Source organism: Brachycentrus maculatus, unplaced genomic scaffold (assembly GCF_059751285.1).
Source record: "Brachycentrus maculatus isolate JH-2025_06_01 unplaced genomic scaffold, ASM5975128v1 h1tg000670l, whole genome shotgun sequence".
NCBI classification, from domain to species: domain Eukaryota; kingdom Metazoa; phylum Arthropoda; class Insecta; order Trichoptera; family Brachycentridae; genus Brachycentrus; species Brachycentrus maculatus.
In genome coordinates, this window is record NW_028281403.1 from 6,219 (window position 1) to 150,397 (window position 144,179).

A 144,179-nucleotide genomic window follows, 5' to 3' on the forward strand; every position below is an offset into this window, starting at 1 on the left:
GATATATTTTACCACAATATAACTGCCGAATCAATTAATGAAATTTAAAAAAATACTTACTAAAATTAGTAGCAAGGTATTTAATGATATTGCGTTTTTCCTTGTTATCCAGCATCACTAAGTACCTTTTGGCATGTCATAGTCTTAGAGCAAAGTTAGGTGTTATAAGTTCCGTGAAAGATGTGGTGTAACTCCTTTCACCTAAATACACTCGATCCATAAAATAAATAAGCATCCCACCGGCCCGGGGCACTCGGTGCCATTGAGTGCGAGATGATTCGGCGCCTGTGGCGACCAAAAATTAAGATCCTTGATGACGAAAATTCAAATACAACCGCATATTAATCATCCTCCCTTGTCCAAAACAAAGGAGTACAAAATGATACAAGTGGAACTTCTTAAAAAATACAGAGTAAGAGACATCTAATGTGAAAGACACAGAGAGAGAGAGAGAGAGAGAGACAGAGAGAGAGCGTCTAAAAATAAATACAATACAAATTTTGAACAACTTTTTTTTCTTTTTACATATAAAGTGTCTACAAATACATGTTCAAATGAAAAGGATAATTTCTGACGTTTCTCATGTATGTGATTATAATCCAGAATTCGGACCTCGCGTACAATTAAAAGAGTTTCTGCTCAATAAAAAAGCTTCTTCATCTCACCAATAGATGTCTCTAGGAAATTCTAGTGATTCTTGTAAAATTATTAAAAATCGGATCATATATATAGAACATCCAAGAATTTGAGTAGTGTGGTTGTCAATCATAGGTAGAATTGGTGAATTTTACACGTGTGTAAAGTGATCACTTGAACTAGCCTATGACGGTCGTGAGCCCCGTAAATGCCCAGACTTCCGTATTCTTCTTCATCTAACTATATATGTATTGTACATAATAATGATTATAAACAAGTATGCATCTTAATGCATGTAATAAGTAAATAACTTTTGTGATACGATCATCTGGATTATACATTCAGATTAAAATTGGATGCAATAAAACACAAAATGTAAATCGTAATTTTCTCGATAAGAGTATTTTCTGTCACCCACTCGTACTTATTCAAAAACTCAAAAGTCGTGTTTGCATTCTCGCCCCGGGGAAATCTCCATACATAATCATTATAATGTATAGGATCGTGGTCTTTTCGTATGCGGCGAGATAAAATCACTCGAGGCAGGGCAGCCACCGAGCAAAAGTCTCGGAGACAAGTCAGAGGGTTGTTTTTGCGTCGTGGTCTTGGTCGGTGCCTTTTGGCTCGCGCCATGGGAAATATACCCCGCGCTGAGGTCGGACGCCCGGAGGGCCGAGTCGGAACGAGACTCGTGTGAAGGTCTCGATATGGCCAATGTGGTGGGTTGTTTTGTCGGTGACCACTGTGGCCAGACGTTCTCAATAGCAGTCAAACTTGCCAGTACCAAATAAATGGAAACAATAATACTGCATACTCTTTAGGTAAACTTATTTTACATTTAGACCTGAAGATGGAAGGTTAGCTTCCAAAACTAGTCGTCACATAAACTCAAGTGGTAAAAAAACAATTATGTTTTTCAATATGTCTTCCCACAAAAAAAATGTCTTACCGAAAAGTAAATGCCGAAACAATAAATAAAATAAAATGTTGTGAATAAATTAGGTGGATAAAATATTATTAGCTTAATATAAAATCAAATCACGTTTTAAGGCGTCTCGTAGTATGTAAAATAATTCGGGAAGAATCAGTCTCTGTTAAATAAAAAGGTAACTAAACCATTGATGGTGCCGAGAACTCACATATGAAAGAACGTGTCAATTTGTGGCTATATACGAGATCCGAGTGAGTAGACTGGTAGAATGGTGTATATATACTACACATATATAAAGTGGTCACTTAAACCAGCCTGTGATAAGTCGTTAGCCCAGACTTGTAAATTTATGTTCCTCCTTGTTCTTTAGTTTTCCTAATGATCGTCGTTGGTTCACACTGGAGACGCGATTCGAAAGAATAGGTGAGCATCTATTGTGCCGGACTTATAAGTACATTAACCAGGGGCGTGCAGAAACTCTCATTATTTTAAAGGGATAATATAAAATAAAAATAAAAATACCCATTTATAGATTCGATGTTTATTTGCAGAACTTCATATTGAATCTACTAAATTGTATTTTATCCTTTCTTAAATATTTTTCGGAGATTCTTTGTGGCACATTTTACAAACTTAATAAAATAAAACAACTTTGTTTTTAACCACTTTTTATTGTTACATTTTTTCTCCAACCGGTTTTGACAAGAACCTTGTCATCATCAGGATTAAACATGTACTTAATCTAAAACATTGAAATATTCATAGTTAGGTGAGTGGGCGGTTTTAAAAAATTGATAGTAATGTTAGGTTTGGGTCACAAATATAAATAAAATTTGTGACAATGGTTTTGCCCTTATATGGCATTATCAAACTGCTGCTAAACGGTAACTCTAAAAATCAGTGTTTGATTTTTATTTCTTGAATGTTTTTCGCAGATACTTTGTGGCACATTCTATAAACTTTATAAAATAAAACAACTTTGTTTTAACCTCTATTTATTGGTACACTTTTTCCAACCGGGTTCGACAAGAACCTTGTCATCTTCAGGGTTTATGTTCTTATTCTAAAACATTAAAATTCTCATAATTAGGTTATAGTTAATTACCCTTCCCTTACTATACCAAAAACTTCCACGCACTCCGTACACCATATAAAAATATGATTTTAAAAAATGTGGTTGAAAAAATGGAAGGAAATTCCTAAATGTTGCTTTTGTTGAGCATTGCGCAGCGAATACGTCAACTCCGGATGACAACTTGTGAGCTACAAGTTGTCATCCGATTAGAGGCTAGAGTGAGATTAAAAAATCTAGAGGGTTGGACTGATCACCTTCATATAACTAAAGATCAAATTAAAACCTCTTTGATCCAATGCGGTGTACTATGCAACATCGGAAATCGATTCATATTATAATTAAAATGGACAGTTCGCATAAGGTTGGAAACCTATAAGCACACGAAATGAATGAACGAAAATCTAACGAAATAAATTAAATTTTGATGCCATGATTCAAACACATCCATTAATTTATTTGTTATTTATTAAACTCAAATATATTTATTTTTATTATTCACAAAAATACTTCAATTTTATACTGTTTCTGTGAGCCTAAGCGGCTCATTATTAGAAAAAGGTATCAAATTGCGGTAGAGTGGGCTCGAACTCGAAGAACTTCGAGAAACTCTGACTAAATAGTACGCGACACTAACCACGGGACCACAATCCGACACAGTTTTGCGGTTGAGTAAATATATCACACACAATTTATTAAATATATGTTATACTCGTATATGCAGAGTTCAGTATATTTAAATAATTTTGTTAAAAGTCCTGAAAATTTCGTTGAATAAAACTTGAAATATGATGCCTGTATGCTGACCAATAGAAATTTACTGAAGCAAATAAAGATTTAAAAGCAGTTTTTTTTCTGTATTTCTTCGCCATACTCGTCAAGCTTTTGACATATCGCTCATTCCTTTCAACATCGTCATTTATCAAAAAACTTGATTTTTCAGGAGATCATTTTTAAAGTTTAAGAATATATTAAAATGTATTACAAATAAATATCAAGATCATTATTGAACTTTTTACCGTGCAAAAAAATTTTTTAGATAAAACCTGAATATTTTTCTAAATTTGATAAATATAAGTGTATTTAAAAAAATTATTAAACAACACCTTTTCATCAAAATGCTAAAAGAATACTTTCTGCCCTGTAGTGGGTAAATATTAAGTTTAAAATATGCCGCTTTTGCTGGGATATAGTACATTTTCTAGGCATTCCGAGAACAGGCACAACTGAAAATTGACATTTTTTTATATATGACGTTGTTGAAAGGAATGAGCGATATGTTTGGAACCAATAATCTTAAATACGAAGAAAAATCGTTCGTTGTTTGGCATTAAAGAGTTAAGGACGCTTTTGTATGACGGCGCGTATCGCCTCGGGTATGGAGTAGAGAAATATGTATACATAACGTACCCCGCCCTGGGCGATAGAAGGAATGTTTATGGTGCCCGCAGGTGATTGTATACCAACCAAAGTATGTCAGTGGCGTACCATTTCTCAAAAAATATATATAATTAAAAAAATTAAATTATTTTTTGACATCTCATCAAGGGTTAAGAAGAATATGGAAGTCTGGGCATTTACGGGGCTTACGACCGTCATAGGCTGGTTTAAGTGGTCACTTTACACATGTGTAATATTCACCAATTCTACCCATTATTGACAACCACACTACTCAAATTCTTGGAAGTTCTATATATATATATATATATATATATATATATATATATATATATATATATATATATATATATATATATATATATATATATATATATATATATATATATATATATATATATATATATATATATATATATATGAACTAATTTAGAAACCTTGTTCTTGAATCACTCGAACTTCACTGGAGACATCTATTGGTGAGATGTAAAGATTATTATTGTTAAGATTATTATTATTATTTTATTCTATTCATTTTGATGAGATGTCAAAAAATAATACGAAAATTTCTCCTGTAATTGGAGATAATCAAGATTTTGTGAACAAGTATTTGGACACACTCAACATGTTGTAAAAAAATAATAATTTGATTTCATTAATTGATTCGGCAGTCACATTGTGGTAAAATCTAACCATTTAAGTTTTACTTAGTAAATACAATATTACCCTAGACTGGTACCTGAAACTGAGGGCTGATCACCTTTCCTTCGTGTGTAAACGATCGAGATAACACTGCGTTTATATGAAGCAGTTCCCTATGCACCATTGGGGTGCGGATGAGGGTTTTATTATTATTATTATTCGTAAATACCACTACTTCCTAAAATCTACTGTGACACGTGTTTCGATGCATTCCGCATCATTTTCAAACTCTGTATGTACGGTATTAATAATTAAAGACAATTATCTATTGTATGGGTGGACTTAATTTTTTTGCAAATGTCCGAATCCTTGTTCCCAGATTTCTGAATTCGGATCGGGACACAACCAAAAATGTTGTGAATAATATAATTTTATCATATTATAAGCTGCATAAAAATTGTAAATCATGTTTTCAGCTGTCTCCCCAGTATGTAAAATAATCCTGTAAGGATCTTGCATACATAAAAAAATATTTCTTAAAACAACTATAAATGGCTCCAGAGAGCTCACACGTCATGAGATTAATGATATCGCTCACTCCTTTCAAGAACATCATAAATAAAAAAACTTGTTTTTTCAGGAGAACGTTTTTAAAGTTTGAATTCATTCATTGATTAATTTAATGTATTAAAAATAAATATTAAGCCACTTATTGAACTTTTTACTGTGCAACAGATCTTTTTAGGTAAAGCCTGATGGTATTTTCTCCATTTAAAAAATATTTGGAGTATTAAAAAAAAAAAAAAAAAACAATACCTTTTCTTCAAAATGCAAAAACAACACTTTCTGCCCTGTTGCGGGTAAATATTAAGTTAAAAATATGCCTCTTTTGCTGGGATATAGTACATTTTCTGGGCATTCCGAAAACTTGCACAACTGAAAATTGACAATTTTTATTTATGACGTTCTTGAAAGGAGTGAGCGATATGTGAATGAGTTTAAAATTTTTGAGTAGTGTGATTGTCAATAATGGGTAGAATTGGTGAATGTCACACGTGTAAAGTGTTCTCTTTAACCAGCCTATGACGGTCGTCAGCCGCATAAATGCCCAGGCTTTTATATTTTTCTTCATCTTTGATGAGATTTCAACAAAAAAAAATACAAAATCGTTCATTCAATCAAGTCAGAATCTGTCCAAAATCCATCATTACTTTACTCGAAACTCCATCAGAAATAGTGTATGTGAGCATGAGCATTTCCTCAGCTCAGAGTCGCTACACGGCTGTCCAAACTCAAAACACAGTAAATGACATTTTTTGTAGTACGTTTTTTTGCGTTTTTGGACTAAGTAGATTCTTCTTATGTTTTGAATATTGAAAGCATTAACTTTGTGGATCAAATTGATATATTATTTCGAGAAATAAAAATACTTTGTGTTCTGATCCACTCACATTTTTATTAACCAACTAGTTTCGGCAACAACCTGTTGCCCTCTTCAGGGTTTCATTTATAACTAGGGTAATAAATACTAGGGTAATAAATACTAGGGTAATAAAAATACTAGGGTAATAAATGAAACCCTGAAAAGGGCAACAGGTTGTTGCCGAAACTAGTTGGTTAATAAAAATGTGAGTGGATCAGAACACAAAGTATTTTTATTTCTCGAAATAAAAGATTCTTCTTAGTTTCAAATGCAAAAAAACGTACTACATAAAAATGTCCCTTACTGTGTTTTAAGTTTGGACGGCCGTACAGTCATTGGTAAAACATTTTTATTACCATGCGAATGAACCCATGCAGGACAAAAGTATTTCTAAGCCAGGGAGTTTTATTGGTTTCGTTTTCCATGGAATTATTCAGGCGAATGCCAAACAATTGGTGATTATTTTCTGCTGCTATAATTTGACTTCTGGTATGATTACACACAACCTTTTTTTTATTTAAATACTTAAACTATTCAAGACGTTAATTCATTACATCTTACCGTTATTTGTGTATTGTTATTTTTATCCGGCTAAAACAGATGATTTACCTTAGTTAGTCGGACAGTGTATTTTTTTAAATGTATATTTTGACAAATTGCATGGTTTGTGTATAAAAGAATTACGTTATTGACCATAGTATTGTCTTGATATAAAAATTAAATAAAAAAATACTATCATTTTATATATTTCGAATTAAAAAAAATTATAGTTAATATAAAAATATAAACATTATAAATATATTATAGTTTATATAAAAATATATATTATTTGAGACCAAGAAATGTTCTTAAAGCGGTTGGGACGAATAGACACAGTATCTGGATAAAAAGAAAGAGAGTGCAGAACGAAAACAGACCCAAAAGACTTGGCACTATCAGAGCCTAAAATCTGGTCGAATCAAAAGTCTATGTAACCGGAGGGCATGTATGACTAGATGTATGGATGAGAAGTAAGCTAAGAGTGTATGACAAGACAAAAGAGTGTGGCGTTCCATCCTCTCTGTCTACCCTTGTAGAGAAACAGCGTGATGGTAGTAGTCGGAGGAGTAAATATTATATTTTATCTTTCACATGTTATTTTATTACACTCATTTATCGATGTTTTATAAAGATTGTCGCTATAGGTGTGATCCGATCATTCAGAAGATCTGTATCACTACAGAGAACCGTTCACTGAGACCTGAGCAATCGAGCTATTTTATATTTGATCTTTCGTTGAACGAGGTAAGAAATGTATCAACGAATCACTTTTATATGGATTCACTAAAAAACTGTGGATATAGGATCAAAAATATATGCCGCTGTAATTTTTTTTACGCGAAACCATTTGTAAATTTCTGCCATCGGTAGAGAGGGTGGAATTTTTAGAGGGCAAATCGTCTCTATGCCAACGACAAATGAACAAAAATAACTATTAAGAAATTTTTCTGTTTTTTTTTTTGCTGTTGCCTTAAAGCACTTATTTTTACTTCATTGCTCTTCTCAACTTGCATATCTAATAACTGTTTTTGTTTTTTATTATTATTATTTTTACTTTAGCTCTAAATGAAATTGAAATGTTATATGAAATTAAAATTTGTAATTCAAATGTTACAATTACCTGTTTTATTTGTTATTCATTATTGTAAATGTATTGATGTTAATGTTCTGTTAAATTTCTAAATAAATAAATCATGACGCCCAAAAGACCCTTTCCTTATATATTTTTTTTTGATCTTCAGTCCATATAATCTAGTAATTTAGTGAATTGGTGAATCGATGAATTTTCGATTCGGTTAGCCATAGAACAAGTCAGCGTTAGTAAACGGGATCCACTGTAAATTGCGATCCAGTCATTTGATTGAATGTAAATTATTGATCTGTACGTTCGCCCCCACGTCTAGTTGACACCTTGCAACTTTTAATAAATAGATTCATGGTACTGCTTAGTTCTCTATTTTTTCAAATCTGTTACCACTATAAAATTTATGAAAAACAGCTGGCGCTGCTGTGTTTCATGTGTACATACCTGTTGCTGTGTACATACCATATATATACGTATTTGAAGATGTTATTACAATGGAAATGTTCATTTGAATATACATGGATTATCTGTCATTTGCTGATTTCATTGTTTGTTTTTTTCTTCTTTTTTTTCTTTTTACCCTCTTCGGCATCCAATAGAGCGATAAGCACTTCATCAAATCGACGGAATATTAATTTAATCGCTAATTATATGGAGAAAGTGATCAATATTACGCTTCAGGTACATGTTCGTCCGCCTCCGTGGTGTAATGGTCAGCGTGTTTAGCTACCGTGCTGGGGGTCCCGGGTTCGATTCCCAGGGGGGGGTAAAAATAAATATTAGTGATTTAACACTGTAATATTTATTTAATATTACCCTGGACTGGTTCCTGAAGCGCAAGAGTGATCACCTTGCTTTCATGTAAGTAATTATCAAGATAACACTGCGTCAATGTGCTGCAGTGACCTATGTACCATTCGGTGCGGATAAGGGTTATAAGTAAGTAAAGTAAGTACATGTCCAAGGTAATATTATTTGAATATTGGAGTGAGAAATAAATATATTTATTTTTACCAACCTGGGAATCGAACCCATAATCTTGGGCATTTGTTGCAACTTCATTACTATGGAGGCAGACAACTTGCACTTTATGCACGATATAATATTAAACACTCAGCCCATGATTGAATGTGGATGATAATCCTTCTTCTTCTTTTCTTCTTCATTTTTATAGATCCGAATATCTGACTGTTCCGTTATCCGTCTCTCGTGACGTGGACTGCCATCTGTCACGCCATTGCTTTGGAGGTCTCCCAGGTGGTTTTCTTCCATCTAGGTTCTCTGGGAGAGCAATGTGGGCCAGTTTTCTTTCATTCCGTATTCCATTCAATGACGTTAATCCATTTAACTCAATTTTCTAATTTGTCAAGCATCTACATATATGTCTAGTGAATAAATTGTATATAAACTGTAAATAAAATGTTGTAAATAAATTAACTGGTCAAATTATAAGCTAAAATAATAAAAATGAAAATGTTATTTTCTGGTGTTTCTCTTGTATGTGATTATAATCCAGGATTTGGTCCTCAAATACTAATAAAAGAGTTTCTGCTCAATAAAAAGCTTCATTTCATCTCACCAATAGATATATCTAGTGAAGTTCTGGTGATTCAAGAACCATGTTTCGAAATTGGTTCATATACTTATATACATAGAACTTCTAAGAATTTGAGTAGTGTGGTTGTCAATCATGGGTAGAATTAGTGAATGTTAAACGTATGTAAAGTGATCACTTAAACCAGCCTATGACGGTCGTCAGCTCCGTAAATGCCCAGACTTCCATGTCCTTCTTCATCTTTGATGAGATGTCAAATAATAATAAAAAAAAAAAATTATTTATTTATCGTATTATTTCTCCATCTTTTTTTTCTTTTATGGCATACATATTCATATTAATATTTGAGAATAAAATGTATCCATACAACATCGAGGTTTGTCGAAACGTATAATTGGCCAAAATATTTCTTTTGCCATGGGCGATTTATTTACGGTTGATAAATATTCATAAAATTTGATCCAATAAAAAAATCTTTTTTCGGGGTGGGGGGTTGGTCTGTGGGGACGGGCGGTCTACTATTGGAACAATGTTCCCCTTATAGGATTTCTCACTTCACTACCGCTCTCGCTGTCACCCAGAGCACTAATATGGTGCTAGAACATTGCAACGTGGATTTTACACTCTATTGAGTATTACCTTTTATGCCCTGCCAGTCTTAAGGACTTGAAATCATTAGTTACTTTTGTGCCACATTTGAAAGTTTTTTTTTTACAAAATACCGAAAAAAAACACAGCTAAAAAAGGCGAACGTTAATTTAACACAATATTTTGAGTGTATCCAAATACTTACAAATCTGGATTATCTCCAATTATATGAGTTATTTCTCATGTCGTTTTTTGACATCTCATAATAATTATGATCCATGATTCGGACCTCTAGAATATAAGAGGTTCTGCTCAATAAAAAAGCCTCTTCGTCTCACCAATAGATGTCACCAGTGAAAATTCTTGTGATTCTTGTGAAATTTTTCAAAATTGGATTGGATATATAGAACATCCAAGAATTTGAGTTATGTGGTTGTCCATCATAGGTAGAATTGGTGAATGTTACACGTGTGTAAAGAGGTCACTTTAACCAGCCTATGACGGTTATAAGCCCCGTAAATGCCCAGACTTCCATATTATTCTACATCTATGTTGATATTCATTTCGGACGGGTGTTTTTTATGCCTGCGGACCGCTGGCGACGTGATTTGATAATCATGTCCATATAGTGAAAATCTTAACAAAGATTGCTTCATAACATTAATAAAAATAAAACATTAAACATGTAATTCCTTCTTTTCTGCCATTGAAATGAGGCCGGCGCAGAAGGTAAAAATACCCTTCCCGTCCCTCAACATCAATCTACCGAAAGGGTCGATATAAAATACCTTTCTCGTCCATAGTGTGTTCAATGCGTAACAGAAATTTGACATCCCTCGCATGTACCTACAACATACATCTCAGTACTAGATATGCCCAGAGACGTATTTTTTATTTCTTTAGTAAGCTTACATACTAATAAAAGAGTTTCTGCTTAATAAAAAGCTTATTTACATCTCACCAATAGATGTCTCTAGTGAAGTTCTAGTGATTAAAAAACAAGTTTCTAAATTGGTTCATATATGTATATAGAACTTCCAAGAATTTGGGTAGTGTGGTTGTCAATAATGGGTAGAATTGGTGAATGTTGCACGTGTGTAAAGTGATCTTACATTATTGTTTATTTCAAATTATCATTTCTATTATTTTTATTTCTTATGCCTTTCCCTGGTAACATAAAGAACTACTTATTTACTTACTTCAGCCGTCTTCTTGTGTCCAGTGTTGAACAAAGGCGATGACATGGGCTGATGACATTGTCCCCATCGCGGGTAATAAATGGGTCGAAAAAGCCGAAAATAGAGAAATTTGGAAGTGTTGGGTAATATATCCAAAATAAAACGAGGTTTGTTGGATTGAATTCTACATTTATTTATGTTTATGTTAATACGTGACGCGTTTCGTCTTCTTAGGGCATATCGTAGTTGTACAGGAGAAAGTCACCAACTAACAAAACGTAAAATGTTCATTTTAGTCACTTGGCAGGAAAATAATCATCAATGCAGTTAGTCATTTTTAACAAGTCAATATATTATACTTAATTAAGCGAGTAAGATATCAAATAATCAATGATCATGTTTTTGTATAATATGCACTTGGTCACTTTCTCCTGTATGGCTACGATATACATAAATAAATGTAGAATACAATCCAACAAACCTTGTTTTATTTTGGATATATTACCCAACAATTCAATATGGAATATCTACCAACTGTCTGCAGTTACAATAAATAAATTTGGAAGTCTTTAGAAGAGTCCCAAGTCCAGGAGTGGAGAGACGGCTGATAAGGAGAAAGAATAATAATGTAAAAAAATATATTTCAATATATTATTTGAATTAACGAAATTCATCTTATATTTTTTTCTTATTTTTTCGCGAACGACTTAAAGAATTTTTATTTAGGATATGCCAAAACTCAGCAGTACACCGCATCAATAATTACGAAAATAATTTACATTTTTTTTCAAAATTCGCCTTTGTTTTAGCAAACGATCAAATTTGAATTTGCGTCCAACCGTTAGGCATCCTTGAGTAAAATATCTGTGAATAATAACTAAATTTCAATAGTTTTAATATCTGCCATCTAGCGGTTTTCACGCATACGATTTTCTCAAATCGTCCAAACAAACTTGAATAAGCAGTTGAACATGATAACTTAGTTGTAAATTATGCCGCTAGATGTCTATTCACATAATATCACCCATTGGTAAATATACATAGAGGTAAATATACACTATCGGTGAATTTTATAACAAAGTATCTTTGTTTTTATTCTAATCCTTATCCTCACCTAATTGTATCTAGGGTACTGCATTATAAAAAGCTGTTTTATCCTGATAATTAAATACATGAAGGAAAGGTGATCAGATCTGCGCTTCAGGTGGAAGTATAGGGTAATATTTTATTTTATTTATGTATAATAAAAAAGTCATTGTTATTAATTTATTAAACTGTTTAAAATAATTATTGTATCTAATATAATCCTTTGATAAAACAAAGGTAATAATGTTAACCATGCAGATGTATTATTATCCATTTGATATTTAGTAGACGGACTCTCAAGTTCTATCCGTAATTTCATCTCAGTTCATCAACTCTCGATGCTGCACCGAGAATACCTTACAGCGGTAGATAATATCCGACTCTCAATTAGGCACTTGCATAATCCTTAGAATAATCTTAGCAGAACCAAATATGTAACAAGGAATGCCAGCAGCTCATTACCAAGAGACTTAATGACAGTAGTAATATTAGGCGTAAATTAATGTGATTTGTAGTCAAAGTGTTCAGCAATTGAAATATAAAACAAGTGTCATAAATTGTATCTTTTTATATAACATTTCAGTCCGAACCATGAAAATTTTTTAACCAATTTTTTCTGTAACACTACCAACAGATTGTAAGTAATTTAATGACTACGAAATTGAAAATTTTTATGGAATAAATGAATAGTGAATCCTATAACATTTGCTTTAATTATGACTTTTTACCAAACCGTCTCCATACATCCAATCTAAAAATTATGATATCAGGGTATTCTATACATATGAACCTTCTTCTCTTCTTCTTCTTCTTTTTCTAGATCCTAAGGATCTGTTTCTGTCTCCGCTTGTAGCTCTTGGGATGTTGACTCCCAGCTGTCTTTCCACCTTTTTGGAGGTCTGCCTGGGGGTCTGCGTCCTTCAGGGATACCTTGAAGGGCGATACGTGGAAGTCTGTCATCTGACATTCTGTTTACATGATCATTCCAGTATTGCCTTCGTTGTCATCCCCACCTCACAATATCCTTCGTCTTACACATGCTCCGGATGTCGGTATTTCTTACTCTGTCTCGCAATGTGTTTCCGGTTATGGATCGGAGAGTCTTAATCTCTGAGATTCGAAGTCAAGATTTTGTTCGAGAAGTATCTGCTCTTGCCTCAATCCTCAATTGGTCTAACACATGTTTTCTATATTTTCATTTTACTTTCTATTCTCATGTGTTTGTTCTTCCACACCGAGTTTCTGAGGCATCCGGATATAACTGCAACCTTATTAATTTGTAATATGAACATAGTAAATAAACAAATGATAAAATATTAACGTAAAATAACGTCAAAACTCTTGTTAGTGCTGCCGGACATCATAAATGATCGGGATGGTCTCCCTTTCATTTGTGTGTACATATATACCAGCCACAATATACCTCTCAATGATTGTTACCTACTCTGAATTCATGTGAAAACGCTACCATCTAGTTTCGGAATCCCAATTGCATAAAATCTGTAATATTTCAAAAGATTTTTTCTTTTTACCATTGGGAAGTAAAGGGAGGTGAATTTTGTAAATGAGAATGATAATTTTTTTATAAAAGAGAATCTTGAAAAAATGTTTTAGGTGTAATAAATTTCTATGCCATCATTTTCTTGTCCGCGCACATGTCCATAAGGCACTACATCGGTACTCCAATCCCAATATACTACAAATAAATTATAACACATGAATGTAACAGAGGTAGTCTTACGCTTCAAGTTCCATTTCGGGAACTATGAAACAGCGATGTAAAATTTCATTTTTTATTTGACATTAACCTTGCCAAGAATCGAAACTAGACCTCGAGCCTGGTTGACAAACGTTTCAACCACTACGCTGAAAGACGATTTTAATTTCTAATGTGGTAATTGGTGATTCAGGACTGAATAATTATTTATATGCATTAGTTTTTAAGTCTAGACGGTGATTTAATGTAACTTTTATTTAAGTCTAAGTTTATTTAGGTTCTAAGCTTGAAATGTGCCCAAATTAATAGGTTACTTAATATAACTTTTCATGAGCAGATTTCCGCCCAGGACATCGCTGACCAACGACCGCCCATTTTCCAGCTAGCTGTCATCCAACTTAATCTCTCCGTGCGCACCGCCCCAACCGTGGGGCCATAAAATACCAGGTCAGGTAGCGTATGGCCCCACATTTGGGTTAAATCAAAATTTCAAATTGACAATATTTATTTATTACATTGGAACCTTGGTATACGTCCATAATCCATACCAGATCATAAGACTTATACCAAATAGTACTTATACTAAACATATAAAGATGGAAAAAAACTTGGCACAATCAGGTATGCCAAATACTTGAAAGCGATCAGGTTAGGGGTCGAAACAATCGGCGGGTATGTATTAGGAGGTTCATGAACGTGGAACAGGCGAAGAATGTTTGCAAAGACAGAGTGGTGTGGCGTTCTATTCTCTCTGCCTACCCTGCGGGGTTAGTTATTTAGTTACCAAACATATTTTTCCCATGAGAAATGATTAATTTCCCAGGAAAAATGATTAATCCTCCCACTAAAAAAATCATATTTTTTGGCATATTATACTTTAAGGTGGTTGTTTAAAATAATTTAAACACCGCTTAGTGCTAAAATAGATAAATTTGGATTAAAACAATGTTAAATTTAAACAAAATTCATAATACATATAACTAAATAAAGATTATATTAAGTCTTTATCTTTTCATGTCAGAGCTACATGAATAAAATAGAACTTGGTGTGAAACAAGTTGAAATAAATGAACATTTAACCTCACTTTACCTTGGTGAGGAGAATCAAGTGCTTATGATGCTGAGAAGGAGATGTTGTTATTTGGAAGGAGAGTCCGCTTCCAGTAAAACATCAGGAATGACTCTGGTTGACACTCATCAAGTTTGACTTTTACTAAAACTCTGTCTAAAGAACTTTGCTTTTGCCTTCTCCTCAGGATATTTCGAAAATGCGACATTGTCTGGTGTTCCCAGACAATGCTATTAACCAATAAGTTCTTGGACCCACGCAAGTCGTATTCTAAACGAAGGCCGTATACCAAGCAAAATGTTTGACGTCCAAACATGACGTATACCAAGTTGGACTTATTCCAAAGCAGACATATACCAAGGTTCCACTGTATATGCATGACATACGTTTAAAATTTTGATATTCAATCTAATGGTAGGGACTGACCGAAGCCATCTTGTCATGTGTTACGTTACGATGCGAGCATTCATAGTTTCAGATGCTCGCCTCGAACAATGTTACGATGAAATGCTCCAATCAGTCTACCATAATTCAGCTTTAGAATAATAGAAAATTCATTAAAAAAAAACTAACTCTGCAGGGCACCTTTTCATTAATATTTTACTACTCAAGAGGTGAAACTGTAACTTTGACTGTACCTGGAAAACTTTCTCAGCTTTCTGTTTCTTCATAAACGGTAGCGGTTCTAAGCAGCCCCATACGATCAGAGCATCTAGGCACCGACTAGGGCTTTCCGATTGGTCTGCATGTCACTACAGTGAGGCGGTAGGTGGAGCGGGAGCCAGAAAGGGGTTGAGTAAAGGAAACAAGTCTAGTATTGTATTCTAATTACTTTATTCCTGTTTTATTGTTATTAGTTTATTAGTGCTCACAAAGAAATGTACATAAATGAGGGGCTAACTGACATTTCATCATAACTTATAAACATATTAAGAAGGGTGTTCCCTGACTGTCGCATATAAATTCCTTTATTGAGGGACAGTCCTTCACAGAAAGAATGACAGCTTAAGTACCAAATATTTATCACACACAGCAAAATCAATTGATCGATCAATGTTCGAGAGAATAAACACCAGAGGACGCCCACGCCGTGAATATCTTGCGACTTTTACGAGGACATGGGCTGTTTGAAGTATGAGGAGCTGAAGAGGGTTACGCAAAATAGACCGGAGTGGCGAAGGAGGTGTCATTTGTTACTGCAGACATAGAAGAAGACAGCAAATTCCTTGATAATCGTGTGTCTCTGAAGAGTGAATAGTAACTTTCCGTTATCCGATCACTCATGATGTCTCCATTGCACTTTTATTTTGGATGATTACTATTGAGTACATTCTTGGCTTCGTGAGCTGGAGGATGGCCAAGATGTCGGGCAGGAAGCCTCCCCGAGCGTTGGTCACGCCGGAGAGCAGCTCGTGGAGCACCTCGTCATTTTATATAACCGATTGCAGATGGCGGGGGTGATAATGGTAGTCTTGTCTCTGGCTACGTTGGCGGCCACCTCCGACACCTCGGTAACCATGTGCTCCATAATGGCGACCTTTAGAAACGGCCAACCGGGTATTACAGACCGCCACGATCCAAGCAGGATCCAAGCTTTTAACTGAGCTTCAACCGAATGAACAGCATCTTTCCGCAATCCGAGAACGTACAATATCTCAATTCCATTCTGCAATTGCAATCATTCAAAATAAGTCTTACCTTGAATGATTACACTTTCTCTAAGACGATCGATTATTCTGGTAGAGTACATCAATGACAACTCTGTACTTTGTACAATCTTTAAATCATCCAGATGCATCCAGACGCCGAAACACAGTGGCAGAACAGAAAAGCCGCCTCAAACTTGCTCGCCTCCCAAACAAGATATAAGATGGCGTCACGAGCTTGCGCCACAGACACAGACTAACTATTTATATAAAGACCGCCAACTACCTCGATTTTTTATGGCTGGAAGTGATATTCGCCAGCGGCCGGAAGTGACGTAAACGGCTACTAGTACTAAGCTCCCGGCTGGGCGTGACTTCGCCGCGGCTGAATGTCGAATCCACCCGCCGAAATATTTGTCATTAATTTTTCAGGTTAAATGGTATTGATATTGAAATTTGTTGTATTACATATTTTCAAAATTATAATATTAATATTACAAAGAAGATATTTCACTATCTAAATTTATTTATTTCAGTGTAAACAAAAATAGAAAGGTCACGGCTAAAACGCGACATTTATAAAAAGAGTTTAGGCGTTTAGTTGAGTTCAAAAGTTCAGTTTAATAATGGTTACTCAACTCAGCCGTACAACGGTAAATGGTAATGGTAATTTTTTTGACTTACTATAATATACAATATATAAAATTCCAGAAAACACAATATTTTAAAAGGACAGAAGGAGTGTCCACCACTTCCTGAAGTTATGTTTCTTATCGGGGGTGCCAGCGCCCCTTTCTGGACGTTTTGGAAGTCTGGCTAGGCGTTTTTAAAATTTTCGCATTTGGGGGGTGCTGCAGAAGGGAGCGGGAGGTTCAAGGGAACGTTGTGTCAATAAAGAAAAACTACACTTTCATACGCAAAATTTAACTTTAACTTTGGCATAATACTCAATATTATCAAGTTCTTCATATAAAACAAGGGCCCATTAAAAAAGACATATAGTATCATAGCCACATTAATGCCCTTATCGAAGATATGATAATACATTATTAGATTAAAACCAATATTTTTAGCTTTTCCACTTTTTTATTTGACCAGCGACCGGGTTTCGTCGTTACCGACATCATCAGATCCAGTCTGATGATGTCGGTAACGACGAAACCCGGTCGCTGGTCAAATAAAAAAGTGGAAAAGCTAAAAATATTGGTTTTAATCTAATAATAAATTAAAAATGCAATTCCATCACGAAGTGTCAGTGGATAATATAAATCTATATGATAATACGGTTCAAAGACTAACAGGAACTTTTGATATCAGCTTGGTTAATCAATCCATTTTTATCAGACGTAGAAAGTGTTAGTCCAAATTTAAAAGAGTAATTTATTGATCTGCAAAATGACTGTGAAGCAAAAATAATATTTTATGTATTAATTTTAAATCAAACACAGATTTTTTGAGTCTACTAAGTTGTATTTTATTAATAAAAAACACATAAAAATTATACTGTGACAATTGTTTCGCCTTGTTAGGGCATTATCAAACGAATGATAATTCATGGATAACGAATGGTCATTCGTTTGATAATGCCCTAACAAGGCGAAACAATTGTCACAGTATAATTTTTTATGTGTTTTTTATTAATAAAATACAACTTAGTAGACTCAAAAAATCTGTGTTTGATTTAAAATTAATACATAAATTAAAATGGAGTTCTACAAATTAAACGCCAAGTCAATAAATAAACCAAAATAATATGTAATCAATGTGTTTATATTGATTTTTGGGTACGTTTTCGTCATCAATACCTAATTCTGTGGGAAGAATTGAAATTACCTATAATAGCCTTTCTATCTTCATATTTAGAAGAGAAAGGTTTTAGTGCAGTAATGCATATATTAAAAAAAAACGCGAAATTGATTACAAATAACCCGAAGAGGAGATAAACTTTAACCAAATAAAACGAAATTGGCGCAATCTCATGACGCTCAAGGATCTCTTTAATTTTTTTAAGTAAGAAAAAAAAAAATTTAAGTTACATGTTTTATTTAAAATTAAAAAAGGTGTTTTATTGTGTATTTCGCAATAATTTTTATTTGTAGAAGGAAATCCATCGCATAAATACTTACAGGTAAGTAGGTAGTGGGTACGTAAATACATAATACATAGAGAAAAGTGTAGTGTAGTGTTAAAAATTTATAAAAGCATATGCAGACACGGATCAATAATTTTATCTTTAAAAAATCCTAATGAATTCCGGCAGACCGAAAAAGATTAATAAAGATGTTTAAGGCATTGAAAATAAAAATAGACGTATAAAACATATAAAAATAGAAAATAAAAATTAATCAAAGCAGATGTATGTAGAGGAATAGAGCAAATCTCAAAGCGAAATCGATTTCCTAACAATATCATGGCAACAGTAAAAATATAAAAAAATATTGCAAGCAACATAATAAAACCGTAATCGATGCTCCCGGCTGAAGGTACTTAGCTCCCGGCTGGGCGCGGCCGGATCCACCCGGCGAAATTTTTACCATTAATTTTTCAGGCCAAATGATATTTATATTAAAATTTGTTTTATTACATATTAACATAATTATAATATCAATATTAAAAAAAGGAATTTTATAACCAACATTTATTTATTTCATTGTAAACAAAAATATAGAGGTCACGGCTAAAACGCGACATTTATGAAAAGAGTTCAGGCAATTAGTAGTTTCTAAACTCAGCCGCTGAATGATAAATTACATTCGAACCCTTTTTACTTATTCGTCACTCGCCGAATTGCTAAAATATTTTTCTTTTTTTTTATTCTACGGTCTTTCTTATTGAGGCTTCTGTTCAAATAATCAGACTTATTAGCTTTTTTTAATGTAAAATAATATATATTTATATATATATATATATATATATATATATATATATATATATATATATATATATATATATATATATATATATATATATATATATATATATATATATATATATATATATAATATATATATATATATATATATATATATATATATATATATATATATATATATATATATATATATATATATATATATATATATATATATATACATATATATATATATACATATATATATATATACATATATATATATATATACATATATATATATATATATATATATATATATATATATATATATATATATATATATATATATATATATATATATATATATATATATATATATATATATATATATATATATTTATATATATATATATATATATATATAAATATATATATATATATATATTTATATATATATATATATATATATATATATATATATATATATATATATATATATATATATTTATATATATATACATTTATATATATATATATATATCTATATATATATATATGTAATATGTAAATATATATATATATATATATATATATTATATATATATATATATATATATATATATATATATATATATATATATATATATATATATATATATATATATTTATTTTTTTTATATATATATATGTATATATTAATAAATATTTTATAAAAACATATATACATTTATACATATTTTTTTATATATTCACTAAATATTACACACTCAAACTTGTGTGATACATCGCAATCGATACAATGCTTTTAAATAAAAACAAAAAAGAGAATTTTCAAATGACTATATTTCAGACAAAAATTCCAGAAAAACACACAATTTATTAAATGTTCCTTCTGCCCTTTTAAACAAAAAATATATAACAATTTACAAACAAGTATATTACAGATACAATTCTCTAAAAACAACTTGTTGGTATCTCGTATTGGTTTCTCAAACAACTTGTTGGTATCTCGTATTTTTCGTTCCCGTTTCGGTGTTTTTGTTAGTGTATTAGCGTGTCTCGTCATTTCTGGTCGTTTTTTGAACAATCTGACGTTTACGAGTCGACCCCCCCTGGATTTACCACAGACTAACTAATTTATATAAAGACCGCCAACTGCCTCGATTTTTTATGGCTAGAAGTGATATTCGCCAGCGGCCGGAAGTGACGTAAACGGCTAGAAGTACTAAGCTCCCGGCTGGGCGTGACTTCGCCGCGGCTGAATGTCAAATCCACCCGCCGAAATATTTGTCATTCATTTTTCAGGTTAAATGGTATTTATTTTGAAATTTGTTGTATTACATATTTTCAAAATTATAATATTAATATTACAAAGAAGATATTTCACTATCTAAATTTATTTATTTCAGTGTAAACAAAAATAGAAAGGTCACGGCTAAAACGCGACATTTATAAAAAGAGTTCAGGCGATTAATAATGGTTACTCAACTCAGGCCTTACAATGGTAAATGGTAATGGTAACTTTTTTGAAATTATTATCTCAAACTATGTATAAATATAAGGCTTTTCAACAAAAACAAAAACGATAGAATTTTCAAATTACTATATTATATTTAAAATTCTAGAAAATACAATATTTTAAAAGGGCGGAAGGAGTGCCCACCACTTTCTGTAGTTATGTTTCTTAACGGGGGTGCCAGCGCCCCTTTGTGGGTGTTTTAGAAGTCTGGCTAGGCGTTTTTAAATTTTTTGCATTTGGGGGGTGCTGCAGAAGTTCAAGGGAGCGTTGTGTCAAGTAAGAAAAACTACACTTTCATACGCAAAATTTAACTTTAACGTTGGCATAATACTCAATATTATCAAGTTCTTCATATACGGATTTCTATTTTTCTATCAATAATTGTCTATAACCATAGTTTGTCTATATTTAATTGAAATATTTGAACAACTTGTTGGTTTCTCGTATTTTTCGTTCCCGTTTTGGTGTTTTTGTTAGTGTATTAGTGTGTCTCGTCATTTCTGGTCGTTTCTTGAACAATCTGACGTTTACGAGTCGACCCCCCCTGGCCACAGACTAACTAATTTATATAGCTTGCGCAGATCAATAACGGCACAGCAGCTAGCACAGATCGATACTATGTGTATCGCAGTGCGCATGCGTTGAATATTTTAGGAATGGGAACAACACAATATTCCATCGATTTAAATTTTGTATCCAACCTCGTCTTGTCTTTCGACAGTTAGCTGTTAATTGTCATTTTTCATAGAAGTTGTTTGACTCATATCGCTGTATTCAGAGAAAGAAAATGACATTGTAACCTTAATTATTATATTGCAGACTTAATCTTTATTAGATATTTATGGGATTAAATATTTTTACTTATTTTAATTTGGATTTCTGTTCAATATTCGATTAATAAATATCGTTTTACTGGTGTATATTATATTTCATCATGGAATATTGAGTATGGCGTGGCGTAATGGAGATACATTTATTTATTGTTTTACATTTTTAAACTAATTTTGACCATGTAAAAGCCTACTTGCAATTCCGACGAAACACATTTTCAAATAAGTTTGTCGAAAAGAAAGAGCCGTTTTACACAACGGAAACTGAAAAATGTGCAATTTCTTACTTAAGCTGTCCGAGATTGAGTTTGATTTATATTTTATTTTTTATCATAGTCAATTGTTGTAATGCATTGACTAAGCATGCTCAAAAATCGTTTTTGGATTTTTTGGAGCGTGCTCAGAGCGTGTTTGAACAGGTTTGCTTATGAGCATGCTAGTATCGATGTATATAAACGAGCATTTTTATTTCAAGTAAATGTATACAGCTAGAAAGCATGCTTAATTAGTAGAACATATGAGTATATCCGTAACTTAATTATTAATACCTATCTATTACTAGAATCAGAATCATGTCCGCCTCCGTATTGAAATGGTCAGCACGCTCGGTTATTGTACTGAAGGTCCCGGGTTCGATTCTCAGGGGCAGTCAAATAAATATAAGTGATATTTTCACTCTAATATTTATTAAATATTACCCTGAAGCGGAGGGCTGATGACCTTTACTTCATGTTTTAACGATCAAGATGACACTGAGGTTTTATGATGCAGTGCCCTATGCACCGTTGGGTGCGGATAAAGGATAGAAGAAGAATTACTAGAATCCAACGATAAATAACTACTCTTATTCATTTTTAATTTGGGCATGAATTACATAATTTTTACATCGAAATCGATTAAAGCGGCGGCAGCTGGTACATCTCTAAGAGGGTTTGTTACCACCATATAATCTTTTGTTGTCGGTTGCCATGCGCATTTGGTATAAAATTATTACTCGCGTTCTCTATTGGATAATGGAACTGGCTGTAGATAGTGCGACTGCGCAGTTGGTTTCCCGCATTCTATTTTACAATTCAAATAATACTAATCACGAATACTTGTTTTTTGTCAATTTCGTACTAAATCACATCACATCAGTAATTGAAAAGGTTTAATTTTTAATAGTGCTCCAATATTATTGGGTTGCTGTAGCTGGTGACAAGTGTGTAAGGAAAGTGGTTTACTGATGAATGTTGGTCAGTGATGGGATTCAAAATTTCCAAGAACCGGTTAGCCCTTTAGGTACTTCCCCTACCCTCTCTATAAAAAATAGTTTTTACATTTATTAATTTTTTTATTCTGCACATAAACAGAACATTCACATAACAACTAAGAATGCTCTATTTATATATTAGTAGGTACAAATTGAAAAGTCAATTAAAAGTAATGTAACAATGTTGTAGAACATATATATATATATATATATATATATATATATATATATATATATATATATATATATATATATATATATATATATATATATATATATATATATATATATATATATATATATATATATATATATATATATATATATATATATATATATATATATATATATATATATATATATATATATATATATATATATATATATATATATATATATATATATATATATATATATATATATATATATATATATATATATATATATATATATATTTATATATATATATACTTATCCTGGCCACTCTTATGCAAAATGATGACAAGCTTCCCGGTGAGGATACTGACAGTGAAGTCCGTTTAATATGTATATTCCTGACAAGCCAAGTGAATATGGCATAAAAAGCCTGTGTGACAGTGGTATTAAGTACATAATAAACGGAATGCCTTATTTGGGAAGAGGAACCTTATTTGTGAAGAGGCCAGTGAACATCGATGTTTTGTTTCATGAGTATAAGTAAATTATCTATAATATAATTCTTCTTTTATATGCGTAAATAAAAAATTAAATAAAATTTATTGACAAAAATTAATAAACCTTAACCTGCAGCTGTTCAAAACACATGCGTCAATTTTACGCATGATTTTCTTTTCCATAATACACAATATGATTATCTTTCTAGGGTTAAAAATAAATCGTGTCATTTTACGCAATATATCAATGTGTAATCTAGAATAATTTTACTAGGTAGGTACTATCGGTAAAAAAATCGATCATGCCCATTCCTATCATGAGCAAAATTTATTGTCTTTGGTCTTTTTTGTCTTTAGTCAAAAAATATTCAAAATCTGTCAATGTCATTTTTCGTTTTCGATGTTTTTGGTTTTATTAATGTTTACCATTGTAGTATTTTAAATATATATTTGGGCACTGAGTTACTACTGCTCCTCAAAGTATTTTAGAAAGTAGTTTATTTTATGAAATATCATTTTAGCTTTGAAATATTATTTTAGCTTCAATCACGTGTTACGTAAAGTTTGGTTCGGCGCTCGAAGAAATACTTAATATATTCCATAATCAAAATGACCACTCAGAAAGGAATGGCATTGTTAAAAGTGGTTACAGACTTCATAAGCAAGACGAATGGCTACGATAAAGTACTAGACAAGGTAGTTTTTAATAATTTTAAGCTATTTGTATAAATGTTTTGTATTGCATATTTTGCGAAAGGGGCTCACGTCATTTAAAAACGGCGTTGAAAGTTCAATTTCAAAAAGTTCAGTTTATCCTCGTTGATCTTATGGTTATGAAATATGTATGGTCATATGGATTTAAAATATATGTTTTGAATTGTGTAAATAATGAAACCAAATACCATCAAGGACATGTTCATAAATGACGGTATTGGAGAAAAACAAACATAGTTATCTCCAAACTAATCCTTTGGCTACTATGCCGTTTTATTTTTAAAAAAATGTAAGATTATTCAAGTTGTGGCCTTAGAAAATAAAATACAGTTGCTAACGTGTCCTATCCAATGGCAGTATAGCTGGATACCCACAAATTCGTAAAAAAAATAAATTTACAGTTCTCCATTTGTCACCCAGTGGCATTGTTTTTTTTTGTCCTTTTATGCTTATATTATTTTTTGACATCTCATCAAAGATGAAGAAGAATATGGAAGCTGGGCATTTACGGGGCTGACGACCATCATAGGCTGGTTTAAGTGATCACTTTACACACATGTAACATTTACCAATTCTACCCATTATTGACAACCACACTACTCAAATTCTTGGATGTTCAATATATATGAACCAATTCAGAAACATTCTTATTGAATCACTAGAACTTCACTAGAGACATCTATTAGTGAGATGAAAAGGTTAAACAATAAAACAACAAAAAGCTTTTATACTTACATCAAATATGAAATATAGCCGTAAAATAAAATAGGTATAAGATGTATATATTGTCAAACTAAAAATTGGTGTGTTGACATGTCATGTACGTTTTCAGTACAAAAGTATCTCTTGAAAGGTTCCAAAACTCATTGAAGAATGTAGTTTTATCACTCGGGAGGAATGTCTAATTTACATACCCTATAAAGGATTGTGTAAGACTCGTTTTGTGCTTATAACAGCCGATATAATCAATATTTTCATTCATCATATTGTTTTGCAAAATTCGCCTTTGTAAAAACGTTGTTTTCGTAAGTTGGTAACGAATGACGTCACAGAAACAAATTCACACTGCTACTATTACAGCTCTATAAAGCAGATATAAAAAGGGATACGTCCCATAACACACCCGATGACGTAAAATTTGATGACGTATAGCGGTGTCCGTTTTTCATTTTATTAAAATATTTAATGTTTAAACCTTCATATCTCTCTTACTTCTCTACAGATTTCAATAAGAATATTACCGATAGTCCTGTTGTTTTTTCATATTAATTTATTAGCTAATAAACCAACATCATGAGAAAAATCCATCATCAATTTCTATCATTTATTGGATTCCTTAACCTTTTCAATGCTGGAAAGTATTAATATAGCCATACCCAGCAGGCTGTGATTTAAAAAAAAAAATTAAAACCTAAAAAAACATTTTTTTATATACAGATGTAAAGAAAATTATGAATACTTACCAAATATATACCGTTTGAGCTGCCATTTACTCAGAAAAATACAGTTTAAATATTTACAAAAAGTCAGGGTTATCACCATTGTCAGATTCGTAGAGAGCGTCAACGCGCTCGTGCAGCAAACCAGTTAAATATATCCAAGTTTTATCTAAATTTATTAAATCATATCCGCTCTCTAAGTGCAGCATATGGAGTCCACAAACTGTCTCCAGGTTTTTCTGTCGGCTGCAAGCTCCCTTGCATCCTCCCGAGTCAGATCCGCGTCCCGAAGTTCTGACGAGAACTGCCGACGAATTGTCAGCAGTGGTCGTCCTGGGCGGCGCGAACCTGATGCCTTGTAAAAGAGGCAAGCTTGATTAAGGCTCTCAGGAGGCATGCGGAGTACATGACCAAGCCAACTGAATTTATCTAAATTTGGAAGAATCCAATCTATTAACAATTAATATTTCCAGGTTAAATTAGTTTCTGGTGGCAATGGGTTGTGCACTGCTGAATTCCAAGTGGGCCCAGAACATCTGAACGGGGGAGGTGGTCTCCACGGCGGGTTCATCGCAACATTAGTGGATTCTATTTCAACATATGCCCTCATGACCTCCGAGAATGGTGTTAATGCAGGTGTTTCAGTAGACATCAATATCAGGTAGGAGATTCAGGAAAAGGCAATATTTGCAAACATAGAATTCATTATACTGGAGATCACAGGAGAGGTCACACTGTTCACATCCATTTTTTTTAAAGAAAGTGTATTATATTTTTTAGTTGAAAATGTATAAAAAAATAATCATATACTTTTTTAACAAGTAATAATATTTACAACATTTTAAGTGTGTCCAAATACTTGTTCACAAAATCTGGATTATCTCCAATTACAGGAGTTATTTTCATATTATTTTTTTTATTTTTTATTTTTTGACATCTCATCAAAGATGAAGAAGAATATGGAAGTCTGGGCATTTACGGGGCTGACGACCGTCATTGGCTGGTTTAAGTGGCCACTTTACACACGTGTAACATTCACCAATTCTACCCATTATTGACAACCACACTACTCAAATTCTTGGAAGTTCTATATATATGAACCAATTTAGAAACCTTGTTCTTGAATCACTAGAACTTCACTAGAGACATCTATTGGTGAGATGTAAAGAAGCTTTTTTATTAAGCAGAAACTCTTATATTAGTATGTGAGGTCTGAATCCTGGATTATAATCACACACATGAGAAACGCCAGAAAATACCATTTTCATTTTTATTATTTTTTTAAGCTTATAATTTGACTAGATAATTTATTTACAACATTTTGAGTGTGTCCAAATACTTGTTCACAAAATCTGGATTATCTCCAATTACAGGAGTTATTTTCATATTATTTTTTGACATCTCATCAAAGATGAAGAAGAACAAGGTTTCTAAATTGGTTCATATATATAGAACTTCCAAGAATTTGAGTAATAATAAGTAATAATAAGTAATAATATGTTGAGCCAACTCGTAAGTTCGGACGATCAGACTTCCATCTTCTTTTATATAAAGAGGAACGATTGATATTTCATATCGTGTTGAGACACCTATAATGTGAACTAATTTCCTTAATTTGGGCCATTTGTAACTTGAATCTCTGATGGTTTTCATCCCATCATGTATTAAAAAAAACTATACTTTAGATTAATTTTTTATTTTATAAATTACAGTTATTTAAAAGGCGCCCGCGAAGGAGATGACATAGTGGTTGATGCACGTACTATTAAGTCTGGAAGGACTCTGGCATTTTTGGACGTCGAGCTTAGAAAGAAAAACACAAATGTTATAATTGCTAGAGGAACTCACACTAAATTTATAGGACAAGTGTAACAGTTCACTTGTGAAATAGCAAATTTGTGTGCAAAGGTTATTGTAACTAAAAATCATATTGGTGTGAATGAGTTTTGATATACATATTATACTTAATTATTATGAATAAAAAACTTAAATTAAGTAATATTATTTCTTGTAAATATATAAAAATAAAATGAAAAAAAAATCTATTTTATTTTATTTTTATTTTTATTTAATATATTTTTTAAATGGTAAAAAATGGAGTATTTTGCCCTTCTTATTAAGTACAAATATTAACATAGTAAATAATTTTTTTTGTGTAAAATAATCACATGTTTTATCATCAGCAAAAAATAACATTAAACAAGCATGACATGACAATTTTTATCTTTCTAATTTGTTGTAGGACCAAATATTTTTATTCATTTTCATACTATAAAAAAATTCCAATAAATTTTTCAACTTTAAAAAAAAAGTAAAATATCAGTTGTGATTACATATTATTGATTTGATCATGGTATTGGTTCTATTTTTATTTCCACTATTATGTTTCGTGATATTTTTTTGTTTTTGTTGATATGATTAAAAAAAAAATTCCAGGATTATCTTTATGCAGTTTTCTATTATTTTGCACTTAAAGATATTTTAATGATAGTGATAAATATTTTGATTATAAGTTTCTTCATTAAAAAATACACAACTAAAGAGGGCTAATAATTACCTAGACAGCATGGACGCTTTGTTGCTTAGAACAGTTACACGACATTGTTCTTTATGCGTGTATATAAGGTCTAAAGTGTATTATAAATCTGAGAGTATTAAAAAATATTATCAGCAAAAAATCATTATTTTTATATTAGCCACATCGCACACTCCTTTCAACAACTTCATATTTAAAAAAACTTGATTTTTCAGGAGATCGTTTTTAAAGTTAAAGAATATAATAAAACGTATTAAAAATAAATATCAAGGCACTTATTGAACTTTTTACTGTGCAACAGATCTTTTTAGGCAAAACCTGAGGATTTTTCTCCATTTACATAAAATTTAGTATATTAAAAAAATTTATTAAACAATACCTTTTTTTTTCTTTTCAAAATGAAAAAATAACACTTTCTGCCCTATAGCCGGTTAATATTATATCAAATTAAAAATATGCAACTTTTACTGGGATAAAGTACATTTTCTGGGCATTCTGAAAACATGCACGACTGAAAATTGACGATATCGAAATATGACGTTGAAAGGAGTGAGCGACATGTCCTCAATTTATTTTATAATTTTATCAAGGTTTAGTATAAAAAGGTAAAAAAACTTGGGTATGATAATATTATGTCTTGCTTTGAATTTCCCTTTAAGAATGAACCTGATAAAGTTAAAAGCAAATATTCAACCAAGAATTCATTCCGTTTAATTAACTGTTCTCCAGCTTCCATCTTAGACCCATTCTAAGATTTTTTTTTGCATGTAAACAAATACCAGTACTTATCCAAGCCATGCAGTAATGGAATAAAATTAATCTCGCAATACACAAAGTATTGTTACTATTGGTTGACGAGGGGTGGGCAGAAGACATATCTCCTGCCTCTGGAATATACGAGATTGGACGCAGATCAGGACCGTCAAGGCGCTGTTTAGAGCTGTTCAAGACAAGGACAATTACTCTCAAGTGATGGTCGACGTCAGGGGGACCTGACATGACACGCACAGAAGAAAATAGTTACAATTGTATATAGTACTGATGACATAAGTTATACGCTAAGTGATACGCTAACTTTACATGCGAAATTCTAGTACAGTTTTGGATTAGCATTTCTATAACTAAAAATCAAGTTAATTTACATGAATTTGGTATTTTTAAACGGTAAATATTTACCTCCACATGATTTATTTAAAAATACAAATATGATAATTTTAAGATGTTTGGCTGTAAACTTTACAAGTTGAAGCACTTTATCTTAATTCCTGTTGGTATATTATTTTACAAGTTATTTTTTCGGACACTCTGCTGTTGTTGATTGCTTGATTAAGATACAACTTTGCCCTTTTACTGTACATTTTTCATTAATGTAAAAACTCAATTGAGAACATTAATTATTAAATCACTTAAAATTATTTGGTATTATATGAACAGAAGTTTTAAATATAATCACAATATATGTATGGAAGCTCTTTTAACGGAGGTTGTTAACGGTGTTTTATTAATAGTTTACTATTATAGCAATTTTACATTGTACATACATATAAACACGGTGTTCTATTTTACTGGCCAAATAGAATGATATGTATTTCAGTTTGTTTCTGCAACCGTTTTGCTCATTCTTACAATAATGGAGATGTATTGTTAATTTACAATAGCTGCTGACCATTAACATCTCTTGTTATCTCTTCAGATTGACATATTGAATATTGGTTAGATCTGTTAGGGCTGAGATTGTTAACTCTATTGTTAGCTTTGAATTGTAGTTTGTAATAATGTAGTGTTTGTTTTGTTTTTAAGTCATCTAACTATACTTATAAATACAGCAGGACTATTAGAATATTATCACTCATTTTTATACATATTTATAAATAGTATGTAAAATAAAGTGATTCTTCAATTATTTGGTTCAGAAAACATATCTGTTTTAGATGTTTTTGTTTTAAGGTTTTTTTCTTTTTCACATTTCTGTTTACAATTTTCATCCAATTGTTTGATCTCTTCCTCTCGCTTTTTTATTCCAGTTTTCACCACCGTTAGAATATTTTCCACAGATTCTATTATGTTCATATATTCTTCCAGACTTTCTGGCTTCCTGTTTTTAATTTTTTTGGCTTCATCAAGTAGAGCTTCCAATGATCTCCTCTGTCTTGTATGATGCGATGAAGCTATATTGCAGAATCCACCCTCGCAGTCCGTACAGTCGGCCCACATTCGTAAATCTACTTTTGGTATCTGATCACACGTAATGTAACCGCCTTGCAATTCAGGAAGCATAAACAGGTTGTGTGTTACTTTATCAATATCATCTCCATTGTCACACAGTATTTTGGATAGTGTCACTTGTTTGATTTGCAATAATTGATCCGGTTTGAACACGGAAGGATTTTCATACCAAAAGCGATCTCCATCCCTGAGTCTTTGGAATTGTTCTATTAAAAGACATTGGAATAACGGACCAACTTTAGCACCTTCAATTTGGTCTTCCAATATTCCCCCGACCCATACATCTATATTGTGAACATCACCATATAATTCCCAAAGTTTTCGTCGGACTTGCGGATTTGATATTTCATGTTTTAAGTCATCAAATGAGCTCGCTTCTGTTAGATTGCAATACTTTCTCCATTGTGTATAAGAAGGAATTGCGTGGTCTCTTGATCTTTGAATATTCATTGCAGCCAGATCTAAAGCGACGGCATGCGCGACTTGGAATAGTTTTTCAGTTAATTCAGAATTCAGATTTTGTCCAGGTGTTTTTAGTTTTGCTGGAACTGTAAATAAGCCCCTGAGCAAAGGATCAACACCGCCTTCTTCTACTAAACGCCAAGATGAAAAGAACGCTTTGTGTAGTGGAAGATGCCCTTCTGGAATCTCATTAAAATTCTTATCTAATCTTTGGAGCACTGGATTGATTAATGAATGGCCGAAACGAAGTGCAGCAGTGGCAAATACATTTGATATAGTTGGATTTATCGATGGATTGTAATTCTTATATTCACCCAGTTTTTGCATTCCTGATGGACCTAATATGATTGGCAGCCAGTGATTATAAGTAATGTGCTGCATCTCTGCTCCTACTATTTTTCTTGCCTCGTTATACAGAACGTCACCATGCCAATGAGGGTTGAACTCCCTCAGTTGTTTAGCAATTCTATTGTGTTCACGGAACCATATAGTATGCATAGCGAGTAAGCCGATTTGTTCATTGGCTCTTATGTCTCCTGCTGCAAAACATTTTATATTATCTTCCAATGCACCTCGTCTACAATCCATTTCGTGAGTCCCGGAGGAATATGGAAGAAGTGCCTTTTTTCCAGGGAAAATTGCTCCATTTCTCATCAATCCTTCATTTGTTGTCAAGTTTCGTAGGTCCAGCGCAACATAATCAGCAAACCCATATACTTGAGAGGCATCTATGTACGACGTTAACTGATTTATTTGTTCTCTTGGTTGTAACTCGTTAAAAAATACCGAAGTCATTCCAGATCCACAAACAGAACTGGATCTGATGAAATCTATGCATCTTCTATTTCCGATTCTAGCGTCCCCTTCTGGTACGTCTATAGGGAAGCAGGGTGCGGCATATTCGCATGATCTTTTACAGTCTATGCCGTCCCAACTTTGTGAACTTATTGACGGAGTAGCGTGATCCAAATCATGGTCTAGAAATTGTCCCCATTGCATGACCATGTGTGAAATTTTACTGTCTGGTGTAACTTCTTCTGTTGTTATCAGTTTGGATGATACTAATCTGGCACTCGGTAAAGTATAGTTGTTATATTTTCTGGTCTTTGACCAACCAACAGGTTGACCAAAACCATTTTCGTAAATGGGTCTCATAATTCTCCTAAATCCCGTGCTGGATGCTCCCCAAGTAGGATTGTCAAAGTTGTTACATGTTCCGTCTAAAGATCTATACTTAGCGTGGTAACACATGTTAGTGCAGTTCGTGTTCAGCCTGTGAGAAATGCAGCCGGATAACTTTGCTACCAAGTTTAAGTGTTCCGGTGATAGTAGTTCTTTGTAGTTAAAGTCGGTGCGTATGTTTACAGATTTTCCTTGATTCACTAGGCGACGTATGTTGACGAGAGTCCTTTCATATACTTCCCCGGCCCTGGCTAACTCTCTATCTGCGGCGTTCGGGTAGCGAATAATTCTATACAGATCTCCCATGTTCGGACTGATGGTGCCATTTCCAAATAGAGAATCTACTGTCCTGTTGATAGCCAAGTCTACTTCTCTTGTGGCTTCAGCGAATGCGATTTTAACAAATTTGTCACCAGGTTTGTGCAAGGTTTCTGTGATAATTGTAACAAAACCCGACGATGTGGCTCTTCCATATTCGTTGACAGCTGTACATTCATATCGCCCGCTGTCCTGTTCTGTTACATTTGTTATGTATAAATTACCGCCATGCGATATCCTGTGCCTGTCTGTTTGGAATACATTTGTTCCATCCTTTTTCCAGGTTATTATGGGCTTAGGATTACCTTCACTTTTACACGGAAGTTCGATTTTACTTCCTATAAATGTTTCTACGTCCTCTGGTTTGTAAACAAGCCGAGGTGAAGTGACTGCAATCTTCTTAATCTTCAATTCAGTAGATTGTTCAGTAAATCCTTGCTCATTTTCTGCCCGACATAAATAGATACCAGAGTCAGCTTCTTGAACCGATTTGAACAATACTTTATTGCTTTTGATGGCTATTTTTTCGGATGTTTGAAGAAGGAATCCATTTTTATACCATGTAATTATTGGTTGGGGAAATCCCTCAACAACACATGTCAAATTGAGTTGTTGCCCGTGTTTGTAAGCAGATGGTTCCTTGAGAATATCCAGTCCTTTAGGGGGTGCTGAAAATTAAACCAAAAACATGAGAACCAGATTTACAAAAGGAAAAGTATTTACACTCCAATTGGTAACTTTGAACACTTTTTTACCATAGGGTATTATCACTCTGGAGGAATATCTAATTTAACACACTCAAACTATAAAGGATTGTGTAAGACTCGTTTTGTGTTTATAACAGCCGGTATAATGTATATTTTCATTCATCATATTCTTTTACAAAATTCGCCTTCGTAAAAATGTTAGTAACGAATGACGTCACAGAAACGAATCCACACTACTACTATTACAGCTCTATAAAGCAGATAAATAAAGGAATACACCCCATAACACACCCGATGATGTAAAATTTTATGACGTATAGCGGTGTCCGTTTTTCGTTTTATTAAAATATCTAAAGTTTAAACCTTCATATCTCCCTTACTTGTCTACAGATTTCAATAAGAATGTTACCGATAGTCTTGTGATTTTTCATTTTAATTTATTAGCCAATAATAACACATCATGAGAACAATCCATTAATTTTTGGTATAAAAATTATTGTCTAAATACTTTTGCGTATTGAGGCATAGTCTTGAATATTATAAATTCTACATTTAATAATTTAATATGATTGTACATTTATATTTAATTAATTTCCAATAAAAGGCGTTTATAGTTATTCGGTAAATTAGTATAACATTATTAATCTAAATAAAATTGTATTGTTTTTTAGTATGATATATGAATCAATTATTTGATATATTGTGTCTTGTATTTTTCTTTAAAAAACAATATAATTTTGATCTGGATCAGCTTATAAAAGAAGTTTAAAAGTGATTATACCATAACCAAATTCAAAATATGTTACATAATTTATATTTGAAGCACTAACTTTGTCATTTTCCATTTTATAATTAAAATGTAACTTTGTTACAATTTATATTGATTTTAAAACAAAGTTACATTTTAATTTTGAAATTTGTAATTTAAAAAGTAATAATAATGTTCATGTCACTGCACCATCTATTGCATAGATACAAATTATCGAGACTAGTATTTGTATTTTATCCAAAATACTATAACCCGATAGTTTAAAACCCAGATCTATTGTATTGGTTATGATTATCCTTATCCTAAACATGGTTTTGATTTTTTAAAATCTAAAAAATATTTACCAAACATTGAAATGGTTGCGACAGCATGTATTTTGCCATTAATGTTTTCCGCTTCACATTTGTACTCTCCAGTGTCATTTTCATTCATGTCGTTGATGACTAGGGTTCCTCCATCAACAAGTTGAATTTTTTTAGACAGCGCCATTCTTTTACCATTATGGAACCAAGAAATATACGGGTGTGGTTTTCCCTTGGCTTCACATTCCAGGAATACGGCTAGTTGGCCATTCTTAATGGTTTTACTTTTTGGAGTCCTTATGAACTTTGGGGGCACTGCAAAAGTTGGTTTGAACATATTTTTTAGTAAGTATTATGAGCTCTATCTTCAAAATTTGAGCATCAATTTAAAAAAAATTGTATAAAAGAGAAAGAGGCGAATGAATTTTATTTTGTTTAATATCTCCTGATTCTCATCTGCACTTAATAGTTTGTAGGGTACTGTATCGCATCGATATAGTTCTAACTTGATTGTTAAGTATGTCACTCACTCCTTTCAACAACGTCATATTTCAAAAAAACTTGATTTTTCAGGAGATCGTTTTAAAATTTTAAAAATATAATAAAATGTATTAAAAATTAATAACAAGCCATTTATTGAAATTTTTACAGTGCAACAGATCTTTTTAGGTAAAACCTGAATGTTTTTTCTCCGTTAGAAAAATATTTAGTATATTTAAAAAAACAATTAAACAATCCCTTTTTTTCAAAATGCAAAAACAACACTTTTTGCCCTGTAGCGGGTAAATATTAAGTTTAAAATATGCCGTTTTGCTGGGATATAGTACATTTTCTGGACATTCCGAAAACATGCACAACTGAAAATTGTCAATTTTTGATATATGACGTTGTTGAAAGGATTGAGTGATGTGTCATATTGATTGGTCCCACTAAATGGAAGCGAGACATCAATCATGAACCGCATTCTTCTAATCATTCACACACAAAAACAAATGTTTTCTTTTAAATTGCTACTAACGCATTAATTATAATTTTGGAAAAGCCTTCCTGTAGAGGAAACCGGAGGCTTAAGAACTCAATGACTGGTCTTTAGCCCCTAAAATACCTACAGTGTCACATTCCCTTCTAATAAAACAAGTTAAAACTGTATTTTTAAAGTTTAAAATATTTTTTTATCATTACCTTCAGTTGGTGCTCCTTCATTATTTAAGACCATTTTAGCTGCACTAGATTTTGTCACTCCGAGGGCATTCTTTGCCTCGCATTCATAGAAGCCTTCATCCTCTTCGTCAGGGTTATCTATCTGCAGAGATCCATCCTCTAATATTTGGTATTTGGTATCGTAGTAGAGGACTTCGTTAGAATTTTTTATCCATGATATTTCCGGTATCGGGTCACCATTTACTTGGCACGAAAAAACGGCTTTGCCTCCGAATTTCACTTCGATATCTTTTGGTCCGTCCATTATCGAGGGTTTCTCTGAAAGAAGAAATTTCTTATTTTCCTTGATGATTTTAATATACTTTACGCTGTATGAAAAAAACATCTAAAAAATATCGTCTAAAAAAGAGAAAATGGTGACATTTGCTAAGGTGAAAACAATTTGGGGTCAAATCATGCAAGGTTCTGTCTATTTGCTTTCTCATTTAAATCTCTGATTTTTAGGATAATACTAGGTACTTCTTCTATCACATTGCTTCTCTGTAAGAGTAGGCAGAGAGGATAGAATGCAACGCTCGTCTGTCCTGACATACACTCCTAGCTTTCTCTTCATCCTTACATGTAGTCATACATACCTCCCTTTTTGGATCTGATTGATTTGTTAATGCCAAGACTTTCTTGGTCATTCTTTTCTAGCATTCATATTCGCCAGTTATATTCTCTTAGTTATTCTCTCACTTACCACATCCCTTCACAAACTACCTAGAAGAATGACTAATTTGTTTTAATTAGCCCTAACGTAGCCTTACATTCCTTTCTAATATCTTTATATTTTTGATTCTGTCATACATCAGATAATAATGAATTGTTTTACTTTGTTGTACCTCACCCCATATGGTTTTCACCTTTGCAATTTTACATAGATAATACAAAAGCAATCGCATTTACACACTGCAAACATGAAATAAGTATATATTGATAATAAATTATACTACGATAAAAACAGCTTTAAATTTAGTAATATAACTTTTCCGATTATTTTTGAGTTGCTATACTGATATAACATTTCAACGCTGGGAGTTAGTATGAAATCTACATGGTACATTAATAAAAAATAAATATATATATTTTACTATATTTGTCAATGTATTAATATATTAGGACATATTGTACATTCCAATGAAAAACTGCAATCATTGTTAAATAAATAGGCCTTTTCAAAAGAGAAACTTCTTAGACGGCAATTCAATCATCCATAATTGTACGAGAAATGTGGTGAAATTTCAAGGACGCGTCACGTTTATTAAGCACATTTCGTTACATGAGAGAGAAAAAATATATGACGTACATAGAAGGAGAAAGAGAGCTAGCTATACATTCTGACGCCACGGGAGTGGAGCAAAAGAGAGATGTTAACATAACGATACACAGCGATAGAATAAGAGAGTGTCGCGCATGCGCGCGTTGTAGATGTACACGTCAGACGCTATATATAAACAGCTGAACGCTTTATATACGTAATATTTATTGTTATTTTATTTTCATTATCAAATTTACTTCATTTGTAGGTATCTAAGCGCCGTGTGAATAACATCGATCTTAAGAAAAAAATAAAAGCTCATTACATTTAAATCTTGAAAAAATATACAAAAAAGACTATTATATCTTTTACTATATAACATTAAACCACGAGTGTAAGTCCCTCTCCAAGCACAAGAGCACAGTCTCTTTTATGGAGAGGCACAGCGAATCGAAATATAAAAGTTTTCCATATGTATAAATGATTCAAATGTTATAAATAAAAATGTAAATATATTAAATAAAAATTAAAAAAAAAGTAGGTACATATAATAATTTGTGAAAAAATCACTGAAAGTCCTTATTTACCACAGTGCAGATCGTTTTTGTCCATGTTCACGATGGACAGGCCTTTCATGTTAACGGGTGAGCCGCAAGTAGCGGCCGCCTGCAGGTGGTTCCTTCCCTCATCCACCATTTTGATGAACCACACGATGGAGCAGTCGCAGACGATGGCGTTGCTGTCCAGCCGCAGCCTCTTGAGGTTCGGCAGGTAGTCGAAGGCGCTGGGGGGGATGTGCCTGATGCGATTGTTGTGCAGAAACCTGAAATTTATCACCAATTAAGTATGGACGTACATGTACGGCCATAACAAAATTTCATCAAAAGAGTACGGTCGCACTTGTAATTAAAGCCCGGTGACATTTGTATCTAAAATGGCACTTGTATTGCCATCTGTGGTTGTATTTAAACAATAAAATCACATTGATAGACTTTGCGTTCAACTTGTTGATCTCCATTTAAATTTATGTATTAAATGTTAAATCAAACACTGATTTTTTGAGTCTACTAAGTTGTATTTCATTGTTAAAAAACACACAAACAAAACAATTTTGTGACAATTGTTTCGCGTAGTTATGGCATTTTTCGAAAATCAGTGTTTGATTTAAAATTTAATACAAATATTACCTAAGTATTAACCTATCGGGAGTATAACCGTTCAGTACGGCCATACCAAAGGGGTATGGCCGTACATGTACGGCCGCGCTTGTAATTAAAGCCCGGTGACATTCGTATCTAAATTGGCACTATCTAAATTGGCAATATAATCACAAAGTAAATCATGTTTACTGGTGTAAATATTTTTTTATTCAAGAAAATATGTTTACAGCATCGACTATGATAAAAGTAAAAAAAAAATAGCAAAAAAACCTCACTCCCTAAATACAGATTTGTCCGCAGAAACTCACTGCACAGGTTAATTTATTAAAAAAAACATATTACATACATAAGTCATATTATATATACATATAATATTCCCGATGAGTAATTCATTAAGTTTGGAATAAGGCCCTTACAATATATTGCCTATACCCAAATTGACCAGCTGCCTGATAACGTGGTAATATTTTTCTTTGTAAATTGGTTGTAAATAATATGTAAAGTGGGTGTATAATAATAAAATAAACAATGTGTTGCTTTGTAATTAAAGTTTATAATTAAAGTTTATTCTTAATTTATCTTTATAATATGTTTTTATCTATCTATCTGATTCTGACAGTCCAGCATATTATATTTTTTCTATCGGAAGTCTTTTGTTTTATTCTGTGCGACGCATGCGACATCTGGTGGTAGGACTGTTTTATGTAGGTACTATTTGTAAGTACTTAATAAAATGTATAGGTAGGTACCTAGGTATTTTATTACATGTATAATAAAACCCAGTTAATCCAAAATAATGAACCGGAAAAAATCTTTATGGAAAGATATTTGTGTTAGTGATTAGTTATATATTCTCATTTGTTTCCTTTTTTTTTTTTCTTTATTTAAAATTCTTTTGCATTACATAAATTCAAAAACAAAAAATATTTATAAAAATAAAAATAAATACAAAAAAAGATCCCACAAAGGCATGGCCTGTGTGTGGGTATACAAAATAAATAGTCATAGTACAGGGTATAAGGGTATAGGTTTCTAAGTATAGTTAGTTAATACAAAAACATACACTTTAAACATACTTCTTACCTTACTGTTTTTTTGAAATATGCCTATCAACCATACCCGTTTATTGTTTTACATTTTATATTTTTCTCTGTGTTTTGTTTACTTTTTTATTATTTTTTAACTTCCTTATTTCGCTCACTCCTTTCAAGAACTTCATAAATTAAAAAACTTGATTTTCCAGGAGAACGTTTTTAAAGTTTAAAAATATAATACAATGTATTAAAAATAAATATTAAGCCACTTATTGAACTTTTTACTGTGCAACATATCTTTTTAGGTAAAACCTGAATGTTTTTTCTCCATTTGAAAAATATTTAGTATATTTAAAAAAAAATATTGAACAATACCTTTTCTTCAAAATGCAAAAACAACACTTTCTGCCCTGTTGCGGGTAAATATTAAGATAAAAATATGCCTCTTTTGCTGGGATATAGTACATTTTCTGGGCATTCCGAAAACATGCAAAACTGAAAATTGAATTTTTTTTGATTTATGCGTTCTTGAAAGGAGTGAGCGATTTGTGTTTCAGTCTTCTTCACATTAATCCCATATCCCAAAATGAGAAACGTAAATTACTAGTCGCGAATATTATATAGGTACGTATTTGACTTATGTAATATGTTTTAAAAATAAATAAATTATTGCTCTAGCTACCAAAAATATACAAAACCTGTCCAGTGGGCTGATCACATACGAAAGTTAACGAGTTACTGCCTAGTCAAGATAACTTCAAATTTACATCCGCACTTTCATTTCTAACGATTACAAACAGGTTGCCAATCAGTTTTGCCAGAAAGTTAATCATACCTAGGCCTACTATATTAATGAAGCTCCAAACCGGGATAAGAGGGATAGGTAGAAAAAAAAACAAATACAGTGAAACCTCTTATAACGAGCATAATTTGTTAAGCGAAACATTTTTTCCCATAGAAATCAATGTAAAATACGAATGCGTTCCATGCCGAAAGAATATTCAATTTTCGTGTATTTTTTGTTAATTTTTATTTATATAGATTGAGAATAAATACAGAATCTTTATTAAGATAAATAAAAGGGCACTGCATCATATTGAAGCAATGTTAGCTTGATCGTTAATTGTTTGAAGATGTGAAGATGAATTGTTTGAGTTTGAAGATGATTAGTCCTGCGCATCAGGTATCATTTTAGGGTAATAATAAATAAATATTAGAATGCATTACTTATATTAAAAATTATTAATATTAATAATAAAAATAATAATATTAGCAACAATCGGCAGGTATGTATGAGGAGACGCATGAACGTGGAAGAGGCGAAGAATGTTTGCAAAGACAGAGTGGTGTGGCGTTCTATTCTCTCTGCCTACCCCTTCGGGGAAGCGGCGTGATGGTTAGTTAGTTAGTTATAAGAGTGAAATATTACCGATATTTATTCGTACCCACTAGGGAATCGAGCCCGGGACCATCAGTACGATAGCCATACGCACTCACCACTACATTACAGAGGCGAATAATCAAAAGATAACACAAAAAGTGAACGAAAAGATAAACTCATGATGTCCGCCTCTGTGGTATAATGGTTAGCGCGTTTAGCTACCGTGCTGGAGGTCCCGGGTTCGATTCCCAAGGGGGGCGAATAAAAATAAGTGATTTTTTCACTGTTATATTTATTCAATTTTACCCTAGATTGGTACCTGAAGTGGAGGGCTGATCACCTTTCCTTCGTGTGTTAACGATCAAGATAACACTGCGTTTATGTGATGCAGTGCCCTATGCACCATCGGGTGCAGATGAGGGTTTGAAGAATATTTTTTAACAAAAAAAAATGCATCCAATGTTGCATAAGATATCCGGTGACATCGTCGTTTCATCGTTTTCGTAACGTTAATTTGATCTTCATTTGATGAATTTCTTCAAAAAAATATGATGCACATGTTTCAACATTATTAGATTAGATTTATATTTAGATTAAGTTTATAAATTAATCACTTTCTAAGAAATTACTCTTATGTTGAAATATGAAATATACTTTATTATTATATTTTGTTGCGGTTTCTACTAACCGCATAACTTGATACCAGGAATCTTGTTTCCAATTGCATTTTATAAAAATGTGTACTCTAAAACTATTGATTCACTGAATTTTTCACTCTAATATTTATTCAAAGTCCGCTTTGCTTCATGTGATCAAGATAACAGTGCGTTTATATGATTCAGCGCCCATGCACCATCGGGTTCGGATGAGGGTTTGAAGAGATTAAATTAGTTGGCATGTGTTTCTTTAGATAGTTCAGACTGGTAATGAAATAAATATAAACATCAGAAATAACGAATAATTTTAACAATTGGAATATTTATTGTACCTGCAGACAGTTGGTAGAATTTCATATTGAATTGTTGAGTAATATATCCAAAATTGAACACGGTTATTGGATTGAATTCTACTTTTATTTTACATATATATGATAATATGTTACTCGTTTCGTCTTATTCAGACATTATCAATTATTGTTAGCATATAAGTATAACAATTCTTGTTAGACTGTATATAAGGACATTTTGTAAACATTTTTAGTCATATATTATCTTATATAAATAAATAAAAGTATAATTCAATCCAATAATCGTGTCCATTTTGGATATATTACCCAACGATTGAAAATATATCGCTCACTCCTTTCAAGAACGTCATAAATATAAAAAAACTTGATTTTTCAGGAGAACGTTTTTAAAGTTTAAAAATATAATACAATGTATTAAAAATAAATATCAAGCCACTTATTGAACTTTTTACTGTGCAACAGATCTTTTTAGGTAAAATCTGAAGGTTTTTTTTCCATTTGAAAAATATTTAATATATTAAAAAAAATAATTAAACAATACCTTTTCTTCAAAATGCAAAAACATCACTTTCTGCCCTGTAGCGGGTAAATATTGAATAAAAAAATATGCATCTTTTGCTGGGATATAGTACATTTTCTGGGCATTCCGAAAACATACACGATTTAAAATGGACGATTTTTGATTTATGATGTTCTTGAAAGGGGTGAGCGATATTAGAAAAAAATATTTCCATAATTTCGGTTAAATAAATTTACTCGGTGTTTTCGAGAGGGATTATTCAAAGTTACATTGAATGTTTATTTTACGATAGAAACACTTGAATTCAAATAAAAATAGTGTATTTTTTTAAAATACTTAATTAAAAAAAAAATAAACGTTTGTAGAATCAGTAAATAAATATTACTTACAATCTTTCGAGCAGTGGCAGGTCCGAGAAGACTGCGTTGGTGAAAGATTCGATTTTGTTAAAATGGAGATACCTGAAACATAAAGATGGAAACGGGTGAGTTATGATATATAAATGTTCAAATGGGGAAACACGGAGAGATGCAAGGCCGATACAAGTATTAAAGTTAAAATTTAAGGAGCTAGTTTGAATACGCACTAGGAATGAGTAAAAAAGAGTAAAATAAATTTCCGAGGCAAATATAGGTGAAAGACAGAATATTTTTTTAAAGAATGTACCGTAGTACTTGAATTTTGATGTGTTACTTGAGCCCAGAACAAAAAAAAATAGATCGTGGTATCGATCGAAGTATCGTGACAATAAGTGTCTCCTGTCAGGGAAACAATGAATCATGTCGATACGTTCATTATTGTAGACCAAATACAGATTTAAATATTTTTTTGTACTGGGCTCAAGTATCACATCAATATTCAAGTAGCCCCGTTCTACGGTAAATATTTCGTTAAAGTTTTTTTATGTATTTTTATGAACCCGATGACACACTGCTTGAATTTTATTGTATCGGGACTTCATATTTAACATTTTATGTATTAACGTTAATGTTTATTTTGTACCTTATTCAATAAATACTGATTGATAATTAGTTTTATATTTTTAATATCTCAACATGATGAAGAAGAATGTGAAAGTCTGTATAGGGTTTACCACCTATCATATTATAGACCTATCACATTACACACTTGTACTATTCACCATTCTACCCGTGATTGACACCACGACCATCGTACTCGAATTTTGGAAGTCATACAGACACCCTTTTATTTGTACGGTAGGTATCTAAGTATTTGGACACACTCAAAATGTAGTAAATAACTAGTTATATTATTTTTTGATATCTCATCAAAGATGAAGAAGAATATAGAAGTCTGGGCATTTACGGGGCTTACGACCGTCATAGGCTGGTTTAAGTGATCACTTTACACACGTGTAACATTCACCAATTCTACCCATTATTGACAACCACATTACTCAAATTCTTGGAAGTTCTATATATATGAAGCAATTTAGAAACCTTGTTCATGAATCACCAGCCTATGACGGTCGTAAGCCCCGTAAATGCCCAGACTTCTATATTCTTCTTCATCTTTGATGAGATATCAAAAAATAATATGAAAATAACTCCTGTAATTGGAGATAATCCAGATTTTGTGAACAAGTATTTGGACACACTCAAAATGTTGTAAATAACTAGTTACATTATTTTTCACGGTTCAATGAGTTATTAGCCAGAACTGGTTCCGTTTCCGTTTATGTTACAAAGTTGTATAAAATATTTTCCAGTGATATTATTTATCAACATTTTGAGTGTCCAAATACTTGTTCACAAATCTGGATTATCTCCAACTATAGGAGTATTTTTCATTTTATTTTTAAATTTTTATCAAAGATGAAGAAGAATTGGGAAGTCTGGGCATTTACGGGGCTGGCGACCGTCATAGGCTGGTTTAAGTGAAAGGTCTAAATAATAACAAAAACAAAATTAATAAAAAAAACTGTTCTATCAATAAGGAGAGGAGTACGTTAAGGGGAGGGGGGTTATATATTACAACCCCTTTCCTTATTTATATAACAGTTTTCTTTATTAATTACGTTTTAGTTATCATTTAGACCTGAAGATGGAAGCTTAGCTTACGAAACTAGTAGTCATAAATAAACTCAAGTGGTAAAAAACAAGTGTTTCATTTAATAAATTTATAATTTTTATTTTGTTTGTAAATAAAAGTAAGACTTGACACTAGCATAAATATCCTCTTCCCGGGTGACTGCCAAATTAATAATAAGAACAAAAGAATAATAAGATTATAACCGTTCACGAAATTCTTTTAAAAAATATTTAAGAATTACAAATATTACCTCACATTCAAATGAAAGAGTTTCTGCTTGATAAAAAAGCCTTCCTCATCTCAACAAAGATGTCTCTAGGAACTCTCGCATACTATATATTTAAAATTTTGAACAATATATCTACAAGTTTCAATAATTTCAGTAGTGTGGTTGTCAATCATGTGTAGAATTGGTGAATGTTGCACTGTGTAAAGCGATCAATTAAACTAGCCTATGACGGTCGTAATCCCTGTAAATGCCCAACCTTCCATATTCTTCTTCATCCATGTCGAGACGTAAAAAATTACTCCTAAATGGAGATAATCCAGATTTGCAAACAAGTATTTGGACACACTCGAAATGTTGTAAATAATTTATCAATTGTTATTTATTATAACTTTCGTATTAATAAAATAGTGTCACATTTTATATAAAACCTTAGGCGGATCCCCGTGACGTTGTTAAGGGACCCCAAATCAGTTTGATTTTTTACGGACCCCCTGAATGATCCAGGGTACAGGGTACTGGGGGTCTATAAGGACCACTTTGAGAACCACTGATATGGAGGTGCGATACGAAGTAATGATTTGGTTGTGAAATGTAATAAACATGAGTTACTGTCAGCCGTAAAACGTCAATTACTTCTTGTCTCTTCTGTTGTCTGCGTATTTAAAGTCGGTTCATTAACAGATAGAGGAGTAGTCGCATTAAACCGTGAAGTATATGGTTTTTCTGCTTGAATGATGCTTTGTTTTATGAGTAACACTTTGACATACAGTCGGTCTGCATTAATTAATTTATGTAACACGAAATTACACGATCGAGAATAATCAAACTACTAAACGTAGAATATTATAAAATTAAACAGAGTGTTACGATTTAATTTTTTTTAAATCATAGATCATTTACCAAAGAACGAGGTCTAACATCGCTCACTCCTTTCAAGAACGTCATAAATCAAAAAAATTCAGGAGAACGATTTTAAAGTTTAAAAATAAAACACAATGTATAAAAAATAAATATCAAGCCACTTATTTAACTTTTAGCTGTGCAACAGATCTTTTTAGGTAAAACCTGAAGGTTTTTTCTCCATTTGAACAGTATTTAATATATTTAAAAAAAAAAATTAAACAATACCTTTTCTTCAAAATGCAAAAACAACATATTCTGCCCTCTAGTGGGTAAATATTAAGTTAAAATATGCCTCTTTTGCTGGGATATAGTACATTTTCTGCCCTATAGTGGGTAAATATTAAGTTAAAAATATGCCTCTTTTGCTGGGATATAGTACATTTTCTGGGCATTCCGAAAACATGCACAACTGAAAATTGACGATTTTTGATTTATGACGTTCTTGAAAGGAGTGAGTGACATGTCAACAGCAACTTCACTACGTTAAAAGCTCGGTTATATTGCCATGAAAAAAATGTTTAATAAAGTAATAATATATTATATATTATATAGGTGTCTCAATAGAGATGAAACATGTATTCTTCTTATGCGTTGAGCAGATGGAAGTATGAGCATTTCAAAGATAACGACTTAGCACTGGCACGCCATGGCGGGGTTAAGTGATCACTTCATATACTTGTGCAACGTTCACTATTCTGCCCATTGTTTTATATTCATATTCCATTAGTTTTATTTTCATTGTTTACAGCTAAAATACACACACACATACACACACACACACACACACATAAAAAAAAATTGAACACATGTATAATTCTACTTATTGAGGTTTATTTCATTACACACTACTAGTTTCGAAAACTACAGATGTTTTTAACAACAAATGATTACAAAAACATCAGTTTTCGTTACAAACAAAAAACACTTGTTTTTTACCACTTGAGTATTAAATTTTAACGACTAGTATATAAACTGGTTAGTTTATATTCAAACCCGTAGATGAGAGTATCTTTAGCTTCCGAAACTAGTCATTATAATAAAATACTCAATGTCTATTTACTATTAAATAATGTCTTACTACGAAGTGAATGCCGAAACAATAAATAACTCATCTGTTTTTGTGATCTGTTGATGAAAACATCTCTGATATTCAAAACAAGTAGTGTGTAATGAAATGAAACTCAATAATTGGTATTATACGAGTGTTTAATTTGAAAAATAATCGACATATCCTTCCAAAACGTTAATGCCGAATCAATAAATAATACCTTATGTAAATTACAGAAATATTTGAATAAAACAACTTGCAAATGGATCAGGGAAATAAGCGAGATCGAAGATATCGTTAGGTGGGGAAGGCAACGAATGAGAAAATGGTATGCGCATGTGAGGAGAATGGAACCATCCAGACTACCCACATCGCATTATACGGCCAACCCCATGGTAGAAGACTCCTTTTTTTTTACTATGGGAATTGCATTTATTATTTACCTTGCTTATTATGTACAAGGTTTATGGATCATTTAGTGGATTTTTGTTTTTTCTAGCTAATTAAATATGTTTTTATTTGAATCTGTGTTGGTAACAGGAGGGATAATCCAGTGTTGGCTAAACAGGAACTTCTCAGCATTTGCTCATTGCTAGGAGGAAACCACGTTGCACTCCTCAGGAGAAGGCGGACTGTTGACTGTCATCAGCAGACCCTCCGTTCCACTAGAAGAGGGTTCGGCATTTTGTGTCCTACTTTGGTTTATGTTACCAATGTCCTTCACTATTTTAATGGACCTAGAAAGACGGTAGACGACTCCTGGGCAGACCACCAAAGAGATGGGTCGATAGCTGGGAATCGACATAGCAGGAGGCTAATCCCTCTTAAAAACAGGCCACAAGGCCTACAACAAGATAAGAAGAAGAAGAACTTACAAATGTTCCATATTGTCGAGGCCGTTGAACGCCCCATCGTCGAGGTGGTGTATCCTGTTATTGTACAGGTACAGGTACTTGAGGCTCGACAGTCCGGCGAACGCGTCGTCCCGAATGGTGGTCAGGTGGTTGTGATTGAGCAGTAGAGTCGTGAGGTATTTCTGGTTACTGAACGCGCCCTTAGGGATGTCCTTGATCTTGTTGAAGCGGAGATCTCTGTGAACAAAATTACCACGATATAACTTCATACCTTAATATTGACATGTCGCTCACTCCTTTCAACAACGTCATATATAAAAAACTTGATTTTTCAGGAGATCGTTTTTAAAGTTGAAGAATATAACAAAATGTATCTATTTACGAGGCGAATATAAGTGGAAAAAAGAGCAGAGGAAGACCGAGAAAAACATGGCACGATCAGGTGTGCCAAATACTTGAAAGTGGTCAGGTTAGGAGTCGTAACAATCGGCGGGTATGTATGAGGAGATGCATGAACGTGGAAGAGGCAAAGAATTTTTGCAAAGACAGAGTGGTGTGGCATTCTATTCTCTCTGCCTACCCCTGCAGAGAAGCGGCGTTATAGTTAGTTAGTTAGTTAGTTTACATAAATATCAAGCCACTTATTGAATTTTTTACTGTATTACACATCTTTTTAGGAAAAACTTTTTTTTTTCAAAAACTTTTTTTTCAAAATTTTATGTGTTTTGTTGGTGGAGTTCTTTTTTTACATTTTATTTTATATTTTTATATCTAATTTAACATAAAATACACCCAAAGAAAAGAAGAAAAAAGTAAAAATAAATAAAAACTAATAATGCAAGAAGTTTCACTTTTTTGATTGAATTTTATTTCCTTTATAAATACAGAACATAAAAAAAAACATTTAAAAATAATTTCAGTTTTAAAATCGGACTATGATATTTTTCTTCTGTAGACCATAATGAAATCCTTGATTAGGTTTGATCACATCTTTTAATGAGTCGGCGACAATCTTTAATTATAAATCCAATTAACGAAAAAACTCTACATATTTTACGTTTTTTATGTAATTTACTGTATTTAGGATGTCATGTTTACTTGGTTTTAATTCGCAGTACCGGTAAAATTGAAAAAAAAAAAAGTAATTTCAGTACGATGCGATGGTTAAATACTTGATTGTAGAGCTTTTTGTCTCCTCTTCTTATGTTATTACTGCACTTTACTGGCTGGCGGGCAAAAAGGGAATTAAAATGGAAGACACCGCGTCGGGGATGCATTTTTTCATTAAAAATAATTTTAATATTTTATCCAGATGAAAGTATATTTCTCTCGAAAAGGGTAAAATTCTGCTTTTTCTTTAGAGAAAAAGTCCAATATGTCGTAAAAAAATTAAAAATTATCGTTTAAAGGAGTACTCGACATTAAATTAAGGATTTTATTCTTCTCTCTACTCATTGATTCACAGAGTACTACAAAGATGTAAGCAGTGTTATATTGATTGTTATATACACGAAGGAAATGTTATCAGCCCTGCGGGGTAAAAACCTTCTCTAACCCTTATCCGCACCCAATGGTGCATAGGGCACTGCATCGTATTGACGCAGTGTTATCTTAATCGTTAACAAATGAAAGCGAGGTGATCACCCCTGCGCTTCAGGGACCAGTCCAAGGTATTATTAAATAAAGTGTAAAATCACTAAATTTTATTTTCACCGCCCCTGGGAATCAAACCCGCGACCTCCAGCACTGTAGCTAAACACGCTAACCATTACACCACAGAGAAAGACAATGTATTCAGGGTTAAATCCCTCTTCTTCTCTCTACTCAGCGATTCACAGATTACTACATCGATTTAAGCAGTATTATATTGATCGTTATACACACGATGGAAATGTTATCAGCCCTGCACGTTAGATACCAGTCCAGGGTAATATTAAATAAATATTTGAGTGAAAAATCATTCATATGTATTTCGACCCCCCTGGGAATCGAATCCGGGACCTCTAGCTAAACGGGCAGACCACTGCACTACGGAGTCGAACTAAAACTAAGTTTTATTTATTGTTTGGGCATTAACTTTGTGGTAAGACATGTTACAATGATTAAAGAAAACACTTCGCTTTTTACCACTTGAGTTTTATTATAGACTAATGTTTCAGAAGTTAAACTTCCATCATTCAGGTCTGTATAATAACTAAAATATAGAATATAAAATTGTTCTAAAAATAAAGAGAGGGGAAAGTAAGGGGAAGGGGTTAGTCAAGTTAGTTATGTGGTTTGCAAATCACATAATAGATACTAATCACTCATTTCACTCTCATAAATTAAAATTATTACACCTTGTTCCATATAAAAGCCAAATTATGAATTATCTTGAAAATTTAGAATTCCAAAAAAACCTGAATTCCAATAATAATTTATTAAATAATATATTGTTGCCAAATTCTTCACCATTGCTTTCCATTTTTCCTTTGTTTTCAAACTCCGTCCCTTGACTAACCCCTTCCCCTAACTTTCCCCTCTCCTTATTTATAGAACAATTTTATATTTTATATTTTAGTTATTATACAGACCTGAATGATGGAAATTTAACTTCTGAAACATGTAGTCTATAATAAAACTCAAGTGGTAAAAAACGAAGTGTTTTCTTTAATCATTAAAACTAAGTTATTCAGGGTTAGGTCATGTTTGTTATTAACTCAATTGTGGTACACATTTCCTCAGTTGTTTATATCGCTAAATACGCCAAGTTAATTAATATCATTAAATATTTAGTCGCTTTGAATAGACTCGAATAGAAAGTCGGACGCAGTCTTGATGAAGATTGATGATTTTACAAGATTTATTCAAGGATAGTGACGGCTTGTGACAGGACTTCATTTAGGGGCTCAATCAAAATTAGTTAGGCATTTATGTCTACAGACGTATGAAATTGATGAATATTTATTTACACGCTTGTCCATCAAAATTTTGATATTTTTTTTTATTCATCGTGTTAATAAATATACGTTTCAAGGAAGAGAAACTACCCGCATTATAATATCAGATTTGGATGGGGTAACAATTTATCTTTCGTCTTTTTTTAAAAATTTTAATTAATTTTTTATTTTGATTTATTTATTGGAATGATTAAAGAAAACACTTCGTTTTTTACCACTTGAGTTTTATTATAGACTACATATTTCAGAAGTTAAACTTCCATCATTCAGGTCTGTATAAAGCAATGCTTTCCATTTTTTCTTTGTTTTCAAACTCCGTCCCTTGACTAACCCCTTCCCCTTACTTTCCCCTCTCCTTATTTTTAGAACAATTTTATATTTTATATTTTAGTTATTATACAGACCTGAATGATGGAAGTTTAACTTCTGAAACATGTAGTCTATAATAAAACTCAAGTGGTAAAAAACGAAGTGTTTTCTTTAATCATTGTAACATGTCTTACCACAAAGTTAATGCCGAAACAATAAATAAAATATTTATTGGAAAACCAACAGAATATTTAACAAAAATAACTTTAAAAAAAACTAACTAACCATCACGCCGCTTCTCCGCAGGGGTAGGCAGAGAGAATAGAACGCCACACCACTCTGTCTTTGCAAACATTCTTCGCCTCTTCCACGTTCATGCATCTCCTCATACATACTCGCCGATTGTTACGACTCCTAACCTGACCACTTTCAAGTATTTGGCATACCTGATCGTGCCATGTTTTTCTCGGTAAAAATAACTTAATATAATAAATAAAATAACATTCCAATTAGAGGTTTTTGCTTAAGTAATCTAAAAATAAAATTAACTTACATAAAAATATAACTATAATTTTTTGACATCTCATCAAAGATGAAGAAGAATATGGAAGTCTGGGCATTTACACACTCAAAATGTTGTAAATAAATTATCTGGTCAAATTATAAGCTTAATAATAAAAATGAAAATGGTATTTTCTGGCGATTCTCATGTGTGTGATTAAAATCCAGGATTTGGATCTCACATACTAATATAAGAGTTTCTGCTTAGTAAAAAAGCTTCTTTACATCTCACCAATAGATGTCTCTAGTGAAGTTCTAGTGATTCAAGAACAAGGTTTCTAAATTGGTTCATATATATAGAACATCCAAGAATTTGAGTAGTGTGGTTGTCAATAATGGGTAGAATTGGTGAATGTCACACGTGTGTAAAGTGATCACTTAAACCAGCCTATGACGGTCGTCAGCCCCGTAAATGCCCAGACTTCCATATTCTTCTTCATCTTAGATGAGATGTCAAAAAATAATATGAAAATAACTGATGTAATTGGAGATAATCCAGATTTTGTGAACAAGTATTTGGACACACTCAAAATGTTGTAAAAAAATATAACTATGTAATAAACTTACATTACATGCTTTTATCGAATAATAGAAATTTTCTTTATCAACTAGTCAAATAGACATCAACAATATTTTTTTTAAACGTATTAAAAGAAACATTATTGATGTTTTTTTCATTAAGCATTACATTGCACATTTCACATATTCTTGAGTTAGGACTGTGTCCTGTTATTCTCTGGTCCACTCCTGGGAGGTGGAAGACCAGCTTTCTCCCCATCGTTTGGGTGGTCTTCCTGGGGACCTGTTACTTCTTATGCCGCTGTCTGCTGCTATCCTCACCACTCGATCCGAACTTGCTTTTCCCACATGATTTCTCCAGAAAACCCTCTTCTTACTCTCCTCCATCGCACAACATCTTCGACATCGCAGTTATTTCTTATTTCAGAGTTTATTTGCAACAATGTACCCATTATTTATTTATTGAATTACTTTTACAAAAGGTTGACACATTGGCGGGGTAATTGCTATAAAAATCACATCTTTCACCCAACTAACTAACACCAAACTAATATGAGTAGTCATATTATTTTTTGACATCTCATCAAAAATGGAGAAGAATATGGAAGTTTGGGCATTCGTGGGGCTGACGACCGTCATAAGCTGATTTAAGTGATCACTTTACACATGTGTAACATTCACCAATTCTACCCATTATTGATAACCACACTACTCAAATGCTTGGAAGTTCTATATATATAAACCAATGTAGTAACCTTGTTATTGAATGACTAGAACTTCACTAGAGACATGAAAAGACATAATAGAATATGAAAAATAACTCCTATAATTGGAGATAATCCCAATTTGTGAACAACTATTAGGACGCACTTAAAATGATGTAAATATGAGTAGTCATGAAGTGTATCATTTGGAAATGCTCGGATAAGTGGGAAAAGCGTACTTGCTCAAATTCAAAATATTTGCATTGCAGGTATATGAGTGTAGAGTACGATAAAAATAAAGAAATGAGTATAGAGAAATAAGGAGATGAATCTAAGGAAGGGTATTATAATGGAGAGTTATGTTTCCAATGGATGATAGTGATGAAATCAGTAATATGCAGATATTTAACACGGTTATACGTATTTTATTTATTATTTCGGCATTTACTTTGTGGTAAGACATTTTGAAATTATTAAAGAAAACATTTTTATTACCACTTGAGTAAAAAAACAAATGTTTTCTTTAATAATGGTTATACGTACACAAAGGATAAGAAACCATATCGGGTCGACGCTGTGAAAATATGAAACGTTCCTGTCAAATAGAAATTGTGGAATTGTTCGTTTGGCTTTATTTTTATTGATGTAACTTTTTTATCATATACTTTTTTAAATGTAAAGCTGTACAATTCCCGAACAAAAAAAATAGTTTTAATATATACAAAAGTCATAGACAGTCGAACTAAATAACGACTTCTTTTAAATGAGTCGTTACTTGATTCGGTTTTAGGAATCAATCGTTTGAAGCTAATCATGCCAACAAGTACACAAATTTAGTTGCGCATTTCGTATTACTAGCTCCTAATATATTATACGAGATTTTTATTATTTATATATGTATTTAAAAAAAGAGAAATATCGTGCTTTTATTATTAACAAAAATACTTCAATTTCATACTATTTCTGTGAGCCTAAGTGGCTCATTATTAGAAATAGGTATCAAATCGTGGTAGAGTGGGTTCGAACTAAGAAACTCAAGTGTCCGCGACACTAACCACGGGACCACAACCCGACACGTAATATTACATCACAAAGTTTATCTGAAACGAAATATGCAACAAAAAAGTAACGAAAACCATCCCAATCGTGTAACCGAATAAATAACAGTTACCCATTAGTCACATCTCTAAATACAACTATTGAAATGGTTTGGAAATTTGGGCAATGGAAATTTGGTTGTCAATCGTGAATAGAGCGGTGAATATTCTAGTGTACAAAGAGAGTATTTAAATCAGTCAATGATGGATCATACGCCGCGTCATTTATATTTCCATCTCAATAACTTCTTCGCTTCTATAATGAACCAAAATTTTAATTTTTTTTAACGACCATAGTGAAATATTTGTCTACGAAGATTTGAGCAATTTAAAAATATTAAACTGATTTAAACACGTATGATTTGGCATCTCAATATAGATGAAGAATAATATGGATGTCTGGGTATTTACAAGGCTTATGACCTGTCATAGGTTGGTTACCACGCGCTGGTGATTAACTCAAAGTCATTACATATATCATCGATCTCACGATGCTTCATCATTGAGTTCACAACACCCATCTATGATTGGATTAGAAAGCTTTTATTTAGCAGAGATCTCTATAAAATGCTCACGTAACCAGCCTTTGACAGGTCATAATCCCTGTAAATACCCAGATTTCCATATTGTTCTTCATATCTATTGAAATCTATCGAAAATGTAAAAATAACTCCTATGTGTACCCAGATTCGTAAACAAGTATTTGGACACACTCAAAATATTGTGAATCGTGCTTATATGAATAAACTCAAAAAGTGTTTTATTTTTATATTTAAAGCAAAATCAACAATTAATAAGGGTTTTTAGCTATTTTTCTAGATAGAGAGAAAGAAGTTTCCGTCGAGTTTTCTTATGTCATAATTATTGAGACTTTATTGTACCAGTATTTGAACGTATTTATAATGTTCTGAATATATTGTATGATATCTTAACACTTTTTTTTATATAATTTATATTTGAAGTACTAACTTTGTGATTCTCCATTTTATATTTGAAATGAAACTTTGTTTTAAAATCACTTTAAATATTTTATTATAAGTTAATTATAATGTCTACCGGTTTCGAAGCTAACCGTTTCAAGGAAACGGTTAACTTCGAAACCGCTAGACATTATAATTAAGTTATAATAAAACATTTAAAGTGATTTTAAAATAAAGTGACATTTGGATTATGCTTCTTTTTTATTATACTGGACATATTTTATACCTAACACTTTCAAGTCATAACATATATTATTTTTTAAATAATATAATAATGTTATTTTGTTAATTGAATTAGATTTTTTATGTTTTGTTTAGTGTGAGAATAATTTGTATAGGTATGAAACAATTCTTCGTGATGAAACGCTAGGAAAGAGGATTGCATACAAATGTTCATAGGTAGGTTCTGTTCCAATGGGATCACATCACCGTTTTATAGCACTATTGTGCATTATTAGGCTGAGCATTGAATACGATCCCTAATATGTCGTATACCTATTCTAACTTGTGATTTGTGATAGACAGTTGCAGACAACGCGTGATTAGCTTGTATTATTCAAAAAGTAGGTACTTATCTATGTAATGCGGTTTATGGCTGATCTTTATTTGTATTCTGCTATGTATCGATGGTTATACAATATCCAGGGTGACCATATGGTTAAAAAGAAGAAATGACAGGATAAAAAATGTGCTTTTATTTTTTAGTCACGTTTGACGATTTTCAATAAAACGAAATACTTTAAAACGCAACTTCCTGCTGTCGTTCTGAAGTCAGCTGATTACAACAACTATATAGTTGTCATTTTTTATGTATAAGGTTATTCTTGTAATTGTATGAGGATTTTAATAATATTATTTCTGTGAATATTGGTCAGAAGTATAATAGAAAAAAAAACAATAAGTAATCACCATACTATCAGAACATGGAATTAAAACGTATATATGTATTAATTTTAAATCAAACACAGATTTTTTGAGTCTACTAAGTTGTATTTTATTAACAAAAACACATAAAAATACAATGTTGTAACAGTTGTTTTGCCTTGTAAGGGCATTATCAAACGAACGCATTCGTTCAGTAGACTAAAAAAATCTGTGTTTGATTTAAAATTAATGCATAAAATAAAATGGAGTTCTACAAATTAAAAGCCAAATCAATAAATAAAACGTATTTTTTTTACGATTTAGCGTTTATAACCTTACATTTCGACAGTTGACAGTTTTAATAGGTTTTTAAGGTTAAATCAAATAAATTTATTTGATGTTATAAACTGAAGATTTTTTAAAATTTAAGACATCTTACTATAGATGAATAAGAATTTGAAAGTCTGGGTTTATGACCTGTCTAGACTGGTAAAGTGATCCTTTTACACATTTGTAACATTCACCATTCTTATACCATATTTCATTTTATACTATTACCTTACACTTTTAATTCCACCTGACACACATACACACACACATACCCTTATATACACTTACACACCCACCCTCCCTTCTTTTTCCCCTCTTAATATACAACAGTATTCATCACATATATTGGAATTTTTTGATTAACTTTTATCATTATGAATCTAACTTTATTTTTTTTATGTACAAGCTGTATGATTCTCACAAATAAATAATTATGACAAATTAATATAAAATAAAATAAAATCATTTTTTTTTGATAAGTTGTTATGCAGTACTTAGGTATTAAGTACAACGTATGCCTACCGATAACACTTTGAAACAGTCGTTAGCTTCACAGGGCGGGGCGCAACCGCTGAGCTTTGTTCAACCATGTCCGGTAGGAATGCCCATCATTATATAGGTAACCTTGGTTCTACAATTTTAAATCACGCGTGTTTGATTGTTGACCTAATAAATAAAGTAGAAGCCGATTTGATATATATATATATAATAAGTAATTATACCAATTGTTCTTCTTAAAACCCTCATCCGCACCCGATGGTGCATAGGGTACTGCATCATATAAACGCAGTGTTATCGTGATCGTTATCACATGAAGAACAGGTGATCAGCCCTCTGCTTCATGTACCAGTCCAGAGGAATAGTGAATAAATATGAGTTATTATATTTTTAGGGGGGTCACCCTGGGAATCAAACCCAGGATCTCCAGTACACTACGGATGCCAATTGTTACGCATTTATTAATGTGTATTTTCTTCTTTTCTAGCCTTCTATTTTTCAGTGCTGGATATATCGCTTATCCTTTCAAGAACGTCATAAATCAAAAAACTTGATTTTTCAGGAGAACGTTTTTTAAGTTTAAAAATACAATACAATGTATTAAAAATAAATATCAAGCCACTTATTGAACTTTTTTCTGTGCAACAGATCTTTTTTGGTAAAACCTGAAGGTTTTTTCTCCATTTGAAAAATATTAAGTATATTTCAAAAAATTATTAAACAATACCATTTCTTCAAAATGCAAAAACAACACTTTCTGCCCTGTAGCTGGTAAATATTATGTTTAAAATATGCCAATTTTGGTGGGATATAGTATGTATATTTTATGGGCATGCCGAAAATATGCACTACTGAATATTGTCGATTTTTGATGTTCTTGAAAGGAGTGAGCGATATGTCTCTTCCGTATGCTTCCATTTCATTCGGTCGATTGCTTTTTGCAGCCAGCTTCTACCGCCACAGCGGCTTTGTCGTCGGACCATCTTTTATATAATTTAAATCTACCTACGTACATATTGGTAGAGAAAAATGGTTAGTGGGTTATAATTTATGATCTAAACTTATTAATAAAATGAATAATACCTCACATAATTATTTTCACTTCAAATTAATACCAGCTTCTCTATTTTTTTCTACATTTATTTGAAGTAATCAAACTGTTTCCTCAAATTAATAAAAAGTAAGCGTAGCTAATACCATAATTTATATACGTGGGTAGGGATCATTATTAATAATGGCAGCTTTATCTCAAGTTGATCGTTCACGAATTTTTATACTTGTTATTTTTTCTGTATTTCAATAAAAGTGTGTCAACCTACACCTTATTACTGTAATACTTACTACACACATGCGAAAATATAATTTTTGGTCACAAGTCCTATTATCTCAAGAAGTGGCAAATACACGATGGGATAGAATACACCTAACTGATCTGAACATACGTTAAAATCTTCAACATTTCAAATGTGTCCAAATACTTTTTCGCAAATCTGGATTATTTCCAATTATAGGAGTTATTTTTAATATTATTTTTTGATTTCTCATCAAAGATGAAGAAGAATATGGAAGTCTGGGCATTTACGAGGCAGACATCCATATTCTTCTCCATCTTTGATGAGATGTCAAAAAAATGATACGTTAAAATCATTATCATTTCTGAGATCGTGTTTGGACCTTGACTTCAGTTGACGGTCAAACATGTCGCTCACTCCTTTCAACAACGTCATATATATATATATATATATATATATATATATATATATATATATATATATATATATATATATATATATATATATATATATATATATATATATATATATATATATATATATATATATATATATATATATATATATATATATATATATATATATATATATATATATATATATATATATATATATATATATATATATATATATATATATATATATATATATATATATATATATATATATATATATATATATATATATATATATATATATATATATATATATATATATATATATATATATATATATATATATATATATATATATATGTATATATATATGTATATATATATATACATATATATATATATATATATATATATATATATATATATATATATATATATATATATATATATATATATATATATATATATATATATATATATTTATACATATATATATATATACATATATATATATATATATATATATATATATATATATATATATATATATATATATATATATATATATATATATATATATATATATATATATATATATATATATATATATATATATATATATATATATATATATATATATATATATATATATAAATATATAAAAGATTTTTAGGATATCGTTTTTAAAGTTTAAGAATATAATAAAATGTGTTAAAAATAAATATCAAGCCACTTATTGAACTTTTTACTGTGCAACAGATCTTTTTAGGTAAAACCAGAAGGTTTTTTTTCTCCATTTGGTATATTTAAAAAAAAAATTAAACAATACATTTTCTTCAAAATGCAAAATCAACACTTTCTGCAGCCCTGTAGCGGGTAAATATGAAGTTTAAAATATGCCGCTTTTGCTGGGATATAGTGCATTTTCTGGGCATTCCAAAAACATGCACAACTGAAAATTGACGATTTTTGATATGTGACTTTGTTGAATGGAGTGAGCGATATGCTTATGACTTGATAATCCTTATCTGCAGACGTAAATACTATGCATTTACGCTGTTGAGGATTGAATTACTTCAATTTGTTCAGTTTCATGAATAGGAATATAAATTACGATGATAAAATATTGTTTAGTCTTGAAACTGTTAAAACTTCGTTTTATATGTTACAGTATCATTAGCTTATTTTGACTTATCTTTTGTATCTATAGCTCGTCTGAATGTATAGCTCTTTCTCTCTCCTCTCTTCGTTATACATCCTTCTTCTCTCTCATATAACGAAATCTGCCTAGTAAACGTGACGCGTTCTTGAAATTCACCTCTCAAGTTTCATTTTGAAAAATAAAAAATAAAAATGCTATTTTCTTGTGTGTTTTAGGCAAATAATACACAGACTGTACGATATTCAACTGCGACTGATCTTATTACATCGCCGAAGATACTATTTATCTTAATAGATCTGAAATGATGATGTTATGAAATATTGTACATATGATCAAATTAGTGTTCTTTAGTGTTCCTTAAAACTTTAAAAAACAATTAAATGATTTTTAATGACCCTCGTAAATTTAATTACACTATCTATAAACCTACTACTTATTTTATACCATCCAGTTTAAGGAAAAAAACGTAGGCTGATTCACAACAGTTGCCCTATATGCGTCTTGATGGCGTCAGAATCATATACATTTTGAAGATATTTGTATACAACATTTTGAGTGTGTCCAAATACTTGTTCACAAAACCTGGACTATCTCCAATTACAGGAGTTACTTTCATATTATTTTTTAATATCTCATCAAAGATGAAGAAGAATATGGAAGTCTGGGCATTTACGGGGCTGACGACCGTCATAGGCTGGTTTAAGTGATCAAGTATTTGGATTGGATTCATATTTGAAGCACTAACTTTGCGAGTTTCCATTTTATAATTAAAATGTAACTTTTCTTTAAATCACTAAAAATATTTTATTATAACTCAATTAACCGGTAGACATTACGATCAAGTTATAATAAAATATTATTATTCAACATTTTGAGTGTGTCCAAATACTTGTTCACAAAATCTGGATTATTTCCAATTACAGGAGAATATCAAATATGAATTATCTCCTGTCATTGGAGATAATCCAGATTTTGTGAACAAGTATTTGGACACACTCAAAATGTTGTAAAAAAATTATCTGGTCAAATTATAAGCTTAATAATAAAAATAAAAATGGTATTTTGTGGCGTTTCTCATGTGTGTGATTATAATCCAGAATTCGGACCTCACATACTAATAGAGTTTCTGCTTAGTAAAAAGCTTCTTTACATCTCACCAATAGATGTCTCTAGTGAAGTTCTAGTGATTCAAGAACAAGGTTTCTAAATTGGTTCATATATATAGAACATCCAAGAATTTGAGTAGTGTGGTTGTCTATAATGGGTAGAATTGGTGAATGTTACACGTGTGTAAAGTGATCACTTAAACCAACCGATGACGGTCGTCAGCCCCGTAAATGCCCAGACTTCCATATTCTTCTTCATCTTTGATGAGATGTTAAAAAATAATAATATATCTGTACATATATTGATTTTATTCATCCCATTGAATAGCGAAGGTGTTAAGTTTAAGGAAAAATAAAGTAAAAGGAAAAATAAACAATTTTTGAACAAGTATTTGGACACACTCAAAATGTTGTAGAAAAACAAACATTTTATGATACTAAAATATTTTTTAGCCTACATTCGTGTGTTTGACTCCAAAGCGTAATAGTTAGCACATTTGGCTACCATGCAGGAGGTCCATGTTCAATTCCCGGTTGGGGTTGGGGGATCAAAATAAGTACAAAGAAATTAAAAAAAAAATATTTTTTTATCATATTATTCTATATTAATATTCCATCAATTGGGTCTGTAGTAGTAATACCAATATACAATATGTATATATACACAGACAAAAATATAACTGTGAACCAAAATTCATTAACGTTATTACTAAAAATGCAACATTTTTTTAAAAATAAAAGATAGGCTTCATTTAAAAATATTTATTTTCTAACGAAAAAGTATTGATTTCTATATTTGTACAGCTAACATATATTTTACAAACTTTAGTACCTACCTATATTTAATATTTTTTTATCTCAGTACATTATTCCTTAATGTAACATGAATATATTTAAAAATATTTGCCTAAAAATATTAGTTTGACTTTGTGAGGAACGAAGAGATAAGGCGTAGGACGCACCAAATTTTGGTCACAACTGTCGTCAAGAAAAGGCGATTCAGTTGGCTTGGCCATGTACTCCGCATGCCTCCTGAGAGCCTTAATCAAGCTTGCCTATTTTACAAGGCATCAGGTTCGCGCCGCCCAGGACGACCACTGCTGACAATTCGTCGGCAGTTCTTGTCAGAACTTCGGGACGCGGATCTGACTTGGGAGGATGCAAGGGAGCTGGCAGCCGACAGAAAAGCCTGGAGACAGTTTGTGGACTCCATATGCTCCACCTAGGGAGCGGATATGGTTTTAAAAAAATATATATATATTTAAAAATATTTTATTTATATAAATAATAATACGCTCATGTCATCCTTTTGGTATTGAAAAAAGATGCATTAAAATACTCACATAATTTGTTACTGGTAACTTAAAAATTAATAAAAATTATTTGAGTGAAAGCAAAAATGAATAAAAAACATAAATGTATGAACGAGGTATTATGTTCAGTGTAAGGAACATATTCGTAAATATTAAACATTTTTAATCACTGTTTTGATATACAACAGAATTCTAAAAATACGAAAAATTGTTCTCGAGATTCATCCGTGCTGTGGGTTTGTTTAAAATTTTTGTGGATGTTCTGGATTTCGTAAAAATATATAATCGAGTATAAAAATCATCGTGAAGAAGATCAAAGATTTTTAAAAAGATAAAATAAACACGAGTGTTCCTCTTTTCCGTAAAAATAAGTATGTATAAAATCGAGTGACATATGTGAGATGTTTACTACAGAATAAATTGTGAAGTGAACCAGTTACATGTTGTAGCTTTATTATTTAATTAACTTCCTAACATGACTCATTCATCTCACGAAGATCTAAAATAATAAAACAATTTATTCGAAATTTATTTCTGCTTGACTTTTATTTAGCTTCCACCTGTGGGTGTAAAAAAATACTATAGTTGTTCGGCCATACAACTACAGCTTCTTATTTTTTGCACCATCTCAATTTATCGTCTAATCTTCTTTGTCTTCTTGGTTGTAGGTCTTTCTATCATATACAACGTTTTGCCTTCGAATCATGTTGACTTTCTGTAGCTTTTTCTGTAGACTTTCTGTTATGTTTTAAGAGGAAGATCTATGGCGATCGCCTGGTTTACAATATGTTAAGGTTCTCTACGCTCTACATATGTGCCCATACCATCGCAATTGCCTTTCCTCTACCTTACTATTGATATCAGTTACACCAATGTTTCGACGAATGCGTGAACTCGTTATTTTATATCTAAGGGCGCTTGTGCACTACACGGAATTTTACTATCCGGCAGTCCAGTTTTTTAAAATAAAAGCCACTACGACAGTTTAGCGTGATCGAGTTCACGCGCATCGTGATGATCCGGAGAAAGACGGACATGTGCACAAGCCAATCATTCGTTTTTTCATGCTAACTGGACTGCCGGACAGTAAAATTCCGTGTGGTGCACAAGCGCCCTAAAGCCGTTCGTGCACTGCACGGAATTTCACTGTCTGGCAGTCCGGTATTGAAAAATAAAAGCGATTACGACACTTTAGTCTTTTTCCTATTTTTATCGATAACTCTATGTTTGCCTATGATATGAAATAATTTAAAGAATTGTATTATTTTTTCGTAGTAAATATGTCAGAGAGAGAATAAGGAAATATTTATTTGATTTATGTTTTAATTATGTACCCCTATCGTAAGATAAATGGGGGTTTACTCAAGTTCGTAATTACTAGTTTAAAAACTCTACATTACATTTTTCATTAGTACCACCCAGCATAAAATCTAAATGGTGTTATTTGGACAGTTAAAAAAGCTAAAAATACACAGTGAATGGTTTAATAGGATATATCACTATTAATACTTACGTGTTTTAACGTACTCATTGTAATAAATTATTTATTTATTTATTCATTTATTCTGATCCCCATCCTCACCAAATACTTTTTGTTAGTATCGAATCGACACGATATTAATTAACTCGAAAGTAAAGTATTTTGAATACTTAATCATGCCAAGTATGCCATGGTCTTCTGCTTCATTTAATTTTTGTTTTTATTTGTTTGGGAATTGTATAGCAATACTTTAAGAACAATGATTCAAAATTGGTTCATATATATAGAACTACCAAGAATTGAAGAATTGGTGAATTTTACACGTGTGTAAAGTGATCACTTAAACCAGCCTATGACGGTAGTCAGCCCCGTAAATACCCAGACTTCCATATTCTTCTTCATCTTTGATGAGATGTCAAAAAATTATATGAAAATAACTCCTGTAATAATGTCAAAAAATAACTGTCCCTGTTTATTATTAACTTATTTTTGGCTTTAATTTACTTATTTTCTAATGATCACTTAAACCATAAGATAATGGTACACCGCCAATAATAATGATAATATTATTAATAATATTAACTTAATAACTAACCATCACTCTACATACTCGCAGGGGTATGGAAAGAGAATAGAAAACCACTCTGTATATGCAAACATTCTTCGCCTCTTCCACGTTCATGCATCTCATTAATTAATAATAATAATAATGATAACTTTAATAATTTTAATCACTATGGGCGACCGTTGTGATTAAAATTTTGGCCACCCCCGATTTATACAGTATGGATGTGTAATACAATACTTACAAAACATTTCACATGCGTATTTCTTAAAATCGTAAGCGATACATAAAAGAGTCTTCATGTTTAAAATCGTATTGTTGGCACGGGTGTGCTGACCTATGGTGAAACCACGTCGCTATCGCAAATCCAAATACGCAGTCGGGACCCAATAAAACATCAAAAAGGATTTTGATGCATCAGCTGCACCATATGTTTATGTATTGGTAATGCATAAGCATTACGATTGAATAAATCTTTCAATACTAATTGAAGCTAACAGAAATACAACACTTAATGCCTGTATTCAGTTATCCACTTGACCGTTTGATGCATATTAAAATATCTTTAGTAAAATAATTAGCAATAATGCTTCCGGATGTGTGTTTTTGTTATCTCAAAAAATCGTGATTTTACTAAAATGATTTCAATTCATTTATGTATTGTCCGCTTCCGTAGTGTAATGGTCAGCACGCTCGGCTACCGTTCTGGAGGTCCCGGGTTCGATTCCCAAGGGGGGTAAAAATAAATATAAGTACTTTTTTCACTGTATTTATTCAATATTACCATGGACTGGTACCTGTAGCGGAGGGCTGATCACCTTTCCTTCATGTGTAAAACGTTCATGATAACACTGCGTTTATAAGACACAGTGCCCTATGCACCATTGGGGTGCCGATGAGGGTTTATTAATTATTAAAATAATTAGCAATAATGCTTCCGGATGTGTGTTTTTGTTATCTCAGATAATCGTGATTTTACTATAATGATTTCATTTCATTTATGTATTCATGTGTGTTCATATGAATAAACTAATAAATTAATGAATATACTTATTAACACGAGCTCACGCATTCGAGAAAGCTAAAGTGTAACTGGCATTAATAGTAAGGCAGATAAAAGGCAATTGAGATGGTATGGGCACATAGGATGTAGAGAACCTGAATATATTGTAAACCAGGCGACTGTCATGAATCTTACTCGAAAGACATCTAGAGGAAGATGAAAAGATTCATGGAAACTACAGAAAGATAAAATAATTCGAAGGCATGATCTAGGTGACGTTGATAGATGTACCTAGAACCTGAGGACGAGGAGAGCTGACTCCAACAGTCTACGACGATAAGTTGGAATGGAGCCAGGAAGAAGAGTGTATTCATGTGTGTATTAATACGTATGAGAAGCGGCAAGTGGTTAAAATTGCTGGCTGTGCATTTTACTGAAAAAAAAAGTTATACGAGTATATAAAATAGGTTCGTTTCGTGTCTAAGTTCTTCTTCGTGGGTTACAATTTGTTGACATCAGTAGCACTAGCAACCTTTATGATGAGATTGATAAGACAGGTTAATAGCGGCTGTAACATCGGGGTGCCTAAGATTTAAAATCGGAATGAATAAACACATGTATATTGAAAGCAAAGTAAAAATATATAAGACATGTGTAAGACCAATTGCCACATATAGGATAGAGACTAGAGCAGACAACGAGAACCAAATCTCCTATAAGAACCTCATAAATGTGGACACTGAGGAGCATAACCGGAAACACGTTAAGAGACCAAACACGGAAATTTAGAAAATGCGTAGTACGGAGGATTTAGTCAGACGGGGAAGACAGCGAAGACGATTCTGGAATGCCAATGTCAATAGAATGCAAGAAAATAGACTAGCCCGAATTGCTTTTCAAGAGAACTCAGACAGAAAAAGATCACCTGGAAGACCTCCAAAGCGATGGCGTGACAGCTGTAAGTCCACGTCACAAGAGACGGATAATCGAACAGACAGATCCGAGGATCTATAAAAAAGAAAGAGGAAGCAGAAGAAGGTGTACAATCTATGTGATGATTCTATGTCATTATTTTTTGACATCTCATCAAAGATGAAGAAGAATATGGAAGTCTGGGCATTTACGGGGCTGACGACCGTCATAGGCTGGTTCATTTCACCAATAGATGTCTCTAGTGAAGTTCTAGTGATCCAAGAATAATATTTCAAAATTGGTTCATATATATATATATATATAGAACTTCCAAGAATTTGAGTAGTGTGGTTGTCAATAATGGGTGGAATTGGTGAATGAGACACATGTGTAAAGTGATCACTTAAACCAGCCTATGACGGTCGTCAGCCCCGTAAATACCCAGATTTCCATATTCTTCTTCATCTTTGATGAGATGTCAAAAAAATTATATGAAAATAACTCCTGTAATTGGAGATAATCCAGATTTTGTAAACAAGTATTTGGACACACTCAAAATGTTGTAAATTCTATGTGATGGACACACTCTATGTCAGTCTCCACCCGTCTCTATCCTCCGCTCGTATTTTCAAATCGTCATACCCGCTACAACGCATGTCGGAGATAATTCGGTCCATGTAGATATAATTAGAAATGGTATTGAAGAAAAAGATGCAGCATTAAATTTTACGATTATGAACGATATTCACCTATTCCTTTTGTCATGTTAGGAGGTACTTAACGATTTGGATCCCAAGCGGGTTAGCCTGAAGATCTACGTAATGTTAGAATATTATGTACGTATGGAGTAATCAGTGGTCCACGCTTCATTGAATTTCAATGACTACTAGTAAATCGTTATTCACATACTACTAATAATATGTTACATAGAACTATTATATCAAAGCTACCGAACGCTGAAATATACAGAAGTAAGAATACGACTGTTCTCTCTAAAAATGTGCCATGGTGTCACAGCTATTTACAATAATGTATTTAAATGAGAATCAAAGAGAACAACCGAAGTGATTTAAGTTTAAATTTATGTTAGTTTTATGATATACTCGTATGTATGATATTTCGTTCGTTTAACACACTCTACTACTTATATTTATTTATTCCGTACTCTAGGCAAAAGCGTTATTTAAAAAAAAATGGATAAAAGGATTTTGTTTAACATGTTTTTTCTAAACACACTTTATTTTTTTTTAATAAAATTTCTTTATAATTTCGATCTAAACACATGTATCTCTGTAAATAAGACCATTAAAAAAATCTATTGCGACTACCTTCATGTTTCGATGCATTCAACATGTTATTTTTTGACATTTCATCAAAGATGAAGAAGAATATGGAAGTCTGGGCATTTACGGGGCTAACGACCGTCATAGGCTGGTTTAAGTGATCACTTTACACACGTGTAACTTCACCAATTCTACCCATTATTGACAACCACACTTCTCAAATTCTTGGAAGCTCTATATATAAATTAACCAATTTTGAAACATTATTCTTGGATCACTAGAACTTCACTAGAGACATCTATTGGTGAGATGAAAGTATTTGGACACACTCAAAATTTTGCATTCAAAATCGTTTGATTTTAAGTAATAGAATTAATACATTCACCTAGTAAAAATTAAATTAAAATTTTAAGATATTACCACAAAGTTACTGCCGAATCAATTGATGAAAGTTTAATATCTCTTCGACGGTGCCCGCATACATTTAGTTTATTTATTTTAAATCTTGTATAATACACTGTACAAATCTTCACACCCTAGTCTGATAATGGTGATTAGGATTTGCCTCTAATTAGGTATGTATGTAAGAGTACGAGTCTTCTTCTAACCCTTATCCACACCCAATAGTGCATAGGGCACTGCATCGTATTGAACGCAGTGTTATCTCGATCGCTACACGAAGGCAAGGTGATTACTCCTGCACTTTAGGGACCAGTCCTGGGTAATATTGAATAAATATTAGAAAGTAAAATCACCAATACTTTTTTTCACCCTCATCTGGGAATCGAAACCGGAACATCCAGCACGGTAGCCAAATACGCTAACCATTACACCGCGGAGGCGGACAAAGTGTATGAGTTAGTAGGTTTAAAGATATTACGGGGCATGGGATCAACCTATGTGCCTCATGTTTCACCATTATTGCCGACCCAATTACACTAGTTGTACCAGCGAACGCATTGTATAAATTTATGCCGTTATTTGATCAATGCATAAAATAATCCTATTAAAAAAGCCTTTGTATCGCGAACTGTTTATAAGTTATAATCAAGGAGTCACGTTTATTTTTAAACTATTAGTAATATTGTAATGATTGTGCTTTTAAAACTAAGCTGACAATTATGATATACATATGTTATCTTACGATAAGTATTTAATTAAAATATAAAACAGGATAAAATAGCGAAGGACATTGGTAGCAGGGGCGTTTCATTTAGGCAGAAAAGCAGTGGTTTTCCTAACTTAACCTCGTGACTTATAAAAACGTAACCATTACCTACTCTACAATACTAAGTAGTACCAGCTTACCTTACTACTTACCTTTACTACCTACCCTAATTAATACTCTGCGCACACCACTGGTGGTATATCTCTCACTCCTTTCAAGAACGTCATAAATAAAAAAACTTCATTTTTCAGGAGAACGTTTTTAATGTTTGAAAATATAATACAATGTATTCAAAATAAATATCAAGCCACTTATTAAACTTTTTACTGTACACCAGATCTTTTAAGGTAGAACCTGAAGGTCTATTTTCATTTTGAAAAATATTTAGTATATTTAAAAAAAAATTAAACAATATCTTTTCTTCAAAATGCAAAAACAACACTTTTTGCCCCGTAGTGGGAAAATATTAAGCCAAAAATATGCCTCTTTTGCTGGGATATAGTACATTTTCTGGGCATTCCGAAAACATGCACAACTGAAAATTGACGATTTTTGATTTGTGACGTTCTTGAAAGGAGTTAGCGATATATGTAAATCAAGCTAAGACACAAAATGCCGAGTTCTCTTCTAGTGGAATAGAAGGCCTGCTGACGACAGTCAATAGGCTTCTCTTGGAAAGTTGTACGCGGTTTCCTCTCAGCAATGAGCAAATGCTGAGACGCTACTAAACACGCACGAAATTTTAATTAAAAAATCAAAGCTTTCTTTATATTGTTGCTTCATATAAATCATTCCAATATAGATATATGGTTTCAATTACGAGTATCTATTTCCAAATTTCTACTGAAATTCAATACAATTATATATGGCATGTTACCACATAGTTGAGAGTAAAAATGTTATTTATGGCGTAGTTAATTCGTAAATCAACGCGTAGGAGTCATTCATAAACACTTGTGATCACGGATTCAGCAAAACGGTCGTTAAAAGATTTGGCAATCAATTGATTTTTTCACCAAATTCACAGACTTAAAACTATTGAAAATCCAATGTTTACTTTGTTTAAATATTCTATTTTACCTCGGACTAATAAACTATTGCTGGAGATGATTTAATTATATATGTGTTCATTGTTCTGTGCCACGTGTCGTGTCAAGTCCTCCTAACATCACTTGAAGAGTAATTATTATTGTCTTGAGCAGCTTTAACCCTTTCCACTCTGACCATCTTTTCTCATAACTGATCGGCTACTCTGATAAAAAAAATGCGACATTTTTCTACCATTAAAATAATTATTTTGGTTCCCTAATTTTGGGACACTCTGTCTGGCAATTCGTATAACCATGTTAATTAAGATTAGCTGTATTTATCTGAAATATTTTTTGGTAGAATATACTTGGGTGATAGAGAAATCAGTGATTAAAGTAATACCTGCGCTGGGCCAGACATTGTGGCCCACGGAGCTGCCTACTAGAATAATACGAGCCAGAATGTCTGCCCTACAGAGTGGTAAGAGTTAAACAGCATCCGACGGTCCTGATCCCCGTCCAATCTCGTATATTCCGGAGCCAGGAGATCTGTCTTCTGACCGTAACATTACTTTATTATCAATGTTAAATGTTTTTTTGTACTTTACACGTACGACAGTGGTTATATGGAATATATTACGATTTGGTACCTATTTCTAATAATGAGCCGCTTAGGCTCACAGAAATAGTATGAAATTGAAATATTTGTGTAAATAATAAAAACAATAATATTTATCTTTTTAAAAAAAATAAGAGATGTATATATTATAAATAAATATACAGAGGAATAATATATAAAAATATATAAACAGAGGAAGACCGATGAAATCCTGGCACAATCAGGTATGTCAAATACTTGAAAGCGGCCGGGTTAGGAGTCGTAATAATCGTCGGGTATGTATGAGGAGATGCATGAATGTAGAAGAGGCGAAGAACGTTTGCAAAGACTGAGTGGTGTGGCGTTCGATTCTCTCTGCCTACCCCTGCGGGGAAGCGGCGTGATGGTTAGTAATATTATACTCGTACATAGCATACTGTTGTATAGAAGCAAAACAGACAAAACGGGGGCGGTTAGACGCGTTTGAGATGTGGTGCTATAGGCGCATGTTAGGAATGAATTTTTCGGAACATGTAGATAACAACAAGGTATTAATTTAAGGTATTTATTAATTTCTAGATGCGTACTAAATAAAGTAACACAACAGCGAGCCAAATGGACGGGCCATAATATAAGATATCCAGTCCTACTTCTTACGATTGTGGCAGTATGTGCGAAGGCACAAACTACCTTTTTGTGCGTTCGCACATTTGTTTTGAGTTGAAGATACGAGCGAAGGATGGAGGAGACGGGTGGAGATTGTATTTTTTTAAAAGAAGTTGCACTTCTATCATGTGTGCCGTTAGCCGTTGCGCCTGCATCTTCAGTTTGAAAAAGTATGTTTGTACAATTAGTGGGTGAAAGATTACACTACATTTCTCCTCAAATACGATGAAAGTAAATATTTAACATAAGTGAATTTATTTTCCCGTTCTTACTAGTAATACTTAATATGATTATATATTAGCTATAAACGTTGTGAAATGATAGTGCAACGATTCAATACACCAAAAATTCCATTTGATAGATATCATCACACTTGTAAATTTAAAAATTCTTGGTCGAAAATTCACAACAGACTTTAATATTCTTTTTCACATATCGCTCACTCCTTTCAACCACGTCATAAATCATAAAACTTGATTTTTCAGGAGATCGTTTTTAATGTGTAAAAATATATGTAGTTAATATGTATTAAAAATAAAAATCAAGACACTTACTGAACTTTTTACTGTTCAACAGATCTTTTTAAGTAAAACCTGAAGGTTTTTTCTCCATTTGAAAAATATTAAATATTAAACAAAAATTTTTCTTCAAAATGCAATAACAACACTTTCTGCCCTGTAGCGGGTAAATATTAAGTAAAAAATATGCCTCTTATGATGGGTTATAGTATATTTTCTGGGCATTCTGAAAACATGCACAACTGAAAATTGACGATTTTTTATTTATGACGTTCTTGAAAGGAGTGAGCGATATGTAATCACACTATTCAAGTTTTAAAATAAACGTAGCATTTTTTGTCAAATACTCTTTACTCAGAGTTCTAAATATTCTTAAAATTTCGCTGTAACTAATGTGTTTATATTGTAATTCGCGCTGATATTGTACAGATGTTAACACAAATAATTGGTTCAAAGTTCAACAGAGTTTTGCCACATAAAGAGTCAAGTGATTGTAAACCAGCGTGGCCATAACGAAGGGCGGAGCACAAAGCCGCTTATCAATAATAGTCAGAAATATCAAACAAAATGCAGAATCAAAAACAAATACCAAAGGGCTCTAATACTTTAACCTACTTGATGTCAATTAACGGAGTACCGAAAACGGGAACAAACAAAAGAACACTTTTTACTTTCCCTGAAACATATTTCCTGAATTTTGTATTAGTTACATTGTAACAAGTGCGTAATATACCGTGTTTAAAAAATATTTGCTAATTACCTTTGTATGAAAAATTCCAAGAAATGTTTACCCCAAAAAGTTACAAAATAAGAAACATTACTGTATATTATTATTGATTTTCATTATCCGCACCCCAATGGTGCATAGGGAACTGCATCATATAAACGCTGTGTTATCATGATCGTTAACACATGAAGGAAGGGTGAACAGCCCTCCGCTTCAGGTATCAGTCCAGGGAAATATTGAATAAATATTAGAGTGAAAAAATCACTTATATTTATTTGCGCCCCCTCTGGGAATCGAACCCGGGACCTCCAGAACGGTAGCCGAGCATGCTGACCATTACACTACGTAGGCGGATTTTTAATTTTACTTGGTAAATATGACTATTTCTTAAAATCTATTGTGACACGTGTTTCGGTGCATTCCGCATAATTTCCAACTGAAATGAATAGATTTTACCACAAAGTGACTGCTGAATCAATTATAATTATTGTGTGTAATTATTTTAATTGTGAGTTCCGAATTATATTAGTTGCTTATCGATAACCGTTTTTATCAAGATTTTATTACATATATTTTTTTCAAAGTAGTGTTTTAACATGTCTACCTATCAAACACATCGTTTGACACATTTTGAGTTGTAATGTTCTGGTATCGCATTTTCCACTTAACCAATATTCATCGACATTCTATTACATCCCCTTTCATAAGATCTTTTTCTCGACATATCGCTCACTCCTTTCAAGAACGTCATAAATCAAAAAACTTGATTTTTCAGGAGAACGTTTTTAAAGTTTAAAAATATAACACAATGTATTAAAAATAAATATCAAGTCACTTATTGAACTTTTTACTGTGCAACAGATCTTTTTAGGTAAAACCTGAAGATTTTTTCCCCATTTGAAAAATATTTAGTTTATTTAAAAAAATAATTAAACGATTCCTTTTCTTAAAAAAGCAAAAATAACATTTTCTACCCTGTAGCGGGTGAACATTAAGTTAAAAATATGCGTCTTATGCTGGGATATAGTACATTTTCTGGGCATTCTGAAAACATGCACAACTGAAAATTGACGATTTTTGATTTATGACGTTCTTGAAAGGAGTGCGCGATATATGTGTGGTATATTGAATTAAGTATGTGTTGTCTGAAAGAGGTAAGATTTTACCATATTTATGCATATGTTAAAATCTATGTATAACATTTTTGACATAAATAGAGCAGCCCAGTCGTATTTTTGCTTACACATCTCAAAAAACGAACCAATTTTTAGAAATTTATGTTGATATGCTAGACTGCTAGACTGTTTGTGAATCCGGGAACGCAAATACAAAAATAAACGAGGTGTATAAAATGGACGTATATTACGTTATAAAATACTGTGTAATTCTAAATATTTATATTTATATTTCACCCAGATGGCCCATGTGTACCTGTACAAGTATAATATATCATGAAGATAAATTAATTATATTTAAAGTAAATAAATATGCCAAAATATAAACCAATTATAATATATATATATATATATATATATATATATATATATATATATATATATATATATATATATATATATATATATATATATATATATATATATATATTGTGTAATGGTCAGCACGCTCTGCTACCGTTCTGGAGATCTCGGGTTCGATTCCCAGAGGGGTCAAATAAATGTGAGTGATTTTTTCACTCTAATATTTATTTAATATTACCCTGGACTGGTACCTGAAGCGGAGGGCTGATCACCTTCCCTTCGTGTGTTAACGAGTAAGATAATACTGTGTTTATATAATGCATTGTCCTATGCACCATTGAGGTGCGGATAAGCGTTTGAATAATATATATATATATATATATATATATATATATATATATATATATATATATATATATATATATATATATGTGTGTGTACATATATATACTCATATATACATGATTCGATGTGCTCCCAGGTATCGTCTACATTCATATCCATATTTTATTTTATTAAAAGGAAGAACAACAGTACAATATTTGATACATCAGAATACAAAAAATAAAATCATGAGTTCCAATTATAGTTCTTCACAACTATGCATAATATGCATAATATTCTTTAAATTCAATCTTTCACTCACATCCTTTGAATAGATGTTCCATATTAAGTTGAGACACCTTCAAATATTAATTTATGGTAAAAATGTTTAGAATGTTTTTATGTTAAGAGTTATTTGAGACAAAATAAACCAGCGGATGTAATAATTATAATAAGATACTCATTTGTATTACCTGATCGAATTAAGTTCATAACTTTACCATGATAAAATCCAGACTTTGCTTATACTATACTATGGTAAACAAAATATTATTCCTACTGATGTATTTCCTGACGGGGGAATATATTCTAGAGAACTTCATATTTATGTTCTATAACATAATACATTCAAATTAGAGTTGTGACTAATAGGTTACTAACTTTTTCGGTTACCTAACTGAAATGTTATTCGTTACCTTATCTCGGTTAATATTTAATTCCAGCTTAAGTTTTTGATGTGAAATTGTCAAGTATGTAAGAATATATAAATACCCAACTACACAGTATGCAAAAAGTTAATCACTAAATAGTACACACAGTGTACTATTTAGTGATTAACTTTAAGCGATCGAATCTAATGACCTATTCAAATTATTTACATAATTTTTCCATGTGATTCGATCGTCTTCGTTTAAATGAAATAATTTTAAAATCACAAGGACAAAGCATATTGAATGGTGTATAAAGATTGGATTAACCTATGAAATACAAATATTATGAGTTGGTTAGCTAGACAGTATTACGTCCGCCTCCGTAGTGTAATGGTCAGCACGCTCGGCTACCGTTCTGGAGGTCCCGGGTTCGATTCCCAAGGGGGGTAAAATAAATATATATGATTTTGTTCACTGCCATATTTATTCAATATTACCCTGGACTGGTACCTGAAGCGGAGGGCTGATCACCTTTCCTTCATGTGTAAACGATCAAGATAACACTGCGTTTATATGACGCAGTGCCCTATGCACCATTGCGGTGCGGATAAGGGTTTTATTATTATTTATTATATGCTTAACATTGTGGTTTTAAAATATGATCTAAGGATGTACTGGACTAATTACAAGTACGATAAACTACACGAATAAAATATTTTTTTTTACATTAATGATCAAAAATAAGTAGAGCTTTTTTAAAACGCAATATTTTTCATAAAAAAATATGTTTCTTTCCTAGGCAAGTAAAATGGGCAAAGGAAAAATGTGTAAGCTTATTTGTACGTAAAATAAACTTAACATAACGTAAAATAAAATTAACGTAATAAATCCCGACTAAAATAAAACAAACTAACAAACAAATAAAACTTTAAGACGAAATTTTAAATCTGCGAAATAATAATAATATAAAAATGTATGCAAATTATTGTTAATATCGACGATATATTTCTATTCAAAATGAATAAAAAAAAACAAAATGAATAAATCTAAATCAATCGCAGTGGTGTTCATAAATAAGCTCATGGAGTTAAGAATCACATGTCAATTTCGTTAAACTTCCTTGAACTACATATATAAATATTTAAAGGCCATTACGAGTTCAATAGGGCTCTTGTCCGTTTATTTTAAGTTGATTTGGAGAAATTTGTAATGAGCAAACCGGATGCGTTTTGTATGATTTTTCATTAAAAATTTATAAAAATATTAAATAAACATAGCAACAAAAGGTTTTTTGGCTAATTGTGAACGCACACTAAAAAAATAAGAGATTTTGACAGTGTGCCACACAAGTGTTAATAACAAACATATAAACTTTATATAACAACAATAACAAGCGCACACGCACACGCACACGCACACGCACACGCACACGCACACGCACACGCACACGCACACGCACACGCACACGCACACGCTCAATCACACGCACACGCACACGCACACGCACATGCACACGCACACATTCCCTCATTCGTACGTATATAGTATTTAATATTATTATACTCGTAACATAAACATTAATCAAAATTGTTACAAGAATCGCATCTCTTTTTGTATATGAGTTTTATGCAGAATAAATATTTAATATTTGAGTTTTAAAATATAGAAGATTGTTTATTAGAGGCCCTTTGCAAGTTATTCAGTAATCGACTGTATAATTCACATTTACCAGAAACGGTAACGTGACACTCATACACATAAATTCTATTGAATGAAAATTATTGTTATTCAGTGTATATATATCCAGATGTACAAACAATGTTAACGCAACCGCATATTGTTTAGAATATGGCACGAGTACTATACTAAACATCAGGGGTGGCAAAACAGTGGCGCGTGCGCCAAACGTTGCGCCTAAGTTGACTTCACGTGACGCATCGTATCCTTGCGCCCACTTATACAGTCGAAGTGTAAATCGTTATACTTCGTTGATTTACTTTTTTATTTTGGTGATTTATGTAAATTTCCTGCGACAACAAATTTTTAACGCTGTATTGATACTTTTGAAATGATCAGTACACACTAGACATCAGCAGAGCGATGAAAATTACGGTGGACAATCGTATTATACTAAAAAAATGTACAATTTATTTTAAATCTTTTCCCATACATTTTAAGATACCATAAATATTATTGAATTGCATGTAATAGTTATTTTAAATGTTGGCATTATTTTTCGATGACTCTGTGTTTAAAATCGGATTGATAATTCAATCCTTCATAGTATTTTCAACACCAATATGATCGGAATTCAATCACCACAACTTTTGAAATTTTCAATCTCTCGTCTGATGATCAAGTATTTTAAATATTTGAATGTGATCAAGTAAAAACTTGGAATAATCGGCTGGTATGAATGGAGAGATGCATGATTATGGAGGAGGCGAAGATTGTTTGGATATACAGATGGGTGTTGCGTTCAATTCTCTTTACCTACTCTTGAGAGTAAGCGGCGTGATGGTAAGTTAGTTTTTTTTTATTATGTATGTGTGCTTTATTAAACATGTGTCTTTTGTAAAGGCGTAAGTTGATAAATTGAAAATTGGGATTGAGTTATCATCATGTAAACAGAATGTCAGATGACAGACTTCCACGTATCGCCCTTCAAGTAATCCCTGAAGGGCGCAGACCCCCAGGCAGACCTCCAAAAAGGCGGAAAGACAGCTGGGAGTCAACATCCCAAGAGCTACAAGCGGAGGCACAAACAGATCATTAGGATATAGAAAAAGAAGAAGAAGTAGAAGAAGAGTTATTCTTTTTTTCTCTCTTAAACAGCTCCTATTATTATCCCAATTTTACAGCCATAAAGGTGGAAATAAGAAAGGTTAAAGTTTTACTTGAGTTGTATGGCGTGTCTGTGAAAAAGTGGCGCTCGGTATGCCTAAGTTAGCCACCACTGCTATGCATAGTAGTCAATGCATGTACAACATTTGTAAACGTGCTGTATGGTGCCGAAGGGCTTAGATATACATTTTTTCCTTAGTTTACCAAGGTTTCATCATTATCTAAAATATATTTTCTAACTTATTATGCAACTAGAGAAAACTTAAGACAATTTCTTCTTAAAACTGATATTACTTAACTTGGAATCTTAAATTCATGTTTTTATCATAAAACATTCAATATCATCGTTCTTGTAATTTTAAAATTTTAGTATTGTAAAATATTCTTGTTTTTTAGTTTATTATTTTTTTTTAAAACTGTACTAGAAGCATAATAATAATAAATAAAACATTAAAAAAAAACTTTACCATTTATTATGATTACTATGGAAAAACCCTGACATGAAGATCGGCAGCAAGATCAAGATATACAAAACTTGTGTCCGACCCACCATGACGTATGGAATCGAAAGTAGAGCAGACACCGCTGCCACAATAAATGCGCTTAGAGTGTCAGAAATGAAGACCCTGAGAAGCATAACAGGCAAGAGTCTTCGTGATAGATTGAGAAATACCAAGATCAGGGAAATATGCGAGTCGAAGATGTCGTTAGGTGGGGAAGGCAACGAAGAAGACAATGGTATGCGCATGTGAGAATGGAACCATCCAGACTCGCTTTGTACGGCCAACCCCATGGTAGACGACTCCCGGGCAGACCACCGAAAGATGGTCCGATAGCTGGGAATCGACGTCGCAGGAGGCTAATCCATCTTAAAAACAGGCCACAAGGCCTATAATAATAAGAAGAAAAAGACTATGTCAAGGGTTAAGATTGAAAGCCTTCATGTGAGAAAAACTAACTAACCATCACGCCGCTTCCCGCAGGGGTTGGCAGAGAGAAAAGAACACCATACCAATCTGTCTTCGTACACTTCATATCGTATCATTCTTCGTTTACTTGGTGTAATACCACTTTAAAGTTGTATTACACAAAGTGGACGATGAATTATAAGGAGAGCGTTAAAAAATGAATTTTCCGGTATGTTATAAAATGGCACCTAACATCTCTCAAATGCCTTTTCATACAATATAAATATAATTGAAATAGGTAAGAATCTCACCAATAGATGTCTCTAGTGAAGTTCTAGTGATTCATGAACAAGGTTTCTAAATTGGTACATATATATAGAACTTCCAAGAATTAGAGTAGTGTGGTTGTCAATAATGGGTAGAATTGGTGAATGTTACACGTGTGTAAAAAGATCACTTAAACCAGCCTATGACGGTCGTCAGCCCCGTAAATGCCCAGACTTCCATATTCTTCTTCATCTTTGATGAGATGTCAAAAAATAACAGGTAAGAAATAATTTAAAAAATATTGAATAATGCTCTTCTTAGAGAAAGGCATTTTTTCATCATCATCAAGCATTTTTGTGTAATGCCTTGGCAGTGCAGGGTTATTTTTGTCGTAAATTAAATGGTAGCAAGGTTATCGGTTTGTAGGCGTTTATTTCCGATAACGACCCAAGTTCAAGTCATCATAAATCTTATCAAAGTGAATAAAAAAATGTCATCGTGTGTGTCCGTCCACCTTTTGGTTGGATGGTTAGCTCTCCAGCTTCAGTGGTATTTTAAAAAGATTAAAAAAAAAACTACACATGCACCCTGATTTAAAAAAAAAAAACTTAACGTCCACATGATTCTAAAATCTAGCTATGCCTTAAAACAACACTGCTAGTTTTATAGTCTATACGTAGGTACTTGTGAATGAATTTACTGTTTATGTTTAATAATAATAATAATAATAATAATAAACCCTTATCCGCACCCCAATGGTGCATAGGGCACTGCGTCATATAAACGCAGTGTTATCTTGATCGTTTACACATGAAGGAAAGGTTATCAGCCCTCCGCTTCAGGTACCAAGTCCAGGGTAATATTGAATAAATATTACAGTGAAAAAATCATATTTATTTTACCCCCTCTGGGAATCGAACCCGGGTCCTCCAGAACGGTAGCCGAGCGTGCTGACCATTACACTACGGAGGCGGACAGTTTATGTTTAAAGTGACTATAATTTCATGTTATTCTATAAATTGGTGAAAAATCTTAGTGAAAATTCTAGGCAAAACACTCACTATCTCGTAAAGGGCCTGGATTAGGATTTTAAAGAATTCAATAATTCTAAGTTAGTTTCCGAAAATAGACGAGAATGTGCGAAAGAGATGTCATCTGTTGCTACAGACCTATCCGCAGGATTGAGACCAGAGAGAGAGGTTAGCATTAATGTGTATAAATTAAAATGAAGGTACATCTTAAATCTGCTACATTTATGCTACGATTGCTTTGAACTTTTGACACAATGTTGCATTCGAATACGCGCGTATTTTTATATACCTATGTCCTTAAAAAGGTTTTCTTTTAATATTATTTTTTTACCACAGTGGCAGCGCTAGCTGTTGAAACCAACAGCATTAACGATTGAAAATTCTTGGCAAAAATACTCTTTATGATAGTTTATTGTCTCGTTTTTATTTGATATATATCAAACTTTAGATTTGAAATTAAATGATTATTAATTTTTAATTTTTCGAAATCTCAAAAAAATGTTAGGTTTCCACGTGTTAAAATGACTAATGAGAGCTCGTACGATTTACGATACTAAAGCTGCTAATTTGTTTATCAATAAAAAAATAAATCACATGGCTTCAAGGTTAATTGTGCCATTTGATTAGAATTCTCATGGAAAGATGGAGTGCGGCTCGAAACCGGTAACCGATTTCTTGCGGACAGCACAAAATTATATAGAAATTGACTGCTTCCGTAATGTACGTATGTCTGCTACAAGTAACCAGAGAATCCGGGTTCAATTTTCGACTCGAAATTGAATTTTTATTTGCAATTATCGGCATGGCAATATCTCTCTGGGTTGGTCTGCATGTACGAAAGTTTTGCGATAAGAAAATGGGCATTTTTATCAGAGGTTGTTATATAAAGTACGTAGAAATATCAATTCTAATCTGTAAGAAGTTAATTTATATGTCATTGAACGCCATCTATATTTAAGACGAATTAAATTTGCAACGAATTGATTTTGATCAATCGCAGACCCCGTGGCGTAGTTGGGTAGAGTGCAGAACTGTCGTCGCAGGTTCGATTCAAGCCAGTAGCTAAATAAATTCAAGAAATATTTATTTTCAACTGGTCTGGGTGTTTGTGGTGTATTATTCACATTTACCTTTTCTATTTTTACTATCCTACCTGCAGACAAGTCACTAAAAGTAGAGGCTTTGCGAGTTCTTCCTAAAAAAATATACCTTAGTTTACAAACGATTAATTGATGTAAATTTTTGTCATTTTAATGAAAAAAAAAAAAAATATTAAAAATTATATTTATTATATATATATATATATATATATATATATATATATATATATATATATATATATATATATATATATATATACAAATATATATATATATATATATATATATATATATATATATATATATATATATATATATATATATATATATATATATATATATATATATATATATATATATATATATATATATATATATATATATATATATATATATATATATAGCGTGTGAATGTTAAAGAAGATAGTTACGTACATATATCTTACACCCTTTACAAGTGAAGGAATGCAATCCTGAGTGCTAATACTGCTATTCTCCAATTCATACCTATCAATCATTTTTCATTTAATTCATAATATCCTTCACATTAGTATCAAGTCGATTATATTTATTTCATTCTTAAATCTCAAAATTGGAAATAATGAATTAATCACTTTTCCTTCATTTAAAAATGATTTAGTTTTAACCACAACGATTCGATACTGTAACGTACTATATGCACCATTTTAGTGCGAATAAACGTGATAATTTACCTTTGTCTTTGACTTCATGTTTTTCTATTAATATCTCAACGTAGATTTTTTATCTACGTGAAGAATAAAATGAAGGTATTTATAGGGATTAAGATCTCTCATAGGTTAATATAATAGGTGATCACTTTAAATCCATGTAACATTCACCATTATACGCATGATCGATAACTATACACTGCTCCAGTATCGGAAGTTTTTTATATAAAATATTGTATTTTTTTCATTTAAATCTTTCTATTTTTTTCCAGCACAAACTATTGTATAAGTAGTGCTTTTTTGAGCTAAGTATTGATATATTCTATACATCATGGCATTAGTTACTGAACTTTTATTTAGAGAGTTTGTACATATTGACGTTTTTGTTTATGTAAAATCGCTGATTTAATTCCGATTTTAGGTTTGGTTAGCTTATGTTCCAATATTTTATTTTTAAGTAACTGGTTTATAATGCGCTTGTAAGGTTAGAATGGTGAATTGATATAACATATATGGCCTTTTTAACAAGGCATCAAGTTCGCACCGTCTCGGATAACCACTGCTGACGATTCGTCAGCAGCTCTCGTCTGAACTTCGAAACGCGATCCTGACTTGGGAGAATGCAAGGGAGTTAGTCCGGAGGCAGTTTTTGGACTTCATATCATACATCTCACTCCTTTCAACAACGTCATTTATCAAAAATCGTCAATTTTCAGTTGTGCATGTTTTCGGAATGCCTAGATAATGTACTATATCCCAGCATATTTTAAACTAGATATTTACCCGCTACAGGGCAGAAAGTGTTGATTTTCCATTTTGAAGAAAATGTATTGTTTTTTTTTTAAATAAATTAAAAATAAATCAAATAGAGAAAAAATACTCAGGTATTACCTTCAAAGATCTGTTGCATAGTAAAAAGTTCAAAAGGTGGCTTGATATTTATTTTTGATACATCAAAAACTTGATTTTGAAAAATCAAGTTTTTTGATATGTGACGTTGTTGAAAGGAGTGAGCGATATGCTCCACTTAGGGAGCGGGTAAAGATGAACTAATTAACCAATAGATGCAAATATAAACAAATGTATATATTTACATATATTTATTATTGAGAATTTTCGTCTCCAGGACCAAAAGACTTCAGTCGTGAAAGGGTTCAGCGTCAATCTAAATCTGGAATTGCTAGTAGAAGCTGTCCAGTGTGACATATCAACTAGATATGTCACACTGGTGAGTATATGTGTGTGAGTGAATTCTAGCTAAGCGTAGCACCGCATGGTGAAGGAATGTAGCTATTTTGTGTTAAAACACAGACCGACCGTCAGCTTAAATTGACCTAATTATATCAAAATTCAGTGAAAACGTCACTTTTAAGACTGCAGTAATTCGAGTTGTGTGAGGCACGGCAGACGAAATCATTTTGAAGTTTTTTTATTATTATTATTTATTTATAAATAAAGTCTCGTAACTAACTAACCAACTAACCGTGACGCCATTACGTCGCGCAGGTAGGCAGAGAGAATAGAACGCCACACTAAACTGTTTTTGCAAACATTTTTCGGCACTTCTACTGTCATACATACATAAATTATTCTTCTTCAAACCCTTATTCGCACCCAATGGTGCATCGTATTGACGCAGTGTTATCTTGATCGTTATTTACATGAAGGCAAGGTGATCACTTTTGCGCTTCAGGGACCAGACCAGGGTAATATAAAATAAATTCATTAAAATTTATTTCCCCCCCCCCTGGAAATCGAACCCGGGGCCCCCATCATAGTAGCTAAACACGCTAACCTTCAGGGGCGTGCATTCCATATAGGCCGAAAAGCAGTGCCTATCCTAATTTAATTACATGACATAAAAACGCAACCAGTACCTACGCTACCTTACTAAGTAGAACCTAGCTTACCTTACTACCTACCTCTACTGTCCACCCTAGTAAGTAGAACCTAACTTACCTTAAAACTTACCCCTACTGTCTACCCTAATTAATTCTATATGCACGCCGCTGCTTACCATTACACTACGGAGGCGGCTTTTAGACGAAGAAATATTAAAGGCATACAGGCTAAAAATTTATAAAATATATTTAAACTACTGAGGTAAAAACGAAAACATGGTTTTGGCAATTTCAGAGATAATTTCAAGCTATCTTTAATATTCAGACTTACTGACAGACGAATTAAGGAAACGGAAATGAGATTGATGGCAATTTAAAGAGAGTAAATATCGTCGGTTCTTGAAGTAAATGAGTTCCGTCAAAATTCGAGATCAATCTGTTTTTTTGATGTGTCCAAATCTGGGGTTTATCTACCTGGGAGTTATCTTAACTTTTTGACATCTTAACAAAGATGAAGAGGAATATGAAAGTTTCATTATTTACAGGGTGTATGACCTATCATAGGCTGGTTAAGTGATCACATTACATATAAGCAAAATTCACTATTCTACCCATGATGGACAACCACATTCCCCAAGTTTTAGAAGTCATACATATATGTTCTATCTCATGACCTTGTACGTTTATCACCAATCTCATGTGAATAAGTTTTTGGATACACTCAAAATGTTATAAATAATATAACTAGTCAAAGTGTAAGCTGCATAAAAATATGAAAATCGGGTGTTTTACAGTATGTAAAAGAATTCGGGTCAGTATCTTGCATACAAATAAAAGAGTCTCTGTTTAGTAAAAGCTTTCTAAATCTAATCATAGATCGATGATATGAACTCATGAGATTGATTACATATGTAGTATCAATGTCTTCCAAAATTTGAGTACTGTGGTTGTCAGTAATGAATATAAAGGTGAATGTTACACGTATGTAAATAATCACCTTACCAGCACATGACAGGTCCTAAGTCCTGTAAATACCCAGAGATCCATATTCTTCATGAATTTTATGATGTCAAAAATACTAACCAAGTGGCTATTGCATTTCGGAGACTTTCCAGTGGTAGATTTATTCCATGTAAACGCACTTAATAAAGATGATTTACATATTGTAGGTAAATGGAGGCAATACGGGCCAAATTGACAATGTAAACGCACTCAATGAAGATGATTTACATATTGCAGGTAAATGGAGTCAATACGGGCCAAATTGACCAAGTAAACGCACTCAATGAAGATGATATACATATGGTGGGTAAATGGAGTCAATACGGGCCAAATCGACCAAGTAAACGCACTCAATGAAGATGATTTACATATGGTGGGTAAATGGAGTCAATACGGGCCAAATCGACCAAGTAAACGCACTCAATGAAGATGATTTACATATGGTGGGTAAATGGAGTCAATACGGGCCAAATTAACAAAGTAAACCCACTTAATGAAGATGATTTACATATGGTGGGTAAAAATGGAGTCAATACGGGGTAAAATGAAAATGATATCATTTGTTTTTTTTAAAATTACTTTGTAATGATGAGGATTTATTTAAAAAAATCAAAACGGGACATCATTCTTTCATTCTTAATACGTTTAGTTTCAAGGATTGTTTTAAGTATCTTAACATTTTAAAAGCAATCTATATAATATGCACGTATAAAATCTCCGGTTTAAACCTTCGTATTTCATAATTTATTCAAAAGTATTTGGGATTTAATTAAAATACGTACAAACCCAAGCTAATAAATAAACATTTTTTAAAATTTAAATTAAGTATAACGATTATATTTACGACGTGTCAATACCTTAATTGGTATAATTTATCACTTTTGTAATCAGATTATAATAAACCCAAAAAGGTGTGTTATAAGCCATGTTACTTTTAAAATAAGCCTCAGAAATGAATGAATTCACCGAGTGATTAAAAATTTACGTAAGAAAGGCGAGGTTTGTAAAATAAACTATGACATACTATTACTAAAAGCGTAGATCTCAAGCTTCTCTCAAGCGTTCAAATCAGAATGCGCTCGACCGCGCTCAGGGCTGGACGTGTGTTCATTATCATTATCATTATCAACATGAGTGGATTCTGTTTCAACATACGCCTTCATGACCTCATAAAATTAATGTAAATTGATTTTTTTTAGAATATGTATGGAATACGCATGGAATATATACATATAAATTTATATATATATATATATATATATATATATATATATATATATATATATATATATATATATATATATATATATATATATATATATATATATATATAAATATATATAAATATATATATATATATATATATATATATATATATATATATATATATATATATATATATATATATATATATATATATATATATATATATATATATATATATATATATATATATATATATATATATATATATATATATATATATATATATATATATATATATATATATATATATATATATATATATATATAACGTGGTAATATTTTTTTTTGTAAAGTGGGTGTATAATAATAAAATAAACAATGTGTTGCTTTGTAATTAAAGTTTATAATTAAAGTTTATTCTTAATTTATCTTTATAATACTTTTCTATCTATCTATCTGATTCTGACAGCTCAGAATATTATATTTTTTCTATCGAATGTCTTTTGTTTTATTCTGTGCGACGCATGCGACGTCTGGTGGTAGAACTGTTTTAAGTAGGTACTATTTGTAAGTACTTAATAAAATGTATAGGTAGGTACCTAGGTATTTTATTACATATATATAGTAACTTATTTTTTTCAATGAAAAAGCGGTGTTTTAAGAAAAAAATCATTTACGTAAAATGTTACCTGGATATAGAGAAAAGAAAGTTGCGACTTAAAGAATACTTGGCTTAAAAACATTAAACATTTAGCAAGTCTCAAATGGCAATGGAAGGGACATTTTGCAAGACGGGACCCCACAAGATGGAACCCAAAATGTTTGTAGTATGGTTGTCAATCATGGGTAGAATAGGTGAATACTGCACGTGTGTAAAGTGATCACTTAAACCAGCCTATGACAGGCGTAAACGTATAATATTCTTCTTCATCTTTGATGAGATGTCAAAAAAAAAAATGATTTAGTGAAGTTCAACTTGAGAGTTTGTGAGAGTGTGGGTGCATTGCGTAAGAGATTAGTTTATCAAAACCAGGCCTATCGGTGCACGCAAGTTTGTGACCTTAAGGTCAGGGCTTCAAATCTAGTAATCGCTCGAGGCAATCTTAGTTCCTATAACCATCACAGGTTTCTCACGAATTGTAGTTCATATACTATTTTATTAAAACACTTACTTACTATCAGATACACAACCATACATAACCAGTATTGTGTTTTAATTATCGTGAGAAGTAAAAATAAAACAATATCCTTAAACTAAATTTAAAATGTTCGTTTAAAATATAGTTTACGGATATTTATCTTTATTTAAAGTCGTCTTCTTGAAAAATGTTTTGCTTATTTACATATCCTGGCTTTTGTTCTATATTTGTGTCTTTTATCCTCGGAACGGTAAAATTATTCTTATTTATAGTCCTTTGTGGTGAATCTTAATAGTCTACCAAACAATTACAACATTTTGAGTGTGTCCAAATACTTGTTCAGCCTATGACGGTCGTCAGCCCCGTATATGCCAAGACTTCCATATTCTTCTTCATCTTTAATGGGATGTCAAAAAATAATACCAAACAATTATTAGACCCGCTTTCTATGGCTCCAAATGCTGAACCTTGTATAACAGAAAGTCTAGGCAACTAGAAAATGCTGAAATGCGAATGTTTTGATGGTCAGCTGGGGTATCCCTGGATATAAAATAAAGAGAGAAGCGTGGGAGTTACTGACATCAATAGTAAGGTGGAGGAAAGGCAATTGAGATGGTATGGGCACATAGGATGAAGAGAACTTGAACATATTGTGAACCGGGCGATCGTCATGGATCTTTCTCGAAAGAAATCTAAAGGAAGATCAAAAAAATATGGATGCTAGAGAAAGATAAGATGATTTGAAGGCATGACCTAGGTGATGTTCTTTATGATTGAAGGACCTACAACCTGAAGATGAGGAGAGCTGACTTCAACAGTCTACATTAGACTAACTAAACTAACTAACCATCACGCCGCTTCCCTGATTGTGCCAGGTTTTCCTCGGACTTCCTCTGCTTCTTTTTCCAACTACATTCGCCTCATAAATTTGTTTAACCGTTCTTTCCTCACTCATACGTTCCATATGTCCAAACCATCTCAACACACCTTTCTTAATTTTATCGATAATACTTATCTCAGCCTTGCATTCTTTCCTTATTTCATCATCCGAACATCTATCAAACATCGTTTTGCAACACATTTGTCTGAGGGATCGCATTTCGACTGCATTCAGTCTGCGTTCATCCTTCTCTTGCCAACTCCAAGCTTCGCTTCCATACATAAGGGTTGGAACCAGAACTCCGTTGTGTACTGCCAGTTTAGCTTTCGCTGATAGATTTTTATTTGTTAAATTTGCTTGTCAACATTAGACAAGTAGATAAGTTGAGATGGAGCCAGGAAGAAGAAAGTCCTTGGAATATACAAGCGTGGTAACATTTAGAATTTGCGATGTACATTATGGGACATAAGAGTTTAACACTTACCTATCTGCGAAGTTCTATTTTTGAAGTCTACGGACTTAAGTATGACTAAGAGTAACTAATTTTTATTTGGAGGACTAGCCAGGTGAGAAGGAGATTTAATTCGCACCAAACAATGAAATCTTACAAGTGGCCTATTGAACACAATATTTTGATTGACGTGCTAAATGAAACCTATAAAAAAATATTGTTAATACTTTACAAAATATTTATTACATGTCTAGTAAAAAAAAAACAAAATAAGTTTGGGTGAGATAGGTGATTATTTACTCTATTACTCATTCAATATTACCCTGGCACCTAAAACAGAGGCCTGCTCACCTTTCCTTCATGTGTTGACGATCAAGATAACACTGCATTAATATGATACAGTGCTCTATGCACCATCGAGTGTGGATAAGGGTTTGAATTAATGAAAACCTAAGATTTTTCCGATTTATTTATGATTTTACTCAAAATACTACATATTTAAATTTTGACCAATTAGTATCCTGAAGACGGTCCGTTTCGGAAAATAAATGTTTTAAAATATGTCAGGTTGTGGTCCCGTGGTTAGTATCGCTGACTCTTAAGTCAGAGTTTCTCGGTTCGAACCCACTCTACCACAATTTGATACCTATTTCCAATAATAAGCCGCTTAGTCTCATAGAAATAGTATGAAATTGAAATATTTGTGTGAATATGTAATAAAAATTCAAATATTTATCTTTATAATAAAAATAATAATGATTCTTAAATACGAGGTTTGTAAGGAAAAGACGATGAACATCGTTTGATCACGGAGTTTAATAATACAACTGGTTTCTTGCTACACCGACAACATCAACACTATTATACATACATATATGTGGATATATACCTTCTTCATCTACTTACTTTCGGATGCAATTTAAATACGTTAGATGTTAAGATATAAAACGTGAAGCTGGATAGAATGGCCGATAGGATATCTGTGTAGTCTTCGAAACCGGTACTGATGCAGATACTTTGTTTTGATACATAGGTATTGTAATATGCGAAATCAAGATAATAAATTACTATAAATGCCAATCTCCAATAGAAGACCCCATCGAGAAAACGATTCCTTGTTTATAACCAGGAAAGTCCTTGTGTACATTTTGATCTTTTACAATAGTACGGGGTATAAAAATATGACGTTAATACGGCCCTGGAAGTTAGAGGTATGTATATAAATAAATAAAAGCTTAATAATTACACAAGTATAAAGATAATGCACACTCGTATTTAAATGCAAATACGATAGTTAAAATAAACAGATAAAAATGTAATAATTGTAATTGAAATATTATTTAATATAAGTTATAAAATTCAAATAATTCACAATAAAAAATAATTTATTGGCTCGATGAGAACTGACTAGTACTAAATGACATTTTCAGACTTCGATTCGAGAAAGCATATAACCATAAGTATTTACTTTCATACAGTAAAGGTTAAAAGCTTTAATAAAGTCTTGGAATGCAATTTGATCCGCATGCATTAAAAAATATATAAAAAAAATGATAAATAATTGAGAAATAAGTGTACTTACACTAGAACGGTGTCTTCGGGAATATGGGGAATGACCTCCAATCCAAGATGCATGCATCTAACTTGCTTCCTCTGGCACATACATCTTTTGGGACACTCTCCTCTGGACTCCTGCATCAGAAGAAGCACCAGAAACACGGTCCCTATCTTCAAAATCGGATGCATCGTTGACTTTTTACTGCCAACTTTGCATGAATGAACTATACCAGGCGAAGTTTTTAACAAGAATATTAATTAATTAAAGCAAGCGATAGTCACTAAGATAATAAACAAATTATAACTAAAAAAGTCTCAAAAGCTTTAAAAAAATGTTTTTGTTGACTGCTTTTGGTCAGTCATAGTAAGAGTATAAAAAGAAGTTAGTATGGGACACGACCTCGCGCGAGAGTAGGCGTGCTTGGATGTGAACCGCACGCTGGTTAGGACCAGACTGCCAAAGTGCAAGCAATGCAGAGTTAATACAAACACATATTCAGTATCATGGCCACGTTTTTCAACCGTAATTTTTTTTACAACAATAATTGCGTTTTATTAATTCGAATATGTTGAAGTAGTTCATTTTAGAAAAGATTTTTCAAATGAAACTACATAGGTGGCGATTCGATAATTGACAAATAGATGAGAATGGAGAGGGACATTTTAAAGACGCGTCACTTTTAGGCACATTTCGTTGCATGAAGTGAAAACTGATTAGTCAACTCTATGTGATTAAAACGATTATGAAGCCATCTGCACACACACGAACGCAGTTACCAATGTGATAGCGTATTAGATTTTCAATCATTTCTGTAAGTAGCACGTTTGCCGTTTGACTAACAGAAATGTTGATAAAAAGTAAAAGATGTTCATAAACTAAGAGATTATGTGAAACAAGCTTATAAATTGAGTTCTCATATGTTGAGTTTTAAATTATCAACGATTAAGATAACACTGCGTCATGGGATGTAGTGCCCTAAATACCACTGAGTGCGCATAGAAGTTAAAACCCTTTTTTTTATGTATTTTATTTCTGATGCTGATTCTTTGATTTTCGAGTTTTCGATCTTACTAGGCGGTGATTCAGTTGCAAATATTATGAGACGTGACTGGTACTAACTAAAGGTTTTTATTTTCATTTTACAAATAACCTTTACAGACATGGAAAAACCTCATAACTGATGCAAAGTTTTCGTTATTTATAAACTGTTTGTTTATCAAAAGATTTTTTCATAAACATTGAGAAAATTACTTTGTTAGATGTTTTGTGAAGGTCTTGAAAAGTATTGCGATATTAATATGGGTGAATAGAACATTAGGAAAAGGTTTTTTTGGGATTTCTTTCTATATATGAAGATGAAAAATTACTGAAAAATCCGATTATTATTCGAATGAAATTGAAATGAATTATTTTAGACATTGATGAAACGACGAGGTTTGAAAAACTGACCTTTAAAGTCCCTTTCTCCTAACTTGTGAAGCTTACATCGATAAATCGCATTGCTTGGTTTTTCGGAATAATTCACCGCAGTTTTCAATGATCGACGTCTGAAAACGAGATTGTTATTTTGGGAACATTGTTCGGGATTAAGAGCAGACCGGATCGGAAGCTGTTGTCCTTGAAGCTATAGCCGTAGAGATATTGGCTTTTTGCTCTTTCACAAACATCAGAGTAAAAGCTTTCACAGTTAAAAATGCTACCTGGATAAGCAAGTTGGATAAGCAAAGAAAAGAAGGGTTCTCACTTGTTTTCGATTTGGTTTTCCCTTTTATGTTTTAATGCATACATACCTACTAGGCAAACAGCTAAAATATAATTTTCAGTATATTCATTATATCAAAAACAAACGACAAACAAAAAAGTATTTACAACTTTTTGAGTGTTGTAAATGTTGTAAATAAATTATCTGGTCAAATTATAAGCTTAAATAATACAAATAAAAGTGATATTTTCATTCTCATGTGTGTGATTAAAATCCAAGATTCGGACCCCACATACTAATAAAAGAGTTTCTGCTCAATAAAAAGCTTCTTTTCATCTCACCAATAGATGTTTATAGTAAAGTTCTAGTGATTCAAGAAAAATGATTAAAAAATTGGTTCATATATATAGAACATCCAAGATTTTGAGTGGTGTGGTTGTATATCATGGGTAGAATAGGTAAGCCCCGTAAATCCTCAGATTTCCATATTCTTCTTCACCTTTGATGGGATGAAAACAAAAATTTGATGAGAACAAAAAAATATATTATTAATGCAGGCCAATTTTTGTACACGACGGATTCATCAGTTACTTTGCGTTGCGCGTGGCAATGAGGATAGCCTGGAACGACTGGTTGTAATCGGTAGCCTGGAGGAGAAGAGAGGAAGAGGAAGATTCCTCACACGATGAGCATGGCAGCAGCAGGCACCTCGGAGGTTGGAGCGCTACGTGCAGCGCAGTCAAAGGATAACTGGAGAAGAGACATTGCTTCGACAAGGGTCACAACCCTCAATAATGAGGATTAAGACAGAGATGTTGGATTATTATTGAACAAATAAGGGTCTTTTTCGTCTTTTAACCTTTATGCGCACCCAATGGTGCATAGGGGACTGCATCATTTAGAAGCAGTGTTATCTTGATCGTTAAATACACGAATGAAATGTGATCACACTTCCACTTCAGGTACCTGTCCAGGGTCATAAAAAAATAATGTTAGACTGAAAAATCATTAATATTTATTTTGAGCCTCTTGGGAATCGAGCTTGGGACCTCCAGCATGGTAGCCTAGCTCACTCACCACCACTATTATATGCAAAATAAGAATTCTTCAGTAAAGGATACGTGACTTTACACCACTTTGTAAAAACACAGAAATATAAACTAATAATAACACTATAGCAAATTACACATTTTCATACATATATTGTATTATTGAAATATAAGAACTCTCCATTATTTCTGTGTATTCACGGCAATCGAAATTCATTCTCTTGAAATTCAACTCCGTTTATTTAAAGACGGTTTGGAACCGTATGGAACCTTGAAATATAAACCTTAAATTGGCGTCAATGACACCCTCAAATGTTTTCTCTTCATCGTGATACATTGTTTATATTCATGAAACATGATAAATAAATATGTTGAATGTACTGACTGGACGGCCGGAATATTTTACATATTTTTTTATATTTTTGACATCTCATCAAAGATGACGAAGAATATGGAAGTCTGGGGATTTACAGGGCTGACGACCGTCAATGGCTGGTTTAAGTGATCACTTAACACACGTGTAACATTCACCAATTCTACTCATTATTAATAACCACACTACTCAAATTCTTGTTATTGAATCACTAGAACTTTACTAGAGACATCTATTGGTGAGATGAAAAGAAGCTTTTTATTGAGCAGAAACTCCTGTATCTGCATGTGGGGACCGAATCCTGGATTATAATCACACACATGAGAAACGCCGGAAAATATCATTTTCATTTTTATTATTTCAGCTTATTATTTGACCAGATAATTTATTTACAACATATTGAGTGTGTCCTAATACTTGTTCACAAAATTTGGATTTTCTCTGGATTAAACCATATTATTTTTTTTTGTGGTGATATCTTGATAGTTTTCCAGTCCATATTTCAGAGTTATACTTTTTAAAGATGATATACCAAAAATTTTGTAGTTAATTTGTAGATTTTAGATTTTTTCGCATAAAAATGAAAAATGCTCTTATAATTTAAAAAAATCACATCTTTATTAAAAATAAAATTACATAAGTACATAACACTAACAATTCTCAAAAACAAACATAATCAGTACCTACTTTTTTGTTCCTTTTTTATTACTGCTTCAATATTTTTGGTATGGATTTTTTAACCATATTTTGTATGTATATTTAATTTGATTGCCATTTTATGTCACAAGTTCTCGATAGGGTTCAAGTCAGGACTATTTTCGGGTCAATCCAGAGTTGAAATTCCATGAATTTTCAAATATTCTAACTAATTAACTAACTAACCATCACGCCGCTTCCCCGCAGGGGTAGGTAGAGAGAATCGAACGCCACACCACTCTATCTTTGTAAACATTCTTTGCCTCTTCTACATTCATGCATCTCCTCATACATACCCTCATAAATATTCTTAGACATATTTTATTAGTTTTTTAATATATATTTTTAAAAATTTTAAATTACTTACAAAATACTTGCAGATTTTGCTCAGTGACGCGGTACAGATTCAGCTTGGAAAATGCACTCAGAAATATAGAAATAGTGCATTTCAATTTATAGTAATAGTGCATTTCAATCCAATACAAATTCTTTGAGCAAATCGGGCGTGAACAGACATGTGACCTCCCCGGTTAAATGAGTGCTGTATTTGCGAATATCGCCTTAATGCTCTGCGCTGCTCAGGTTTTTCAGATTCTTGCATATATTATATTGTATCATGTAGATACTCTATATCAAATAGATCTAAAATATCTGCCGCTACAGGGATAAAAAAAAACAATACCCCCCGTTTCTCATAGCTGATATAGGGATTTATAGGACCCTCGTCAGCTTTATAAATTAAAATAAACCCTGATGACGACAAGGTTCTTGTCATAACCGATAGGTTAAATTGAATAAAAAAAGTGGTTAAAACGAAGTTATTATATTTAATAAAATATAAATTACATTTAAGGTACAATGCAATGAAACGTTGCCGTCTGTTTTTTGCATTGTATTCGCACTATATTTTAAGCTGCCAACCTTTCACAATTTATCATTGAATAGTGTGTTGTTCCAACCTATCAAACTTAAAAGCTTTCAAATGTTATGGTCAACACCCACTTCATATAGAGTAAGATAGAGTACGAAGTCGATATACTTCTATTTTGAGAACCTTTAAAGTAATTTTACAAAAGCGTGAGTCATATACTGCTGCCAGAAATTTTGTTGAGCTATTTTTATGATTGATGTAGAGATATGTTCATTGTCTGGATTTCATTAGTGCCGGAACATTATAAATATTTATGTGAATATGTTTTTATATGTTATTGCACAATACAAGGAATACTGCATTGCAATTGAAAAGGTATTAGGTTAGTCCTTAAAGAGACAAGTTTTTTTTTTGTAAGGTTTGCTAATGGGGCACGTAAAAGTTGTCATTCATAAATAAACAGTAGAAACCCCTGAAATCCGAAATACCAGAGAGATTTTAAAGAAAACATTTGTGGGAAAACATTTAAAACAAACCCAAAGACTAGAGAACTTTTTTGTTATTATAGAAAATTATCATATAAAACTTATATTTTATTTATTGTTTCGGCATTAACTTGTGGTAACATGTGGTAAGACATGTTACAATGATTAAAGAAAACACTTGTTTTTTACCACTTGAGTTTCATTAAAGACTACATGTTTCAGAAGTTAAACTTCCATCATTCAGGTCTGTATAATAACTAAAATATATAATTAGAACAATTTTATATTATATATTTTACTTATTATACAGACCTGAATGATGGAAGTTTAACTTCTGAAACATGTAGTCTTTAATAAAACTCAAGTGGTAAAAAACAAGTGTTTTCTTTAATCATTGTAACTTATATTTGTTTAAAAATTATTGAAAAGTTAATAAAGTATACGGTAATGTACCTGTATTGCTACAAAAGTATTGTTATATTAGATTGAAATGAAAAAAAAGTTGCAAATAATGTACATTTACCTTATTTTCTGACATCTCGTCAAAGATGAAGAAGAATATGGAAGTCTGGACATTTACGGATCTCATATACTAATAAAAGAGTTACTCCTCAATTAAAAAGCTTCTTTTCATCTCACCAATAGATGTCTCTAGTGAAGTTCTAAGGATTCAAGAATAACGTTTCGAAATTGGTTCATTTATATAGAATCTCAAGAATTTGAGTAGTGTGGTTGTCAATAATGAGTAGAATTGGTGAATGTTACACGTGTGAAAAGTGATCATTTAAACCAGCCTATGACGGTGGTCAGCCACGTAAATACCCAGACTCCCATATTCTTCTTCATCTATGAGGAGATGTCAAAAAATAATATGAACTCTTGGAGATAATCCAGATTTTGTGAATAGGTATTTGAACACACTTAAAATTTTGAACATTCAGTCTATGAACTAAGTTGCAAAAATTATTGGAAAATGTTAAACAAAATTATGTCGCGATTGTACTGAATTTACATTTAAAACTTTTCAATGATAGATTATCAAAACCACCACCTAGTTTCAAGAAGTGCTCCTGTTTAAGCAGTGAATGGGATGAAAAGTTAGTTCAGTTGGTCAGCTAGATCCGATTCCAGCCCGAAGTTAGCCGGTACACAGACGCCTCCACAACTCCGACCAGCACAACAGTCACGGCACAGTGCTAAGGCATGACGTATATGGAAGTCATTGAAACGATCATTAAATAGCGTAGTTCAAAATTGTAATAAGGTAAATTGTAGAATCTTCTGTCTCCGTATTGCAGTGGTGAACGCGTTTGGCTACTGTGCTGGGGATCAAAATAATTTAAAGAGATTTTTCAATAAAATATTCATGTATTTATTATTAGGTACCTGAAATTTGACTGAAAAATGGAGGGTATGGGTTTATTTTATGATCAAGATCAATCTCCATCTTCGATTTGAAAAATATGGTGATAACTAAAAAATAAGAAATTTAAAAAAATTGGTGATAAAGAAAAACACAAAATTTTGGCCAAAACTGTATATTTAAAAGACAAAGAACAATGTACTTTCCTTAACTTAAAAAGTAAAAATTGTTTGTATATTTAAAGCACACACACTCATAATACATATATATATATATATATATATATATATATATATATATATATATATATATATATATATATATATATATATATATATATATATATATATATATATATATATACATACATATTTAAACACATATGTGTGTGTACGCATTTAAAAGAAGAGTTAAATGAACTTTAAAACAATATATTTCTTATTATCTGGGTGTTAAGAATATCAACCCGCAAAGTAAAGCATTGGAAAAGCTTTATAAATAAATTTAAATATTTCTTAACAAAATGACTTATTTAACAATTAAAGCTTCCTCATTGAGTGCAAGAGAACTTGCATGTCCTGTTGTACGTCCTGGATCAGTTTTTGTATTTGAGGTTTAGAATCCAAGATGTCAACACTCTGCGTGTAAGGGTTGTAACGGACTCCGAAATCACGCGGGATGGTCTCGGCGTATTTCCTGAAAAAAAAAAACAATGTTACCAATGTTTAAAAGTTTTTTAGTGTAATTTAAATTATGTGATAGTCGTCGTTAGGTGTATATACTTGTATATATTCGTATATGGCTAGGGATAAGGGTATGATGTTCCTTGATTTACTCGTCTGCATATTATAGACACGTACTATATTAGTGAGAGAATATGGCTAAGCATTTTTAGAAAAGGGTGTGCTATAGCTTAAATTCGTTATCTTCATTCTTACATTTCTATTATCGTAATTATTTTATGAAACTGCATAAATATGTCTACTACGTATACCAAAAATGTCAAATTAATTCCATTTGCTTATTCATAGCTAAATGGAATTACATACATTGACAGTAAGTAGTTTATGTTTTAATTTTCAATGAAACACAAAAATTTTTTGAGTCTACTACGTTGTATTTTATTAACAAAAATAATTAAAAAATTAATATTGTGACAATTGTTTTGCCTTGTTAGGGCATTATAAAACGGACATTCGTTTGATAATGCCCTAACAAGGCGACATAATTGTCACAATATATTTTTTTTTTGTGTTTTTGTTAATACAATACAACTTAGTAGACTCAAAAAATCTGTGTTTGGTTTAAAATTAATACATAAATTAAAATGGAGTTCTACAAATTAAACGCCAAATCAATAAATGAGTAAGTTGTATTTTGATATTTTTTCTTTTGCTTCACAGTTAATTTATTTGAACGTTAATATAACCTACATGGTCACTAACCTTGTCCAAGTCATTTATCGGTCATCTATGAAAACCCCATTTTTTCTAGATACTAAATATAATTATTCTCATTCGATCAAGTATCTTCTGGTTTGCTTTCCGCCGATAACCTTTCTCACCCATATTTATCACACATCTTTAAATCAAAATAACTTCGTCAATGTAAACATTTATTCTCCATGCGTCTTTAACTCACATAATAAATTTGAATATGTTATTTTTGGTTAGGTTAAAGTATACATAAAAGTAAACTGATATAACAATGCTCTCTCACCAGAACTGTACGCATTTTAAATATGAAAAAAAACGAATGAATTTTTCTAATCATTTCTCTTTTTTTTAATATTCCGATCATATTAATGATAGAAAGTTTATGGTAAAGAGTGTATGTATTTTTTAAATCTTGAAAAAATGTTGTTTTTTACCACTCTAGTATTATATTGTTATAATAAGTTTCGGACGCCAATGATGTTTTCATCTATGGATTTATATTCCAACCCTTAGATGAAAGCATCTGTAGCTTCCAAAACTAGTCATTACAATATAATACTCAAGTGATGAAAAATATTGATTTATTTTTAATTTAATTTAATATTTGTATGAACACATCGAAAGAATTACAAATTATATTTGCAAAACTAAAACAAGTCTTTACAACATAATATTCAAGTGGTAAAAAAAGTGACTTATTTTTAATTTAATTTATTATTTGTATGAACACATTGAAAGAATTACAAATTGTATTTTCAAAACTAAAATTCAGATATTCCTGAAAATTCATGAAATATTTTGTAAAAACACGTGCTATTATCATTATAAATAGAATTCATTATACACATGATAGAAACGTGGACGGATTTGGCATCACTCGTATGAAATAAATATTGCATCCGAATCGATCACTTAGAGTATGGTGTGGCCACGTCAATAACTTCATCCTCTTATCGCACCACATGTCTCGAGACTTGACATTCATTCAACATTGAATGTCATCTGACTGAGAAACAGAGATCGAGATCGAGAAGAAGCAGAGATCGAATATCATACACGATTGAGTAACTTACTTCATTTTTTCCTTTGCGTCTTCAAAGCTTTCGGCTACGTAGTAGATAGGCTGGTACTCTGTTATCGGATATTTCTGCAACGCGGTCTTGACTGGTTCAAACGACCTGATTTCTGGCTTATCAGAAAGGCAGTATTGTAATTCTCCGTATGACGATAGTAAACCAGCGCCAAATGCCTTCATCTTGCCATCTTGGTTGCATAAACCGAATTCCACCGTAAACCAAAAGCACTGAAAACAAGCGTAAATTAATTCATACCAAATAACGTACACAAACAAACGGTATATTCAAAAGCTTCATTATATCCTTGACGATACATGTAAAATGACTCATTTTGAGTCAACGTTTTCAGACACACAACATATTTTATCTACGTACACACGTACAAACCAAAAACACTGAAAAAAATCGTAAATTAATTCATACCAAATACTGAAAACAAGCGTAAATTAATTCATACCAAATAACGTACACAAACAGACGGTATATTCAAAAGCTGCATAATATCCTTGAAGATTCAAGTAAAATGACTCATTTTGAGTCAACGTTTTCAGACACACAACATATTATAATCTACGTACACACGTATAAACCAAAAACACTGAAAATAAGCGTAAATTAATTCATACTAAATACTGAAAATAAGCGTAAATTAATTCATACCAAATAACGTTCACAAACAGACGGTATATTCAAAAGCTGCATAATATCCTTGACGATTCATTTAAAATTACTCATTTTTAGTCAACGTTTTCAGACACACAACATATTATATCTACGTACACACAAACATTATAATAAACGAGCATTCTTTATTGTATGAAACATGGTATAAATAAAATGAATCTCAAGTCAACACAAGTAAAAAGTAATATGCAAATTCAGAAAAATAAAGTAAAAACTTGAACATGATTTGATGTAAAATTGTTGATTATAATAAGTATACTGTTTACTTCTTTCCAATGAAAGTTACATTAAAATGAATTCTTAAGTTAAACGTTACCTTTATTGTTAAAAATAAAGTAAAATAAACAAGTCTTATTCAAAATAATGATTAAAATAATAATAGTTACAAAAAAATTAAAAACCAGATAATATACTGAGATAAAAAGTATAAAAATATATTGGCGAAGGTACAATATTTCAATTTCGATTTCAATGATTAGTCACAAAGTCAACGCTAAATAAATAAGTCAAATATAAATTTTGATTGACACTTTTCACGACTCCGCTTCGTCTAAATTACAAATCCTTATGATAATTTAGTAACTAACGTAATTTATACAGTCACCAGAAAAATAAGAATGAAAATAAAAAGTAGCTTTTTGTAAATAGCTAAAAATTAATTGAAGAATTATTGAATAATTATGTAAAGGTTTCATTCGACGATGAATATACATAAAACACCTTTTCATACGAATCCAAATAGAGAATAGGCGTTTTACTTACATATATGCATGGTCGGCGAAACCTTTACATTAATGTTTAACTCAAAGAAGTTTTGCTTATTTACAAAAAGCTACTGATTATGTTCGATAGTTATCTAAATTATTTAAATCCTAGCATAGGTTATACATCGGTTGTTATTTAATATATCACGGACTAACTGAATAATTACCACGTATGTTTATTATCATGTTTCTTTGACCCTTATTGACCACAAAAGTCACCTGCTGCTTCTTAAAGGCCTTCCAATTTCATACCACTATTTTCCTAGGCTTTTCCAATTCATCTTAGAATAAAATTAAGTTTATCTTCATCACCTAATACAGTTTTCAACTTGTTCAATATATGCACAAACATAAAATACTAATAAGAAAATAACAAAATAAACGGACGAAAACTTTAGATTATATTTTTACATAATATTATATTATGCACAATTAGCTTAAAGCAAGCTAAAGTTTAATAATTATTATTATAATAATGTCCGATGTGGAGTTCATGGAGTTCACAAACTATCTCCAGGCTTTTTTGCCGGTCGCCAGCTCCCTTGCATCCTCCCAAGTCAGTTCAGACGAGAGCTGCCAACAAATTGCCAGCAGTGGACGTCCTGAGCGGCGCGAACCTGATGCCTTGTAAAAGAGGCAAACTTTATCAAGGCTCTCGGGAGGCATACGGAGTACATGGCCTAGCCAACTGAATCGCCTTTTCTTGACGACAGTTGTGAACAAGATTTTCTGCGTCCTAGGCCTTATCTCTTCATTCCTCACAAATCAAACCACCGCACGCCTAATACCCTTCGCAGACATCTATTCACAAAGCTAAGTACACGGCTGCGATAGGCTCTAAGTTTAATTATTATTTCAGCAATTTGTGCCACAGGTACTTAGTCAAATTCGGTTCAGAATTCTGCCGAAAAATCCTTCCTCTTGAAGTGTTCCATATTATCTCATCTTCATAGTTCTCATCTTCGTGATGATTGACGTTTCAAGAAGAAGAATCAGGAATAAGATACAGGAAGAAGATTCAGGAAGAAGTATAATACTTGATCATTAAATGATTGGTTTTGTCCATGATGACATAGATCACGTCATCATGGGCATGACTAACCACCCAATGACAAGCGTAGAAAACCCACGTTAGCCGAAAACGAACAGCAGTCTTCAAACAGTCGAATACCATCCGGAAACAGCACCGTACACGTAAACTAATTATCACACAAATTGTAAGAATAGCCTCTAAAGGTGGAGACTGACTGGAGCATTTCGTCGTAACGTAACACGTTACGATGCGAGCATTCAGGCAGTCAGGACACCGAGCCGAGCGCTCCATCAATAGTTTCGGATGCTCGCTGATGCTCGCCGCGAGCGATGTTACGACGTTATGTTACGACGAAATGCTCCGGGCAGTCTCCACCTTTAAGTATATCCTATTTGAGTCATTCAACCTGGTTGCCCCTCTTAAACATTTATTAAAAGCTGTCCCATCGCATTCCCAGATCTGATACAGAAGCATCTACGCTGCCTGATAGACCTTCTCTTGCAAAGCAACTTAGTTCTCTGGGATATATGTGCATGGATTCGCCGGAATTGCTGGAACGTATAAGTATTAGAGTTCCCGGTCGCATCACCAGGACAACTGACACCTTAGCGCTTCCTACGAGTAGAACAAACTCTAAACATAGTTCTCATATTTATTGTTAATCAAAATTAATGAACGTTGAATATGGGAAGTTTGATAGTTTCTATAGCCAGCACTGAGATCGCGTACATAGAAAGTCAATATTTATATCGTGGTGTGTCTCATTTTTTCACATAAATGGTCTTGAACTTTAGCTTTGATCTTTGCCTTTTCCCCTTTTCCTACCTCCCGCCCCTCTTCCAGATATTTATATTAAATGACATATCGCTCGCTCCTTTCAACAACGTCGTTTATCAAAAAACTTAATTTTTCAGGAGATCGATTTTGAAAAATATAATAAAATGTATTAACAATAAATATCAAGCCACTTATTGAACATTTTACTGTGCAACAGATCTTTTGAGGTAAAACCTGAATGTTTTTTCTCCATTTGAAAAATATTAAACACATTTAAAAAAATACTTAAACAATACATATTCTTCAAAATGCAAAAACAACACTTTTTGCCCTGCAGCGGGTAAATATTAAGTTAAAAATGTGTCGCTTTTGCTGGGATATAGTACATCTGGGCATTTTGAAAACATGCACATCTAAAAATTTATGATTTTTGATATTTGACGTTGTTGAAAGTAGTGTGTGATATGTGAATGCAATGTTACAAATACCTATTATTTTTTGACATTTCAACAAAGATGAGGAGGAATATTGAAATAGGGATGCATTTACGGGGCATACGACCGTTATAGGCTGGTTTAAGTGATCGCTTTGCACACCCATAATATTGACTAATTCTACTCATGATTTACAACCCATTTCGAATTTTGGTCCAATTTCGAAACATCGTTCTAAAATCACTAGAATTTCACTACAGACATCTATTAGTGAGGTGAATATGGCCTTTGATGAGATGTCAAGAAATAATAAAAAAAATAATTCCTATAATTGGAGATAATCCGGATTTGGACACAGTCAAAATTTTGTTTACAAATACCTGTTTTTTGTTACACATTAATGTAAATGTATTTATGTAAATGTTCTGTAAAATAAAAATAAAATAATAGTAAAAAAAAAAACAAGTGTGAGTCGGCAGCTGGTTGTGGTATTTTACCGTGGCCAGCTTCTCGATGAAGTCGTCCGGAGCGCCGAGGGACGCCAGGCCGATCTCCTGCGAGAAGGTGGCGAAGGCGGGGTCCGCGAACAGCGGCGCGTGGCCCAGCAGCTCGTGGCAGACGTCCGGCTCGGGCGTGTACAGCGGCCGGCTGGGGTGGCGGATGTACTGCGTGGAGTGGAACACCCGGAAGGCCAGTCCGGCCAGGAAGTCGCGCGACGACAGCAGCCCGGCCACCGGGCGCAGCGTGAAGCCTGTGCAATCTAAAAACAATGAAAACATTTAACCTTTCATATTATTTTTTGACATCTCATCAAAGATGAATAAGACCGTCATAGGTTGGTTTTAGTGATCACTTTACACACGTGTAACATTCACCAATTCTACCCATTATTATTATTATTCATTAGTGCCCAGACTTCCATATTCTTCTTCATCTTTGATGAGATGTGGGGGTGTCTGGATGGTTTCATTCTCCTCACATTCGCATACCCTTCGTAGCCTTTCTCACCTAACGACATCTTCGATCTCGCATATCTCCCTTATCAGAAATGAAGACTCGAAGACTCATATCAGGCAAGAGTCTACGAGACAGAATATTTAACCTTTCATCATCCAAAAATTACACGTGATCCGAAGCAGGGTACCAAAAGACTCTGTTCATATGCGTATGGATATCGTCGTACGCCACCCAGAGTCACAGAGTCACAGATTCCATATCCTTTCCAGCACGCCGCCGAGCGCCGACTAAGCGAGAGTTAAACGATAAACGAGAACGCTAGCAGACAAAAATTTTGACAAAAATAGCAGACAAACCTTTTTTTTTTAATTTTTTTGTTAAAAAAATGTTTATTACTTCACTTATGGTGAAAATCAACCACTCTTATTTATATCATAACTAAACAACGTAATTGAATGGAGGCATGAAAGAAAGTGTTTACTAACACCGCTTCCCGCGGGGACAGACAGTGAGAATAGAACTCCAAACCACTCTATCTTTGCAAACACTCTTCGCCTTTTCTTCAGTCAGGAGTCGGAAAAATTGGTGGGTAAATATAAGGAGGTGTATAAATGCGAAAAAGGCGAATATTGTTTGCACATGCAAAGTGATGTGGCGTTTTATTATCTCACAACATTTAGAGTGTGTCCAAATACACAAAATCTGGATTATCTCCAATTACAGGAGTTATTTTTATATTATTTTTTGACATCTCATCAAAGATGAAGAAGAATATGTAAGTCTGGGCATTTACGGGGCTGACGACCGTCATAAGCTGGTTGAATTTGAGTATTGTGGTTGTCAATAATGGGTAGAATTGGTGAATGTTACACGTGTGTAAAGTGATCACTTAAACCAGCCTATGACGGTCGTCAGCCTTCCATATTCTTCTTCACCTTTGATGAGATGTCAAAAAAAAAAATTATTATCTCTGCCTACCCCTGCGAGGAACGGCTTGAGGGCAAGTGAGTTAGATTGAAGATCGATTCGTAGCACCATTAAGATTGCATGTTTATATGAAGGTGCCAAACAAATCATAATCAGCGCGAAAACATATTTTTCATTAAAAAATAATTATTTTTTAGTAATCAAGAAAAATTGTTTGTCAGAAGTGGAGCGATAATAATTCCGTTTTATTTATATGCTATTTCACGAATCTTACGTAATACCTGTTGATAAAACTATATTGGTGGAAATAAGTTCGTGATTGTTGTTGGATTTGTACAATTTAAATGGATAAAAAACAACATATTCAAATTTTAAATTCAGATAACCGATGTAGAAATAAATGTTTTTGTTAAAAATTATGATATTAGGTTAAGGATTTTAGATGAGGTCGAAAGCAGATCATTTATCGAATTTGATTACCAGAATTATTTAATTAAAAAAAAACGGCGTGATACGAGAATGGGCTTGGAAGATTTCTAGGCAAAAAATAAACTATCAGCACTGCATTTTACTCGTATACGAGTATATTGGACACGATCCAATACCTTGGCTCAATGTAACAACACAAAATAATATGTTTAAAATAAAAGGCTTGTTAAAAAAATCACGACGCATATAATTTTTTAACTGTCCATCACGCCGCTTCCCGCTGGGGTAGGCAAAGAGAATAGAACGCCACGCCATTACATTTTTGCTAACAATATTCGCCTCTTCTTCATTCACGAACCTCCTCACATATACCCGCGATCAATCCAAATATTTCTAGTATTTTTCATGTATTTGAAAAACTTGATCACGCCGAAATTTTATCGATCTTCCTCTCCTTCTATTTCCAACATGCACCTCATAAATTTATTTTACTGTCCTTTTTTCACCCAATCGATCCACATGCCCAAACCATCTCAACCCATCTTTCTTAATTTTATCTATAATGCTTATCTCACTGAGCCTTTAATTATTTCCTTGTATAATCATTCGAACATGTATCATAGATCGTTTTGCCTCACATTCATCTGACAGATTGCATTTCGACTGCATTCAATACACTTTCATCTTTCTTTGGCCGGCTCTATGCTTAATAACAATAACTAGAGGAGAAGGAGTCATGTACATACCGGCTCTTACCAGAGGACTCTAATTGGTCGTAGGCCGAACTTATTATAAATTGGAGACCGATATCCAAGTATGACACAAAAATAAATAAAACAGCAATTACTTATGAAAAAAATGATTTTTCATTCCTACCTTTAAGGAAATTGGAAACATCTTCCAATTGAGGAATATTATCCACCCTGTATCCGCAGTTCTCAATGAGCAGTGGGAACACGTGGTTGTGCTCTCTGCAAGCGTGTGTCGGGTACAGCTCCGTCAGCTTTTTGAACACCACGCCCCACGTGATGATCTCCTCGGGCGTGTAGTCCACGTGGGGCAGAGGTTCTCCATGCTTGTAGTGATAGGCGATGTCCGCAAAGTACTTCCTGCGCTCCCGGTACACCGGATCCCTGAAGCCGGGATGGTCGGAGTCCAGCTCTGATCCGTAAGACAGGATCTGATTGGCGAAGCGATCTAAGTCCCTGATTCGTCGAGGGAACCATGGCACTGACGCTGGAAACAAGTTGAAACGTTAACCGGCATATTTTCACCGTAGATTTTCCTCGAATGACATCTATAAGAAGACGAAACAACTCTTGGATGCTACAGGAAAATTATTCAAACGCATGGCCTAGGAGACATTGCCCAAGATAGAAAGACTTATTTGCTTAGATGGCCAGCTGGAGTGTCCCTTAGAGTCAAAATAAAGAGTTCATACATTTGTAGAAGCCTGGGTGTAACTGACATCAATATTAAGGTAAAAAGGCAACAGAGATAGTATGAGCACAAAGGACGTAGAGAAACTGAACATATTATAAACCAGGCGATAGCTATGGATCTTTCTCGAATAACATCCAAAGGAAGACCAAAAAACTCTTGGATGCTGCTGAAAGAAAATATGATTCCAAAGGCATGGCCTAAGTGAAGCTGCTCAAGATAGAAGGACTTACAACCGGAGGACGAGGAAAGCTGATCCCAACAGTCTACAAAGACGATAAGTTGGAATGGAGCCAGGAAGAAAAAGAAAAGAAAAGAATTTCTTTTTTTAAAACAGATTTTACTAGTAGGTTAACTCTGTTCACAGTTATATTACCTCTATTTTTTTAATTAAATTGATTAAAGTAAAAAAAATATATAGATTAAGTATCTTAATAATTAAATAAATTAAAGTATAATAATTTTAAAAAAATAGAGGTAAAATATCTGTGAACAGAGTATACTTCTACTCGTATACTTTTATCAGAACATACATAGATGTCTGAGTTGAAAATGTATCAAATTTACAGTATTTGTAATTTGATAGGATTACTTGAGGAAGTCTTTACTAGAGATTATTGGTTGTTCACTTAACTATGCTTACCTGCTCAATATGATTGAATGTTATTTTAATAGCGTTTATTTTCGATACGATTTTTTTTATTTTATTGAAAAATATGCCAGTAAAAAAGTTTTTTTTAACGATGTTCATTTTTTATATTTTTCTAGTGATTCGTTATTTTGTTTGCTATTTTTTTTAATTAACCAATTTTAAAATCGATGATATTAAATAAAATAAAAATGCATAACAAATTAACGGGCATTATTCACTTTTTTCAACAACGTCATATTTCAAAAATCGTCAATTTTCAGTTGTGCATGTTTTCGGAATGCCCTGAAAATGTTCTTTATCCCAGCAAAAGCGGCATATTTTTAACTCAATATTTACCCGCCACAGGGCAGAAAGTGTTGTTTTTGCATTTTGATGAAAAGGTATTGCTTAGTTATTTTTTTTAAATATTTTTAATATTTTTCAAATGGAGAAAAAACAACCAGGTTTTAACTAAAAAGATCTGTTGCACAGTGAAAAGTTCAAAAAGTGGCTTCATATTTATTTTTAATACATTTGACTATATTTTTTAACTTTAAAAATGATCTCCTGAAAAATCAAGTTTTTTGATAAATGACGTTTTTGAAAGGAGTGAGCGATATGATATTACACTTTATGAGAAATTCAATATTATATTATGAAATAATTTATTACATTACAATAAATACATTTATTTACTCACAATTAACGTTAATTTATGTATTACATATCTTAATTGAAATGGTAGTAGATAATGGTTGCCTTAGTAAATACATTTTCGCCATCATGCCTCGTTTATGCAAAACGGAAATTATACATTCAAATCGAAATATTATTCAATTATTATAACGTAGGGGCTGTCACGTTGACTATAATGATGGAATTAAGCGACTGATTTTATAATCGATTGATTTGTAGCTTACTTATTTATTAATCGAACAACTTGTTCGAACAAATAGAAAGACAAACCTTCGAAAAAAAAAACTTAATCGACCACTAAAAAAAGATCATTTCGTATGAATTCAAGTCAGAGATATTTAAAATAAATCATTTTTAATATTTTTTTATTTATAATAATGCATATAATTTATTTAAAAGAGCAATCAAATATTGGTAAATATTTATTTGCTGATATTAATTAACTATTTCTAATAAGCTTCGACAACTATAAGAATAAGTACTCATTTTAACTAAAAATTTAGGTTCTAAGCGATTTTCATCAATTGGTATATTAAACTATAAAAGATATCTACTATTTTAGGAATGCAGTTGAAAATCAAGGCTTCTAACTACCTTACTAACTAATCATCACGCTGCCTTTTTGCAGGGGTAGGCAGAGAGAATAGAACGTCACACCACTCTATCTGAAACAATCTTCACATTCACACATATCCGCCGATTTTTTTGACACCTAACCTGGCCTCTTCTAAGTATATTAAATATTTGGACACGCCAATTATTCCTCGATGCTCTTTTGCTTATATTTTTCACTACATTCACCTGATAAATTGTGTTACAATTCACTCCTTGCTCATTTGTTCCACATGTCCAAAACATCTCAAAAAACATTTTCTAATTTGATGGATAGTGCTTATTTCAACCTATCTTTATGTGCCAACTGTTTACCTTTTTCTTCTTTGAAATTTCTCGAGATGATGCTAAAGTATCCAGTGGATTCCTTTAACTCCTCAATGGCTCCTTCAAAGTCTCCCGTTCCGTGAGTGCACTCCACCATGAACTCGTATCCCGGGCCCCTGAGCGAAGACCGGGACTCGATGTGGCTCAAATTTACTTTGTTCCTGGAGAATATCTTCAAGGACCTGGCAAGAGTTCCTGCCTGGTCTCCGTCCTTGGGTGAGAATATGACACACGTGCTCTCAGATGAATCCCGACCTTCTTTGATGTAATTTCCCCCATCCATAAGCTTTGGCTGTTGAGAAAAACCGATATGACTGGTTACTAAGCTTTGAATCATGTAAAAATGTTTTTTCACTATCCAATTAGCAGATTATTGTTATGCAATACGTCAATAATCACATGGTGATTTTTTTTGAACTTGACGTATTTCAAAAGAAATGTATTACCACAGCAATTTTTTTTTAAATATATTTTGTATATATACAGTTGCGTTAAAATTATAAAACAGGACTCTAACGCCATCAGAGCAAGTTATAATATATTAGAAAATAAATAATATTATAAATTGTAAACAGAAATTTCAACAATGAAACATGCTACTTTTTCTCTTTTTCAATGCAAAATGATTTTTTCTCGTTATATTTACTATATATCTTAATTACAGCATCGACCGGTTTCAAAACGAACAGCTTCTTCCTCAACACCAATTCATACTAAAAAAAACTTCTTCATATATACTAAAAACATGGACATTCCCAAGTCATCCCAATGGCTAAATATTTTAATGTTTTGTTATGTACAATAGATAGATATTAATAATAGGTCTTGTGAAAAGAAGTTGTTTGTATCGAAACCGGTAGATATCATAAGGAAGTTTTAAAATATGTTAAAGGTTTGAAAAAAAAATGATAAAGTTAAAAGTCGTGTAATAATTTTAAAGTTATTTTGTAAGTTGAAAATTTTAAATAAAACGCAAAGTCATTGCTTCGAATACTAATAACATGTATTTTTGTATTGGATTACCTGGCTTAAAAATATTACGATGAAAAGAAAATTGGTAAAAGAAGATAATAAATTAATTTTATTTTTTATATGTTTTTTTTTTAAATAAAATTATACGCATTAACGGACAATGTTATTATGACTACTGATATTGTTGCGATGAGGATTATCATATTTTTGTTTTTATAAATATTTATCGCAGAGTAAATTGATAAAACTGTTTTTGCAAATGAATTATTAATAATGGTGACACAAACAAAGGAGGGTGAAATTGATAAAACCAGAGTTTATCAGCATTTCCCCATCAAAATTATAATTCACTCCTCTTGTAAATATCTGACGCCAAGAATAGGCAATATGGTCGGCAAGAGAACGCACCTAGTAGTCTATAGGTAGCCTCTTTTACTATTTCGGTAGTTCTCATTTTAACCATAGGACGCGGATTTGACTTGGGAGTAGGACTAGGACCCAGTTTGTAGACCACATATGCTTCACTAAGAGACCAAATAAGGAATGAGGAAATAGGAACAGAACCAGAAAGCGGATATCATGGATCGCGTAGCAAAACGGAAGTCGCAATGCCCAGGACACGTGGCAAGAAAAAACACCACAAGATAGACTCCTAAAATGTTAAGATAAACCTTGCGAGAATAAGGGCGTTGGAAGGCCTCAAAAAGATGGTTAGTCGACAAAGTCACTGTGAGGGGTAAAATTGGCTGGAACCAGCAAAAGACCGAAAAATAATGGAACAGTACTACAGGAGAATGAAAGCCGTTGAGGACAGTAGGCTAAAGAAGCGAAAATATGATATGGTTTGCATATGAAGCGGATATGATTTTTTTAAGTAATAAATATCACAAATTTGAGTCACCAGAAAAATAATGTAGTATGCAAATGTTTAAAGTTAATTATATGGATACACATATATATATTTATATATATATATATATATATATATATATATATATATATATATATATATATATATATATATATATATATATATATATATATATATATATATATATATATATATATATATATATATATATATATATATATATATATATATATATATATATATATATATATATATATATATATATATATATATATATATATATATATATATATATATATATATATATATATATATATCCAGATCCACCGATACATTCAATCCAATTAAGCTCCAGCATTCGCTACCAATACGCCTTGTTCGGAAGTTTGCCAATTATAAATACATAGAATGGTATCTTGTCAATAATTCAGGCTGACTAATTGAAAGCAATGTATTGTTCAATTCATTTAACTTTGTATAATTCCACAACTTGTTACCAATAACACCAACCGATGTGTTTTAACTTCTACGAATGTTTGGGGGAGGGGGTGAGCATTGTTACAGGAGTCATCTTCAGTACGCTGTGGTACCGAAATGGAAAGGTACCTGTAATTGTGCTCAAAGCGTTGATAGAAGTAAATTAAATATACATAAGATGTGTGTAGAGAAAAAAAAGAAAAAATCTTATACTGTGATATCGCAAAAATATTTGAGTGTTTTCACGCTTTCTGTGTTGCACCCTCTTTCTTGATGTCTGATTGACAACCACACTATTCGAATTTTCAGAACGTCGCTTTATACTGATGTCACTAGAGCTTTTCTGGTTGAATTAAGAAAGCTTTTTATCGAATATGTGTGGAATGGTGAATGTTGGACGTGCGTAAAGTGATACCTTAACGACCCTATAAATAATGAGTTGTAAGCCCTGTGAATAAACTGACTTTCATATTCTTCTTCTATGATATCAAAAAATCTGAAGTGGAGAAACCTAGATTTGTGAATAAGTATTGTGAAATGTTGTGGATATTTTTTTGATTTGTTTTATTTCATAATTTTATCATAATTTTCAGTCGCGGTACTTGCATATAACATACTGTAATCTGATAGTTGTTATTTTGATGATTGCTTGTAAAGAATTCGGCTAGTTTAGAAACAAATTGGGAAGATTATATCAAATTTGAAACGTATCACACAACATACGAGTAAATTACAAAAAAAAAATTCATCAGAAAAAAATACCTACATACTTATATTGTATGTACAGAACTTATCTTCACATATTAATTTTGTATCATAGAACGTATCTATTAGAACTTTGGATGACGTAGAGTAAACAGCTCCCCCGTAGGTACCCTTATCACCCTCTCCCTAAGTATTGGCACTACTTATATAAGGTGAAAAAATCTAATATATGCGTAACCTCCAAAAATTATCAATATTACTTTATTTATCAAATAAATTGAACAAAATTCCATTGAAGACAAATAATATTTTAAAAAAATCTTGTTCATTCAATAGTTTTCTTTTTACCAATTTAATTTAATTTAATTTAAAAAGTGTACGTTATATTTGCTGTGTATAAAAAAACATTGCACATGTGATAGAAGTGAAACTCAAAAAAAATAACAAAGATTTCAAGTAAAAAACAGAGAGGGGGAGAGAGAGGGAATCTCATTCAACAATGTAGTTTTTTAATTTTTTTATGTAACTATATAAAAAATTTATATATATATTGTGCTACAATTTATACTATATTAAAATACTGGTATTAACGGTTCGTGATAACTAAATATGAGATATGTATATATCCGTGATTCCATTATTTCGAGATAAAGAGAAAAAAATGCATCTATTGTATGTAGTTCCGGAATTTGTTACTTTTTTTCATTATTTCAAACTCTTTTGGATTTCACAATATATTATACTTATGTACGAGTATAAATAAAGTGTAAAATATTAATATATGAAAACATCCCACTAAGGCATGACGTATACATTATATTTTAGATTATTATAAAGGGCACTGGCAAGAATACAATAGATATTATCAGAAATTAAATAAGATTAAAAGTGCTAATACAAACTACAAATATTTGATTTTAACAGAAAACAAAAAATTTAAATGATGAAAAAAAAAAGTTAATTAATATGTATATATTTATATGAGTTATATGTTTAAAAGAATAAGGTACTTAGATCTGTTTTAAAAAATAACAAAAAATTACTGATTTTAGATTTATTAAAACACAATGATAAATATTATTGACACAACACATGGTACCTTATCTGCTCATATATAGCGTCTGACGTTTATATCTATCGCTTTGTATCATTATATTAAGGTCGATCTTTTTTGCTCCAATCCCGTGGCGTCGAAATGTATAGCTCTCTTACTCTCTATGCTATATATTTCTTCTCGCTCATGTAACAAAATGTGCCTAATAAACGTGACGCGTCCTTGAAATTTGAATTACCGCCTAAGAAGGTTCACATAAAAAAGTATAAATTAAATAAAATAATAAATAAAATTAATTAAAAATAAAATTAAATAAAGTCTTAAATTAGTATCAGCATAATTTGCATAATATGGCTGAAGATTTTCTATGACATGTAACACAAAACAAAAACAAAATGGTAATAAAAGCGCAAAATAGCAGTTCATAGTAATACTAAAACTTTGCCATAGTATTTATTATACTCCTATAGGACCGCACGTGAATGTATAAATATGTGTGTAGGTACATTATAGATCATTATAGTCATAAATAGGTCGGATGATCAGTTGTATTCAATTGCAATTTTCATGGTTACTTCAGAGCGATAAACTATCGTTTGACGAGCTTTAACCTTTGATAGGATTTTTAAAAAATATGTCTCTACTAAGAAATTGTTTTATTATAAAGTTTGTTGATAATAGAGTCACGTAGGCCAAAACTTATTTTGCTTATCAGGGTATGACGTCATAAAGCCAACTATTTATTTTTATTTATCGAATTCATAAGCGAAAATAAATTGCGACGTATTTTTCTCGAGGGAAAAGTGCGATTAAAATGATGATAATAACTTAATAGTCGAGTTTGGTAGTTGGACGAGAATTTAGGGTGAAATTTCAAGGACGCGTGACGTTTACAAGGTTTATTTCGTTACGTGAGAGAGAAGAAAGATTTAATTAAAAAAGAAAGAAGGAGAAAGAGAGCTACTAAATACATTCAGACGGCATGGGAGTGGAACAAAAGAGACCGACGTGAAAACAACGATACAAAGCAGTAGAATGAGATAGTGTCGCGCATGCGTGCGTTGTGGATGTATCCGTCAGACTCTATATATGAACAGGGTACTCGTTTTTTTAAATATTTTTTTAAATGAAACTCTAGGCTATCATACTTTATATTCCGTAATTTTTATATCCTTTTCCTTTTCCTCCCTAACGCCCCTTTTCTAGGTATTTATATTTAATGACATTTGTAAAATTTTGTAAGTGGAATGTTAAAAATACCTGTTTTTTGTAACTCATTATTGTAAATGTATTTATGTATCTGTTCTGCAAAATTTCCAAATAAAATATAAAATATTTTTTTTTAAAGCTTTGAAATACATTTTACTTTTAATACTTAGTATTAGTGCTGATACTTTTTTGCTGAAAATACGATAACAAAAATGGAATTAAAATTATTTTATTTTATATCACTCATTAAACGTTACTTAGAGGCGTGACATATTTATTTATTATGAAGTCCAATATATTGACAAGATGTGTTTTGTACGCGAGAAAGAAAACATTGTGATTGCGTCATTAAAGTCAAATATTTTTGCATATTTATTACAGCGCCAACAGAGAAGAAGATGTGTTATTAAATTTTTATTTTATTTAATACATGTAGTTTTAAACAAAATCTAGAAAGAGAAATGCACATCGGTTGTTGAAGGCAAGTTCAATTTATTAAACACAAATTTATAATCGCTGCAATTTTTTTACAGCAACAATATATACTAATAAAACAATAATTTTCATACCGCAATGCCGTTATTCATCAATATAGAGGATAATAATACTCTTAAACAGGACTCAAAATATATATATATATATATATATATATATATATATATATATATATATATATATATATATATATATATATATATTTATATATATATATATATATATATATATATATATATATATATATATATATATATATATATATATATATATATATATATATATATATATATATATATTTATACATATATTTATTTATAGGGAGTTTCATATATCAAATTAAAATATGTACCTTTAGTACTTTAATAAAAAAAAATTATAAATATTTTTTTTCAATATATTTACATAAACACTGATTTTTCAAACTCCCGAAAAAAATATTTCTATAAGATAAATATAGGATGGAGCGATTAAAATTATAGTTTAATTTTTTTGAAAAATAAACTTATTATTAATTTGATTAGTACACCTGAGAATTGTTTGTCGAAAATGATATCGGCCCCTTGGCTACCTCGGCTGTTACAAAAGACGATAAAATTTTCAAAAATGAATTTATTTAAATTTATTCGTAAATCTGTAATGACTAGAGGGATGATGATAAGTTCATTTATGGTTTTTTGATTTTTTGGATTAAAATAGCCAAAACGAAAACAATTACGTTTAAGTAAAATTACAAGATCGTGCTGGCTAATTCATAGATCCACAACGTGAAATTACACATTCAAAGATTTTTCCTTCCCCCCAAAAAAACATTGTTTTATCAGCAGGATTTTAATTTTTTTTATTGAAGAAAATGTTTTCTGAAATGTCAAAATCGTTTAATTCATTTAGAAAACCTTCGTATTCGTACGTGATTTAAACTTTAATACAAAAAAAAACTGATTGACTTGTCAAATCTTCTTCACATTTCTGCCTCAAAAACCACATCAAACTATGATACGTTTCAAATGATTTTTTTCATATGGTTTTTGAAAATGATGCGAAATGCATCGAAACACTTGTCACAGTAGAGTTTAAGAAAAATTGGTATGTACTAAGTAATAAAATAAATAATTATATAAATAAAAATGGATAGATTTTACCACAAAGTGACTGCCGAATCAATTAATGGAATTAAAATTTATCGAAGTTCGAGATGAAATTTTATATCGAATTTTGACTGTCCGTCAAGAATCCAAAAACCATCGATGACATCTAAGTTTCAGATCTTTCGTGCCATTGTAGATATATGTATCTTACCTTTGTGAAATCGTTATTGAAAGTTTATACCCACTGAGTAATCTTATAAAGAATAAGTATATCAAACCTACTGAATCCATTTTCAAACAAAATTCCCGCTTAAACATGTTTTTTTTTTTTTTTTTTAAATATTTTTGATATTTCAAAATAGATAGAAATAGAAGAATATGGAAGTCTGATCCTTTCCGGGGATTTCGATAAGTGATCACTTTACATACATGAAAGATCCACCAATTATACCCATGATTTACAACCTTAATACTAAAATTATTGAAATTTCTGGACATATTGATCAAATTCGAAACACAGTATGCGAAAATCACATGAGCCATCTATTGTGAATACTAAGTAAATGTATTAAGACATACTGAAAATGCCGTAAATAATATTTTTTATTTATTTATTCATTCATTACAGTAAGAATTTTGCTGCACCACTCGTAAAATGAAAATTTTAAATTTTTCCCTTTTTTCGCTTACAATTATTGTTAATTAATACGCTGTATATAATTCGGATAGCTTACCTTATCTGGCGGAGAGTTTTCAGGTTGATTCTCGATTTTTCCGTTTAAATGTTTCACTTTTTGGCCCATCATCTTGATTTCAGGCGGCTATAAAGCTAGTTCCTTCTATAAATAGAGTGTTGTGTTGTTGGGTTATCACTGGAAACACACACAGCTAATAATACTAGGTTACTCGACACAGTAACGTGTTAACAGTTATGCTCGAATGTCCACGCCTAAGTAAATCAGTCCGAGAAGTATCTTCCTTTATATATACGGGTTTTTTAAATATATTATTTTATCAATATGTCGTGTAGCCGCCAGTTTACATGACTCCCGACCTTAGATTTTATTATGAATAATAAATTATGTCTCGTCGTCAATATATCTACGTACGTATTTAACATATTTACTGATTAAAAAATATACTTTCTTTGTTTTCTCTTACGACTTTAATCGCAATGTACTTTTGTTGCAAATGATGCGTTTATAAATGAGAACATTTAATTAAGATCTAATCGATATTTAAAACAGAAGTTTTCCATACTATAAATATAAATATCGATAACATTGTGAGACTTTTAATATTTCCAAACAAAAAATATGGGAATTATGGAGTGGTGCGTTTTACAAAATTATTCGCTGTAATCTGTATATACGTGTGTATACATTAAAAACTAACTAATTATCACGCCCGCTTATCCGCAGGGGTAGGCAGAGAGTATATATTGCCACACAAATCTGCCTTTGCAAACAATTTTCATTAAAAAAAATAATACAAAGCGATTTTTCTCTATAATATTTACTTAACACTACCCTGGACTTGTACTTAAAGCGAAGGGCTCGTAATCGTACCATTATGTATTAAACGAACAAGGTGAAAATTCTTTTATGCTATACAGTGCCTTGTGCATCATTGGGTGGGGATAAGGGTTCCAAAAGTAGGTGGAGAAAAATCTGGAAAAAAAATATTGAATTTGAAATTTTGGTTAGTAAGACAAGAGTTTATAGTAAAATGAGTATCATTGAAATAATTGAAATATCATTTATACTACCTTGCAGTGCTCCTACAACTAAGTTGCAACATGGTGAAAGTTTGCTAATAGTACTGCACAGGTACTATAAGTGTGCTAGATAAGTTTTTTTTAAATTCCCGAGCAATTATCACATACGAAAGTTGTCGTTTTAACGAGATCATAGTGTAACTAATGTTAACTGTTCCAATGAACGATTATTTCTAACGACGTACTATTATTTTAAAACCTGCTGTCGATCAGTATTGCCAAGAAGTTGATAGTCAATAAGTCGGTTCACATTATTTACCAACGACTTCACATTATTTATCCTCTGCATCTCTGTGCTCCTGGCTAGATACAGCGAAAGATAACTAATTATTAGATGAAAACAAAATTTCTTTCAGTCCGCCTTCATAGTGCAATAGTCAGCACGCTCAGTTACCGTACTGGAGGCCGGGTTCGACTCCCAGGGGAGGGAGTCAAATAAATATAAGTGATTTTTTTCACTCCATGCCTGACTAGACTGGTACCTGAAGCGTAGGGCAGATCACTGTTCCTTCATGTGTTAACGATCAAGATAACACTGCGTTTATATAATGCAGTGCCCTATGCGCCATTAGGTGCGGATAAGGGTTTGAAGTAAGAGAAAAAGAAGCAAAGCTTTCTTTCAAACAAAGTATTCTTAATAGGTCTTTTAATGCAATTTCAACTAAAGTAGGTACTTAATAAAGTAAGTTAAAGTAATTACTTAAGTAAATTGATATTATCTCAGAAACATCACACTTCTGTGTAAATAAGGAATCGAACCGTCTTGCACGTCTTAACGTTTCGCAGCATCTACCCAATGCCAATGACGCAACGGCGATCGTCTTAATACGCGATATTAAATATTTGTATGATGCAATATTAACGATGACTTTAAATATCCTTCGACAAGGTAATATTTACAAAATAACAATAATGAGATACGTATTATCACGTTACTTGCATGATATTTTTGTTGAATTCGCACGAATTTCTGATAAAACGTTATTTGTCCAAACACACGATTATTATGTATAACGTTATATTATATTATATAACATTGACATTGAGAATTGAATTTAAGCAAGTGGAAATTGCTCTCAATTGCTATAAATAAAACAATCTGCATATTTAATGATCTATTTGACCTTATGATATTTTCCATCACATTACATTAGCTAATATATATATAAATACTTACAATCATTCGTTCCGAATATTCACTGGGATACCAAAAAAAACATAGTTAAATTAAATAATTTCAATTTTTCCATTTCAATTCAATTTATTCAACAAAAAAATAATATATACATAACAAACAATATATAAGGCGTATATATTAAAAGTAAGCAAGAAGACTTAAAGGTGTAGAAGAATCCCGCTTCGGGAAACTCCTTCGGACACATGGAACAGATCAATATCCAATGTGATATTGTTCAACATAGCGGTAGTTCTTCCTACAGGCATAACCATCGGCAGGTTGGTCCTGTGTATAGGAATGTGAAACAATCTATGCCGACGCTGTCTTAGGTAACTATCGGAAACATACAGACCAATTCTCCGGATAATTTCAGGATTATCTATCATACCGCGCAACAATCGATAAAAATGCGTAATCAAATACACATTCCTTCTAGTCTCTAAACTATTGTAGCCAAGCATACCCTGGAGAAACTGGGTCGGGTAGAGCCAAGGATAATACTTTTATTAACCCATAAATCAACTTACGCAAACAGGTCTTTTACAATTAAAAATTTAAATATATTTAAAATAATTAACGGTAATGATAATATTGAACGCCTTTTAATAGTACATACGTACAGCATTTGTAACGAATAAATAAAAAGTGCAAAAAATGTGTTCAATTATAAACGCACGATAATAGTAGTCTAGTACTTATCATACAAAAAGGTATAAAAGTAATATAAATAATAATAATTAATAATTAATTTTGAATTTTAACATTAGATAATAAAAAAAACAAGATTTGTATTATCCACTGACACTTCGTGATGGAATTGCATTTTTAATATATTATTAGATTAAAACCAATATTTTTAGCTTTTCCACTTTTTTTTATTTGACCAGCGACCGGGTTTCGTCGTTACTAAAAGTAATAATTTTAATGAAAACTAAAAAAAAGGAAGGAGTTTTAATGTCCAGTATTCGTTAGTTGCAACTCAATTTTCTTAAATCCAGGTAACATTTTACGTAACTTATTATTTTCTTAAACACCGTTTTTGCATAAAAAAGTTTGATTCGAAATAATTATATTGTTTTGAAAAAAAAAGTTATTGAAAGTTAAGGGCAAAAAAATAAACATAAAATATCCAATATACATTCTTTAAAAATCAAGCGTGAACAGACGTGTGTCTGGTGGAATGAATTCTGTGTTGTCTGTGTGTGCGAATATCGCCTTAATCCTTAAAATTAAATAAAAACAAAACGCAAAACTAAACAACAATAAAACGCTAAAACAATCATTTCATTCTGCATTGTATTAATTTATTTTCGATTTGCTTGATACGTTATTCTAAAAAAGTCTAACAAAGCAAAAGGTGATTAAAAATAATAACAAGAAAAAATACGAAAATCGTGCGCATACACCAGCCACATTTTATGTCGTCGACAGCCCTAATGGCTAGGCTAGTAAGTAATCATGTTTGCAGAGCTTGATACCTTGGCGAATAGTAATTAAGTTTTCAATCAATTTGTTTCTGAAGAGCAACCTTTTTAATTCACTGGAATTAGAAAAAACACAAATAAATATCCAAATCAACTAACATTTTTCATTCACTAATTATAATATTTACGTTATTGTTTTTGGCACAATTAAGATCAGAACTTGCAATTAAACATTAGGGGTTTGTGCAAATTAATTTTACATTTTAAATTTTGAAAGTAAAATTTGATCAGGCCATCTGTTATAATTAGCAATGACTTGTTTTATCATAACTGTTATAGCTTTATTTATGATATTTTTATGTATCACTGGTTAAAGACACTGTGTTGATGAATTAAATAAAAAAATTGACCAAAAGTTTGTGTGTGTTTGCATATGTATGTGGGCGCACACACACAAAATATTTCAACAGTTATTCTTGTATGTTAATATGTTTTTTGAAAGCATTTATTCTCTTGGATTGTAGTTTACACAGTAATGGTAGGTCAAAGGTAATCATCATAAAACATCTTATTTTCAGGTTAGATAAATAAGTGATTTTTCAGAATAATTGGCTGTCAATTTTTTAAAGTAAAAATCTATGAATATAAAAATTCATTTTGGAAAAGACAAATTATTTTAAATGCCTCGATACTATTTTTTAATTAATCTCATTATCTCTACAATCGATCATTTTTTATACCTTTGTAATCTGTTTTATGGGTCTCTTTTTGTGTTTGATATTCCCCTGAAATGCATAGTAGGAACCTAGTGCTCTTCGTTTGTCTCTCGCTCGATTTAGGTTTGCAACCGTATCCCGCTGCAAGCAAATTGGCTGTGGCTTGACTTAGTCCATAGGAGAGTACCTCCACATATCTATCCACAGTCACCGGAGCGTTCTGGGATAGAACGATGGTCAGCGCTGCTATGTAGTTGCGAGCCAGTCGTAGAGTCTCTATTTTGGATAGTTTTTGGGTCATCTGATGGTTTTGGCTTATCTGAGCGTAGTATAAGGGGATACACCTGAAAAGATTTATATATTTAAAATAAAATAATAACTGAACACCTATAGAAATGAGTTATCTTTCAAAACAACATTTAAGATCCGGGTAAAATAATATTATCGCTTAAATGAATTTAATGACGTAATTGTTGAAAAATAAAATATGGTCACGTACTTTTTATTTATGATTTTTTTATGAAGTTAAAAGTCGTTAACAAAATTTCAGATTTTTTTAATCTATCATTTTAAAAATACCGTTATAAGGGGGTGCGAAATAAAAAATGATAAATTTAAAAATGTTGTCATAAATGTTAACCTACGTGAAGTAAAAATGTGATAAGTAATATAAAAAAAATAAATTTCTGCAGTAACTCTTTGTAAAATATATGGAAAAACCATATGTATTAAAATTCTAACAATTTAAGACAGGTCATACAATATCACAATCTGTTTAAGGACATTGTCATGTACTCGTAAATTATTTTTTTTCTTTTCTTTATTATTAAGGAAAATAATAAACAACATTTTGAGTGTGTCCAAATACATGTTACACGAATTTAAATGTTACACGTGTGCAAAGTGATCACTTAAACCAGCCTATGACGGTCGTCAGCCTCGTTAATGCCCAGACTTCCATATTCTTCTTCATATTTGATGAGATGTCAAAAAATAATATGAAAATAATAAATATTTACTGCTGTTCTCATAATAAGTTATATGGCATAAGTGGGATTAAATTTCAACTGGCTATAATAATATACGTAAGGGACATAGGTGTGACGTCTTACACAGTGATTTTATTTTCTAATTCCCCAATATCTTCAACACCTAGTGGTCTCTTAATAACAATTGATGCGTTGCTAGCTAGATGTGTTTCTTATTTTATTGAATTACCTCAAATTATCATTCTTACAGCATCTCGTAGGGCTCTTCTTAAAAATACAGTGAGGTAGTAAACTGCCAATCTTTTCTCTCATCATTTATTAACATTGACCATATTAATATCCAAAAATCTAGTTGTTTTGCATTTTTTCATCTCCCCCCGTTAAGCGTTTACTGAGTGGCTATCTAGACAACATCATAAAATAAGCGATATATTTTATAATTAATATAACTTTAATTAGTTTTAATCGTTTGTATGTAGATAAATAAATAAACATATGCCATTAATGAGGACAATCAAACGATAAAAGGAAACACTTATGTTTCATATGAATCGAAACATGTTAAGTGTCACAATTTTAATAATAATCTCCAAAGGCATAACTGCAATTTCCGATATAAATGAATTCAACTGTATAATAAATCACATTTAATTAATATCATTTAAAAAATATTGTTGTATTTTGCAATTGATCTTTAATCGATTCATATCATTACAAACATATCAACGATATAAATATGCGCAAGAGATGATAAAATACATGTCTCCAACTTAGTTGATTCCTGTTTTTCGATAAGCGACTTTTGTAAATGGAGATAATGAATAGTTTTTAACCAATAGAGTATCCTAAAAACCTCTATTTAAGAGGCTTGTCTGAAGGTAATGGATGGAAAGGATGAGGAAGAGATATCGCGCACTCCTTTCAAGAACGTCATAAATCAAAAATCGTCAATTTTCAGTTGTGCGTGTTTTCGGAATGCTCAGAAAATGTACTAAATCCCAGCAAAAGAGGCATATTTTTAACTTAATATTTACCCGCTACAGGGCAGAAAGTGTTGTTTTTGCATTTTGAAGAAAATGTATCGTTTAATTATTTTTTAAAAAATACTAAATATTTTTTAAATGGAGAAAAAACCTTCGGGTTTTATCTGACAAGATCTGTTGCACAGTAAAAAGTTCAATAAGTGGCTTGATATTTATTTTTAATACATTATATTATATGTTTAAACTTAAAAAACGTTCTCCTGAGAAATCAAGTTTTTCGATTTATGACGTTCTTGTAAGGAGTGAGCGATATGTGGAAAATGTTATTTTTATTTTTAAAATAAAAAAGAGATATTATTGAGTTTCTATTATTTACACAAATATTTCAGTTTCATATTATTTTTGTGAGCATAGGTGGCTCATTATTGGAAATAGGTATCAAATTGTGGTAGAGTGGGTTTGAACCAAAAAACTCTGACTTAAGAGTCCGCGACACTAACCGACCACAACCTGACACATTTCATAAATTCATTTTGCAATTGATGGGAATCAAACAAAGGCACCAGTTTCGCAGTCGACAGTTTAGCCAACTACACGACAGTTTTGAATTTATATCAATCGAAGAGAATCTTTCAAGGAATCATTAATCTGCCACATTTTGAGTGTCCAAATAATTGTTCACAAATCTGGATTATCTGATTTTTTGACATCTCAACATTGATGAAGAAGAATATGGAAGTCTGGGCATTTACAGGGCTTGCGACCGGCATAGGCTTGGTTAAGTGTTACATAAATCACTTTACACACGTGTTACATAAACCAATTCTACCCATGACTGACAACCACATTATTTAATAATGCAATAATGGGTAGATTGGTGAATGTTACAAGTGTGTAAAGTGATCTCTTAACCAAGCTTATAACGGTCGTAGGCTCTGTAAATGACCGGACTTTCACAATCTTCTTCATCTATATTAAAATGTCAAAAATCATCAATCATTTGTATCGGATTTGATAATAATAATAAAACCCTTACTGCACCCCAACGGTGCATAGGGCACTGCTTCATATAAACGCAGTGTTTCCTCGATCGTTTACACATGAAGGAAAGGTGATCAGCCCTCCACTTCAGGCACCAGTCCAGTGTAATATTGAATAAATATTAGAATGAAAAAATCACTTATATTTATTAAACCCCCCTGGGAATCGAACCCGGGACCTCCAGAACGGTAGCCAAGCATGCTGACCATTACACTAAGGAGGCGGACCATGTACATATATGGAGTATTTGTGTTAAATTTTCTATTAAATACTTAGTTTTTACAATCGTTTTTCACTGAAACAAAAAAAGGGTAAAAAACAAAATGTACCTTGATTATAACTTATTTGCTCACGGTAACAAAAAAGAATCCAACGGGATAGCAATGATCAAAAAGTACCTTTATCTTTCTTTTGTATTTATATCAAAGTAAATTCTATTTGCACAATACCTTCTTAGTCGATCGAGCGCTGCATTCAATCCGTGCATTCTGTTCCTTTCTCTTGCATTCGCTTTACATCGCCTAAGTTTCATTTTACTCGATCTTGATTTATGAAAATACCGTTCATTATTCTTCCTTTGCATACCACCTTTGTCACTCTCCATTGTAGATTAGCCGACTGACTGAGTATTATCAGAGGTGGAGTGACGCTAATTTTATGCTGATAACCTTTAATAAGGGATTTAAGGGGAACCTGATGGACAAGTGTTCAATAAACATATAGGTGTTAAAATGTGTTTAATTTTTCTTTGGGAATTTCTTTTGGCTGTATTTTATAAATTTAAATACACCCGCAGACACAAAAACCATCGCACTAGCTAAAAATGAGAAAATTGGCCATAATTAATTCAACTTTATGTAAAAATCGTTATTTTACCATCAATTGACATATCTGATGAGTATTCTTTACAACATTTTGAGTGTGTCCAAATACTTGTTCACAAAATCTGGATTATCTCCAATTACAGGAGTTATTTTCATATTATTTTTTGACATCTCATCAAAGATGAAGAAGAATATGGAAGTCTGGGCATTTACGGGGCTGACGACCGTCATAGGCCTTGTTTGAGTGATCACTTTACACACGTGTAACATTCACCAATTCTACCCATTATTGATAACCACACTACTCAAATTCTTGGAAGTTCTGTATACATGAACCAATTTAGAAACCTTGTTCTTGAATCACTAGAACTTCACTAGAGACATCTATTGGTGGGATGTAAAGAATTTAAGTAGTGTAGTTGTCAATAATGGGTAGAATTGGTGAATGTTACACGTGTGTAAAGTGATCACTTACACCAGCCTATGACGGTCGTCAGCCCCGTAAATGCCCAGGCTTCCATATTCTTCTTCATCTTTGATGAGATGTCAAAAAATAATATGAAAACAAATTAATATGAATATTCTCTACTTTTCGGTCCTCTCTAAAAGAAGTCACGCGTCTTTCACCGCTTCCTTTTCCCGGTCAACAGATTTTCGTGAAACATTTTTATAAGACTCCTCACAGTATATTCAGAGCACCCAACTCGTCGTGAAAATTCATGTTTTGAAATGTTTACCTTCCACAGTGTGATAATATTCCATTTGCAAAAATACTTTTTTTGTTGAAAAAATACGGGCCAATGGCACCTTCCGACCATAGAGCGCACCAAACATCAGTAACGACATAACGACAACCTTACGACAACAGTAATGCTTCCATTTTTTTTTTAAATTACAATTTTACCGATTATGTGCGTAGTTGGTCGATTATGAAGACTATAATCAGCGCGTATAATGCACGAAAAGTAGCTACGTTTAAATCACCACTTTTATAATAATAATAATAAAACCCTTATCTGCACCCCAATGATGTATAGGGCACTGCGTCATACAAACGCAGTGTTATCTTGATCGTTTACACATGAAGGAAAGGTGATCAGCCTTCCGCTTCAGGTACCAGTCCAGGGTAATAATATTGAATAAATATTACAGTGAAAAAATCACTTATATTTATTTTACCCCCCTTGGGAATCGAACCCGGGACCTCCAGAACGGTAGCCGAGCGTGCTGACCATTACACTACGGTGGCGGACAAAACGGACCACTTTTATAGTAAGTTTTAATAATTTCAACTCGTTGTTCGTTTGTTGAACGATGCATTATCGTTAATAGCATACAATTAACTGATATTATGACATTTCAGATGACAGTTGAGTTCGACAGGCGTCAAATGCCAGCGTTTTCATCTTGAAATCTCGAAATGAATAACCCTGTATATCACCTGTCATGGGCTGGTGTGTGATAAGTATAAAATTCATGATTGACAACCACACAAGTATAATTTCGGAAGTTATATTTATGCCTCAATTGAACCTTCTTCTACATGGAAGTTCCTCGATACCATCTACGGTTGGAATTAGTAAGCTATTTTTTATTAGTAGAAACCTTTATTATATGTGGCAGGCGTCGTGGCGTAGTTGGGTAGACGCACTGCGAAACTGGCGTCGCGGGTTCGATTCCCGCCGATTGCAAAATGATTTCAATTTTTTTTTCAATTGGTCTGGGTGTTTGTGATGTATTTTTCACATTTACCTTCCCTATCCTTACTATCCTACCTGCAGACAAGCATTTAAAATAGACGATTTGCGGTTATGAAAAATAAAATGTGTATACGAATCTTCTTGAATTATTTTACAAACTAGAAAATGCATGAAAATACATTTGTTATGTTTAAGTATGTCAAAAACATGAATGCGGTCAGATCAGGAGTTGAAATAATCAGCGTATATGTAGGAATGAGAAGATGCATGAATGTGAAAGATGTGAAGAATGGTGTGGCGTTCTATTCTCTATCTACCACTGTGGAGAAGAGGCGTGATGTTCATTTTTCGGTGTTTTAAATATTTTTTAATTTTTAATGTGAAATGTATACCACAATGTTTTTTTTGAATTACCTAACGTCTAAGTGACTCTGAAATCTAGCTACGGCTTATGCAACATCGCTGATCATGACCCTACTCAGGCTTCAACTTTTTAAGTTTCATAGCCTATGCCTACTCGTGAGTGGATTTACTCTTTATGTTTAAAGTTACCATTATTTCATGCGTGAAAATTCTAGACAAAAACACTCGCTTGTATACCATAAAGTGTCAAGGTGTACCCTTATAGGGTATTGATTTCCGTCATAAGTGGATAAAACCTCTAATTTCGCTAAGTCCGGCTATCTGATGTTGATATCGAGCTTTCAAGTGTAATATAATCTGAGCGTATTCTCTAATTTATTCACAAGTACATTCCCATATCTCCTCGTAATAACAGATAACATTATGCTTCATTATTGAACATAAAATAGGGTTGAATCACACAATTTGTAAAAGTTTGACCCACTAGAGGAATAATCACCAAATAAAATCAAATGGATAAATGTGGAACTTCACTGTGTATTCCACTCATTCTTTTTAAATAATAATTATCTAGTTACCTCTGTACTAAAAGGCCGAATAAACATTAAATAAATTATTCAATGACAAATTGATTTTTAGAAAACTCCAATATGTTTTACTCTTATGTTATACTCGTATTTCAATCTATGATTCTTATTCTAGTTTGTAAAAAAGACGAAAAAATAAATTGGCTTGGACCGAAATGTGAAGTTATCGATAGCTCTTAGATTCAGGAACATTCTATGCTGAGAAATCTGATATAAATATACTTATGTGTATTTTGTTTTTTAATAAAAATGTAATTTAATTTCGGCAATCAAAAGTGCCCACGTTCACCGCTAGATATTTTCTTTGAAGCGATTACAAGAATACACTTTTTTACAAGATATATTAATTTTATTTTTATAAATAAGTAGTTACTAGTTTGCGTTTTGTAATCAGTCGATTAATTGTATTTAAAAAATAATTGAAATAATATTTAAACACATCACTTCAAAAATAAAATAAGAGGTAGATTGTGTTAATTCTGATAGTTAATAAGAGTTGATTCTGGTCATCGCATTGTGGGCTATATGTGTCGCCAACTTTCAAAATTCGCCAGATCCATGTTAGTCGATATTACAAAAAAAAATCAAAATTCTCCGGGCAAGATTTATGATTCAAAGATTTGTCTCTCTTTAGATAAAATATTATGAAATAGAGAATTTTTCCAATTAAAAAAAAACAAAAGACACTAACCGATAATGACGTCATCTTAATTTTTGACGATATGGGTCAGAAGGCAAGTTTCATGAATATAGCGGAATTTGAAATACACCGCTGTTTTTAAGTATTTTTACAGGGTTTTCAAGTATATAAATATTTTAAACAATATAAGTATATACAACCCACAATTGGCATTCCGATAGACTATTTATTTTAAAATCTTATAAAATTGGATCTGGCGGATTTTGAAAGTAGGCGACATACATGTTCTCTAAATTTATTTTTAGGGTTTGAAAATGTGAACAGACATTGAATCGCAAACGACAAGTATTTAATTGAATATCTACCACGTATCACCAAGTCAAAATAAGTTAAGAGGTTACGTTAGGTCAAGTGTTAAAGTCGGTAAGGTTAAGGTCAAATTACGGCCTTGTTCCTGGACATGGAACATGCTCACTTGATCAGAAAATCTTGCATCATATAATGTATTATATAAAATAAAATAAATTAAATTATAAATGCACAAGCTACCAGTTATTTTTTTTATGTAGTGATTTCAACAATTCTTACATAAAAAAAACATTTGAACTTGCCAATATATCAAAAATCAAAAAAATGTAATACAATAATAAGAATTATTAAATAATATTAATGAGATCTCTCAGACGAATGAGCGGCAAAACGATGTATGAATAATGTACGAATGGTGAAATAAGGAAGGCATGCAAAGCTGAGATAAGCATTTTAGATAAAATTAAGAAACGCGTGTTTTTTGGACTGTGAGTTGGTTTGACATGTGGAAGGTATGAGTGAGGAAAGACCGGAAAACAAATTTATGATGCGAATGTCGTTAGCAAAAGGAGCAGAGGAAGACCTAGAATAACTTGACACGATCAGGTATGTCATATGCTCGAATGCGGTCAGGTTATGAGTCGAAATTATCAGAGGGAGATGCATTTCTTTATTTTAAATTCTTTTGCATTACATGACATAAATTCAAATACAAAAAAATTGAATAATATTTAAAATATAAATATAAATATATATTATATATAATATAATATTGTATACCCACACATGGCCTGTGTGTGGGTATACAATATAATTTTGGTCATAGTAATGGGTATAAAAACTTTAAAGAAGATCTTCGCAAGAAACCTTTGATCAGCCCATCTTAGACGCAAACCAATTTGGTGGTATAATCATTCGAACTTTCAAAGTGCGTCCATAGGTGGGATTCAACATTCATGTTCTTCCCGAAAACATGTTTGTATGTAGTTCGTATGGCAGTTCAAAGATGGCGGTCGGATATGGTAACAACTTGAGTAGTAAGATTAATGAAAAGGTTGTATGTAACCTGCAAAGTGAGTTTTTTTAAACGTTTTTTTTTATTTCAAATTCGGGTAGTATGAAATTAATGAAAAGGACAACCTTTGTCTTCTGTCTTTTTACAAACTTAGCGGAGTGAGTTTTTTTAAACGAATTATATCCATTTAAGCTTACATACTGTATGAATTTTGATATAAACATGACACCAGATTTAAGTATGTATATTTAACATATTGACATTATTGGTTGTCCGCTTCCGTAGTGTAATGGTCAGCATGCTCGGCTACCGTTCTGGAGGTCCCGGGTTCGATTCCCAGGGGGGTTTAATAAATATAAGTGATTTTTTCACTCCAATATTTATTCAATATTACACTGGACTGGTACCTGAAGTGGAGGGCTGATCACCTTTCCTTCATGGGTAAAAACGATTGAGATAACACTGCGTTTATATGAAGCAGTGCCCTATGCACCATTGGGGTGCTGTAAGGGTTTTATTATTTATTATTAACATATTGACATCTCAATATATAGTGGTATAGATGAAGAAGAGTATGGAAGTCTAGGTATTCACAAGGCTTACGACCTTCCATAGACTGGATTTGGTGATCAATTTATACATGTGTAACATTTGCCGTTCTTCCCATGATTGACAACCACACTGCATTTTTTTTTTGAATTTATAATAGGATCATATTTGTTCACACGTCGCTTCATATGTGAGTTCGGGGCAACATCTATATCGGAATTTGCCTTTTAAAAAAAAAAAACATATTGAATTTTTTTAACTATTTACATTTCAAGAATTCTAATCTTTTCAAACCCATATTATTTAATTTGAGAAAAACTAGCCTTTTCAACATAAAAACGTTATTTTAAGCAAAAAAAGTAATACGTCAAATGTTACCTGGATTTAAAGAAAATTTAGATAAATTGTATAAGGATAGAGAATGCTGGGAACAGACTAAATAAGCCCTTCAAATTTCTTCTTCCAACCCCGAGGATTCCTGCACCCCGGAAGGCCGCTGACGACCATTCACTGACTATACTCAGCGGAACTTTGAGATGCAGGACTGACCTGGAAGGAAGCCAAGACTTGTAGACGTCTCGTGTTGGCCATATGCTCCACCTAGAGAGGAAACATGGAAGAAGAAGAAGATATTTTCCTATGTAGCTTTGTATTTATTTTACTTTGAAAATTTATTTTTATTTAAATTGATTAATTTTCTTCTCTTATCCTCAGTTCTTAACCTGTCTGGGTGTGAGTTTCTCCGGACAAAACTGTATCTGAGGAGTGAATTTGTTTTTGTTTTTTTTTTTTACTTTTAAATTTTTATATTATAGTCGATGCTATAAGCAACATGTTTTCTTGAATAAACAAAGATATTTACCCCATTAAACATGATTTATATCAAAATTATCGAAATATCGATAAATCATGTTTTTAACATGTTTTGATATAAATCGTGTGATAAATCATATTTTGTATCGGCCGTACATGTACGTCCAAACTCCTTTGAGAAAAGTTTGGTATGGCCGTACATGTACGGCCATACTCCCGGACAGGTTAAAAAAAATGTTTGATTTCGTTAAAGCTTGTTTCGTTATTTTTGTTCAAATATAATCATTTCTGACAGCAGCTAGCCCAGTAATCGGCTCAGGGTGTTAATGCCGAAGAATTTAAAATGATGTAAATACGAAAAAAAATCTTTGTGATTTTTTTGGCCGACATTTTCCACCGTAAAACGTTTACACGCAATCTAAACATCTTTCTTTGTTGCGACAAAATGTATTATTAAAATAATAAGGAAAAAACAGCAGGACTCAAATTGTGTTATGTAAATATAATCAGCAAGTAAGATTCGAATTTCCTTCGAAACAGATTACAAAACAAATTAATGGAATCAATACTGTGATCCAATTATCAAAAGACCTAGCTTGAAATAACCATGTGGGAAGAAAGCCATGATTTTCTTTGTTGTGAGAAAAATTCTATATTTACCACGAGACTTATTTTGTGGGATAAACATATTAACTTAATTAACAAATTAATTACAATATCGGGCTGATGTAAAACGGTGTATCTATATTTTATACGAGGAACATGGTGTATTTTACATTAGCTAGTCGATATGCAGAAGATCTATTTTCAGTCAGGTATTCAAAATGATCAAATTAAGGCAGCAGCAGGCACCTCAGTGGTTGAAGCGCTACGTGCAGCGCAGTCAAGGGATAACTGGAGAAGAATCATGCTTCCGCAAGGGTCACAACTCTCAGCAATGAGGAATAAGACGGAGAAGAAGAAGATCCAAAATGAATGATCTGAAAAAAATATTTTATGGATACATATTTGTGTTAGTGATAAGTTATATTTTCTTTTTTTTCAACCACACTACTCAAATTCTTAGAAGTTCTATATATATGAACCAATTTAGAAACCTTGTTCTTTAATCCTTAGAACTTCACTAGGGACATCTATTGGTGAGATGTAAAGAAGCTTTTTACTAATCAGAAACTCTTATATTAGTATGTGAGGTCCGAATCCTGGATTATAATCACACACATGAGAAACGCCAGAAAATACCATTTTAATCACTTAAACCAGCCTATGACGGTCGTCAGCCCCGTAAATGCCCAGACTTCCATATTCTTCTTCATCTTTAATGAGATGTCAAAAAATAATATTAAAAACTTTATTGTTGTATTTCCTTTGAGATGCTCTCTCTATTTCTCACACATAATTTCTCTAATTGTTTATATTGTAAGAAGTTTCCCTTCTGCCAAGTGTACGGTGATGCGGTATTTTTAATATTGGGTATGCAATCCTATTACTATTCAATATTAATATAGCTACACAACATCTAAAAGGTTTTTTATTTAATTATTTAAAAATAAAAGTAAGTTACCGCTCTATACGTAATTAGTGTTATTTCCCTTCTTACGTTTGAAATCGCTGCCCGGAACAATTTTACAACTGCGAGATAACTCTATTTGGTTTCCAGTCCCCGAACTATTACATTACGTAGATATGTTTGTTCAGGAATTGGCGTAGTTGATCAATAAATGTCCAATTTGCTAAGGGTATCATCAAATTGAGATTTTTACTCGGAATTAGGCGGACGTCGTATCTCCGGTGTACTTCATTCGGGATTGCTTTTACTCTCGTCCGGACGAATTATATGGGTGTTCAATTACGACAAATCGGTTTTATTCGAGTACGGCCCCTAGCGGGGTCTTAGGTAATTCTCAAAATAAATAATACTTCCATTGAAGTGGGACTAGAGCCGGCCGGCTGTTAATTGCGTTAGGACAAGGTCCACATCGCTTGTGAAGAAGCTAAACGAATTAAAACTTGATCCCATCATCATCCCCCCTAGCCCGGGTGTATTCGCACCATACGTGGTGGGATTTCGTCGACAAATACAATGTGCTTTGCCGAACGCTCTACATTCCGGTCGCTACTTCGACGGATACATACCGGATATGTGGTTAGTCGGTAGATGTAAATTAAACAAGCTCCCGTTCATGCTTTTGACTGTCTGCAAAGTAAGATTACGCTTGATGTGTCAATTACACGTTGTCTACCATCTATGGTACATAATGCGGTACTCACCATGATCGTAAACATTCTGATAACTAACAAGAAAAATCCTTAGTGACAATGATCACCGCTCGTGTTACCGTCACGTTTTTCATAAAATCTTCCTTCCCCAATTTTATTTTAAGTATTTAAACTGAATTGTAATCATATCTTCATGCTCTGTATTTTACTTTAAATTAAACTTTTACTTGAAACATACCTCTATTTAAAAAAATCTATTGCTATATTCCGCATCATTTTCTAATATCGTTATGCGAAATGCATCGAAACATATGTCATAATAGATTGTAAGAAAAAGTGGTATACTTTATTAATTAAATATTTCCAACTATAGAAGAGATAACTCTTATAATAGGAGATAACCACATTTGTGAACAAGTATTTGGACACACTCAAAATATTGTAATAAAATATTTACTAATAGTTATGTGCTTCAGGTTTAAGTTAAGGGTGATATATTAAATAAATTATTAATTGTGATATTTAAATAAATTAGAAATTATAAAAAATACAGCGATGAAAATAGTACTCAAGAAAAATAGATATAATAATATAGAAAAAAATGAGAGAAGAACTCAACTAGTTATCTACAAAAAAGAGACTAAAATTGCTTAAAATGTTGGTCTTTATTTATAAATTTTTAAACGATAAATTATCCAAATATTTTAAGGATAAAATAGTGTGAAACAAAAATTTTCATGAACATATAACTAGAAATAAGGATAAAATAAGTCGGCCATTGTTGAAAAAAACCGAATCACAAATTTTTTTAATGTATGAAAATGTATGATGAGATGCCTGAATGTATCTATGAAGAATGAAAAGAGTTTGAAAGAATTTAAAAATAAATGTTTTGTTTACGTTAAGAAGGTTTAAATATATATGCTTGTATGATGTAAATTAAGTGTAAATAACAGTTTATATTAGTGTAATATAAACTCATTAAGGAAAAGTAAAATTGAGTATTAGTCTTATTCTTATTCTAGAAGGTTATTACGATGTGATGGTTCCTAAATCGCTTCAACCTGAATAGATCGACTGTAAGAAATTCTTAGTAATTTCACAATATCGAGCGTGTTTCTATTGTAAGGAAGAATGAAATGAATTTTAATAATTCAATTGGCCTATCAAAGTATTTTGGTAGATAATAGTTACTATATCGGAACGAGTACACTGAATGAAGTTAATAAGCACTCTATAGGTAGTAGTTTACGAAAATGATGCCATGTGAATTTGTTCAAATTTATAAATTTATTATAACCCGAGACATAACACTGGCAGAAACTAAACTAAAGGTGACTAAACAAAATAAATTAAAATAATCTGAATAAAAAAACGTAAAACTATTTACGTCATAGGAATTTTCCTATAGAACTATTATAAAAATACTATTTTTTCATTATTTGTATTCGTACTAATTTTAAACTATTACTTTTTGACATCTCATCAAAGATGAAGAAAAATATGGAAGTCTAGTTCAAGTGATCACTATACACACGTGTAACATTCACCATTTCTGCCCATTATTGATAACCACACTACTCAAATTCTTGGAAGTTCTGTATATATGAACCGATTTTGTAACATTGTTCTTGAATCACTAGAACTTCACTAGAGACATCTATTGGTGAGATGAGTATTTGGACACACTCAAAATATTGTAATTTCAAAATAGATCACGTGAAATTTCCCATGTTTTTAAACATTACCTAGATCATCTAGGGATTTAAAAAATATTAATAATAATTTTTCTTTTTATAAAGATATGTTATTATTATTATGGGTGAAATTCGTCAAGTACAAAATTTGTTATACACAGTGAAAATTTAAAAAAAATATTTTTATTTTTTTAATGTTATGACCTAACAAATAACATATATGCAAAACGATATAACGTGATAGAATATGATAATGGATCGAACCCATGACCAACTACGCCACGGCGCAATATTTATGACACCAATAATAAACGAGGAATCATTTGTGTATAATAATATATCATAGGAAGAGGTCAAAGGTGCAGTGCTCCAGTTCGATCATGTGTCGCTGGCATCGATAACCATGTACCATAATAGCCACATTGAGTGGCGATCTCGGGTGCACTAGCGCACTGATGCTCAATCGGTGGGTCCAGACCCCTTGAGGGATCTTTAATATTTTACATATGAGGGGGTCAGAAATTTATCAAAGTTTTTATTTCATAAAAAAATATAAAAAAAACTGGAGATTTTGTTTTTAAATGTTTTTTCTATTGATTTATATGTTATGATGAGTAATTTTAATAAACAATTAATTAAAATATAGTTACATTATTTTAATCATATTTTTTTTCAAAAAAATATTATATTCTAAAAAACTTCTTACACTATCTAAAAAAAGTAAGCTATTGACAATGGAAATAATTACATGCAAAAAATGTGATGAATTCACATATCATTTAATCCATCACCGGTTAAAAATAGATGCTAATAAAAAAGAGCTTTGACAATTTTTTCTTATATACTAATTGACTAGTGTAGTAGTATTACATCTACTCAAATGAAATTTATTTTTTAGGCTTCTTTATATTATATATTCAATACAGTTTTTTTATACAATTTAATACAATTTGTATACATTTCTACTTAATTCAATCTTATAATATCAGTTCAGCTGAGCCTCTCCAAAAAGAGACTGAGCTCTTGTGCTACGAGATGGACTTTTTCTTATTTTTTGTTGTTGAAAGCATCATATTCTTCTTCTTCTTCCTCTTAATCTCGTTGTAGGCCTTGTGGCCTATTTTTAAGAGGGATTAGCCTCCTGCGATGTCGATTCCTAGCTCTCGACCTATCTCTTTGGTGGTGTGCCCGGGGCGTCTACCATGGGGTTGGCTGTACAGTATCATATTATACATTTAAAATAAATATAACGGGAGAATATACATTTTCATGCGGTACGAGGGAGTTATTTTGTAATTACATTTAAACACCACACGCAAATATTTGCATCGAAAATAGTAAGATTTTAATGAAGTTTTACTAAAACTCACTAACTAACTGAGGGGTCTTTTTCTTCTTCTTTGATAGCCGTCTCTCCTCTGCAGTGCACTGCTGGATGTAGGTTTCTCCTAATTCCTTCCAGATTTCTCTCGTTTGGGCTTTTTCAAACCATTTACTGCCCACGTGTTATTATTTTTATCGCACCGAAAGATTACCGGCTTTATTAAAATTCCATCATAACACGAAGCATCGCCACCTGTAATAATATACGTTAATTTTACTATTTATACTGGTCATCGTTAATTTGTTTTCAGCATATCTTTTATAGGTATACACAATTTTTTTTTAATATCTCAGCACTTAGGTTAGGAGCTAAAACAATGTAAATTCGTTACCTTTTAGTATTAATGTTCATGATGTACGAGTACATACGCAGAGCGGTGGGTATGTTGAAATATTAGCCTCATATGGGAATTGGAGGACACGAATAATTGAGATAGAAAACATTATTTGACTTTGTTTCCCGAAAATTATCAAATTTTGATTTGTGCCGCTTTTCTATCGGATCCGCGAAACAGTGTGTTTAAATTGTAATTAATCGAATAATTTGTCATTTTCGTCTGTTGAATTTATTACACAACAGCATGACGTCATTGCGGATGTACGAGAACAAATTGTGTTGCATTCAAAATTCTTTTGAAGAAATAATATTAAATTTTGTTTTTGGTATGTGCCGTTTTTTTTAATCGCTTACTAGGCAACTTATGTTTGAATTTGGCATTTAGTCAAATATTTTGATAAATTCTAAGAATATGTTTCAGTCAAATCTTCAAGAAATAAAATAAGCTCTTAATTTATTTTCCCTTATTCTTGGCTGTAGGGGTTAAACCAAGGGTTTGTTTTAATTAAGATAAGGATGCAGCGATGAAGAAGTGTATTTAAATAAAAATATGGTTTTACGATTTAACAATGAAACCAGCCAATGTCAAGTCGTAAGCTTTGTAAATGTGCAGACTTTTATATTCTTTTCTACTACACTTCTTTATCTACGAATTTATCATCAGAATTTTATGTTCTTAGTTTTATGAAAAATTTAATACTATCTGAATATATTGTTATTTAAAATAGTGCCTCATATAAAGTAATTTTTTGTGTTTTCAAAGCATTAAAAGCATAACTAACTTTGTGCTATGGTAATATCGTTCACTTTGTATAATACCACTTAAAAAGTCTACTTCACGACTACCGGTTTAAGAACAACAATTTCATAATCAGTCTAACTGTAGACTGTAGTCAACTGTAGCTTGTGTGTATCAACTGTAGCTTACAGTTGACCTGATGATGTGATGACTATTCCGAAACCGGCAGTCGTGAAGTAGAGTTTTTAAGCGATATTTCACAAAGTGAACCATGAAATTAAAGGAGCGTGTTAAACATATGGTATATTATAACTGATCCGCACCCCAATGGGGTATAGAGCACTGCATCATATAAACGCAGTGTTATCTTGATCGTTAACATATGAAGGAAAGGTGATCAGCCCTCGAACCCGGGACCTCCAGAACGGTAACCGAGCATGCTGACCATTACACTACGGAGGTGGACGTTTATTTTAACACGAAATAAATACTACATATATTTTTCAATGGTGATGATTTTAATTCAGATTTATGGATACTAGAATAAGTCATTCAGGGGGTCGCAACTACGAAAAGGTTAAAGGTTTAGAAGCACTGACCTTGTGGATATATACGATGGGTCAAGAGAGAAAAACGACTTACCATCAGTGGCTACAATATCTTACTGCAATTCCAATATCTCCCTCGCCTTTAACCCGTCGTACTCGCTAAAGACGGAGATATACCGGGTAATAAAATACAAGTCTGGCTTCTTGGCACTTAGCTATGACCATTTTGTAGATCATTATATGTGTGATCGTCGGATTGCGATTTGATTGAGTTCATTCGATTCAATTCGAAGGAGTTATTTTAGCATTTAGCATTTTGAAGACATATATCGTAGTCGTACAGGAGAAAGTGACCAATTACCAAAACGTAAAATGTTCAAGTGGGCCATTTAAGTCACTTTAGCTTGGCAAGAAAATAAACATCAATGCAGTTAGTCATTTTTAACAAATCAATACTTAGAAGTAAAATATATTGACTTGTTAAAAATGACTAACTATATTGATGTTTACTTTCTTGCCAAGGAAAAGTGATTTAAATGGCCCTCCTGAACATTTTACGTTTTGTTAGTTGGTCACTTTCTCCTGTACGACTACGATATGTAAATTGAAATAATATATGGGTGAATCTGGAACCGTTGGTTGACAATTCATACTACTGCACATTTTTAACCATAAAACTTTTTCCACATACATTTTTTTTAACCAGTGACGCGGTTTCGTCTTTATCGATATCTCCATGATGTCGGTTACGATGAAACCCGGTTACTGGTCAAATAAAATGAGAGTGGAAAAAACTATTGTATGTACTGTAATTGTTGTTTATTTTATTTTATTTGTTTTATATACAGTTCTGTCAAGAATTGTTATAACACAACTAAAATCCAAAAGTAAATACAAAGTATAATCTATACTTAGTATTTACTATTAGATTTTAGTTGGAGTATGGAGGATAACGAAACGCCAATCCACATTCTCTACAATTGTGACGCACTCGCTCGCAAACGAAGTCACATCCTTGGACGACCCCTACTGGACTCCGAGAAGGTGAAGCTCCTACCATCAAGACAGGTCGTGAGTTACATGACTCACTTAGGTTTTGGCTGTGAGCTGTAATACAGAGGGATGTCACAATATACCTAATATGGTCGCGGTGACATAAGGGATGCAAGATCCCTTGACCTAAAAAAAAAGTATAATGTAAATTTTCATGTTTTTTTGTTGAAAAATATTAACTATTTATAAGTATCTATTTTCAAACACTAGAGTAGTCACTTTACAGAATATATCAATGTTGTACTTGTCTCATTCTTTCCTTGTATAATCATTCTGCCCATTATCAAACATCCATTTAGAATTAATCTTTTGATAGATTTATAGATAGGCTTTACCCGTTAATAGATTAAAATCAACTTTATAAAATTAAACAACTTTGTTTTAACCACTTTTTCTATTATTATTAGTACACTTTAACCTACCGGTTTCGACAAAAACCTTGTCAACATCAGGATTCATTTAATTCTAAAACATTAAAATACTCATAATTAATTACATTCCCTTACCAAAAACTTCCACACACTCCGTGAAAAATCCTAAATATTATTTTTATTGTGCATTGCTTAGCAACTCCAAATAACTACGAATGATGAACCCTGATGATGACAAGGTTCTTGTCGAAACCGGTAGGTACTAATAATAATAAAAAGTGGTTAAAAAAAAGTTGCTTTCTTTCATAAAGTTTATAAATAAAAAGTGGTTAAAAAAAGTTGCTTTCTTTCATAAAGTTTATAAAATGTGCCACAAAGTATCTGTGAAAAACATTCAAGAAAATTTTAAATCAAGTCGAGATATTTTTGAATAAAAAAATATCATTCATAATATTTCAGAATATTAACAAAATAGTGATTTTAACATGTAGGTACTTAATTAAGTAAAATGACTGTCATATGTGCAAATAATTTTTTTTTTTAAATACTTTTTTTAATATCTTCTGAACAAAATAATTTACATGAAGCGGCACTCATCCATATACGGTTGGCTTAATTTACATGCGAAGTCTAACTGAGTTATTTTGGTGGGCGCTCTCAAATCATTTGGTCCCGAAGTAACTTGGAACGTTCTGATAGCATTATCTAGTACAAAGTATATTAAAGATGTATATTATATTATGAATGGCAATTTCCATACTTAACTGCCTAGCAATTATTTTCATAAAGCTCAATTTTGCATGCTGGTGAGTATAAATGATACTTTCATATGTAGATGTATATCTCTATAGAACTACGAGTAAAATATAGGATTTAAGTAGTAAAATTAGGAGTTTTTAAATCGTATTTACATATGGTGTACGGAGTGCGTGGAAGTTTTTGGTAAGGGAAGGGTTATCAATTATGAATATTTCAATATTTTAGAATTTAGTACATAAACCCTGATGATGATAAGGTTCTTGTCGAAACCGGTTGGATAAAGTGTACCAATAAAGAAGTGGTTAAAACAAAGTTGTTTGATTTTATAAAAAGACTCCATTTAATTGTATGTGTAGTCCGAATCCTGGATTTTATTCGCATACTTGTGAAACGTTTAAAACATGATTTTAAATTTTTAGCTTATAATTTGACCAGTTAATTTTTTTCAAACCATTTTTTAGAAAACAGATCACCAAAAGAAGGAAAAAATTGCCTTATTAGAAAATTATAAATAAAACATATTTTTTTCCACTTGAGAATAATGTTTTGTCAAAACTAGTTTCGGAAGCCACAGATGCATGTTTAAATATAAACATAGACTCAAGTGATAGACTTATACTCAAGTGGTATTTATTTTTATTTTTATGAACAATTAAATAATTTCTTACCATAAAGTGAACGCCGAAATAATAAATAATACACATTATTTGTCTTAAGTAAGGGATAAATAAAAAGATTATTAATTGATTGTAACAAAATCGTCTTAGTTTAAGTACTGATTTTATCAAAATCATTTTGAATACCCTTCAATTGTGGATAAGTTATGAACCGCCTGATATTGTCAGTTGTGACAATGATCCCTACAATTACCCATTTTCATGACAATTACTGCTTCTCTTTAGGAAAGTTTTAAATAAATGTGTCAAAAAGGTATCCAAACGCTAAATAATTGGTTTGAGAGTAATAAAATAGATTGGGTAGACTGAAAGTAGATACAGGGTATGACAGGCCAAATTATAATTTCTATATTTTTCGCACACTTTTGTTCATCCTTCATTTTCTGAATTTTTCCAAGTTCCGGTTAATTGTGGTCACCATTGTTACGTTTTGTAAACCTTCTAGTATTATTATAATGAAATGAAATGAAAGTACATAAAGATATTTATTGCATTTTGAGTGAGACCAAATACTAAAAAATTACTCAGCTCAAGAGTAATTTTTTAAATATTTTTAACATCTCAAAATAGATGAAGAAAAATAATCCATTTTTAATTAATGTTTTACTTATAAAATACCACTGTTTAAATCTACTGTGACACTTCGCTCACTCCTTTCAAGAACGTCATAAATCAAAAAACTTGATTTTTCAGGAGAACGTTTTTAAAGTTTAAAAATATAACACAATGTATTAAATATAAATATCAAACCACTTATTGAACTTTTTACTGTGCAACTGATCTTTTTTGGTAAAACCTGAAGGTTTTTTTTCCATTTTAAAAACATTTAGTTTATTTAAAAAAAATAATTAAACAATACTTTTTCTTCAAAATGCAAAAACAAAATTTTCTGCCATGTAGCGGGTAAATATTAAGTTAAAAATATGCCTCTTTTGCTGGGATAAAGTACATTTTCTGGGCATTCCGAAAACATGCACAACTGAAAATAGTCGATTTTTGATTTATGACGTTCTTGAAAGGAGTGAGCGACTTGTTTCGATGCATTCCGCCTCATTTTCAAACGCGGAATGCATCGAAAATCAATCTCAGTTCAAATTGGGTGAATCTATTGTTTTTTTAAATGTCGAGCTTATAATAAGAAAAGATAATAAGAAAAGCAACCAGAACCTTATATTCAACACCAACCCAATAATTGCAGACACAGGTATCCATTGATATGAATCTGTAATTGGAAATTTTGTTTACACAATCTTCTTCTGTGACCCTTAGTTGTATGCTTAGGTGCCCAATAACTGATATTAATTTCCATACATAATACTATTGAATGGTAATTATATTGAAACAAGGAATATGTATATTTTTACGACTTATATGGAGAAAAATATTTAGGCACAATGTACGATAAATTGCAATTTAGTTTTCTTTTTACTCAGGTGGCACTTAACGAATTGCATTTTTTGCAAGAGATACCTTTTTTTAAAAAATCTCAAACCTGCGAATTGGTCTACATCAACAAATGACACCTCCTTCGCCACTGGTATATTCAGCGAAATATTTACTATAATATAAACAAATACTATCTTACCTGCAGACAACCTTCCTTATCCTTACTATCTTACCTGCAGACAAGCCTCAAATAGAGGCTTTGCGGGTTATTCCTTAAAAAAAAAATAAAGCCATAATTTCGTATGTCACCATTAAAATTTGTTCCGTGGTTACAATTCCTGAAATGAAGTGCAAATTTCACGTAACCCTAGATTTTCTAATAATTTAATATTGCACAGATGTAAAACAACAGCAGCGTTTAACCATTATACGTACGTAGGTAATTAAAAAAAAAACTTCCGGAAAACTTAAAATCTATAAAAAAATGTCAAACCTTTAAAACTAAAATAAAAAATCATATAAGACTCACCCCTACCTAGACTCCATACCAAGGAATATTTTTTTTTTAATTTTTAATTTACTATGTTTATTTTTAATTTTAATTTTAATTTACTTTACAACATTTTGAGTGTGTCCAAATACTTGTTCACAAAAATTTGGATTATCTCCAATTACAGGAGTTATTTTCATATCATTTTTTGACATCAACCAGCCTATGACGGTCGTCAGCCCCGTAAATGCCTAGACTTCTATATTCTTCTTTATCTTTGATGAGATGTCTAAAAAAATATTAATTCACTTTGTTTATGAAAAAAATAATAATTGTCAAACGAACTCCCTTTCTAAACACAAGTTTCTACTTTATTAGAGAGGTAGAAACGTTATATTTGAAATGTATTGTATATTTACCAACTAATTTATATTATTTGAATATGTTTTTTGTAAAACAAAAATTCAATTAAAAAAGAAGCAAAAATGTTTTTTTTTCAGGGTGATACGACTTGCTCACTCTACAATAGGCTCCCCCAAGTACATGAATACAGACGTTAAACGTAGTGAATAGTCCCAACTCAAGCCACGTCTCGGTCATTCGTCTTGTGAAAACTTTACTACCGGTAAATTTCCTTTACAAGTCCACATCTGTCAGATTGTTTTTTTTTAGATTACTTGAAAACAACTTAGGTTTTTATTAAGACAATTCGCTTTTTCGCTCATTTTCTTTCACTTTTGGTAAATTTAAAGAACAAAAAGAATATGGAGGTCTGGGCGTTTACGGGGCTGACGACCGACATAGGCTGGTTTAAGTGATCACTTTACACACGTGTAACATTCACCAATTATACTCATGATTGACAACCACACAACTCAATTTTTTAATTTTTTTTTAGATAAATTGATCAAACTTGTAACACAGTATGTGCGAGTTCACAACAGCCATTTTTGTTGGGATGAGGAAAGCTTTTATTAAGCAACTTTTTCCATTTGTATCTGAGGTCCGAACCCTGGATTATACTTACATTCACTCAAACCCTTATCCGCACCCTATGATTCATAGGTCACTGCATCATATAAACGCAGTGTTATCTTGATCATTAACACATGAAGGAAAGGTGATCAGCCCTCCGCTTCAGGTACTAGTCCAAGGTTATATTGAATAAATATTACAGTGAAAAAATCACAAATATTTATTTGACCCCCCCTGGGAATCGAACCCTGGACCTCCAGTATGGTTGCCGAGCTTGTTGACCATTACACTACGGAGGAGGATAATATACTCAGATATATACTCACTTACTTGGGAAAAATGATTTTCAATGAATATGACACGTCTCGATGGATTCCATATCATTTACTAATACTAAAGTAAAATTTAAATAAAAAAAATATTACGAACATTTTGTAAAAAAAATAATGAAAATTTTGTTAAAATATTAGATAAATTTTTAATCTCTGTATGTTTTTTGAAAGTTATTAAAACATTAATGTGGAATAGTTTAATTGGCTTAATTTTTTAATCTAACTATTTTTGTTAATGTAGTGTAATGTTTATTATTGTTAATGTAACTTTTGTTTATTTTATACTTTTTATATGTAAGGCTGTACAATTCCCGAACAAACAAAAAAAAATTATTAAAAAAAAATAATGTTTAAAGTCTCTCCCGTAAAATAAAGCATAATGAAGTTACTCACTTATTTCCGGTCGGTGTCGATGCCATAAAAATTGTAACAAAGATTGAGCGTTCACCGGCGCAGGTACGTTGCCCTCCGTACTGGCAGGACGCCTCACGCGAGCGTCCATAGCAACCCTCGATGAGCGACGCCCGACGCCAGCAGTATAAATCATGCAGATGTCTGACTAGAAAGTACATCCGGAAGCCACACCGCTTGCAAAGGAAAATGCAACAGTGAGTGCATTAACGAAGCTAATTTATTAGTTAATGTGATTTGGAACAAATTTGTGTAATACCTGTAAGAAGCTTCTAAATTTACTGCTTAAAATATAATTTATTCAAGAATAGATTTTATAGAGTATTATTACGCTTTTTAATTTTCGTTTGTGTGTATACCTATATTTAAAATCGTTCGCCTACGTAGTGTAATGGTCAGCACGCTCGACTACCGTACTGGAGGTCCTGGGTTCAATCCCCATGGGGAGGGGGGTCAAATAAATAAAGTTATTTTCAACTCTTATATTTATTCAATATTACCTTGGACTGGTACCTAAAGTGGAGGGCTGATCACCTTTCCTTCATGTGTTAACGATGAAGACAACACTGCGTTTAAATGATGCAGTGTCCTATGGACCATCAAGTGTGGATAAGGGTTTGAAGTAGAATAATATGCCCTACGCACCCTAATGGTACATAGGGCACTACATCATATAAACGCAGTGTTATCTTGATCGTTTACACATGAAGGCAAGCTGATTATTCCCATTCCAGGGTAATGTTGAATAAATATTAAGGTGCAAAATTACTCATATTTATCTTCATTCCCTCGGGAATCGAACCCGAGACCTCCACCATAGTAGCTAAACACGCTAACCATTACACCACTGAGGCGAATAAAATTATTCCATAATATTTATTTTTATATTTATATATATTATTATAAACTTTTTAATATCAGGGTACTTTTTGTTAATTTTATTTTGAATTTATTAAAAAATGAATACATTGTTCGTATACCTTTATTTCAAACCCCTATCCGTACCTTATAGTATAGAGGTCATCGTTTCGGATCGGTGAAATATTAATTTTATCATTAATAATACCATAGGTGGTATTATACACTATAAAAAATAGTGAAGAAAATTGGTACCGTAGAACAGGGCTACTTGAACTTTGATCTGTTACTTGAGCCCAGTACATTTTTTTTATTTAAATCTGTATTTGGTCTATAAACGTATCGACATGATTCATTGTTTCCCTGTAAGGTGACACTTATTGTCACGACACTTCGATTGATACCACAATCTTAATATTTTTTTATACTGGGCTCAAGTAACACATCAAAGTTCAAGTAGCCTCGTTCTATGGTACCATAAACCAAGCTAGGAAACAAAATGCCAAACCCTCTCTTGATTGAACAGAAGTTCTGTTGACGACACTCAACAGTCTGGCTTCCCCTGAGGAATTTTACGCGGTTTCCTCCCAGCAATGAGCAAATTCTGTAATGTTCCTTATTAAAACACACTAGATTATCCCTCCTGTTCCCAACACAGATTAAAATAATATTTTTATAGTTAGAAAAAAAAACACTTAATGATTTATAAAACCTTGTACATAATAAGCAAGGTGATTAATAAATGCAACGAACTTCTTCGAAACTCTCAAAGAGACTTTAAGAGAGGATACCTCTTAAAGAGTTTATTAAAAATTCACCTCTTTATTTTATGTTTAAAAAAAAATATAAATATGGTATGAATTTTTAACCTAAACAACCTCAACTCAACTAAGACTAACTTAACGTTACTACATTAATAAATGCAATTCCCATTTAAACAAAACAAAAGTCCAGCGCACATTCAGAAATTGAAGCGAAGTATATTTTTATACGATACAAATGATAAATGCAAGTAAACGAGGTTATACTGAAATTAATCAACAAAGTAAGTAAGAGAATGGGAATGGGAGAAGAAAAGTGC

General features: G+C 32.0%; 4 protein-coding genes across 4 annotated transcripts; 1 reads left to right on the forward strand and 3 right to left on the reverse strand.

The window, feature by feature from the left end:
* The first annotated feature begins 24,025 nt into the window (after positions 1 to 24,025).
* On the forward strand, positions 24,026 to 27,871 carry LOC148300690 (acyl-coenzyme A thioesterase 13-like). Its single transcript, XM_088274427.1, has 3 exons — positions 24,026 to 24,369; positions 26,300 to 26,487; positions 27,539 to 27,871. Exons 1-3 carry the CDS (start codon positions 24,283 to 24,285, stop codon positions 27,696 to 27,698), a joined length of 435 nt encoding a protein of 144 aa, XP_088130553.1. The 5' UTR covers positions 24,026 to 24,282; the 3' UTR covers positions 27,699 to 27,871.
* A 107-nt stretch (positions 27,872 to 27,978) lies between these two features.
* Positions 27,979 to 88,780, reverse strand: Pxn (Peroxidasin). The gene is made up of 7 exons (XM_088274426.1): positions 88,347 to 88,780; positions 46,959 to 47,174; positions 42,241 to 42,312; positions 37,377 to 37,612; positions 35,511 to 35,807; positions 34,371 to 34,643; positions 27,979 to 33,218 (listed from the first exon to the last, which is right to left on the reverse strand). The coding sequence occupies exons 1-7, from the start codon at positions 88,508 to 88,510 to the stop codon at positions 30,259 to 30,261; spliced, it is 4,218 nt and encodes a 1,405-aa protein (XP_088130552.1). The 5' UTR covers positions 88,511 to 88,780; the 3' UTR covers positions 27,979 to 30,258.
* Positions 88,781 to 95,267: 6,487 nt separating this feature from the next.
* On the reverse strand, positions 95,268 to 114,910 carry Hn (phenylalanine hydroxylase). Its single transcript, XM_088274425.1, has 6 exons — positions 114,690 to 114,910; positions 107,073 to 107,376; positions 104,255 to 104,614; positions 101,563 to 101,825; positions 97,371 to 97,600; positions 95,268 to 95,557 (listed from the first exon to the last, which is right to left on the reverse strand). Exons 1-6 carry the CDS (start codon positions 114,759 to 114,761, stop codon positions 95,401 to 95,403), a joined length of 1,386 nt encoding a protein of 461 aa, XP_088130551.1. The 5' UTR covers positions 114,762 to 114,910; the 3' UTR covers positions 95,268 to 95,400.
* Positions 114,911 to 118,349: 3,439 nt separating this feature from the next.
* On the reverse strand, positions 118,350 to 122,594 carry LOC148300693 (neurogenic differentiation factor 1-like). The gene is made up of 3 exons (XM_088274428.1): positions 122,512 to 122,594; positions 119,139 to 119,393; positions 118,350 to 118,449 (listed from the first exon to the last, which is right to left on the reverse strand). The coding sequence occupies exons 1-3, from the start codon at positions 122,592 to 122,594 to the stop codon at positions 118,350 to 118,352; spliced, it is 438 nt and encodes a 145-aa protein (XP_088130554.1).
* Between the last annotated feature and the right edge of the window lie 21,585 nt (positions 122,595 to 144,179).

Excerpts from the sequence above, each read along its gene's own strand:
- LOC148300690 (XM_088274427.1), top strand. The coding sequence starts at position 24,283 with ATGACCACTCAGAAAGGAATGGCATTGTTAAAAGTGGTTACAGACTTC. Across the intron at positions 24,370-26,299 it reads ACGATAAAGTACTAGACAAG|GTTAAATTAGTTTCTGGTGG; the intron begins GTAGTTTTTAAT and ends TAATATTTCCAG. Across the intron at positions 26,488-27,538 it reads TCAGTAGACATCAATATCAG|TTATTTAAAAGGCGCCCGCG; the intron begins GTAGGAGATTCA and ends TATAAATTACAG.
- Pxn (XM_088274426.1), bottom strand. The coding sequence starts at position 88,510 with ATGCATCCGATTTTGAAGATAGGGACCGTGTTTCTGGTGCTTCTTCTG. Across the intron at positions 47,175-88,346 it reads CCCGAAGACACCGTTCTAGT|AGATCTCCGCTTCAACAAGA; the intron begins GTAAGTACACTT and ends TTTTGTTCACAG. Across the intron at positions 35,808-37,376 it reads CAAAAACGATCTGCACTGTG|AGAAACCCTCGATAATGGAC; the intron begins GTAAATAAGGAC and ends TTCTTCTTTCAG.
- Hn (XM_088274425.1), bottom strand. The coding sequence starts at position 114,761 with ATGATGGGCCAAAAAGTGAAACATTTAAACGGAAAAATCGAGAATCAA. Across the intron at positions 107,377-114,689 it reads AAAACTCTCCGCCAGATAAG|CCAAAGCTTATGGATGGGGG; the intron begins GTAAGCTATCCG and ends TTTTCTCAACAG. Across the intron at positions 101,826-104,254 it reads TGTTTCCAATTTCCTTAAAG|ATTGCACAGGCTTCACGCTG; the intron begins GTAGGAATGAAA and ends CATTGTTTTTAG.
- LOC148300693 (XM_088274428.1), bottom strand. The coding sequence starts at position 122,594 with ATGAAACTTAGGCGATGTAAAGCGAATGCAAGAGAAAGGAACAGAATG. Across the intron at positions 119,394-122,511 it reads GCGCTCGATCGACTAAGAAG|GTGTATCCCCTTATACTACG; the intron begins GTATTGTGCAAA and ends AAATCTTTTCAG. Across the intron at positions 118,450-119,138 it reads AGACAAACGAAGAGCACTAG|TGAATTAAAAAGGTTGCTCT; the intron begins GTTCCTACTATG and ends TTCTAATTCCAG.